The sequence below is a fragment of the Copadichromis virginalis genome, linkage group LG18 (genome assembly GCF_057382275.1).
Source record: "Copadichromis virginalis isolate Kocher_CV1m ecotype Utaka linkage group LG18, C_Virginalis_male_GT1.1, whole genome shotgun sequence".
Taxonomy (NCBI): Eukaryota; Metazoa; Chordata; class Actinopteri; order Cichliformes; family Cichlidae; genus Copadichromis; species Copadichromis virginalis.
The window spans coordinates 260,642-404,820 of NC_140635.1; the positions used below are offsets into that span (position 1 = coordinate 260,642).

Here is a 144,179-nt window from a genome sequence, read left to right on the forward strand (position 1 = left end):
ACCCCCTGATCTAATCTGGCCCTAAACAACCTGAAATTTGGATACTTTAATTCTACTTCTTTCCTGGAAATGAAATCTTAAACCTTACCCCAGTACTGGATCTGAAGCCCGAGTAATCCTAACCCCAGCTGAAACCTAAAGCCTAACCCAACGTCACATCTCCTTTCTAAATTTACTCCCCAAGTCGGGTTGAGTCCTCCCCAAGCAGGGTTGAGAGAGTAGTATTAAAGCCAAGTCGGCATTGTAGTAGCCCAAAATTCGGAAGAGAAAGAGGACAGATGTAGACCAAAAGGAAGGGTAATGGGCAGAGGACAGGAGAGGGAAAGAAAAGGATGATGAAAAGGGAAAAGTCAAAGGGGAAAGAGGAAAAGACTGGAAAAGAAGAAAGGAAGAAAAAAGGAAAAATGAGAGCCAAAAAGTCTGGCAGAATTGGAAAAAAGCAATAAGCTAAAAAAGATATTATAAGAAAGCCACAGAAAGCCAAGGAGGCGGGATCAGAGGGAGAGTATAAATAGGAGCCTCAAATACAGAGCTCTTCAGTATGCCCTCGCCTGAGGAAGAAGCAACACCTTCGAAACGTCGCGACAAGGGCATACTCATTTAATTTTTTCAATTTTACGTTAGTTTGTTGTTTTAGTTTGTTATTTTGGGGGATTTTATTTCATGTTTTGATTCATGTTTTATTGATTTTCCTTAAAAACTCAAGTCAGAGATACATCAAAACTAAATGAAAAAACCACACAGAAAACAAATTGGGATGGAAAATACTTTATTGGAAACGAGCCAAAGTAACGGACACGGACACTGAGAACCTGTAAAAAACAAATACTTACCTTTTGAAATTTAAAACAAAAACCGTACTTACCTGAAAAGAAAAAACCTGTAAAAGAAATACTTACCTTGAAAATAAAAAATACTTATGGAGGTAGAGGGATGTGAGGCTGTGGACCGTCGGGGTTGATGGCCCGTGCACGCCCTGTTCCTCCTTCGGGAGGGACAGGTTCTTTTTCTTCAATCCTAACCAGCCAGTGCCTCGCTCCGGTTGGTCTTGCAGTCTCACTCCTAGTTAAAGCTCAATCTAGCATCTATGCCCTACCCCAGTCATTTAACCTAACCCTAACCAATTTGTTTATCTCAAATTACCCAACCTAAATTTGGATTTTGGCCCTATTGTATATACCCCCTGATCTAATCTGGCCCTAAACAACCTGAAATTTGGATACTTTAATTCTACTTCTTTCCTGGAAATGAAATCTTAAACCTTACCCCAGTACTGGATCTGAAGCCCGAGTAATCCTAACCCCAGCTGAAACCTAAAGCCTAACCCAACGTCACATCTCCTTTCTAAATTTACTCCCCAAGTCGGGTTGAGTCCTCCCCAAGCAGGGTTGAGAGAGTAGTATTAAAGCCAAGTCGGCATTGTAGTAGCCCAAAATTCGGAAGAGAAAGAGGACAGATGTAGACCAAAAGGAAGGGTAATGGGCAGAGGACAGGAGAGGGAAAGAAAAGGATGATGAAAAGGGAAAAGTCAAAGGGGAAAGAGGAAAAGACTGGAAAAGAAGAAAGGAAGAAAAAAGGAAAAATGAGAGCCAAAAAGTCTGGCAGAATTGGAAAAAAGCAATAAGCTAAAAAAGATATTATAAGAAAGCCACAGAAAGCCAAGGAGGCGGGATCAGAGGGAGAGTATAAATAGGAGCCTCAAATACAGAGCTCTTCAGTATGCCCTCGCCTGAGGAAGAAGCAACACCTTCGAAACGTCGCGACAAGGGCATACTCATTTAATTTTTTCAATTTTACGTTAGTTTGTTGTTTTAGTTTGTTATTTTGGGGGATTTTATTTCATGTTTTGATTCATGTTTTATTGATTTTCCTTAAAAACTCAAGTCAGAGATACATCAAAACTAAATGAAAAAACCACACAGAAAACAAATTGGGATGGAAAATACTTTATTGGAAACGAGCCAAAGTAACGGACACGGACACTGAGAACCTGTAAAAAACAAATACTTACCTTTTGAAATTTAAAACAAAAACCGTACTTACCTGAAAAGAAAAAACCTGTAAAAGAAATACTTACCTTGAAAATAAAAAATACTTATGGAGGTAGAGGGATGTGAGGCTGTGGACCGTCGGGGTTGATGGCCCGTGCACGCCCTGTTCCTCCTTCGGGAGGGACAGGTTCTTTTTCTTCAATCCTAACCAGCCAGTGCCTCGCTCCGGTTGGTCTTGCAGTCTCACTCCTAGTTAAAGCTCAATCTAGCATCTATGCCCTACCCCAGTCATTTAACCTAACCCTAACCAATTTGTTTATCTCAAATTACCCAACCTAAATTTGGATTTTGGCCCTATTGTATATACCCCCTGATCTAATCTGGCCCTAAACAACCTGAAATTTGGATACTTTAATTCTACTTCTTTCCTGGAAATGAAATCTTAAACCTTACCCCAGTACTGGATCTGAAGCCCGAGTAATCCTAACCCCAGCTGAAACCTAAAGCCTAACCCAACGTCACATCTCCTTTCTAAATTTACTCCCCAAGTCGGGTTGAGTCCTCCCCAAGCAGGGTTGAGAGAGTAGTATTAAAGCCAAGTCGGCATTGTAGTAGCCCAAAATTCGGAAGAGAAAGAGGACAGATGTAGACCAAAAGGAAGGGTAATGGGCAGAGGACAGGAGAGGGAAAGAAAAGGATGATGAAAAGGGAAAAGTCAAAGGGGAAAGAGGAAAAGACTGGAAAAGAAGAAAGGAAGAAAAAAGGAAAAATGAGAGCCAAAAAGTCTGGCAGAATTGGAAAAAAGCAATAAGCTAAAAAAGATATTATAAGAAAGCCACAGAAAGCCAAGGAGGCGGGATCAGAGGGAGAGTATAAATAGGAGCCTCAAATACAGAGCTCTTCAGTATGCCCTCGCCTGAGGAAGAAGCAACACCTTCGAAACGTCGCGACAAGGGCATACTCATTTAATTTTTTCAATTTTACGTTAGTTTGTTGTTTTAGTTTGTTATTTTGGGGGATTTTATTTCATGTTTTGATTCATGTTTTATTGATTTTCCTTAAAAACTCAAGTCAGAGATACATCAAAACTAAATGAAAAAACCACACAGAAAACAAATTGGGATGGAAAATACTTTATTGGAAACGAGCCAAAGTAACGGACACGGACACTGAGAACCTGTAAAAAACAAATACTTACCTTTTGAAATTTAAAACAAAAACCGTACTTACCTGAAAAGAAAAAACCTGTAAAAGAAATACTTACCTTGAAAATAAAAAATACTTATGGAGGTAGAGGGATGTGAGGCTGTGGACCGTCGGGGTTGATGGCCCGTGCACGCCCTGTTCCTCCTTCGGGAGGGACAGGTTCTTTTTCTTCAATCCTAACCAGCCAGTGCCTCGCTCCGGTTGGTCTTGCAGTCTCACTCCTAGTTAAAGCTCAATCTAGCATCTATGCCCTACCCCAGTCATTTAACCTAACCCTAACCAATTTGTTTATCTCAAATTACCCAACCTAAATTTGGATTTTGGCCCTATTGTATATACCCCCTGATCTAATCTGGCCCTAAACAACCTGAAATTTGGATACTTTAATTCTACTTCTTTCCTGGAAATGAAATCTTAAACCTTACCCCAGTACTGGATCTGAAGCCCGAGTAATCCTAACCCCAGCTGAAACCTAAAGCCTAACCCAACGTCACATCTCCTTTCTAAATTTACTCCCCAAGTCGGGTTGAGTCCTCCCCAAGCAGGGTTGAGAGAGTAGTATTAAAGCCAAGTCGGCATTGTAGTAGCCCAAAATTCGGAAGAGAAAGAGGACAGATGTAGACCAAAAGGAAGGGTAATGGGCAGAGGACAGGAGAGGGAAAGAAAAGGATGATGAAAAGGGAAAAGTCAAAGGGGAAAGAGGAAAAGACTGGAAAAGAAGAAAGGAAGAAAAAAGGAAAAATGAGAGCCAAAAAGTCTGGCAGAATTGGAAAAAAGCAATAAGCTAAAAAAGATATTATAAGAAAGCCACAGAAAGCCAAGGAGGCGGGATCAGAGGGAGAGTATAAATAGGAGCCTCAAATACAGAGCTCTTCAGTATGCCCTCGCCTGAGGAAGAAGCAACACCTTCGAAACGTCGCGACAAGGGCATACTCATTTAATTTTTTCAATTTTACGTTAGTTTGTTGTTTTAGTTTGTTATTTTGGGGGATTTTATTTCATGTTTTGATTCATGTTTTATTGATTTTCCTTAAAAACTCAAGTCAGAGATACATCAAAACTAAATGAAAAAACCACACAGAAAACAAATTGGGATGGAAAATACTTTATTGGAAACGAGCCAAAGTAACGGACACGGACACTGAGAACCTGTAAAAAACAAATACTTACCTTTTGAAATTTAAAACAAAAACCGTACTTACCTGAAAAGAAAAAACCTGTAAAAGAAATACTTACCTTGAAAATAAAAAATACTTATGGAGGTAGAGGGATGTGAGGCTGTGGACCGTCGGGGTTGATGGCCCGTGCACGCCCTGTTCCTCCTTCGGGAGGGACAGGTTCTTTTTCTTCAATCCTAACCAGCCAGTGCCTCGCTCCGGTTGGTCTTGCAGTCTCACTCCTAGTTAAAGCTCAATCTAGCATCTATGCCCTACCCCAGTCATTTAACCTAACCCTAACCAATTTGTTTATCTCAAATTACCCAACCTAAATTTGGATTTTGGCCCTATTGTATATACCCCCTGATCTAATCTGGCCCTAAACAACCTGAAATTTGGATACTTTAATTCTACTTCTTTCCTGGAAATGAAATCTTAAACCTTACCCCAGTACTGGATCTGAAGCCCGAGTAATCCTAACCCCAGCTGAAACCTAAAGCCTAACCCAACGTCACATCTCCTTTCTAAATTTACTCCCCAAGTCGGGTTGAGTCCTCCCCAAGCAGGGTTGAGAGAGTAGTATTAAAGCCAAGTCGGCATTGTAGTAGCCCAAAATTCGGAAGAGAAAGAGGACAGATGTAGACCAAAAGGAAGGGTAATGGGCAGAGGACAGGAGAGGGAAAGAAAAGGATGATGAAAAGGGAAAAGTCAAAGGGGAAAGAGGAAAAGACTGGAAAAGAAGAAAGGAAGAAAAAAGGAAAAATGAGAGCCAAAAAGTCTGGCAGAATTGGAAAAAAGCAATAAGCTAAAAAAGATATTATAAGAAAGCCACAGAAAGCCAAGGAGGCGGGATCAGAGGGAGAGTATAAATAGGAGCCTCAAATACAGAGCTCTTCAGTATGCCCTCGCCTGAGGAAGAAGCAACACCTTCGAAACGTCGCGACAAGGGCATACTCATTTAATTTTTTCAATTTTACGTTAGTTTGTTGTTTTAGTTTGTTATTTTGGGGGATTTTATTTCATGTTTTGATTCATGTTTTATTGATTTTCCTTAAAAACTCAAGTCAGAGATACATCAAAACTAAATGAAAAAACCACACAGAAAACAAATTGGGATGGAAAATACTTTATTGGAAACGAGCCAAAGTAACGGACACGGACACTGAGAACCTGTAAAAAACAAATACTTACCTTTTGAAATTTAAAACAAAAACCGTACTTACCTGAAAAGAAAAAACCTGTAAAAGAAATACTTACCTTGAAAATAAAAAATACTTATGGAGGTAGAGGGATGTGAGGCTGTGGACCGTCGGGGTTGATGGCCCGTGCACGCCCTGTTCCTCCTTCGGGAGGGACAGGTTCTTTTTCTTCAATCCTAACCAGCCAGTGCCTCGCTCCGGTTGGTCTTGCAGTCTCACTCCTAGTTAAAGCTCAATCTAGCATCTATGCCCTACCCCAGTCATTTAACCTAACCCTAACCAATTTGTTTATCTCAAATTACCCAACCTAAATTTGGATTTTGGCCCTATTGTATATACCCCCTGATCTAATCTGGCCCTAAACAACCTGAAATTTGGATACTTTAATTCTACTTCTTTCCTGGAAATGAAATCTTAAACCTTACCCCAGTACTGGATCTGAAGCCCGAGTAATCCTAACCCCAGCTGAAACCTAAAGCCTAACCCAACGTCACATCTCCTTTCTAAATTTACTCCCCAAGTCGGGTTGAGTCCTCCCCAAGCAGGGTTGAGAGAGTAGTATTAAAGCCAAGTCGGCATTGTAGTAGCCCAAAATTCGGAAGAGAAAGAGGACAGATGTAGACCAAAAGGAAGGGTAATGGGCAGAGGACAGGAGAGGGAAAGAAAAGGATGATGAAAAGGGAAAAGTCAAAGGGGAAAGAGGAAAAGACTGGAAAAGAAGAAAGGAAGAAAAAAGGAAAAATGAGAGCCAAAAAGTCTGGCAGAATTGGAAAAAAGCAATAAGCTAAAAAAGATATTATAAGAAAGCCACAGAAAGCCAAGGAGGCGGGATCAGAGGGAGAGTATAAATAGGAGCCTCAAATACAGAGCTCTTCAGTATGCCCTCGCCTGAGGAAGAAGCAACACCTTCGAAACGTCGCGACAAGGGCATACTCATTTAATTTTTTCAATTTTACGTTAGTTTGTTGTTTTAGTTTGTTATTTTGGGGGATTTTATTTCATGTTTTGATTCATGTTTTATTGATTTTCCTTAAAAACTCAAGTCAGAGATACATCAAAACTAAATGAAAAAACCACACAGAAAACAAATTGGGATGGAAAATACTTTATTGGAAACGAGCCAAAGTAACGGACACGGACACTGAGAACCTGTAAAAAACAAATACTTACCTTTTGAAATTTAAAACAAAAACCGTACTTACCTGAAAAGAAAAAACCTGTAAAAGAAATACTTACCTTGAAAATAAAAAATACTTATGGAGGTAGAGGGATGTGAGGCTGTGGACCGTCGGGGTTGATGGCCCGTGCACGCCCTGTTCCTCCTTCGGGAGGGACAGGTTCTTTTTCTTCAATCCTAACCAGCCAGTGCCTCGCTCCGGTTGGTCTTGCAGTCTCACTCCTAGTTAAAGCTCAATCTAGCATCTATGCCCTACCCCAGTCATTTAACCTAACCCTAACCAATTTGTTTATCTCAAATTACCCAACCTAAATTTGGATTTTGGCCCTATTGTATATACCCCCTGATCTAATCTGGCCCTAAACAACCTGAAATTTGGATACTTTAATTCTACTTCTTTCCTGGAAATGAAATCTTAAACCTTACCCCAGTACTGGATCTGAAGCCCGAGTAATCCTAACCCCAGCTGAAACCTAAAGCCTAACCCAACGTCACATCTCCTTTCTAAATTTACTCCCCAAGTCGGGTTGAGTCCTCCCCAAGCAGGGTTGAGAGAGTAGTATTAAAGCCAAGTCGGCATTGTAGTAGCCCAAAATTCGGAAGAGAAAGAGGACAGATGTAGACCAAAAGGAAGGGTAATGGGCAGAGGACAGGAGAGGGAAAGAAAAGGATGATGAAAAGGGAAAAGTCAAAGGGGAAAGAGGAAAAGACTGGAAAAGAAGAAAGGAAGAAAAAAGGAAAAATGAGAGCCAAAAAGTCTGGCAGAATTGGAAAAAAGCAATAAGCTAAAAAAGATATTATAAGAAAGCCACAGAAAGCCAAGGAGGCGGGATCAGAGGGAGAGTATAAATAGGAGCCTCAAATACAGAGCTCTTCAGTATGCCCTCGCCTGAGGAAGAAGCAACACCTTCGAAACGTCGCGACAAGGGCATACTCATTTAATTTTTTCAATTTTACGTTAGTTTGTTGTTTTAGTTTGTTATTTTGGGGGATTTTATTTCATGTTTTGATTCATGTTTTATTGATTTTCCTTAAAAACTCAAGTCAGAGATACATCAAAACTAAATGAAAAAACCACACAGAAAACAAATTGGGATGGAAAATACTTTATTGGAAACGAGCCAAAGTAACGGACACGGACACTGAGAACCTGTAAAAAACAAATACTTACCTTTTGAAATTTAAAACAAAAACCGTACTTACCTGAAAAGAAAAAACCTGTAAAAGAAATACTTACCTTGAAAATAAAAAATACTTATGGAGGTAGAGGGATGTGAGGCTGTGGACCGTCGGGGTTGATGGCCCGTGCACGCCCTGTTCCTCCTTCGGGAGGGACAGGTTCTTTTTCTTCAATCCTAACCAGCCAGTGCCTCGCTCCGGTTGGTCTTGCAGTCTCACTCCTAGTTAAAGCTCAATCTAGCATCTATGCCCTACCCCAGTCATTTAACCTAACCCTAACCAATTTGTTTATCTCAAATTACCCAACCTAAATTTGGATTTTGGCCCTATTGTATATACCCCCTGATCTAATCTGGCCCTAAACAACCTGAAATTTGGATACTTTAATTCTACTTCTTTCCTGGAAATGAAATCTTAAACCTTACCCCAGTACTGGATCTGAAGCCCGAGTAATCCTAACCCCAGCTGAAACCTAAAGCCTAACCCAACGTCACATCTCCTTTCTAAATTTACTCCCCAAGTCGGGTTGAGTCCTCCCCAAGCAGGGTTGAGAGAGTAGTATTAAAGCCAAGTCGGCATTGTAGTAGCCCAAAATTCGGAAGAGAAAGAGGACAGATGTAGACCAAAAGGAAGGGTAATGGGCAGAGGACAGGAGAGGGAAAGAAAAGGATGATGAAAAGGGAAAAGTCAAAGGGGAAAGAGGAAAAGACTGGAAAAGAAGAAAGGAAGAAAAAAGGAAAAATGAGAGCCAAAAAGTCTGGCAGAATTGGAAAAAAGCAATAAGCTAAAAAAGATATTATAAGAAAGCCACAGAAAGCCAAGGAGGCGGGATCAGAGGGAGAGTATAAATAGGAGCCTCAAATACAGAGCTCTTCAGTATGCCCTCGCCTGAGGAAGAAGCAACACCTTCGAAACGTCGCGACAAGGGCATACTCATTTAATTTTTTCAATTTTACGTTAGTTTGTTGTTTTAGTTTGTTATTTTGGGGGATTTTATTTCATGTTTTGATTCATGTTTTATTGATTTTCCTTAAAAACTCAAGTCAGAGATACATCAAAACTAAATGAAAAAACCACACAGAAAACAAATTGGGATGGAAAATACTTTATTGGAAACGAGCCAAAGTAACGGACACGGACACTGAGAACCTGTAAAAAACAAATACTTACCTTTTGAAATTTAAAACAAAAACCGTACTTACCTGAAAAGAAAAAACCTGTAAAAGAAATACTTACCTTGAAAATAAAAAATACTTATGGAGGTAGAGGGATGTGAGGCTGTGGACCGTCGGGGTTGATGGCCCGTGCACGCCCTGTTCCTCCTTCGGGAGGGACAGGTTCTTTTTCTTCAATCCTAACCAGCCAGTGCCTCGCTCCGGTTGGTCTTGCAGTCTCACTCCTAGTTAAAGCTCAATCTAGCATCTATGCCCTACCCCAGTCATTTAACCTAACCCTAACCAATTTGTTTATCTCAAATTACCCAACCTAAATTTGGATTTTGGCCCTATTGTATATACCCCCTGATCTAATCTGGCCCTAAACAACCTGAAATTTGGATACTTTAATTCTACTTCTTTCCTGGAAATGAAATCTTAAACCTTACCCCAGTACTGGATCTGAAGCCCGAGTAATCCTAACCCCAGCTGAAACCTAAAGCCTAACCCAACGTCACATCTCCTTTCTAAATTTACTCCCCAAGTCGGGTTGAGTCCTCCCCAAGCAGGGTTGAGAGAGTAGTATTAAAGCCAAGTCGGCATTGTAGTAGCCCAAAATTCGGAAGAGAAAGAGGACAGATGTAGACCAAAAGGAAGGGTAATGGGCAGAGGACAGGAGAGGGAAAGAAAAGGATGATGAAAAGGGAAAAGTCAAAGGGGAAAGAGGAAAAGACTGGAAAAGAAGAAAGGAAGAAAAAAGGAAAAATGAGAGCCAAAAAGTCTGGCAGAATTGGAAAAAAGCAATAAGCTAAAAAAGATATTATAAGAAAGCCACAGAAAGCCAAGGAGGCGGGATCAGAGGGAGAGTATAAATAGGAGCCTCAAATACAGAGCTCTTCAGTATGCCCTCGCCTGAGGAAGAAGCAACACCTTCGAAACGTCGCGACAAGGGCATACTCATTTAATTTTTTCAATTTTACGTTAGTTTGTTGTTTTAGTTTGTTATTTTGGGGGATTTTATTTCATGTTTTGATTCATGTTTTATTGATTTTCCTTAAAAACTCAAGTCAGAGATACATCAAAACTAAATGAAAAAACCACACAGAAAACAAATTGGGATGGAAAATACTTTATTGGAAACGAGCCAAAGTAACGGACACGGACACTGAGAACCTGTAAAAAACAAATACTTACCTTTTGAAATTTAAAACAAAAACCGTACTTACCTGAAAAGAAAAAACCTGTAAAAGAAATACTTACCTTGAAAATAAAAAATACTTATGGAGGTAGAGGGATGTGAGGCTGTGGACCGTCGGGGTTGATGGCCCGTGCACGCCCTGTTCCTCCTTCGGGAGGGACAGGTTCTTTTTCTTCAATCCTAACCAGCCAGTGCCTCGCTCCGGTTGGTCTTGCAGTCTCACTCCTAGTTAAAGCTCAATCTAGCATCTATGCCCTACCCCAGTCATTTAACCTAACCCTAACCAATTTGTTTATCTCAAATTACCCAACCTAAATTTGGATTTTGGCCCTATTGTATATACCCCCTGATCTAATCTGGCCCTAAACAACCTGAAATTTGGATACTTTAATTCTACTTCTTTCCTGGAAATGAAATCTTAAACCTTACCCCAGTACTGGATCTGAAGCCCGAGTAATCCTAACCCCAGCTGAAACCTAAAGCCTAACCCAACGTCACATCTCCTTTCTAAATTTACTCCCCAAGTCGGGTTGAGTCCTCCCCAAGCAGGGTTGAGAGAGTAGTATTAAAGCCAAGTCGGCATTGTAGTAGCCCAAAATTCGGAAGAGAAAGAGGACAGATGTAGACCAAAAGGAAGGGTAATGGGCAGAGGACAGGAGAGGGAAAGAAAAGGATGATGAAAAGGGAAAAGTCAAAGGGGAAAGAGGAAAAGACTGGAAAAGAAGAAAGGAAGAAAAAAGGAAAAATGAGAGCCAAAAAGTCTGGCAGAATTGGAAAAAAGCAATAAGCTAAAAAAGATATTATAAGAAAGCCACAGAAAGCCAAGGAGGCGGGATCAGAGGGAGAGTATAAATAGGAGCCTCAAATACAGAGCTCTTCAGTATGCCCTCGCCTGAGGAAGAAGCAACACCTTCGAAACGTCGCGACAAGGGCATACTCATTTAATTTTTTCAATTTTACGTTAGTTTGTTGTTTTAGTTTGTTATTTTGGGGGATTTTATTTCATGTTTTGATTCATGTTTTATTGATTTTCCTTAAAAACTCAAGTCAGAGATACATCAAAACTAAATGAAAAAACCACACAGAAAACAAATTGGGATGGAAAATACTTTATTGGAAACGAGCCAAAGTAACGGACACGGACACTGAGAACCTGTAAAAAACAAATACTTACCTTTTGAAATTTAAAACAAAAACCGTACTTACCTGAAAAGAAAAAACCTGTAAAAGAAATACTTACCTTGAAAATAAAAAATACTTATGGAGGTAGAGGGATGTGAGGCTGTGGACCGTCGGGGTTGATGGCCCGTGCACGCCCTGTTCCTCCTTCGGGAGGGACAGGTTCTTTTTCTTCAATCCTAACCAGCCAGTGCCTCGCTCCGGTTGGTCTTGCAGTCTCACTCCTAGTTAAAGCTCAATCTAGCATCTATGCCCTACCCCAGTCATTTAACCTAACCCTAACCAATTTGTTTATCTCAAATTACCCAACCTAAATTTGGATTTTGGCCCTATTGTATATACCCCCTGATCTAATCTGGCCCTAAACAACCTGAAATTTGGATACTTTAATTCTACTTCTTTCCTGGAAATGAAATCTTAAACCTTACCCCAGTACTGGATCTGAAGCCCGAGTAATCCTAACCCCAGCTGAAACCTAAAGCCTAACCCAACGTCACATCTCCTTTCTAAATTTACTCCCCAAGTCGGGTTGAGTCCTCCCCAAGCAGGGTTGAGAGAGTAGTATTAAAGCCAAGTCGGCATTGTAGTAGCCCAAAATTCGGAAGAGAAAGAGGACAGATGTAGACCAAAAGGAAGGGTAATGGGCAGAGGACAGGAGAGGGAAAGAAAAGGATGATGAAAAGGGAAAAGTCAAAGGGGAAAGAGGAAAAGACTGGAAAAGAAGAAAGGAAGAAAAAAGGAAAAATGAGAGCCAAAAAGTCTGGCAGAATTGGAAAAAAGCAATAAGCTAAAAAAGATATTATAAGAAAGCCACAGAAAGCCAAGGAGGCGGGATCAGAGGGAGAGTATAAATAGGAGCCTCAAATACAGAGCTCTTCAGTATGCCCTCGCCTGAGGAAGAAGCAACACCTTCGAAACGTCGCGACAAGGGCATACTCATTTAATTTTTTCAATTTTACGTTAGTTTGTTGTTTTAGTTTGTTATTTTGGGGGATTTTATTTCATGTTTTGATTCATGTTTTATTGATTTTCCTTAAAAACTCAAGTCAGAGATACATCAAAACTAAATGAAAAAACCACACAGAAAACAAATTGGGATGGAAAATACTTTATTGGAAACGAGCCAAAGTAACGGACACGGACACTGAGAACCTGTAAAAAACAAATACTTACCTTTTGAAATTTAAAACAAAAACCGTACTTACCTGAAAAGAAAAAACCTGTAAAAGAAATACTTACCTTGAAAATAAAAAATACTTATGGAGGTAGAGGGATGTGAGGCTGTGGACCGTCGGGGTTGATGGCCCGTGCACGCCCTGTTCCTCCTTCGGGAGGGACAGGTTCTTTTTCTTCAATCCTAACCAGCCAGTGCCTCGCTCCGGTTGGTCTTGCAGTCTCACTCCTAGTTAAAGCTCAATCTAGCATCTATGCCCTACCCCAGTCATTTAACCTAACCCTAACCAATTTGTTTATCTCAAATTACCCAACCTAAATTTGGATTTTGGCCCTATTGTATATACCCCCTGATCTAATCTGGCCCTAAACAACCTGAAATTTGGATACTTTAATTCTACTTCTTTCCTGGAAATGAAATCTTAAACCTTACCCCAGTACTGGATCTGAAGCCCGAGTAATCCTAACCCCAGCTGAAACCTAAAGCCTAACCCAACGTCACATCTCCTTTCTAAATTTACTCCCCAAGTCGGGTTGAGTCCTCCCCAAGCAGGGTTGAGAGAGTAGTATTAAAGCCAAGTCGGCATTGTAGTAGCCCAAAATTCGGAAGAGAAAGAGGACAGATGTAGACCAAAAGGAAGGGTAATGGGCAGAGGACAGGAGAGGGAAAGAAAAGGATGATGAAAAGGGAAAAGTCAAAGGGGAAAGAGGAAAAGACTGGAAAAGAAGAAAGGAAGAAAAAAGGAAAAATGAGAGCCAAAAAGTCTGGCAGAATTGGAAAAAAGCAATAAGCTAAAAAAGATATTATAAGAAAGCCACAGAAAGCCAAGGAGGCGGGATCAGAGGGAGAGTATAAATAGGAGCCTCAAATACAGAGCTCTTCAGTATGCCCTCGCCTGAGGAAGAAGCAACACCTTCGAAACGTCGCGACAAGGGCATACTCATTTAATTTTTTCAATTTTACGTTAGTTTGTTGTTTTAGTTTGTTATTTTGGGGGATTTTATTTCATGTTTTGATTCATGTTTTATTGATTTTCCTTAAAAACTCAAGTCAGAGATACATCAAAACTAAATGAAAAAACCACACAGAAAACAAATTGGGATGGAAAATACTTTATTGGAAACGAGCCAAAGTAACGGACACGGACACTGAGAACCTGTAAAAAACAAATACTTACCTTTTGAAATTTAAAACAAAAACCGTACTTACCTGAAAAGAAAAAACCTGTAAAAGAAATACTTACCTTGAAAATAAAAAATACTTATGGAGGTAGAGGGATGTGAGGCTGTGGACCGTCGGGGTTGATGGCCCGTGCACGCCCTGTTCCTCCTTCGGGAGGGACAGGTTCTTTTTCTTCAATCCTAACCAGCCAGTGCCTCGCTCCGGTTGGTCTTGCAGTCTCACTCCTAGTTAAAGCTCAATCTAGCATCTATGCCCTACCCCAGTCATTTAACCTAACCCTAACCAATTTGTTTATCTCAAATTACCCAACCTAAATTTGGATTTTGGCCCTATTGTATATACCCCCTGATCTAATCTGGCCCTAAACAACCTGAAATTTGGATACTTTAATTCTACTTCTTTCCTGGAAATGAAATCTTAAACCTTACCCCAGTACTGGATCTGAAGCCCGAGTAATCCTAACCCCAGCTGAAACCTAAAGCCTAACCCAACGTCACATCTCCTTTCTAAATTTACTCCCCAAGTCGGGTTGAGTCCTCCCCAAGCAGGGTTGAGAGAGTAGTATTAAAGCCAAGTCGGCATTGTAGTAGCCCAAAATTCGGAAGAGAAAGAGGACAGATGTAGACCAAAAGGAAGGGTAATGGGCAGAGGACAGGAGAGGGAAAGAAAAGGATGATGAAAAGGGAAAAGTCAAAGGGGAAAGAGGAAAAGACTGGAAAAGAAGAAAGGAAGAAAAAAGGAAAAATGAGAGCCAAAAAGTCTGGCAGAATTGGAAAAAAGCAATAAGCTAAAAAAGATATTATAAGAAAGCCACAGAAAGCCAAGGAGGCGGGATCAGAGGGAGAGTATAAATAGGAGCCTCAAATACAGAGCTCTTCAGTATGCCCTCGCCTGAGGAAGAAGCAACACCTTCGAAACGTCGCGACAAGGGCATACTCATTTAATTTTTTCAATTTTACGTTAGTTTGTTGTTTTAGTTTGTTATTTTGGGGGATTTTATTTCATGTTTTGATTCATGTTTTATTGATTTTCCTTAAAAACTCAAGTCAGAGATACATCAAAACTAAATGAAAAAACCACACAGAAAACAAATTGGGATGGAAAATACTTTATTGGAAACGAGCCAAAGTAACGGACACGGACACTGAGAACCTGTAAAAAACAAATACTTACCTTTTGAAATTTAAAACAAAAACCGTACTTACCTGAAAAGAAAAAACCTGTAAAAGAAATACTTACCTTGAAAATAAAAAATACTTATGGAGGTAGAGGGATGTGAGGCTGTGGACCGTCGGGGTTGATGGCCCGTGCACGCCCTGTTCCTCCTTCGGGAGGGACAGGTTCTTTTTCTTCAATCCTAACCAGCCAGTGCCTCGCTCCGGTTGGTCTTGCAGTCTCACTCCTAGTTAAAGCTCAATCTAGCATCTATGCCCTACCCCAGTCATTTAACCTAACCCTAACCAATTTGTTTATCTCAAATTACCCAACCTAAATTTGGATTTTGGCCCTATTGTATATACCCCCTGATCTAATCTGGCCCTAAACAACCTGAAATTTGGATACTTTAATTCTACTTCTTTCCTGGAAATGAAATCTTAAACCTTACCCCAGTACTGGATCTGAAGCCCGAGTAATCCTAACCCCAGCTGAAACCTAAAGCCTAACCCAACGTCACATCTCCTTTCTAAATTTACTCCCCAAGTCGGGTTGAGTCCTCCCCAAGCAGGGTTGAGAGAGTAGTATTAAAGCCAAGTCGGCATTGTAGTAGCCCAAAATTCGGAAGAGAAAGAGGACAGATGTAGACCAAAAGGAAGGGTAATGGGCAGAGGACAGGAGAGGGAAAGAAAAGGATGATGAAAAGGGAAAAGTCAAAGGGGAAAGAGGAAAAGACTGGAAAAGAAGAAAGGAAGAAAAAAGGAAAAATGAGAGCCAAAAAGTCTGGCAGAATTGGAAAAAAGCAATAAGCTAAAAAAGATATTATAAGAAAGCCACAGAAAGCCAAGGAGGCGGGATCAGAGGGAGAGTATAAATAGGAGCCTCAAATACAGAGCTCTTCAGTATGCCCTCGCCTGAGGAAGAAGCAACACCTTCGAAACGTCGCGACAAGGGCATACTCATTTAATTTTTTCAATTTTACGTTAGTTTGTTGTTTTAGTTTGTTATTTTGGGGGATTTTATTTCATGTTTTGATTCATGTTTTATTGATTTTCCTTAAAAACTCAAGTCAGAGATACATCAAAACTAAATGAAAAAACCACACAGAAAACAAATTGGGATGGAAAATACTTTATTGGAAACGAGCCAAAGTAACGGACACGGACACTGAGAACCTGTAAAAAACAAATACTTACCTTTTGAAATTTAAAACAAAAACCGTACTTACCTGAAAAGAAAAAACCTGTAAAAGAAATACTTACCTTGAAAATAAAAAATACTTATGGAGGTAGAGGGATGTGAGGCTGTGGACCGTCGGGGTTGATGGCCCGTGCACGCCCTGTTCCTCCTTCGGGAGGGACAGGTTCTTTTTCTTCAATCCTAACCAGCCAGTGCCTCGCTCCGGTTGGTCTTGCAGTCTCACTCCTAGTTAAAGCTCAATCTAGCATCTATGCCCTACCCCAGTCATTTAACCTAACCCTAACCAATTTGTTTATCTCAAATTACCCAACCTAAATTTGGATTTTGGCCCTATTGTATATACCCCCTGATCTAATCTGGCCCTAAACAACCTGAAATTTGGATACTTTAATTCTACTTCTTTCCTGGAAATGAAATCTTAAACCTTACCCCAGTACTGGATCTGAAGCCCGAGTAATCCTAACCCCAGCTGAAACCTAAAGCCTAACCCAACGTCACATCTCCTTTCTAAATTTACTCCCCAAGTCGGGTTGAGTCCTCCCCAAGCAGGGTTGAGAGAGTAGTATTAAAGCCAAGTCGGCATTGTAGTAGCCCAAAATTCGGAAGAGAAAGAGGACAGATGTAGACCAAAAGGAAGGGTAATGGGCAGAGGACAGGAGAGGGAAAGAAAAGGATGATGAAAAGGGAAAAGTCAAAGGGGAAAGAGGAAAAGACTGGAAAAGAAGAAAGGAAGAAAAAAGGAAAAATGAGAGCCAAAAAGTCTGGCAGAATTGGAAAAAAGCAATAAGCTAAAAAAGATATTATAAGAAAGCCACAGAAAGCCAAGGAGGCGGGATCAGAGGGAGAGTATAAATAGGAGCCTCAAATACAGAGCTCTTCAGTATGCCCTCGCCTGAGGAAGAAGCAACACCTTCGAAACGTCGCGACAAGGGCATACTCATTTAATTTTTTCAATTTTACGTTAGTTTGTTGTTTTAGTTTGTTATTTTGGGGGATTTTATTTCATGTTTTGATTCATGTTTTATTGATTTTCCTTAAAAACTCAAGTCAGAGATACATCAAAACTAAATGAAAAAACCACACAGAAAACAAATTGGGATGGAAAATACTTTATTGGAAACGAGCCAAAGTAACGGACACGGACACTGAGAACCTGTAAAAAACAAATACTTACCTTTTGAAATTTAAAACAAAAACCGTACTTACCTGAAAAGAAAAAACCTGTAAAAGAAATACTTACCTTGAAAATAAAAAATACTTATGGAGGTAGAGGGATGTGAGGCTGTGGACCGTCGGGGTTGATGGCCCGTGCACGCCCTGTTCCTCCTTCGGGAGGGACAGGTTCTTTTTCTTCAATCCTAACCAGCCAGTGCCTCGCTCCGGTTGGTCTTGCAGTCTCACTCCTAGTTAAAGCTCAATCTAGCATCTATGCCCTACCCCAGTCATTTAACCTAACCCTAACCAATTTGTTTATCTCAAATTACCCAACCTAAATTTGGATTTTGGCCCTATTGTATATACCCCCTGATCTAATCTGGCCCTAAACAACCTGAAATTTGGATACTTTAATTCTACTTCTTTCCTGGAAATGAAATCTTAAACCTTACCCCAGTACTGGATCTGAAGCCCGAGTAATCCTAACCCCAGCTGAAACCTAAAGCCTAACCCAACGTCACATCTCCTTTCTAAATTTACTCCCCAAGTCGGGTTGAGTCCTCCCCAAGCAGGGTTGAGAGAGTAGTATTAAAGCCAAGTCGGCATTGTAGTAGCCCAAAATTCGGAAGAGAAAGAGGACAGATGTAGACCAAAAGGAAGGGTAATGGGCAGAGGACAGGAGAGGGAAAGAAAAGGATGATGAAAAGGGAAAAGTCAAAGGGGAAAGAGGAAAAGACTGGAAAAGAAGAAAGGAAGAAAAAAGGAAAAATGAGAGCCAAAAAGTCTGGCAGAATTGGAAAAAAGCAATAAGCTAAAAAAGATATTATAAGAAAGCCACAGAAAGCCAAGGAGGCGGGATCAGAGGGAGAGTATAAATAGGAGCCTCAAATACAGAGCTCTTCAGTATGCCCTCGCCTGAGGAAGAAGCAACACCTTCGAAACGTCGCGACAAGGGCATACTCATTTAATTTTTTCAATTTTACGTTAGTTTGTTGTTTTAGTTTGTTATTTTGGGGGATTTTATTTCATGTTTTGATTCATGTTTTATTGATTTTCCTTAAAAACTCAAGTCAGAGATACATCAAAACTAAATGAAAAAACCACACAGAAAACAAATTGGGATGGAAAATACTTTATTGGAAACGAGCCAAAGTAACGGACACGGACACTGAGAACCTGTAAAAAACAAATACTTACCTTTTGAAATTTAAAACAAAAACCGTACTTACCTGAAAAGAAAAAACCTGTAAAAGAAATACTTACCTTGAAAATAAAAAATACTTATGGAGGTAGAGGGATGTGAGGCTGTGGACCGTCGGGGTTGATGGCCCGTGCACGCCCTGTTCCTCCTTCGGGAGGGACAGGTTCTTTTTCTTCAATCCTAACCAGCCAGTGCCTCGCTCCGGTTGGTCTTGCAGTCTCACTCCTAGTTAAAGCTCAATCTAGCATCTATGCCCTACCCCAGTCATTTAACCTAACCCTAACCAATTTGTTTATCTCAAATTACCCAACCTAAATTTGGATTTTGGCCCTATTGTATATACCCCCTGATCTAATCTGGCCCTAAACAACCTGAAATTTGGATACTTTAATTCTACTTCTTTCCTGGAAATGAAATCTTAAACCTTACCCCAGTACTGGATCTGAAGCCCGAGTAATCCTAACCCCAGCTGAAACCTAAAGCCTAACCCAACGTCACATCTCCTTTCTAAATTTACTCCCCAAGTCGGGTTGAGTCCTCCCCAAGCAGGGTTGAGAGAGTAGTATTAAAGCCAAGTCGGCATTGTAGTAGCCCAAAATTCGGAAGAGAAAGAGGACAGATGTAGACCAAAAGGAAGGGTAATGGGCAGAGGACAGGAGAGGGAAAGAAAAGGATGATGAAAAGGGAAAAGTCAAAGGGGAAAGAGGAAAAGACTGGAAAAGAAGAAAGGAAGAAAAAAGGAAAAATGAGAGCCAAAAAGTCTGGCAGAATTGGAAAAAAGCAATAAGCTAAAAAAGATATTATAAGAAAGCCACAGAAAGCCAAGGAGGCGGGATCAGAGGGAGAGTATAAATAGGAGCCTCAAATACAGAGCTCTTCAGTATGCCCTCGCCTGAGGAAGAAGCAACACCTTCGAAACGTCGCGACAAGGGCATACTCATTTAATTTTTTCAATTTTACGTTAGTTTGTTGTTTTAGTTTGTTATTTTGGGGGATTTTATTTCATGTTTTGATTCATGTTTTATTGATTTTCCTTAAAAACTCAAGTCAGAGATACATCAAAACTAAATGAAAAAACCACACAGAAAACAAATTGGGATGGAAAATACTTTATTGGAAACGAGCCAAAGTAACGGACACGGACACTGAGAACCTGTAAAAAACAAATACTTACCTTTTGAAATTTAAAACAAAAACCGTACTTACCTGAAAAGAAAAAACCTGTAAAAGAAATACTTACCTTGAAAATAAAAAATACTTATGGAGGTAGAGGGATGTGAGGCTGTGGACCGTCGGGGTTGATGGCCCGTGCACGCCCTGTTCCTCCTTCGGGAGGGACAGGTTCTTTTTCTTCAATCCTAACCAGCCAGTGCCTCGCTCCGGTTGGTCTTGCAGTCTCACTCCTAGTTAAAGCTCAATCTAGCATCTATGCCCTACCCCAGTCATTTAACCTAACCCTAACCAATTTGTTTATCTCAAATTACCCAACCTAAATTTGGATTTTGGCCCTATTGTATATACCCCCTGATCTAATCTGGCCCTAAACAACCTGAAATTTGGATACTTTAATTCTACTTCTTTCCTGGAAATGAAATCTTAAACCTTACCCCAGTACTGGATCTGAAGCCCGAGTAATCCTAACCCCAGCTGAAACCTAAAGCCTAACCCAACGTCACATCTCCTTTCTAAATTTACTCCCCAAGTCGGGTTGAGTCCTCCCCAAGCAGGGTTGAGAGAGTAGTATTAAAGCCAAGTCGGCATTGTAGTAGCCCAAAATTCGGAAGAGAAAGAGGACAGATGTAGACCAAAAGGAAGGGTAATGGGCAGAGGACAGGAGAGGGAAAGAAAAGGATGATGAAAAGGGAAAAGTCAAAGGGGAAAGAGGAAAAGACTGGAAAAGAAGAAAGGAAGAAAAAAGGAAAAATGAGAGCCAAAAAGTCTGGCAGAATTGGAAAAAAGCAATAAGCTAAAAAAGATATTATAAGAAAGCCACAGAAAGCCAAGGAGGCGGGATCAGAGGGAGAGTATAAATAGGAGCCTCAAATACAGAGCTCTTCAGTATGCCCTCGCCTGAGGAAGAAGCAACACCTTCGAAACGTCGCGACAAGGGCATACTCATTTAATTTTTTCAATTTTACGTTAGTTTGTTGTTTTAGTTTGTTATTTTGGGGGATTTTATTTCATGTTTTGATTCATGTTTTATTGATTTTCCTTAAAAACTCAAGTCAGAGATACATCAAAACTAAATGAAAAAACCACACAGAAAACAAATTGGGATGGAAAATACTTTATTGGAAACGAGCCAAAGTAACGGACACGGACACTGAGAACCTGTAAAAAACAAATACTTACCTTTTGAAATTTAAAACAAAAACCGTACTTACCTGAAAAGAAAAAACCTGTAAAAGAAATACTTACCTTGAAAATAAAAAATACTTATGGAGGTAGAGGGATGTGAGGCTGTGGACCGTCGGGGTTGATGGCCCGTGCACGCCCTGTTCCTCCTTCGGGAGGGACAGGTTCTTTTTCTTCAATCCTAACCAGCCAGTGCCTCGCTCCGGTTGGTCTTGCAGTCTCACTCCTAGTTAAAGCTCAATCTAGCATCTATGCCCTACCCCAGTCATTTAACCTAACCCTAACCAATTTGTTTATCTCAAATTACCCAACCTAAATTTGGATTTTGGCCCTATTGTATATACCCCCTGATCTAATCTGGCCCTAAACAACCTGAAATTTGGATACTTTAATTCTACTTCTTTCCTGGAAATGAAATCTTAAACCTTACCCCAGTACTGGATCTGAAGCCCGAGTAATCCTAACCCCAGCTGAAACCTAAAGCCTAACCCAACGTCACATCTCCTTTCTAAATTTACTCCCCAAGTCGGGTTGAGTCCTCCCCAAGCAGGGTTGAGAGAGTAGTATTAAAGCCAAGTCGGCATTGTAGTAGCCCAAAATTCGGAAGAGAAAGAGGACAGATGTAGACCAAAAGGAAGGGTAATGGGCAGAGGACAGGAGAGGGAAAGAAAAGGATGATGAAAAGGGAAAAGTCAAAGGGGAAAGAGGAAAAGACTGGAAAAGAAGAAAGGAAGAAAAAAGGAAAAATGAGAGCCAAAAAGTCTGGCAGAATTGGAAAAAAGCAATAAGCTAAAAAAGATATTATAAGAAAGCCACAGAAAGCCAAGGAGGCGGGATCAGAGGGAGAGTATAAATAGGAGCCTCAAATACAGAGCTCTTCAGTATGCCCTCGCCTGAGGAAGAAGCAACACCTTCGAAACGTCGCGACAAGGGCATACTCATTTAATTTTTTCAATTTTACGTTAGTTTGTTGTTTTAGTTTGTTATTTTGGGGGATTTTATTTCATGTTTTGATTCATGTTTTATTGATTTTCCTTAAAAACTCAAGTCAGAGATACATCAAAACTAAATGAAAAAACCACACAGAAAACAAATTGGGATGGAAAATACTTTATTGGAAACGAGCCAAAGTAACGGACACGGACACTGAGAACCTGTAAAAAACAAATACTTACCTTTTGAAATTTAAAACAAAAACCGTACTTACCTGAAAAGAAAAAACCTGTAAAAGAAATACTTACCTTGAAAATAAAAAATACTTATGGAGGTAGAGGGATGTGAGGCTGTGGACCGTCGGGGTTGATGGCCCGTGCACGCCCTGTTCCTCCTTCGGGAGGGACAGGTTCTTTTTCTTCAACCCTAACCCTAACCCCCTAACCCTAACCCCTAACCCTAACCCCTAACCCTAACCCTAACCCTAACCCCCTAACCCTACCCTACCCCATCCCCAATCTGAGCCCTACCCATATCTTTCTATGACAGCCCAACCCTGACAACTGGCCCTAACCTTAACCCCACCCTTATATCTGGCCCTAACCCTAACCACACCCCCCACACCCAGCCCGAACCCTAACCATATCCCCCCTACCCCATTTCACTCCCCGCCCCCCATACTAACCCTTATTGGGAAGTTGGGAAGAGGAAGGGGATCAATGTTTACAATGGGTCATTGTACTCATACAAATTAATGGGGGAATTGCAACCCTTCATAATTTAATTTTGATAATTTGAATAATTTAGGGTATTATTGGATTTAAAATTTCATATTTGTAGTTCACGGGCAAGGGGCATGCAGAATTTGGGGGTCTAAAAATTTACAAGTAAAAAATTCATATGTAATAACATTTGACATAAATTTTGGGATTAAAAATTATTATTAGACATTTCATGTTTAATTGGACTTTTAATATTGGGTTTAAAAATGATTTGGGCCTACATTAATTAAGTACATGCTGGGTATTATCATGATTCATGGAGTAAGCATTTTTAAAAACTAATGGGAAAGGGCTATTTAAATAAAACGGCAATTGGGATAAAAAAAGACGAATGAAAAATCTAACTGGAACAGAGGGTATAAAAGGAGCTGCTACACACAGAAAGGGCATTTCGCCTTGAGACACAGAAGGAGCAACATCACAGAGACTAGACAAACACACAGAAGTTTGTTTTGCTTGTTTTTTGTGCCATAGCCTGAAGAAGGCCCTTTTCAGGGCCGAAACGTCGCGGCGGCACATATTGAAATTTGCTTTTGTTTAATTTAATTTGATTCACTTTATTTTTAATTCATAAATACAAAACTAATACGTAACAAAAGAACTAAAAAATTTTTAATTTCATGTTGTTTGATTTCCTTCATTACCATTCTTACTTTTTGATTACTTAGATAACAAAGGCGACATTATTACTATATAACAAAGGCGATACCACGATAATAAAAATCAACACATTTCATAAGTTGCCAAAAACAACAGGACATTAAAAAAGTCCATCGGGCTCGATGGCTTTTTTTGATGATGAGGATGGGTGGACGGTGGTCCGTCGCAGGAGGCGCCAGGGGCGTCCTGGGCGGTCCAACTTCCAGCAGCAACGGGTCACCTGGGGGATGGACCGTGCACGTCCTCCTGCCTTCGAAAGAGGGGGGAGGAGTCAGTCTTCATTCCCTAACCCCCTAACCCTAACCCCCCTAACCCTAACCCCTAACCCTATTTGGCCCTAATCCCACCCACTTGAATACTAATTTGTCCCAAAACCCTTAAAAAATGAGCCCCAACCCATATTCTGGCCCTAACCCTAACCACTCCATTAATCTGGCCCTAACCCTAACCTAATTAACCAAAACCCTTAAAAAATGAGCCCCAACCCATATTCTGGCCCTAACCCTAACCACTCCATTAATCTGGCCCTAACCCTAACCTAATTAACCTTAATCTGGCCCCAACCCTATTCCTTACTTTAGCCCCAACCCACGTGACAAACCCTAACCACTTGATGTTCTGGCCTTAACCCTAATTAATTGGGTTCATAATTCATAATTAAATATTTTTTGATTTGGCCCTAACCCTAATTACTGGATAAAAATTATTTACAATTAATTAAAAACACTCAATTCATGACTTACAACAAAATACTACATACACAATAATAAAAAAATACAGTAGACATGGTTAAATGTGGTTAAAAAATTGTTTCTACGATTATAAATTATTTACATGGTTACAAAGTTAAAATCTTTCTAAAAATATGTTTTTGCCAGGGAGGAGTGATTAAAAAATACATTTGTAAAAATTCTATTCGAAAAATTAAAAGCGAAAGGGTAAAAACACTAATTTGGCTTTCTAAAACTAAATTCAAACTGAAAAAAAGTGGGAGGGTATAAATAGAAGGGGAAGGCACTCGCTGCTCATTTCATTCCAAGCCATCGGACAGAGCAGACCTCTGAGAGCAAGCCTGTTTTTCATTTGTTTTTCTGTGTGCCTGGCCTGAAGAAGACCTTCACAGGTCGAAACGTTGCCACATAGGCACACAAATTCATTTATTTGGCCTATTAAAATTTGATTTCTTTTTTCTTTAATAACTAAAAGGTTTTTTTCAAAACCAATTCATTTTTTTGTTTTATTTCTTTAAAAATTTAAGTTAAAAATTACATATTTAAGTTAAAGCTTTAAAAATTTACTTTAAAATTTTAATTTAAACTTTGGTAGAAAAACCAATTTAAAAAAAACACTCGCCTCCATCCAACTCACCATGGTTGGATGGACTTCTGACTGGACCCTGGTGCGCCATGGCGGACGCCGTGGACAATCCAAGGTCCAGGCCCCTTACCGAGGGATGGCCCGTGCACCGCCCGCCTCCAATTGGAGGAGGGGCCCAAACACTCATCCTAACCGGCCTGCGCCTCCCTTCGGTACCTCAGCTAGATATCTGGGACCTCAATCACGGTCCTACGCTTCAGTGACCCGACACGGAATTTTTGGTTCAGTTGCCGGACCTCAGCGCTTGAACCAAGGCCGTCAACGGCAACCCACGGACCCAAAATTTGCCAAGTTGGTCAGACAACTTCATTCGGTCATCAAAGTGGTCCACCATTTACAGAACGTTTCCCAGGAACCAGGGAAACCTGAACCTGTCATGATCTCTCGCATGGTCGAGACCCTGTCCACCATGATTAAGCCTGCATGCCCCAATCGAACAACAAGGGACTTGATTGACGGCAATGCCAGGAATTGGGGACATACCACACTCATCATTCTTGAGGATCATTACACAACCATATTGGAAGACGTTTTGTCAGAACTCAGTGGGACTCTGCCATCTGACTGGCAAACGGCCTTTGAGGTGGCCACCAGATGGGCAAAGAAAAACTTGCCCCGAATCACCCAGGAGGTGATCGACCATGCGGAGGCATTGGTTGCAACATGTACCGAGGTGGAAATGGACCTCGAAACGCAACCAACACCAGTTCCCCTGGACACGGAACAACGGTCAGAAGACGTACATGACCCACCACAACGGGCACGCCCACAGAAACGACCACAAGTGCGTCCTCCACGGGCTAACTTTGTCACCATCGATGCCCCACATGTCCAGAAAAACCGGACAGTGGCAACTATGACTGGTGATGTGTCTGAGGGGACACCAGAGCCCCCCCAAGATGGACAGGCTGAACCAAGTGTTCAGGCTGCCCCACTCATGGAACATAGCGACCCCAGGCCCGAAAGACAGGGGAGGAGGGCCCGTCGGGGGGTAGTGGTACAGGACGACAGTTTTGACTTTGACATAGTGAACATGGAGGGGGAGATAGACGGACTGGGTGCCACTTGTGCACAACGTCCATTGCCACAGTTTGAGCCCCTGGATGGGGAGGAGGGCAATAGGCTAGGCGGCACTCCTCCATTGGTCCCCGCTGTCGCTGGCACACGTCCCCAACCGGGAAACCGAGATAGCATTCAAGTGTCGGCGATGGTGCACCTGGACCCCACTGCGCACCAGGATTCACCTGACCTGGAGTGGAGTCCATTGTTTGATAGAATAGAAGATGGCTCAGGGGAGGTGACGAGTACCCCACTGCAGTTCAAAAACAAAGTCACGCGACACATTAACACTGATAGGAAAATGGTCGACTGGACCTTGAGTGTAAACAAAAAATGGTTGATTGTAGGGGATTCGAACCTCGCCCGGATTCCCCCATTCACAATCCGTGACCTTCAGGTAGATAGTTATCCTGGGGGTAATTTCAGACACGCACAAGCCTTTATCTCGGCCGCAACATCCCAAGTGACAGTGGAAAAGGTGGTCCTCGCATTTGGGATCAACTGTAGGTTGCAGAAACCGAAACAGACTGCCATCAAACAGATGCAGGCGGCAGTAAGGGCAGCCAAACGGAAGTTCCCTTACTCTGAGATATGGGTTCCGGTCATCAACTTCTCCACTCTCTTGTCCAGTGAGGAGCGGACCAATCTCCGGATCTTGAATGGACACATTGAACGGAATATGCCATTCATTCCAGCCTTGGACTACAACCACTTCCGCACCGAGAGTGATTGTGTGCACTGGACTAGGGATACGGGCCGGGCAATGTTGGACCATTGGGCGACTTATTTAAACTTGAACCCCCGTTAAGCCCCTTACAGGACGGGAATGAGGGAGTAATGCCCCTTCTCTCCCAAAATGTAATGGTCTTAGCCAAAAACTTTACCTTGTCGGACACGCAAAAGTCTCTCCTAAACAGGGGGTTGACCTTTGTTCCGACGATGGACTTTAATTGGAATCAGAGAACTAAATTTGAATTTGACATGCAAAATTACCACCGGAGACTCAAATTGGCTGCATACTTCAGGAATTCGACAAAACAGCATAAGGTCTCATTTCCCATGGCTAAATCTCATTGGACACCACCTGCAGAGAAGCTGCCGCCAGAAATCAATTTCTTGGTTAAAAAAGATCAAAAGGATTTTAATAAACACTTTAAAAACTATACAGAGAAACCGAATTTGTTACCAGAAGAACAAGACGCATTACAACAATTGATGAAAAATACGCACATAGTGATCAAACCCGCGGATAAGGGCAGTGTGGTGGTGATCCTCGATCGGGATCAGTACATAAGGGAAGTCGATCGCCAATTAAGTGATAAAATATATTACACCAAATTAAAAGAACCAATTTATTTAAAAACTGTTCCTGAAGTTCATAGGATAATTGATGATTTGTACGATAAAAAATACATTAATGACAGACAACGACAATATTTGAAGGGTGATTGTGAACCCCGGCCACGTCGATTTTACATCCTGCCCAAGATTCATAAGGATCCAATAAAGTGGACAGTGCCCTTCGAAATTCCTCCGGGTAGACCCATCGTCTCTGATTGCGGAAGCGAGACATATCAGACCGCCAAATTTATTGATTACTTTTTGACTCCACTGTCGATGAAGCATCCGGCATACCTCAAAGACACATATCATTTCATCAGCATAATTCATGGATTAAAAATTCCAGTGGGGTCCTTCTTTTTCACCATAGACATAGACAGTCTATACACGAATATAGACATCAGGTCAGGACTGTCTACTGTCGAAAATGTGTTCTTGGAGTATCCAGATCCGGACAGACCGGACACGGAATTGTTACAGCTTCTAGAAATTAATTTGACCAAAAACGATTTTGAGTTTAATGGGGAGTATTTCTTACAAATTAAAGGCACGGCCATGGGCAAAACTTTTGCCCCGGCCTACGCAAACATCTTTATGGCGGACTGGGAGGGGAAAGCCCTAGACAAGTGCCATAAGAAACCTCTCCATTATCTCAGATATCTCGATGATATCTTTGGAATTTGGACTTATTCAAAAGAGGATTTTGCAGATTTTATCCAAATTTTAGATGCCCATGATCCGTCAATTCGGGTAAAGTACGAAATAGGTGAAAGATCTATCCATTTTCTGGATACGACGGTGTATAAAGGGGAATCCTTCAATTCGGACCAGAAATTGGACATCAAAGTTTATTTTAAAGACACTGATACACATGCATTATTATTTAAAAACAGTTTCCATCCGAAACACATCTATAGAGGATTAGTGAAGTCACAATTAATGAGATTTAAAAGGATTTGCACGAAGGACAAGGACTTTCGGGAAGCTGTAACCATTCTCTTCAGGGCTCTAAGGAGCAGGGGTTACTCAAGGCCCTTTTTGAGAGAATGTCTTAAAACCTTCCAGGTCTCTAAACAAAGAGAACAGAAGAACATTATTCCATTAGTCACTGATTTTGCAACTATGACTGGAAGGTTTCATCACAAATTTAAGAACAATTACCAATTGATCATCAAAAATTCGGGTCTCTTACAGGATTATTCGGTTATTTCGGCATATAGGAGACATCAAAATTTGAAAGACATTCTGGTAAGAGCAAGATTACCATCTGTACAAGCATTTCAGAAAAGGAATACCCTTTCGGGAATGTTTGTGAGACTCAAATTTGTGCGAAATAGGGTGAAAAAGACTATTTTTGAAATCAAACAAGTTTTTTCACCGCACACAACCAATTGCATTTATCTCATATTTTGTGCGAGATGCGGTAAGCAATACATTGGACAAACCAAAAATTCAATCCTTCTTAGAATGACCCAACATAGATTTAATGTGAGAAACCAAAAGAATGTTCACATTCCGTTAGTTCACCATTTTGTTTTGCATGGCTTACAATCAGTCAGAGTGTCGGGAATCCAAAGCAACTCTTCCTGGACGGAAGTAGAGAGAAAGAAATTAGAAAGGCGTTGGATCTATTGGCTAGATACCAAACAACCTCATGGATTAAATATTAAAAGCAATTGAAATCTGAAGGTAAATTAAGCCCCACCCAAACACTGAATCCTAACCCTAACCAATTTGGCCCTAATCCCACCCACTTGAATACTAATTTGTCCCAAAACCCTTAAAAAATGAGCCCCAACCCATATTCTGGCCCTAACCCTAACCACTCCATTAATCTGGCCCTAACCCTAACCTAATTAACCAAAACCCTTAAAAAATGAGCCCCAACCCATATTCTGGCCCTAACCCTAACCACTCCATTAATCTGGCCCTAACCCTAACCTAATTAACCTTAATCTGGCCCCAACCCTATTCCTTACTTTAGCCCCAACCCACGTGACAAACCCTAACCACTTGATGTTCTGGCCTTAACCCTAATTAATTGGGTTCATAATTCATAATTAAATATTTTTTGATTTGGCCCTAACCCTAATTACTGGATAAAAATTATTTACAATTAATTAAAAACACTCAATTCATGACTTACAACAAAATACTACATACACAATAATAAAAAAATACAGTAGACATGGTTAAATGTGGTTAAAAAATTGTTTCTACGATTATAAATTATTTACATGGTTACAAAGTTAAAATCTTTCTAAAAATATGTTTTTGCCAGGGAGGAGTGATTAAAAAATACATTTGTAAAAATTCTATTCGAAAAATTAAAAGCGAAAGGGTAAAAACACTAATTTGGCTTTCTAAAACTAAATTCAAACTGAAAAAAAGTGGGAGGGTATAAATAGAAGGGGAAGGCACTCGCTGCTCATTTCATTCCAAGCCATCGGACAGAGCAGACCTCTGAGAGCAAGCCTGTTTTTCATTTGTTTTTCTGTGTGCCTGGCCTGAAGAAGACCTTCACAGGTCGAAACGTTGCCACATAGGCACACAAATTCATTTATTTGGCCTATTAAAATTTGATTTCTTTTTTCTTTAATAACTAAAAGGTTTTTTTCAAAACCAATTCATTTTTTTGTTTTATTTCTTTAAAAATTTAAGTTAAAAATTACATATTTAAGTTAAAGCTTTAAAAATTTACTTTAAAATTTTAATTTAAACTTTGGTAGAAAAACCAATTTAAAAAAAACACTCGCCTCCATCCAACTCACCATGGTTGGATGGACTTCTGACTGGACCCTGGTGCGCCATGGCGGACGCCGTGGACAATCCAAGGTCCAGGCCCCTTACCGAGGGATGGCCCGTGCACCGCCCGCCTCCAATTGGAGGAGGGGCCCAAACACTCATCCTAACCCTAACCCCTAACCCTAACCCCTAACCCTAACCCCCTAACCCTAACCCTAACGTGTTTTTGTTTGTTATTTTAGTTTGTTATTTTAGTTTGTTATTTTCGGGGGGGATTTCTTTTGATGTTTTTTCATTTATGTATTGATTTACTGGCCTAAAAAATTAAAAACCTAGTATATGGACTATCATAAATCTATAACCTAAAAATTGGATAATTTATGGATAAAAACAGTTTAAAAGCCTAAGAATTGGAAATAAAAACGACACAGAGACTAAATTCATTGAGCAAAGACAAATTTTATTAAAAAACAGTTAAAAACCTAAAAAACAGGACAAATAAAACACAAATTCGGCAAAATTAAACACAATTTGGTACTTACCTGAACCTGAAAAAGAAAAGGACGGTACTTACCTCGATTCGGATCTGGGGATTGCCGGATACGGTAGATGGGGTGGCGATAACGTAACGGGTCTCGGGAAGGGTCATGGTGCGGAGCGTGCACATACTCCTGCCCTCTTAAACGAGGGAGGAGTTTCAATTTCCCCTAACCTTACCCGCCAGGTCCTGCCATGGACCCGCTGGGTTTCCCAGATTGACTGGGGCCCGTTGCCGAAGCCATTTCCATTCCTTATCCGGTTACCCCTTACCTCTATTCTGCATCTCGCTCAGGATGCCTAATTGAATTCCTCTGACCCCTAATTTGGACCCCAAATTTGATCCCCAATGCCGAGTTGGCCTAGTCTATCCCCATCCCACATCCTTACCCTAACCTTAACCAAGCCCCATGACTAATGCCCTATCTTTAGTCCCATCCCCAGCCTAAGCCCTGACCTTAACCCCAACCCCAATGCTGACCCCTTTGTGCAGGTACCCCAATTCCATCCCCAGTTGCGGATGATGATACCCCAAGAGAGGGAAAATAGAAACCCAAGAGAGGGAAAATTAGAAAACATCCCCAGTTGCGGATGATAATACCCCAAGAGAGGGAAAATTATAGATGGGCCACAGAGTCACAGAAATAAAGCCAAAGCAAAGACAAATATAGGCCAGAAAACAGGGACTGTCAAGGGAAAGTCAATGGAGGGGAGAAGAGTAAGGAGGGACTTTAAGGCAAAAGGAAGGGATTCAGGGATTAGGAGACAAAGGGAAGAAGGCAAAGAAAAGGTAGGAAAGGAGAGAAGGAAAGAAGGGAAGCAAAGGATTAAGTAAAAGCAAGCAGCAAGAAAAAAGAAAAAGGAAAAATCAGAAAAAGAAAAAGAGAAAAACACAAAAACCGAAAAAAAGCAAAGTGACGTACATCCGGTACTTTCAGCGGCTGCTGGAGGGAGGAGCCACAGCACATATAAAAGGAGGGGCAGAGAAGAGTCTCTTCATTTTGATTTGGCCAGCGACGCATGTGCACAGCCTGAAGAAGGCACAATCCAGCCGAAACGTAGCTACAGCCATGCGTCAGCACTAAAACGTGTTTTTGTTTGTTATTTTAGTTTGTTATTTTAGTTTGTTATTTTCGGGGGGGATTTCTTTTGATGTTTTTTCATTTATGTATTGATTTACTGGCCTAAAAAATTAAAAACCTAGTATATGGACTATCATAAATCTATAACCTAAAAATTGGATAATTTATGGATAAAAACAGTTTAAAAGCCTAAGAATTGGAAATAAAAACGACACAGAGACTAAATTCATTGAGCAAAGACAAATTTTATTAAAAAACAGTTAAAAACCTAAAAAACAGGACAAATAAAACACAAATTCGGCAAAATTAAACACAATTTGGTACTTACCTGAACCTGAAAAAGAAAAGGACGGTACTTACCTCGATTCGGATCTGGGGATTGCCGGATACGGTAGATGGGGTGGCGATAACGTAACGGGTCTCGGGAAGGGTCATGGTGCGGAGCGTGCACATACTCCTGCCCTCTTAAACGAGGGAGGAGTTTCAATTTCCCCTAACCTTACCCGCCAGGTCCTGCCATGGACCCGCTGGGTTTCCCAGATTGACTGGGGCCCGTTGCCGAAGCCATTTCCATTCCTTATCCGGTTACCCCTTACCTCTATTCTGCATCTCGCTCAGGATGCCTAATTGAATTCCTCTGACCCCTAATTTGGACCCCAAATTTGATCCCCAATGCCGAGTTGGCCTAGTCTATCCCCATCCCACATCCTTACCCTAACCTTAACCAAGCCCCATGACTAATGCCCTATCTTTAGTCCCATCCCCAGCCTAAGCCCTGACCTTAACCCCAACCCCAATGCTGACCCCTTTGTGCAGGTACCCCAATTCCATCCCCAGTTGCGGATGATGATACCCCAAGAGAGGGAAAATTATAGATGGGCCACAGAGTCACAGAAATAAAGCCAAAGCAAAGACAAATATAGGCCAGAAAACAGGGACTGTCAAGGGAAAGTCAATGGAGGGGAGAAGAGTAAGGAGGGACTTTAAGGCAAAAGGAAGGGATTCAGGGAGTAGGAGACAAAGGGAAGAAGGCAAAGAAAAGGTAGGAAAGGAGAGAAGGAAAGAATTAAGTAAAAGCAAGCAGCAAGAAAAAAGAAAAAGGAAAAATCAGAAAAAGAAAAAGAGAAAAACACAAAAACAGAAAAAAGCAAAGTGACGTACATCCGGTACTTTCAGCGGCTGCTGGAGGGAGGAGCCACAGCACATATAAAAGGAGGGGCAGAGAAGAGTCTCTTCATTTTAATTTGGCCAGCGACGCATGTGCACAGCCTGAAGAAGGCACAATCCAGCCGAAACGTAGCTACAGCCATGCGTCAGCACTAAAAAGTGTTTTTGTTTGTTGTTTTAGTTTGTTATTTTAGTTTGTTATTTTCGGGGGGGATTTCTTTTGATGTTTTTTCATTTAAATATTGATTTACTGGCCTACAAATTGAATCCTAAAAATTGGAACATCCTAAATTTATAACCTAAACATTGGATAATTTATGGATAAAAGAAGTTTAAAAACCTAAAAATTGGAAATAAAAACGACACAGAGACTAAATTCATTGAGCAAAGACAAATTTTTATTAAAAAACAGTTAAAAACCTAAAGAACAGGACAAATAAAACACAAATTTGGCAAAATTAAATATAATTTGGTACTTACCTGAACCTAAAAAAGAAAAGGACGGTACTTACCTCAATTCGGACCTGGGGACTGCCGGATACGGTAGATGGGGTGGCGACAACGTAACGGGTCTCGGGAAGGGTCATGGTGCGGAGCGTGCACATACTCCTGCCCTCTTAAACGAGGGAGGAGTTTCAATTTCCCCTAACCTTACCCGCCAGGTCCTGCCATGGACCCGCTGGGTTTCCCAGATTGACTGGGGCCCGTTGCCGAAGCCATTTCCATTCCTTATCCGGTTACCCCTTACCTCTATTCTGCATCTCGCTCAGGATGCCTAATTGAATTCCTCTGACCCCTAATTTGGACCCCAAATTTGATCCCCAATGCCGAGTTGGCCTAGTCTATCCCCATCCCACATCCTTACCCTAACCTTAACCAAGCCCCATGACTAATGCCCTATCTTTAGTCCCATCCCCAGCCTAAGCCCTGACCTTAACCCCAACCCCAATACTGACCCCTTTGTGCAGGTACCCCAATTCCATCCCCAGTTGCGGATGATGATACCCCAAGAGAGGGAAAATAGAAACCCAAGAGAGGGAAAATTAGAAAACATCCCCAGTTGCGGATGATGATACCCCAAGAGAGGGAAAATTATAGATGGGCCACAGAGTCACAGAAATAAAGCCAAAGCAAAGACAAATATAGGCCAGAAAACAGGGACTGTCAAGGGAAAGTCAATGGAGGGGAGAAGAGTAAGGAGGGACTTTAAGGCAAAAGGAAGGGATTCAGGGAGTAGGAGACAAAGGGAAGAAGGCAAAGAAAAGGTAGGAAAGGAGAGAAGGAAAGAATTAAGTAAAAGCAAGCAGCAAGAAAAAAGAAAAAGGAAAAATCAGAAAAAGAAAAAGAGAAAAACACAAAAACAGAAAAAAGCAAAGTGACGTACATCCGGTACTTTCAGCGGCTGCTGGAGGGAGGAGCCACAGCACATATAAAAGGAGGGGCAGAGAAGAGTCTCTTCATTTTAATTTGGCCAGCGACGCATGTGCACAGCCTGAAGAAGGCACAATCCAGCCGAAACGTAGCTACAGCCATGCGTCAGCACTAAAAAGTGTTTTTGTTTGTTGTTTTAGTTTGTTATTTTAGTTTGTTATTTTCGGGGGGGATTTCTTTTGATGTTTTTTCATTTAAATATTGATTTACTGGCCTACAAATTGAATCCTAAAAATTGGAACATCCTAAATTTATAACCTAAACATTGGATAATTTATGGATAAAAGAAGTTTAAAAACCTAAAAATTGGAAATAAAAACGACACAGAGACTAAATTCATTGAGCAAAGACAAATTTTTATTAAAAAACAGTTAAAAACCTAAAGAACAGGACAAATAAAACACAAATTTGGCAAAATTAAATATAATTTGGTACTTACCTGAACCTAAAAAAGAAAAGGACGGTACTTACCTCAATTCGGACCTGGGGACTGCCGGATACGGTAGATGGGGTGGCGACAACGTAACGGGTCTCGGGAAGGGTCATGGTGCGGAGCGTGCACATACTCCTGCCCTCTTAAACGAGGGAGGAGTTTCAATTTCCCCTAACCTTACCCGCCAGGTCCTGCCATGGACCCGCTGGGTTTCCCAGATTGACTGGGGCCCGTTGCCGAAGCCATTTCCATTCCTTATCCGGTTACCCCTTACCTCTATTCTGCATCTCGCTCAGGATGCCTAATTGAATTCCTCTGACCCCTAATTTGGACCCCAAATTTGATCCCCAATGCCGAGTTGGCCTAGTCTATCCCCATCCCACATCCTTACCCTAACCTTAACCAAGCCCCATGACTAATGCCCTATCTTTAGTCCCATCCCCAGCCTAAGCCCTGACCTTAACCCCAACCCCAATACTGACCCCTTTGTGCAGGTACCCCAATTCCATCCCCAGTTGCGGATGATGATACCCCAAGAGAGGGAAAATAGAAACCCAAGAGAGGGAAAATTAGAAAACATCCCCAGTTGCGGATGATGATACCCCAAGAGAGGGAAAATTATAGATGGGCCACAGAGTCACAGAAATAAAGCCAAAGCAAAGACAAATATAGGCCAGAAAACAGGGACTGTCAAGGGAAAGTCAATGGAGGGGAGAAGAGTAAGGAGGGACTTTAAGGCAAAAGGAAGGGATTCAGGGAGTAGGAGACAAAGGGAAGAAGGCAAAGAAAAGGTAGGAAAGGAGAGAAGGAAAGAATTAAGTAAAAGCAAGCAGCAAGAAAAAAGAAAAAGGAAAAATCAGAAAAAGAAAAAGAGAAAAACACAAAAACAGAAAAAAGCAAAGTGACGTACATCCGGTACTTTCAGCGGCTGCTGGAGGGAGGAGCCACAGCACATATAAAAGGAGGGGCAGAGAAGAGTCTCTTCATTTTAATTTGGCCAGCGACGCATGTGCACAGCCTGAAGAAGGCACAATCCAGCCGAAACGTAGCTACAGCCATGCGTCAGCACTAAAAAGTGTTTTTGTTTGTTGTTTTAGTTTGTTATTTTAGTTTGTTATTTTCGGGGGGGATTTCTTTTGATGTTTTTTCATTTAAATATTGATTTACTGGCCTACAAATTGAATCCTAAAAATTGGAACATCCTAAATTTATAACCTAAACATTGGATAATTTATGGATAAAAGAAGTTTAAAAACCTAAAAATTGGAAATAAAAACGACACAGAGACTAAATTCATTGAGCAAAGACAAATTTTTATTAAAAAACAGTTAAAAACCTAAAGAACAGGACAAATAAAACACAAATTTGGCAAAATTAAATATAATTTGGTACTTACCTGAACCTAAAAAAGAAAAGGACGGTACTTACCTCAATTCGGACCTGGGGACTGCCGGATACGGTAGATGGGGTGGCGACAACGTAACGGGTCTCGGGAAGGGTCATGGTGCGGAGCGTGCACATACTCCTGCCCTCTTAAACGAGGGAGGAGTTTCAATTTCCCCTAACCTAACCCCCCACCCACTACCCTGTCCTTACCCTAACCCCATTGCCCCCCTCCCCCCTCCCCTTCTAGCCCTAACTAAGGGAGCCCTAAAAACCTAAGCTAAGCGAAAAAAGACAAGAAAGGTCAGAAAAAAGACAAAGTACAAAAGGAAAGGATTTACAGGAAGGGGGTGCCATAACAGAAAAATACAGAACAGGACGGGATGTCTAAAGAGAAGGGGGTGCCATTTAAAGAAGTAAGAATAAATAAAGAGCAAGAAAGAGAATAAAGAACAAGAGAAAAACTAAGGAAAAACAGAAATACAAAGAGAAAGATAAAGAAAAACAGAAAGAATAAAGAACAAAAAGAATAAAGAACAAACAGAAATACAAAGAGAAAGATAAAGAAAAACAGAAAGAATAAAGAACAAAAAGAATAAAGAACAAACAGAAGTACAAAGAGAAAGAGAAAGAAAAACAGAAAGAACAAAGAACAGAAAAAGTTTGAAAAAGGGAGAGCTAAAGCAGAAAAAACTGAGAGTAAAGAAAAAACTAAGAAACAGAAAAAGTTAAGAAAAACAGAAAGGAAAAAGAAAAGTATAAAAGGCCAAGAGTGGCGAAACAGAACACAAAAGCGGGTGGGCCAGCCTGAGGAAGGCTCAAGAGAAGCCGAAACGTCGCGAATGGCCCACCACAGTGCACTACACCCGCTTAGGGTAATTTTTTGATCAGGGGGCACCAATACCAGTCCCATGGATGGACCGTGCACCTAGGTTCCGGCATAGCCGGGCCTATTCTTTCCCCACACCCAAACCCTAACCCCTAACCCAATGACGGACCACGTCGCGGGGGACTGGTCGCCCTTCGGTGAGAAGGAGCAGCAGCCGGAGAGGGAACCGACACCTTCCCCTCCTCTGGAGCCTTTACAACTAACGGAGCCAAATCTGGAGACTCCGAAAGACCAGAGAGTGTGCAGACTCTTTGCCTCGCTCCAAGAGACAACATGCCAGACACGACCACTTTCCCCCTCTACCCAAACGCCACAACCTGATCAGGTGTCACACGCTGAGGTGCTGGACCTCACACAGGGGGAATCCACCCCCGTTAAGGCAAGGCGCATTGGCCCTGTGAAGGTGTTGAAACCACAAACAGCTTCTCACCTGGGCCCACCTCGCAGCGATTTAGACAGACTCAACTCCTGTGTGCAAACTCGACTCCAGGTTCAGACAACAGAAGGATCACCACCTCCTCCACCATCTCTTCCTTCTTCACCAACCTCACCGGGACAGCAGGTGCGGACCCCGACTAGACATCCCAACACGTACAGGAAACTAACAGACTGGCATCTACATGTCAGGGACCCCTGTCTCATCGTTGGCGATTCTAATGTCAGCAAATTGCCTCCTTTTGCGGCCGATTGCCTGCAGATTGACAGTTTCCCAGGTGCCAAATGGTGGCATGCAGAAAACATCCTGCAGAAGGCCACTTCTGACACTACGGTGACAAGTCTGATCCTGTCATTTGGCATTAATAACAGGTCCCAGAGAGACAAAAATGTGCCTGTTCTAGAACTGAAGAGAGTCCTAAAGGCAGCCCGGGAGAAATTCCCTGAGGCAGACATTTATGTACCTGAGATTAACTTTTCTTCTGCTCTTCCTCAGATTGAACAGGACACTTTACTGTACATGAACACGTTCATTGCAGGTTTAAAAGAGCACATTCCAGCCCTCACCCCAGACAGCTTCTCCACAGAAGATGATGACGTTCACTGGTCACATGAAACTGCAGAGGCAATGCTTCAGCACTGGGAGCAGTATGTAAATGGGGAATCCCCATAAGCCATAAACAGGAGGGGTCAAGTGATTTACATGTTGTAAATGGTGTTATGAACTTGTCCAAAAAATTCCGTCCTTCCATTGCTCAGCGGACCCTACTGAATAGAGGCCTGACTTTTATCCCCACAAAAGGCTATAACAAAAATCTAAAATTACAGTGTAAATATGACATCCAGCAGTACCATAGGAGGATCAAATTGGCTGCCTTTTATGGAGATAAAAATGAGACTCGATCTCAGCCCTTCACTCCAAAATCATACTGGTCACCACCCAATGCTCAGCTTCCATCCCAAATTCTTAATTTGATCAAAACAGATAATGAATATTTTCAAAACCACTTTAATGTAGGACGACTTAAGTCCAATTTGACAGTAGAAGAGATAAAGGCCCTAACAGAATTGAAAGGAAACAAACAAATTATCATTAAACCAGCAGACAAAGGAAGCGCAGTCATAATTTTGGATAGAGAACAGTATTTGGAGGAAGGCTACAGACAATTGAACGACAAAACATACTATTTGAAACTAAAAAAACCCATTTACCACGAAACAGTACCACTAGTGGAAAAGATTATTAATAATTTGAACCAAAAGTAATTTATAAACCTAAAACAAAAGACCTATTTACTGGGCTCCGCTGAGCCAAGAGGAAGGCTTTTTTACATGCTGCCTAAGATCCACAAGGATCCGGCGAAATGGAGTGTCCCCTTTCAGGTGCCCCCAGGGCGACCAATCGTTTCAGACTGTGATAGTGAGACGTATTATACAGCTGAATACCTGGACTATTTCCTGACTCCTTTATCCACAAAACATGCAAGCTATATCAAAGATACATATGATTTTGTGGATAAAGTGAAGCAAATAGAAGTCCCCATTGATGCTTTTCTGTTTTCCATAGACATTGACAGCCTTTACACAAACATTGACATTGGTGAAGGCATTGACTCCATTAAGAGAGTCTTTCAAAGATACCCGGATAAGAAAAGGCCAGAAAAAGAATTACTACAACTTTTAGAAATAAACCTCACAAGGAACGATTTTGAATTCAATGGTGACTTCTATTTACAAATCAAGGGGACGGCTATGGGGAAAAAGTTTGCCCCAGCATATGCAAACATCTTCATGGCAGAGTGGGAAACTGCTGCACTAGATAAATGCATAAAGAAGCCGCTGCATTATTATCGCTTTTTGGACGACATATGGGGTGTCTGGCAACATTCTGAGCAGGACTTTGAGATGTTTCTTAAAATTTTAAATGACCACAATGCTTCTATTAAGCTTAAATCAACCATCAGTAAGACCTCTATTGATTTCCTTGACACAACCACCTTTAAGGGCACAAATTTCATAAATGACCACAAATTGGACATAAAGGTATTCTTTAAACCCACAGACACTCACGCCCTACTATTTAAAACAAGCTTTCATCCCAAACACACATTTGCAGGAATTGTCAAATCCCAACTGCTTAGATTCCACAGAATCTGCACACAAAAATCTGATTTTGGAACTGCTGTCAAAACCCTATTCTCTGCTCTCTCCACTAGAGGGTACCAGTGGTCTTTCCTAAGGAGGTGCTTCAAATCATTTCTGCTGACAAAGCCAATTGATGTTTCCCCTTTACTTCCAGTGGTCATCACTTATGCCCCTTGCACCTGCAAATTGGTCAGGGCTATTAAGAACAATTTTCAAAACCTGTCTCGAGATGTCCAGACACTCCATACTCACAGAGTGATTGCTGCCTTCAGGAGGCATAAAAATCTGGGTGATCTCCTCATTCGAGCGCAAATCACACCTCTCTCTGTGCCTAGACAGAGACATCAAGGGCAATTTTTCCAACATCATAGGTTGGTGCGAAGCCACTCCAATGGTCAGGTTTTTCTGTCATTGTGTAAAGGGACCCCGAGGTCCAAAAACTGTATATATTTGATTGCATGCAAGAGATGTGGGATCCAGTATGTGGGAGAAACTGGTAACACACTGCTCACCAGATTCACTCAACACAGGTACAACATCACACGGAAAAAGAACACTCACACTCACCTTGTCAAACACTTTTTATTGCATGGCTGGGATTCTGTCACAGCTACAGCCATTCAAATCAACTCAAGGTGGACAACACAACAGAGATGGAGAGCTGAGAGGATTTGGATAGCTAAACTAAATACAGTTTATCCAAATGGCCTCAACGAAAAGGGTTATAGGAGGTATTAATACAACAACGTGTATATAGTTAACATTCCATTACTTTCATGTGTGTACTTATGGACATTTTGTCACTGCACTGGGGACCTCGCCTTTTTCAGGTCTCACAAGGGAGCATCCTGGCCTTGAAATTGGCCCTAACCCTAACCTCAGTGACCCCCAGAATAATTGGCCTCCTGCCCTAAGCCTAACCATTTGCCAATCTGATTGGACACGAGTTTGAAACCCCACTGGTGGGGTCCTGGACGCCTGAGAAGGGAGCAGGTATGGTCTGTGCATTGGAGCACGGCCCCCTTCGGGGACCCTTCGGGGACCGTGCTCCCAACTTTGATTTCCCCTAACCCTGCCTTCGGCAATCGAGTCCTCATCTTACCTTCTCCTAACCAGGGGGGGTTAATTAAAAATTAAAAAACCTTAAAAAAAGAGAAAAGAGCGGAGGAAAAACCCTAAAAAAACTTACCTGTTTAAAAAAAAGCCTGTATAAAGGAAAGAAACAAGAGGGGAAAATACTTACCAGAGAAAAAACCTAAAGAAAGGAAAATACTTACCTGTAAAGAAAAAGCCTGTATAAAGGAAATAAAGAAAAAAATACTTACCTGTAAAAGAAAGCCTGTATAAAGGAAGACCTCATATTTAACTGGGCTCGCCTGAGGAAGGCACTTCTATGCCGAAACGTCGCGACAGCCCACTAGCTCTTACACCCTAGACATGGGTAATTTTTGGAACCGCCGGGCAGAGGCTCCTCGGCCCCCATTGATGGACAGTGCAGTCAGGCCCCTGGTGGCCTGTTATCACCTGAACCCTAGACATGACAATACTTAACCCCTAAAAACTCACATTTTGGCCCAAACTTGGCAGGCAGGTGCATGCTGCTACCAGGATGCCACAGAATTTGTGGATTCTAGGCGTTAGGGTTATTCAGTCATTTCCAGTGAACCCCGTTTTAGAGCTGGCTATAGCCTAATGTAAACCATTTAAATCTTTAAAGAATAATTAAAACATAATTCTAATAGCATACCCTTTTTTATCTTTTGACTGATTTCTAAACATTAAAGATACCATTTGGTCCAATTACTTGATTGAAACATTAATATTTTATTATTTATTTTATTAGCATAGAACCATATACAATATCAAACATGGAATTTACTATTTAATTCATTACACCAATATTATCTCAAGGCTGTGTGCATCACATAAAGGTCTACTGGGAGGCTTCACCTGGCTATCAAAACCAGTTTGATGAAGGTTTACATTTTCTAGAGTATAAGAGTAATTTTTCTGAAGCCTAAAAAAATAATTGCAGACTGGTTTGTTAATACCTTCTATTTGATGAAACACTTAAACCGCTGACAAAAAATTTCCTTATTTGCTTTTTTTTTTTCTTGTAACCAAATTTTCAGATGATATGCCATACACAAATCTATGCGTAACACACAAGAAATTCTTTATTTGTCATCTTTAGTATATGTACTTTGAATATTTAGGATTTTCATGCAGCATTTGCACTACTTTGTGTGCCAAAACCCAGACAATAAACATCAGTATCCCCTTAGCAGAACCAAAGCAACACGGGTCAGTGAGTTAGTTCATCATCACATATTACAAATGAAAGATCAATCACCACACACCCAATAATGATAACACAGAAAACATCAACAGTGATTCAAGAGTTACAGTTACAACGTGTCAGAAAAAAGAAACCCAAGTTTCATGTTGCACTCACAAACAAATCACAGCATTAAAGTTTCTGTAGTCTTTCATAGCAAAACAAAATGATTACCACACAGTGCAAAGACAGTTTTATCTTTTTCCTTTGTTTTCACCTGGTCACTTCAAGCTTTTTGTTGTTGAGTTATTATTGTTTTATATATAATTTCTATTTAAACAAAAGGCATATCTTACTTCCACAGGAGGGTGGAACATACTACCACACCATGCTTAAATCATCAGGGGAACTCGGAAGAGTACTACTCTCTCTCTTCTTTTTTTCCTTTTTTTTTTAACAATAACATTTCATTTTAGTACAGTTTCACCTGCCAGAGAAACTTTATTGTTTGTCCAGCAGACAGCTGCAGCAGGTACAACGTACAAGAAAAGGAATGGCTACATGCTGATTCAATGGCTGGGACACAGATTACTCATGTTTCTACTTATCATTTTGCCATGTCAGGGAACATCTTACTCCAAATGTTGAGTAAAGTTTTCTGGGAAAAGTCCTTTTTGAGCACCAGCTCCAAATGTTAACCAGTCGCTTTCCTTGATCCCTGTGAGCCAGCCAGCATCCTGCAGCAAACACACAAAAACATCAGAACAATCCTGTTAAGATGTTGTTTGTCATGTTGGTGAAGAACTTTTATTTATTACATTTCTGTGTGACCAGCTATTATCACCTGATCTTCCACTGAGGCAGTGGGAACCACCAAAACCACATCGCCTCTCTTCAGGTCAAGTTCATCTGAATTTGCAGCCTCAAAGTCGTGTATGGTCTCCACCTGCAGGTATCCATCATAGTTTACAGACATTAGACTCCACATTTTAACAGTTCATTAGAAAAGTCTTTTTCCTCCTCAATTGATAGCATAAAATATTTGCTTTTACTAAGAAGCCTCACCTTGTAAAGGAAATCATCAGGAAGTCCAGACGCTCCCCCAGAAGGACTGATATGCTTGATGTTCTGGTTTTCAGTTGTCACCCCATTGTCACTGATTGCAGTGGGAGAGATGATGTCAGCATCTCGGTCATCATCACCTTCGTTACTTGAGGCAGGCTCAATCACAACAGAAGGGATTGGCATATTTTCCTGCAGAGGACATTGAGCATTTAGTGATCACATCTAAAAACTTTCATTTCATATTTACAGCATCACAGCAGGTTACTGCTGCAGAGCATCTTGCAAAATGAAATGTCTCACTTAATTTCGCAATATTTTTCTATGGCTGAAAGACTTAGCTGATCTCAGCCCAGCAGGGCACTTTTACAGTTAATAAATTCAAAACAGAAGGCAGAGAGCCACAAACAAGCAGCAGCTGATTGTGCTGCAGTAAAGACCCGCAGAGCATCTCAAAAAGCAAACAACATTCTAGTGTAATGGTTCTACAGGCCGTTACCAACTGCAAATGATTTGCTTTCAAGTATTAAAAACAATTCTTATATCTGAAATTATGTCAGTTTTTCAGTTTTGAGCCTTGGTTTAGACCAGGGGTCTGCAACCTTTAACACCCAAAGAGCCACTTGGACCCGGTTTCCACGCAAAAGAAAACACTGGGAGCTGGGAATACTTTTTGAAATCTAAAGTGAAGATAACACTGTATATGTTGTTATTTTTACCTTTATGCTTTGTGTGAACAACTAAAGTAAGTAAGTAAAGTTTATTCATTAAGCGCTTTTCACAGACAGGCAGTCACAAAGCGCTGCACACAAATATTAAAATAAACAATACAATCAATAGACATTATACACAATGTAAAAGATCAAATGTAAATAATGTAAAGAATATAAAATACGTACAACAAAAGGCTTGTTTGAAAAGAAAAGTTTTTAACTGCTTTTTAAAAGAATCCACGGAGCAACTAAGGTGTGTTGCTTATGAAATCCACGAAGTGCTACAGAGAAAATTACCTTTTATTTATGTAATTAACACATTTTGAACTCTTAAAGAAATATAACCAAAGGAAAGACGCTGAACTAAAATGATCCAGCAGACAAAAGCTGCTGTGAGCCACCCTCATATCGCCTTTGTGCTTTTGGAGCCTTGACCTGACTTTTAAAAAATAACTGGAAAAAAGTACTATGCTGCTAAAAATGAAAAATGGATATTTGCAAAATTCTACCTAAATATGTATTTTAGCTGGTTAATGTGTGTGGCGGGGCGTGGTCTGCAGTGCCGCTGCATGGAAGTCGGACGCACCTGAGCGGCACCCGCAATCACGCCTCGCCGCCTTAAAGTCTGTGCTCTCTCTGCTGTTGTGTTGGTGTGTGTCGGGCTGTGAGCTGCAAAGCTACAGCCGGCTGTATGTGTACAGCAACCGTGTGTGAAAAGCGGTCAATAAAGAGATGCTGAAAAGCTTGTTCATGCAAGCATCGTCGGGTCTGCTGTGATATGTTTACAATGAGACTTGTGGTCCTGAACCTCTGCGCACAGCGTCTGCAAAACGAGGCTTTCATCTTCACGCAGGACTGTAAGCTGTCATCTGTGAGGCGTGAGCGGTGTTTGTTTTTAACGTAGTTCACGGTGGAGAACAGCTGCTGACATAATGTGGATCCGAAGATCCATAACTGGCCCACCTGGGGTTGAAAGTCTCGATAAATGCACAGCGTTTCGGCGGGTACACCGGCTTCCGCGAGTGTGACGCTTATTTTGAGCGATGAAAAAATAATACGATATAATTTTATTTTTATATTTCAAAATCACAGTAATCTTCCAATTTAGAACTACAAGTTAAAAAGAACTAAACACAAATAAAATACACTTCAGCTAAATACTTCTAATTTATTTTCCCAAACCACCCGGAGCCGCAAAATAAGGACTAAAGAGCCGCGGGTTGCCGACCCCTGGTTTAGACAAATTCCTCCAGTGAAAATGGGAAGTTGTGTAACAGTTAATGCATTACTTTTGTTAAACCCCTTGAATGAAAGCTGAAAGTCTGCACTTCAATCAGATCTTATTGTCCAATCTAAATTAAGGAACAATTTGTATGTTTGTAGAGCACGCTGATACGACAATTTCAGCCACTCTCTCTCACACACACACACGGGCATTGAGTTAAGTTTCATGATTTCTTCTGAATCTAAAGTGATGATGCTAGACTCACCGATGAAGCTGCTTCACTGGGAGAAGTTTTGGCCTGTTCAGCAGGAGGAATCTGTTTACAGACAGAAATCATTTCCATTTGAGAACATTTGTGTGGCCATTGAATGTTTGAACAAACATTTAATAATAACTTTTGCTCTTGTAAAATTAGAACTTTGACCTCCCTGTTCACATGTGAGAAAAGAGATATGAAACAGTGACCACCACCCTGAATTCAGCATGTGTAAAATCACAGAAAAAAATGAATTTTGTTTCAAAAAACGACCAACGTAGGGGTCAAACCATTATTCTTCAAGGTCTCTTTCAGAGAGCTGCATTCATTCTCATCATTTCATTTCAACACTTCATCCATCCTCTTCAGGGTCATGGGGGGGCTGGAGCCTATTCCAGCTGTCTTCAAGTGAGAGGCAGGGTACACCCTGCACAGGTCGCCAGTCTGTCCCAGGGCTAACACACAGATGCAGACAAGCATTCGCACTCACATTCACACCTATGTTGTTCAATAATTGTTGCCGATAAACAGTAAAAATGACAGTGAAAGCAAACAAACAGAAGAAGTGGAGTATCCTACCTCACTGACCTCTGCCTGTTCTGAGCCTGGAGATACCACTGTTGACTTTGGGAAAATAAAATAGATTTTGCGTTGACACCTGCTCAATCATCCAGGTAAGAAAATCCAAAAAGTTGATTCTGTTCATCTGGACGTTTTCAGTGGGAGAAACATTTTATTGTCATCCCACTGGAAACGCTATGGACATAGTCAACTTTTTGGGAAAACAGTAGAATATAACGATTTAAACTCAGTGATGCTAATTGAAAAGGCTTTTGTTTTTGTTTTGTTTCAAAAAGCAGCAGTGTTTTATGAGATTGAGTTCATTTTGTGTCATAAAGTGGATGGGGTAGGGTAAAGATTGGGGTATGGGTTTGTTGGCATGAAATGAGAAGGGCAAAGGGTTAAAATCCTTACACAAAAAGACATTTCATGCGCACTGGATACAGGCTGAAAACAGAAGAATGATTTCCACACTGACACATCTCCAGTGTGGAGTTCAATGATTTTCTCATTCAGTGATGATGATGATACGATGAGATGGAGGTCACAGTGATGATATTGATGAGATGATGATTAGGTTATCACAAAAGGCAGCATTTTTACAAGGTTATCCACTCACAGCAGGCTTTTCCTCCTTCAGGCTGTCTGAATGTGTGTCTGTATCGTCCTGACCAGCTGGAGCAGCTCCAGATTCTTCCACCTCACCAGCAGGGGGAGCTGGAGGTTCCTCCATCTCTGCTCCTGCAGTTGAAGATACAGGTTCCTCTCCAGCAAAAAGAGGTGGGCACTCATCTTGCTCTCCTCCAGTAGTGAGAGATGGAGGTTTGTCTTCTGCTGCAGGCTCTCTTGAGCCTGCAGCTTGGGCCTCTGCAGCTTCCAGAGCGTCATTTGATTCACTGTTTCCTTCATTCTTTTTCAGAGAAAGATGGCATTTAACTTTAAATGTCCCACTTCATTTCACAATATTTAGTATGATGTTCATTAAACGCCACAGAATTCATAATATGAGCTCCCAGCATTTAAACAGTTATATGATTACAAGTTAGGCTTTAGGTCAGTCTAACACTTTTCACTGGCAGAAATAAATACATCTCAGGACTGATATCATATATTTACATGATGTAAAAAAAAAAGTACGTAGTTACCTATGTAGGTGATAAGTACATACATATGCAGCTCTGTGAAAAACTAAGTACACCCTTAATTAAGGAATTAGGAGGTTCCATAGCAGCCAGATGCTGAAGAAAATGCACCAGTTATGGTTGCTTATCAAGTGTGAGCACCTCTGTAAGAGCAGATCTTCTGGAAATTTGCTGGTTTGCACCATTCTGGTGTATGTTAACACAATGACACAATCTTCCCTGGCGTGGACATCACAGCAAATTTACCCCACCCCAACGTTAGATCATAGGATGGCTGTGGTTCAGTGGGTTGTCTAGCAGTCTGGAGGTCAATGGACGATTCCACAGCTATTTCAGCCTTAATGTCAAAGTATCCCTGGCCAAGATACTGAATTTTCCTCCAATGCATGCATTACAGTGTTTAACAAGGGATTTTGGCTTTTAAAACAAACAAACAAACAAACAAAAAACCCACTTTAATGAATGTGTGTGTGAGTGGGTGGATAACAGGGCTGGACTGGGACAAAAAAATCAGCCCGAGCATTTTGACTAGAGACCGGCCCACCGGGTATTAAAGCCATAAAGCCTTTGAATGAAAACAAACACTGTTGTGACAGTGATGTACAGTCTTGTTGGTATATGTATGATTTCTATACATTTTAGATCAGATAAAAACTTTGGTCTTTAAGATTCTGATCATTATATATTAAAGTGAGACATTTTAAATGAGAATAAGAAAGTGCTTCTTTGTGTCCTCCTCTCCCTGTTAATGCCCTACCTGGCCCCCTGGCAAAGCTTTGCTAGATCCGCCCCTGCACAGTTACCAGCTGTCAGCTACTTAGAAAAGGATCCTGGTGTTATTTGTCTCTCAGAAACAGCTCATAACTTCCCTTCAACTCATTCATGTCACCTAAAAGGTAAACCTGTTTCTCCATCACCTGTTCATCTCCTGGTTTCATCTTCATGTTTCCCTCTCACCACATATCGAAACCGACATCATGACCAGCAGCTTTACAGCTGTGGCTCCAGCAAACATCAGCTGATACTAGAAACTAATATTAAATAAATTCTAACAACAGCTGATCAAGCTTAAACGTGCTGCTGTTGTTTAGCACGACATCCGCTGGTTTCCTCTTTCTGGCGCAAAGTGGGCGATAAACAAAAAAAGAGACGATCAGCTGATCATTGATCAGTTTCATGATTGAAGTAGCAACAGGAGAGGGAGGGCGAGAGAATGAGAGAAGAAACAGCTGACAGCGTGAAGACACAGAATAACTCCAGCTTTGTGTCATTTTTCCATTCTAGCTGAAGTCCGGGACAAACTGTTCCTTTTCAGCTCAACACGAAACACGTAATATTTTCTCTGAATACGAGATGATTCCGTTTTTACGGGATGGTTGGCAACTCTACTAACTAACCTTATGAGTAAAATACAATTCCTTATCAGTAACATCATAGCACCCACCCAGCTGTATATAAACTCCATCATGCTAGCTAGTACGCAGTACGAGTTATTGTAACTGACTGTAAAAAGTCAGCACAGCGCAAAAAAACTCCACCTAAACTTGGTTTATATCTGACCCAAATACACTGCAGTGATAACTTCTTACCTGAAGTTCAGTTCACCTGACACTCGGACCGGCAGCCGCCTCGGGTCTCTCCTCCTCCTGCCTCCCCTTTCTCTCATCCACCTGCTGACTCTGTGGAAGCTCCGCCATAGCCACCACCAAACAACCGACTTATTTTTACACATCGGCCAGCATAAAAAAAAACTTTAAAAAAAAACATCGGCCCACCAGGCAAATGCCCGGTATGCCCGATGGCCAGTCCAGCTATGGTGAATACGGCTTGTAAGCAAAAAGCCTGCAGTGGTCAGCTAAAGCACAAAAGCAGTATGCAACTACAAGTCCATTTATCATTTACTGTGGGAAACTCCAAAAAAATACAAGAGCTCCATCTCAGACTCTTCAGTTTGCAGGTTTAAACTTAAACTTCATGACAGTATGACTAAAAAAAAGCCTGAGCATGCAGGACTGCCGGGGAAGGCTTCTTCTGTCTAAAAAGAAAGCCTCCTGGAGCAGTATCCTTCAGACAGACAAGACCAAAGTGGAGATGTTTGTCCATAACGCACAAAATCAAACCCAGCATATCAGCAAAAACACCTGAGAGCAGCTGTCAGCACGGTGGAGGAGGGACAATGATCTTAGTGCACCGTGAACTCTTGTCTAAGTGTTCTAGAGTCAGTGTGAGGCCGTCTGTCCCACAGCTGAAGCTCGGACCATCAGCAGCAGCACAAACATCCAACAGAACGGCTGAAACAGGAACGAATGGAGCAACTACGATGGTTTGGTCAGAGTCCAGAGCTCAACCTGAGTGAGATGCTGTGGTTGGACCTTCAGAAGGCTGTGCATAAGTGAGTGGACATAAACTCCTTCACAGTGACAGAGAAAGTCCCACAGAAAGCATCACAGCAGGTTACTGCTGCTGAAAAATGAGGTGGATTCAGTTTTTCACAGAACTGTAAATAGGTGTGTAGATACTTAGTTAGATGGAAGATGGGGGGGGTTTACACAAATGTTTATAAAACTCACCATCTTATCAAAATCTGCGAAAAATGATGGATCCTTAAGAGTGCATGTGTTTAATAAAAAGAGAAAAACAAGTCACAACTGACTGACTGAGAATTGCATCATTTTTTAGCATTCACAAATAAAAGGGAAATATTTAAGAGATGGGGATGTAGGATAAGATGCAATCAAAGTTCTGCAACTGCACCTTCAAAAATTATGGTCCTATGAGGCCACTTAAAGTGTGAGATCCATGATTTCAACAGAGTTATCATACATAGAGAATTTCCCCCCGTGAAAGTTTTCTCAGATTTCTTCTCTAACATGCTATGGTTAGAATCTTTGGAGAAAGCAACCATCTCCAGATTTAACTCAAATGCAGGTTTAAGGAGCTACGTTTGAAAAATTCAAATGTAGCAGGAGTGCTGTTGCTTTACTTTCAGTACATCTGCAGAACACTCTCATCAAACATTGTTGTGACATAGAACAGAGACACTTGGAGAGGAGACTAACATTACTTGGACAATAAAGGCTTCTTGGCTTTGTGGAAGTAAGCTGTTGGGTTCGCCATCTACTTTCAAAGTCACTAGTCTCTGGCAGTGATCTCTGAACTCTGCATTGACCCCTTCCTGCTTCTAATCTTTTTACGTTGTTCTACTCTAAGTCTGAAAATTGTTTGTAGAAACTAGAGAAAATAGTAAAAATGACAATGAATTAGAGCGAATCATTGGTGAAACCCAAACTTTCAGTTGACTTAGTAAGAACGATCTTCTACCAAAACCCAGACACTAATCACAACAACTCGATTCATTTCAGTGTTTTGGATCCAATTACTTTAAGCTTAGAATAAAATTACCTGTGAAAATCCATTAAATGTATTGGTCACCTAAATTGAATTCCAGAGATATATGTTAGTATTAATAATATTAGAAGCCTTCAAGTAAGACCAATCTAATAACAAGATGGACTCGTTTTGAAATGGGTGTAAACATGGAATGAACAAGCAGAGGATAGTAAGAGATGGAGGCAAGCAAAAGGAGAGGCAGGAGGAGCTCAGGCTGAGGTCCAGGTTTTAGGACTTTCACTGTTTCTCAGTCTCTGGGAGGGTGGTAGACAGGAAAGGTCTGTTTGAAATTTGTTTCTATTCTTTTCTAATCTACCATTCAACTACAAAAGGAAGGGAGTCAAGTACCTCTTCCTTTTCTGTATCTAGCTCTTGGTACAACTTTCCAAATCTCCGGTTTGCCGCCTCATCTTCGGACATGTCTGAATTTTCTGGTTCTTTGTGAATTCGGGGATTGTTTACTTCTTTATTTCCTGCTGCTGCTGTTCCACAGATGGATGCAGAATTTTTGCTGCCACTACCTTCCTGCCAGGAGGTATTGCTGGAAGCAGGAGCCCCGGTCCCTGAAGAGATGGCTGAGAAACTGTTGGAAAAATCCCACCCACTCTTTCTATCCCCAGTTAACACAGCCTCAGCTTTCTTTGAAGTCTCAGCAAATGGATCAAATTCAAAACCACCCATTTTGTCTCCACAATGTGATTGTGCAAAAGGATCTGAATCAAACACACCTCCTCCCTGTTTTTCTTCAGAAGGATCAGAATCAAACGCACCTCCTCCCTGTGTTTCTGCAAAAGGATCGGAATCAAACGCACCTCCTCCCTGTGTTTCTGCAAAAGGATCAGAATCAAACGCACCTCCTCCCAGTTTTTCTTCAAAAGGATCAGAATCAAACGCACCTCCTCCCTGAGTTATTGCAAAAGGATCGGAATCAAACGCACCTCCTCCCTTTGTTTCCGCAATAAGATCTGAATCACACGCACCCCCTCCCTTTGTTTCTGCAAAAGGATCGGAATCAAACGCACCTCCTCCCTTTGTTTCCGCAATAAGATCTGAATCAAACGCACCTCCTCCCTGTGTTTCTGCAAAAGGATCAGAATCAAACGCACCTCCTCCCAGTTTTTCTTCAAAAGGATCAGAATCAAACGCACCTCCTCCCTGAGTTATTGCAAAAGGATCGGAATCAAACGCACCTCCTCCCTTTGTTTCCGCAATAAGATCTGAATCAAACGCACCTCCTCCGTGTGTTTCCGCAAAAGGATCGGAATCAAATGCACCTCCTCCCTGTGTTTCTGCAAAAGGATCGGAATCAAACGCACCTCCTCCACAAGTTTCTGCAAGTAGATCGGAATCAAACGCACCTCCTCCCTGTTTTTCTGAGATAAGATCAAAATCAAACGCACCTCCCTGTGTTTCAGAGAAATAAACTCTTTCATCTGTTTCTCCTTCAGTTTCACAGTGATCTTGATAAACATCTGGTCTCTCTGGCACTGCTTCGGATGAATTATTTCTGTTTCTTTTGGCTGCAATACTAGAACAATCGGAAACAACTTCTCTTGTTTGAGGACAATCTCCTGGGACAGCTCCACCTGCCTGAACCTTCTGGCTCTTCTCTTGGGTTCGATCATCATATGAAAGCTCATCATCAGCACTTGCCCAGCCTCCTCCCTGACCACCATCACCCCACTCCTCAGCAGTTTCATATTCAGATCCTGACCCTTCAGGAGACCTGGACCATTTGTCTCCTCTGTCCTCTGCAATTTCCTCAATTTGTTCACCGTACTCATTGGTGAATATAAGTCCCGGGGTAGACTTTCTGCGATCTTCCTTCCTTAATTCATCTGCCCCTGAATCTGCCTGCCCTGTACTATCATCCTCTCCACAGCACAGGGAGGAATGAAGGTTGGAGTTAGGTTGAGATTCCCAGCAGCTAACCTCATCTTCAGCTGGTGTGATTTCACTGTCCCGGGTGATTGCTGTTGATTCTCCACCTGGCTGAATCCCTTCTCCCTGGGGCCAGCCCCGAGTCTCACCCTGCACCCCTTCTTGTGCCCCTTCCTGCCCCACAGTCGGACCTCCAGGGATAGCAGGTTCCTCAGCTCCTGAAGCATCTTCTCCGTTGGCTGACACTGAACCAAAATCAGCAGACCAGTCAGCGACAAAGCCGGTATCTGCAGCCTGCTTGGACAGGTAGCGAATGATGAATTAAAGTTTGCCCCTCCCCACTCTAACCTCAGTACAAGGTTGTGCAACACAGCATGTTATCAGGCAGACATGTGGTTTCATGGAAGGAAATGAGAATACAGTGTCGTCTGCACAAAGATGACCAGTCACAGCTGATCAAACTGTTTCAGTTTTCTGATTGAAGCACCTGCACTGCTTCAATGTAACTTCAAGGGGAAGTTTTAAAATAAACAATCAAAGAAAAAAAAACCACTAGATTAGAAACCTTCTAGTCAAACTGTTGGACTTTTGGGGGGCATTTTGCCTTCATTTGACTGTAGTCTATAGAATCGGTCAGGTCCCTGAAGAAGCAACGTGTACAACTCAGCAGTCATCTTAGATGTAAAGTAGATGATTATTTTTTTAATGAATGCAGATATAGCCATAACTTTAATTTCAATGGGACTCTGACCCATAGTCCCATTAGACATTAGCTGCTGCATTTTTATTCTAGTGCCTTGTACCTGACCATTTTCACAGGGTTTGCACATTGAAATATATATCACACTGAGTAACTTAGATTTTGTGTTAGTCCTTATTTAGTTTTTGCCATCAGTCTGACTGTAGTAGGAAAGAAGCAGTTGTGAGAGCGTCTCGTGATCAGCACGTCCACTCTCCTGCATCTCGAGCTGCATGCGATCCATGATTGTTTTGGTCTGAGGACGTGTGACCCCTGATGATAACTGTCTCTGATGATGTTTTGGGCTCTTTTCTTGCAGAGTTGTGTGTATGTTGAGTCAATTGATGGAGGATTAGCTCTTATAATTCTCTCTGTAGCCTTTATGACTCTCTTGAGAGCCTTCTATGCTTGAGTGGTGTTTTTCATAACATACAATGGCGCTAGTAATGACAACGCTCTCCACCAGTCCTCTGTAGGCTTTAGTGATGAAGCAGCCGGTTCCTTCCTAAACACCCTGAAGAAATAATGCCACTGCTTGGCCCATTGTCACTGTGGCATTTACATCCACCTCAGGGGTCCATGACATGTGAATGTCAAGGAATGTGTGGCCATAAGCTCTTTTCACCCCAGTGACATTGATATGGAGAGGCAGGCTGTGTTTCCTGAAGTCTAGGAGATAGATAGATGTGTGTTATTCAAGTTTTCTTTCAGAAAATATAAGTGTTACAATTGAGTTGAATGCACTTTTGGTCCATAATTATCATTAGCGTAACAAAACAGAGAAGGAAAGACGAAAACAAAACTAATAAACCAGTGGAGAATAGTGACTAGCATTTTACTCGAGATAAGAAAATTATCTGTTCATTTTAATAAATTTATTTATTTATTAAAATTCAAATCTTAGAGGATCTGGTGTAGTGAGTTCAGGGTTTCCAGATGAGTGTGATTTTTTTTCCAACTCCTGTCTCAAAATAAGAGTCAGCTTCTCACATCACATAAATATTGTAAATCACATCAACCCAGACTTCAGTTGAAGGGGAGATTTAATTAGTTACTTCCTGTTGAGTGCTTTCTTACCGGCTACTAACAAATACTTCTTATCACCCTCCAGAGTTGGAAATTTGGAAACTAAGTACAGGGTATCAAATGATAACAGAATTGTTACTTTAAATGTTTTTTTCTAATGTCTTGTGTATGTGCTGATTTGTGGGCAAGACCAGAAAATATGGAAGTGGTTTCTATGCTTTTCACCTCAGGATCTCCAGCAAGTTAGTTCCCCGTGGAGAAACCTACATTGCACTGAAGCTCTGAAAAGTTCTCCCATCCAAACTCTCTGAAGGAAAAAGAGGAGGTACTTTTCCACTGGTATTGATATTTTTTCCCAAGTTTCTGGTTAACTTTAGAATATCCTCCCTTTTCCCATCTTTCCTTTTATATACCTTTTAGAAATGTATCTGATTCCAGGAATTGATTTACATGCCATTAGGAAAAGCTTCAAAACACCCAACATGGCTCTTTCAAGAGCTTTCTTTTTAAATATACTTTCTGATATTATGCCTAATTTGTTTCCCCTCCATGAATCGCTACCTTATCATGGTGGAAGGGTTTGTGTGTCCCAGGGATCCTAGGGGTTATTTTGTCAGGTGGGCTTATGTCCCCTTGCAGGGCCCCAATGGTAGTATACCATTAAGGGAACAGTTTACCCTGCCCTGGATAGGGTTACTGGGGTCTCACCCTGAAGGCAGGCCTTTGGATGGTGCCTGAGGGCAAGGGTCTGGTGGCTGGGCCTTAGTTCATGGGGCCTGGCGGGGCACAACCCGACAAAAGGGACATGGGCCCGTCCTCTTGTAGACCCACCAACTGCAGGAAGTGCCGTAGGAGCTGGGTGTCAGGCTGCAGCCAGTAGCGGAGGCCCTGTCTGACCAATCCTCAGCTACCAAGACTAGCAGTTGGGACATGTCACATCTGTCTTGAAAGAAGCCTGAGTTAGTGCAACTCTGGATAAAGAAATGACTCTAGATCGGGAGGAACGGCCTCCTGGATCTGAACCTGAGTGGTATTTTTGATGTTGAACTTCTGTGCAAATCACAGCTTGTCCATAACAAACAAAGTGAAGGTATCCATAAGTGCACCAGGCACCAGGGCACTCTTGGCTGCAGGTCGATGATCAATTTTGTAATCGTATTATTAGACCTAAGGCCATATGTTCTGGACACTTTGGTAAAGAGAGCTGCTGAGCCATCAACTGATCACCACCTGGTAGTGAGTTCAATCAGGCGGCAGGGGAGGACGCTAGACAAACTCATATAGTGAGTGAACGCCTTGCAGAGGCCCAGGCCCGTGAGATCTTCGACATATACCTCCGGCAGTATTCTGAAGGAGACTGGGGACATTGAGTCTGAATGGACCATGTTCAGCACCTCCATTGCCAAAGCCACTGCACTGAGCTGTGGCCACAACGTGGTTGGTGCCTGTCATGGTGGTAACCCCCAAACCAAATTGTAGACACCAGAGATGAAGGGAGCCACCAGGCTGCAAAAGGAATCCTATCGGGCTCAGTTAGCCTGTGGAATTTGTGGCAGCTGATACGTACCAGGCCAAGCGTAATGCAGCTCAGGCAGTGGAAGAAGCAAAAACTTGTGTAGCAGGAGTTTGGAGAGGCCATGGAAAAAGACTTTCAGAGAGATTCTGGCAAATCGTCAGGTGACTCAGGAGGGGGAAACTGTGTTCTACCTGCACTGTGTATAGTCACTATCAACACATTAATGATCTAACCACAATAACGCGTTGACGCCGTGCAGCCCCACGCACGGGCCGATCCGCGATAACTCGCTAACAGGGATTTGCCACGTTAATGTGGTTATGGCGTTAACAACATACAAATTGTCATGACCTTTGGTCAATGGCCATGACATGCCATTCACTTCCTCGATTCAGAGATGGTCTTTCCCTTTTCACGTAAATAGCCTCCTTGACTCCACCCTCAAGCCAGCATTCCTCCCTGTCCAGGATGTTACATCCTCATCATTGAAAGAGTGTCCACTGGCCTGTAGGTGTAAATAGACTGCAGAGTCCTGGCCTGACAAGGTAGCTCTTCTGTGTTGTGCCATCCGCTTCGCCAGAGGTTCTTTGGTTTCCCCGATGTATAAATCCTGGCAATCCTCCTGGTACTTAACAGCGTACACTATGTTATTCTGTTTGTGTCAGGGGACCCAATCCCTGGGGTGGACCAATTTTTGGAGTGGCATATTTTGGGGTCTGAAAGAGACACCATGTCTCAGCTGTTCTGATACAGCAGTCTTCATGTCAAACAGTCTTCATGTGCAAATAAAGAGTGTTGCTTGGCAACCAGGCATGCTGCAACTGTTGTGCATTAATTTCTTTGGGGTCAAAATGAATTAGTCGGTGGTTCTAGGTATGTGTTTGTTTGTGTTGTTTCTTTTTTAATCCACACACCTAAAATTCACAACATGAATGAATCCATTTTAGAGAAAGTTAAATATGAGATGATGGGGTTTTAATTTAAACCAGTTATATGATTTTTTCCCCCAAACTAATTTTAAAAAGGTTATACTACTAGTACCACTACACATGTAAACACTATAAGATTACAGCTTCCGAGAACCTATGCTGTGTTTTGGTGTATAAGTGGTTAATATATTTTTGTCTTAAACTAAACAGGGGTAAGACAACCAGCCTTGGGGAAATCTCCCATAAGTCTTGGTCTTGATAAATGCTCAATTATCTATGTCAGGAAAGCCCAGAAAATGTATTCTGTTCTTCTGGACACGGTATTTTGGAACGATGCATCCAGATGTACAGAATAAATTTTGTGGGGCTTCCTGAATTTAACTAACTGCTCCAGCTCCTCTTTTTGATAATGTTTTTTTAAACTGTGGAAATTGTAAATATGTGGCAACAGCTCTTCAGCGATAACACGACTGAGTAAAATAATGATTTACATTTCCAAAGAAAGAAAAACTGACCCAGAAAGATCCATTTGTTGACCAGCGTTGACTTTGTGCAGACTATACTGGATTAACAAGACCATCTGATGGAGTGAATAACTTTATTAATAAATGTTGTATTACAGAGTGAACTATGCGAGTTTACTTACAGGCTGAGCAGCTTGAGTATTTGCCTTAAAAAGGGGATAAAACTGAATTTACCACTGCAATCTGGATTTATAGATTTACTTGATCGTTTTCTCATTAAATCAAGCTGTAGAATAAGAAGTAGTTGGGTTAGGGTTAGTTACTCACCGACCACATGTCCCATGGTACAGCAGTCTGAAAGGAGCAAAAATACTGAATAACTAACACAGTTTGTGAGGTACTGGCAAGAAGAAAGGAACAATGTTTGGACTGTTTGATTTGTCAAATATATTACAGTTTAAGAAAATCCATATAAAACTGCTTATCTTCAGAAGTAATTTTTACTACAACAAGAAGAAATATAAAAATCTAATCTGAGAATTAAGGACCAGAGAGCTACTAACAGGTGTGTCAGCAGCTGAAACGCCACCTGTCTTCTAGTCTGTTAGCTGATAGCAGGTGAATTATTTATCAGTTTGCTTCCCATTGTCATCATTACAGTAAGTGAAGACTCAGCTCTCAATCGCTCCTGCCGAGATGTCAGAAATAAGACCTGTGCACTGCTATGGTTTTCAGGTGTATGTGTGGATGCTTTCGGGTAATAAAGGGAACCTGTGGTACTGGTGAAACGCTTTCATCTGGTTGAAAAGCATCAAAGTCCAGATCAAGAAGAGATTCGCCGGGCCGTTCATTGGGCTGCAGATGACAGTGCAAAAACAAGTAAGCAAGTCTGTCACCCACACGACATCTGCCGTCATTATTCACATGGACTCATACCTGTGATGGCGAAGGAGCAGGTAAAAATTCTCCACCAAAGAGGTCGATGATCTGTTCCTCTGCCACCTCCTTGGTTGGTGTGACCTTTGGTGGAGGAGGCACCGGTGGCCCCTTTTTAAGCTACAACGAACACAGCGAGCTGTTAACGATCATTGTGAAAAAAATAAATAAATAAAAACATGCTGCCAAAGACAGACACCTTCTGACAAACTGTTTCAATGTCTGCACCAGCATTATGTGTCTAATCACTGCCACTGGACATAAAACACAAGAATCCCACAGAAAATGGATAGAGGCTGAAGCACTAAACCAACCTTTAAAACAGGGCTGGGGAACTTTCCTCCACCATAACATGTTTACTTTTCAGCTAAATTGTAAAAGTATGAAGCCAAATTTACTTCAATAGATGATTAATACTTATTTTAATTTTGATACCGTTTTTGAATTTGTTCATAGGTTAGACAGTGATAGCTGCTACGTGCGTACAGATCACACAGAGTTTATGTCTGAGATCTGAGACCTTTATCACACAAGTACAAAATAAACCAGTCTGAAGAAAACCTTCAACTGTTCTGATGGCAGACGGCAGATTCTACAACACTGGTTCCTGTGACATCTTCAGAACTGTTGTGCTTTCCAGGAATTGGAGACGCACTCTACCATTTGCCTCGGCCCTGATGGAAAGCACGATGAGGTGAAGTGAAAGAGACCTGAGAAGGGCTCGGTCTGGTGTTTAGAAAGTTTGACTGGTGCATCACTGATTAAACATTTGGTGGCAGACGTAGCTGATGTGGCTCTGCTATGGAGAAACAACATCATCCTTTAGATTAACTCGCATACTTCACTCAGTTCTTAGTGAGGGCGGCCTCCTGGAATGTGAATGGGTGCAGGGATGCAAATCAAAGAGCCTTATTAGCTGAGGTGATCAAACAGAAGAGACTAGATATAGTCTTTCTCCAAGAAACACATACTGACAGTTTAAATGAAATAGACTGGGATCTGTGGTGGGGAGGGCAGAAGTTTCTTAGCCATGGGACAAATTTTAGCGCAGGAGTTGCTGTTTTATTTTCTCCTTCTCTAAATGGAAATATTTTCAGCATAGAGATGGTAAAGGGCAGAGTCCTTTTGGTGAAGGCTGAAATTGAAGGTTTTAGTTTTACTTTTGTTATTGTCTATGCACCAACCTTAGGGTCTAAACGTGAGATTTTGTTTAAAACATTAAAAGGAAAATTAAGTGGTGCTGCTTAAGGGGACTGTATTGTGTTGGGTGGGGACTGGAATTGTTGTCTTGACTTTACTTTGGACAGGACTGGGGCGGAGCCGCATCTTCAGTCATCTTCTGCTTTATCAGATGTCCTACGGAAAATTAATTTGGTTGATGCGTGGCGGATGAAGCATCCCTCATCCAGGCAGTATACCTGGGTGAAAGTGACTGATGGCAGGATTAGTGCAGCGAGATTAGACAGGTTTTATGTGTCTGTTTCATTTACTGCTCGAATTTTTAACCATCAGTGTTTTCCTGTTGTTTTTACAGATCATCGCTTAGCTTTAATGGACCCGTTTCTATCTACCACCAGCAATTCCAAATCTTTTTGGCGGTTTAATATAAAAATTTTGCATGATCGATATTCTGTGACAATTTTAGTTTTTTGGGATTACTGGAGATCAAGAAAGGCTGATTTTGATTCCCTTACTCAATGGTGGGAGGTAGAAAAGTCCCAAATTCATGTATTTTGTCAGCGATCTAGTTTTCTTTTTAACAGCCAATATCATGAGAACTGTGCAGGACCTTGAAAAAGAGATAACACATATGGAGAATGTGTCTGGTTGACAGTTAGGTCAGCAGAATAATGATTGTCTACATTCTAAAAGGCAAGAGCTTAACCATTTTTTACATGAGGGAGCTAAAGGAGCTTTGGTTCGAGCACGTTTCGCCAGGCTCCAGGACATGGATGCTCCAACCACATTTTTCTTTAATTTGGGGAAGTCTGTGGTTCACAGAAAGCAAATGGTGTGTCTTCAGCTTTCGGATGGAAAGGTGACCACGGATCTGGCTGAGATGAGAAGGCATGCAGTGGCCTTTTACACGGACTTGCAGATGACACACAAATATATATCACAATGTCACCAGGAGACCGAGGCCCTGTACAGGCTCTTGGTAAATGCATTGAGGAAATCAATGACTGGTTGTGCCACAATTTTCTCCAGCTAAACAAAAACAAAACTGAGGTAATAGTCTTTGGCGCCAAAGAAAAACGATTACAGGTCACCAGAGAACTTCAATCTATACATCTAAAAACCACAAACCAGGTGAGAAATTTGGGTGTAGTGATGGATGCAGACCTAAACTTAGAAAAACACATTAAGACAATAACAAAGTCAGCTTACTATCACCTCAAGAATATATCAAGGATAAAAGATCTGATGTCTCAACAGGACCTGGAAAAACTAGTCCATGCATTCATCTTTAGTAGGCTTGATTACTGTAACAGCATCTTTACAGGTCTACCTAAAAAATCAGTCAGACAACTACAGCTCATTCAGAACTCTGCTGCTCGAGTCCTCACTAAGACCAAAAAAGTGGACCACATCAGTCCAGCTCTGAGGTCCTTACACTGGCTGCCTGTCCGTCAGAGGATAGACTTTAAAGTTCTGATGCTGGTCTATAAAGCTCTGAATGGTTTAGGACCAAAATACATCAATGACCTCCTGACCCAGTATGAACCATCCAGATCCCTCAGGTCATCTGGATCCGGTCTTTTATCAGTTCCCAGAGTCAGAACCAGACACGGAGAAGCTGCATTCAGCTTTTATGCTCCTTATATCTGGAACAAACTCCCAGAAAGCCTCAGATCAGCTGAAACACTCAGTTTATTTAAATCCAGGTTGAAGACTCACCTGTTCTCAGCTGCATTTGAATAAAGCACCAAATCCACACTTTAAGCTTAAATTTCAAAACTTACATTTAACTACTGATTTTATCTACTGTTCTGATTTTATCTGTTTTGATTTTATATACTGTTTTGTTTGTTTGTTAATTAGTTAGTTAGTTTATTTGCTTGTTTTAATCAATTTTAAATCATGCTTTTTATTTGTTCTTGTTTCTAATGTCTCTGTAAAGCACTTTGAATCACCTTGTTGTTGAATTGTGCTATACAAATAAACTTGCCTTGCCTTGCCTTGCCTTGTTTAGTGCGGATAGCTGCGATGTGGACTCTGCTTTGGATCTTCTGCAGAGGCTTCCTCAGCTGTGCCCAGGGGATCGGGACGTTTTGAACAGGGATATGACCTTGGATGAGCTGTCTGCGGCAGTGTCTCAGATGGCTTTAGGCAAAGCTCCAGGAATAGATGGTTTACCATCAGACTTTTTTAAGCACTTCTGGAGTCTTCTGGGTCGGGACCTACTGGACGTGTTTAAGGAATGTTTTATAGAAGGGATACTTCCAGCTTCCTGCAGGCATGCAGTTATCTCTCTCATACCAAAGAAGGGAGATTTAACCCTTCTTAAAAACTGGAGACCAGTGGCCCTTTTATGTGCGGACTACAAGATTCTTTCCAGGGTTTTATCGAACAGACTGAAAATGGTCATTGAACTACTGATTGGTTTGGATCAATCTTACTGTATTCTGGATCAGTCTGTGATTGATAACTTATTTTTAATGAGAGATGTGTTTGATATTTGCAAAGTGTACAATGCTAAAGTTGGCATCGTTTCTATTGATCAGGAGAAGGCATTTGACCGTGTGGACCATGATTTTCTTTTTTCCACCTTGAAGACCTTTTGTCACGGTCTGCAGAGACAGGCCGTGCGGTGGTGTGTGTGATGGACCCAGGTGCATACACAAGTTAGTAGACGGGAGTGGACTTAACAGAAAGCGAGCCTTTATTATGGCTGAAGACAAAGTGCACAAACAAAGCAGGGATGGCGTGACTAGACTATAACTAAACTGGGAAAACTAATACTGCGACAAACTAAGAAAACTCAGACTATGATGATCACTGCAAGGACTGACCGTGAAAACATGGAGGTGAGAACACAGACGACGCGACACAGACTGTACGAAACACAGAGACTAAATACACATGAGGGATGATCAGGGGAAGTGGATGCACACGGGGAACACAGGTGACACTGATAATCATAACAAGACACGGCAGGAGTGAACGTAACACTGATGGGAGATGGGCAAAGTAAAGCAGGAAGTACACAGAGGTTCAAACAGGAGGAGAGAGAGCACGGGGAGAACGCAGACATAACGGGCTGGGGAAAACATAGAATAAAGCACAAAGAGAGACGAGGGCTCATAAATACACAGAGGGGCACACAGGGGGTAAGAGTCACGAAGGGAAAACACATAAGGAACAATGTAACAGATCAACCCAGGAAGCATGGCCTAAATAAAGAACAAAATACAAAAATACACGAAAACTAAGAATACTGGGCCCACATGGCCCAGGACCATGACACCTTTGGTGTTGGGTGGGGGTTTCTGACTTGGGTGAAGCTGTTGTATAGCGATGCTTGCTGTGTTGTGAAGGTGGGAGGAGGGTTGAGTTGTCCTGTGCCGGTTCGGAGAGGGATTAGACAAGGTTGCCCTATCTCTGGACAGCTTTATAGCATTGCTATTGAGCCTTTTCTCTGTAGACTGAGAAGCAAGTTGAAGGGTTTCTCTTTGCCAGATCTGGTTCAGAGCCCTCCTGTCGTTATGTCAGCATATGCTGATGATGTTAATGTTTTTATTACAGATCAAAGGGATGTGCAGGAATTGCAGGAATGTCTGGTTTTGTATGGAAACGCTTCCTCAGCTAGGGTTAATTGGGATAAGAGTGAGGCCTGCTTGGTGGGGCAGTGGAACTTCTCGAGTATTCCCAAGCTTCCTGGGAACCTTCGCTGGGGTCAAAGGGGCATTAAAACTCTTGGGGTTTACTTGGGGAGTGATGACTTTGTGCAGCAGAACTGGGAGGGAGTGCGGGAAAAGGTGGAGGCTAAGCTGTCTAAATGGAACCGGTTGCTCCCCTACCTGTCCTACAGGGGTAGAGTTCTAGTAGCTAACAATCTAGTTGCCTCATTTTTATGGCACAGATTGCTTGTTTTAGTGCCACCACGCGGTCTTCTGGAAGAGGTGCAGCGGCTTCTGGTGAAGTTTGTCTGGTCGGGTCAGCATTGGCTTCGTGCGGCGGGCCTGTATCTTCCTGTGGCGGAGGGGGGACAAGGCCTGATAAATGTTTTGTGCAGAACAGCAACCTTTAGACTGCAGACGGCACAGAGGCTGCTGTATGGCTGTGGTCACAGCTGGATGACTTCTGCTCAGTTGCTGCTTAGGAGAGCGGGCCGGCTTGGATTGGATAAACACCTCTTTCTTCTGAAGTTGGATCAGGTGGATCTGTCTGGACTTGTGCCATTTTACAGCTCGGTGATGAACGCCTGGCGGACGCTGAAGGTTGCACGTACTCCTGACCCCAGACCTGGGATGTAGCTTTTCGAGGAGCCACTGTTTATTAATGACTTTTTTCCCAGCACTGTATTTTCTTCTGCTACAATACGGACCAAGTTTGTGGAGGCTGGCGTTGTCAAACTGGGTCATCTTACAAGGATGTCTCTGGGTGCACTTGGTGGTGTCACAGGCATTAAGTCCTACAGAGTGCCGGAGAGAATTATGGAGGAAGTTTGGCAATCTCTGTCGCCATCACTGAGAGACTTTGCTGGTGATCGTGTCCTAGCTGATCAAAGGGCTGATGACAGCGAATATGTTTTCCCTTCATTGATGGTCAGTCCTGCCTTTGAGGAGCAGCCTGAGGGGAGTGGCATGCTTCTCTCCCTGGGGACACCAGTGCTGGATAGTTTCAGCTCTTGTGGCAAGAAGCAGCTTTATTTCTGCTGTGTTAAGGTGCTGAATTTCCACTCTCTGGTTGGAATCTGGGAGTCAAAATGGACTGAGTTTTTTGCTTCGGTTTCTACCCCTAAAGGCAGGTGGAGTGTCCTGTATAAGCCTCCTGTTGAGAAACGGATGGCTGACCTCCAGTGGAGGATTATACATGGAGCAATAGCCACGAACAGACACAGAGCCCACCTGGACCCAAGCACTGGGGAGGGTTGTCCTTTTTGTTCAGAAAGGGAGACGCTGGAGCACTTAGTGGTCTGTTGTCCGCGGCTAGTGGGTTTATTTTCTTTGTTGCAGGAGTGGGTGGAATCTTTAGGGGAGACTTTCTCCGTACCTTTGTTTGTCTTTGGCCCTAAGTATTCAGTGCAGAAAAGACGGACCTTGGTTCTGATTAATTTTTTGTCTGGCACAGCTAAGCTGGCAATATGGAAGACTAGGAAGAACCAGATGCTAGGTCAGGGTTGGACTGATGTTGTGCAAAGTCTAAAGGGCCTGTTGGCATCCCGTCTGAGAGTAGAGCATGCTTTTTATTCTCTGACTGATAGACTGGGCTCCTTTGAAACTATGTGGGGGATTGGACGGGACACTTGTTCTTAACTTTTAAGTGTGTGTGCTGGGTACCTTAGTTAATGGTTAGTGTACAATGAATGTTGCTGATTATGTGGTAGCATTTTTGGGTTAGTTTTTTTAGTTTCACCTTTCAGCCTGTTTAGATTTAACTGTTTGGTATTTTCAGTTAGTTCTGCACCCACCCACAGGGTGAGTGGTAGGGCAGGTCACCTACTTACCGGAAGGTTGGTGGTTTGATCCCAGTCTGCATACCAAATCTTTGGGCAAGACACCACCCCATGTTGCTCTCTGAAGCAGTGTGTGAATGTCAGAACGCACTTAAAACAAAAAACAGTGCTTTACTGAATGGTTGTATATAAGAAACAGTCCATTTACCATGTCTATGACATGATTATAATGTGAACCCCCACCATGTCAGACTGACAAGGAGGATTCAGACCCGACCCTGACTCATGTGTGGATCTTAACCCTCCTTCAAAGTTCTGTAAGTAAGAAAAAACAGCAGAGTGCTCCTTTTCTTTCAGTCATCACTGAGATGTGATGACTTGTTTTCATTCGTTAGTATGGTCAGAGTGTGCTCTAGTCTGCCGTGGCTCTATTTTAAAATTAGACAACAAATGTTTTTTAGAAATGATAAATCTCCTTTCTTTAATTTTGGTTGTATTTCGTTTTTGTAAAAATGTTTTTGATCATTTGTACACCAACAAACTTAATTATTATTGTACATCATACATAAGAATCTGCACATTACACAGCCAGCGTCTTTATTTGAGTCAATGAACCAATGCTCAGATATTCCTGTATTTTGTCTTAAGGTGTCTGATGACATTTCAGTATCAGCAGCAGCTCATATGGGCTGGCTGACAATTGAGATCCTCCGTGTTTTGGTGTTTTTACACTATTTCCTGGTTAAGATATCAGCTCTTGCACTGCACCTTAGCAAACTCAACCAGTGTTGTAGAAACTTGCCATGACATTACAGACACACCAACATACACTGACATGTACAGAACGTTAAATGTTAGGAAAGGTCAGATCTCATGAACATCAGTAGAAACTAGGTGATGTTCTACTCTCGGGCTCTACTGTGTTATATATGATCTGCAGACTGTATATAACACTGCTGTAGTGATCTACAGACAGAGGCACAGACACAGGACAGACAGCTCTTGTTCACTCACCAAATCAACAGACAAAAGTGTGCAGCAAAGAAAAAACAGTCCCAGAAAGTTACCGTGAAGTTCAAACAAACACACCACTATCAGTCATGCATACCCATTGATCGCTTGTTATTATTGTTCAGTCTGATCAGGTCGAGTTTTGCAGTTAAAGACAATGGTGAGCTGTGACTTTGACATTATTGATCACTGACAGAAATTCCTATTCGCAGCCTTTGAGGTTGGAACAGCAAAGAGATTTCCGCCGTCAACAGCGGAGGACAAAAGTTGGTTAGCAGCACTGCCACAGAGTTCTGTTTTTAAAGGAAACACCTGAATGCTTTGGTAATGAGGCCATGTGATCGATCACTGCTGTGAGTGAGGTCGGGTGTTTAAAATTATTAAAATTTTCATGTTTTTAAAAACACAATCCAAATCCAGGGCTGTCAAACTCCAGTCACTGAGGGCCGCTGTCCTGAAGCTTGTCCATGGTGCAACACACCTGAATAACGTTAGTGGCTAATTAGCAAGACTCTATAAAGTTTGACTGCAACCCCTAACCCTACTCAAGTAACTTAGAGTGAAGTAAAGGGTTTTGAAAAATGTACTTCTAAAAGTACTTTTATTGCACCATGTTCATTCACTCATGAGCTGCTGTTACACGAATCAAAGGGCTGAACTGCCTCCTCAGCTTGCAGTCAAGTCCTATAAAGTCTTGCTAATGTTATTCAGGTGTGCTGCAGCAGGGACACATGGAAAAGTTTAGGACCACAGCCCTCGAGGACTGGAGTTAGACACTTGCACCTATGAAATTAACTTCGGTCAAATATTCAAGTGCAAAACTAATTACTACATTTACATTTTTACAAACAATGAAAATTATTATTTTGTCCAGATACACAACTAGATCCAGTGACTAACATCTACATGGGACCTGACACTTACCTGCATTGGAGATTTGGGTCGAGGCGGTCCAGGTGAGATGGGACGGAGCATATGATTGGTGCTGAGATCTGGACTATCAGGTGGACTCTCGTCTTCTGGTGGTGATGGGGTTCTCGCGAGTCGTAGAGGTCCTGAATCACTGATGAACAGGACAGAAACTAAGCAAAGACTTCTGTCACACTCACATTCAAACTTAGTGTTGAAAATTTGTTAAATTGTTTATAAAATAATTAAATGAAGCCATTTTATTATGTTAATATATAAACAATGCAAATGTTCTCATAAGTGTGTTGGCGCGTGTTTGAGGGTTGAGAGCTTCATTCAGCGCTGTTGTCTGGATTTGAAAATTTGCACACGTAGAGTGCAGAGGGTTTTTGCAGCATGCTTACATACATAATAATGGTTAGAATAGTCTCTGGGTCAGGAAGTCCGAAAAAGATGTCCTGAACTGAAATCAGCATAACAATAAGAGCAGATAGCCAAGGATACGTAGGGTGTATTTATGTGTCTGTGTCTTCCAGGAATCAGAGCAGATGGGAGGTCGGAAGTGAATGGATGGGAGGAGCACACTGCCGCATTTGTGTTGGGAGAAGATGGCCATAATAATCTTTTGTTATTGTCACAGTATATAAGCTGGACAGCCCGTTTCACCATTATTGTCAGGGCCCTTTGGATCAGCAGGTAGCTGATCAGTAGCACTGTTGTCTCTCTCTCGCCGGGGCGGAACTCAATGTGGGTTCATGCCCTCGGCTACGCACCCGTGAAGAGGAAACAGCTGAACCCTTACGCTGTTAGCATTTAAGCCGAGGGATGGCGGCTATTCATCGCTGGATCATTGTGTGACTCGCGTCAGTGTAGCCGGGCTCTCAAAGTATAAAGCCTTTGTTACTTCTGTGCCTTTGTGCTAACGTGTATGTTCTGTATATAAATTCCCGGACCCGTCCCTGTGTTCCCTGAGAGGATTCCTTGTAGCGAGTGATTGTAGAGTGGCCGGTGGCGAGCAGTGAGTGATCGAAGAGGAGCGAGTGTTTTCCCCCATCCTCCCCACCTTGGATTCCCTGGAGCCCACACCCCTGTCACCTTTGTATATGGCACTATTCCCTACGCTGTCTGTACATACACTTGGTGGAACGTGTAAAAAATTCCACTGTGTCCTTCTCAAGTTGGAGCGTCCTGCGTGTGAGTCCTCAGTGATTTGTGACAGTCATCCTTTCTGAGTAGCAGACCAGTGGTTCACACAGAGGTTCAATGCTTCAACTTGTAATTTCAACTGCTGAAGCAAATTAAATCTTTTTAACCGACAGAAATTTCTCCTGAATCCCTTCTGAAAAATTTGAACACGACAACAGCTGCAGTCAGAAGTTTTCATCCACTAATCATGGCCATGAATGTTAGGGTAATTTTGTGCTATTCATCATTTCTCTGAACTGTTCTTTTTCCAGGATGTAACCTAAAAAAAAAAAAAGAACCAGAAATTTTATTCTCTACAATCCACATAGGAAAAAAGTATACATACACCCGCTTACATTTTTAATAAGTGGTGCTGAATGTCTTTTAACATTAAAAGGTAAGGTATTTTAACTTTACATTACTAAGTAGAAGTTATTTGGATCAGTCAACACTTTGTTATGTCTGGAAGACCCAAACTGTCCCCCTCAGGTTCAGAGGAAATTGGTTGGTTCAAGAATACCCAGGAACCACCAAGGCTCAAGCTTGCCATGAACTGGAAACATCTCAGGAACTAAGAGGGTGCCATCCAAGAAAGAAGCCCCTGCTCCATAATCAACACCTTTAAACTCAACTTGCAACTGCCCACACTGGACTTCTGTGCAAACTACAGTTTGTCCAAAGTGAACACCACATTCGAACATAAGGATGCCCGTAAGTGCAGGTGGCACTAGGACACCCTAGGTCACAGTTCGATGATCAGTTTTGTAATCATATCATCAGCTATGCAGCCATATGTTCTGGGAACTCGGGTGAAGAGAGGAGCGGATCACCACCTGGTGGCGAGTTGGATCAGGTGGTGGGGGAGTACGCTGGACAGACCGGCTTCACCTAAACATTCAGTGATGGTGCAGTAGCAGTGGGAGATGCCCTGGTACGTCAGAGCTTCAACTCCCACCTGTTGTAGAGCTTGGACAAGCATTCTAAGGGTGGCTGGGGACATTGAGTCTGAATGCACCATGTTTAGTACATTGATAATTTCATTATTAAGTGTGCCTATGCCGAGTGGCACACTTATTACTATTCGTCAGATTTATACTTATTACTATTTGTCAGATTTATTCTTCTTATTAGGGTTAGGGTTAGTGTGCATAAGTGTGCCTATGCCAAGACCCAGTACAAGAGTTATTCTTCTATCCCAACTACTTTTTGAGTTACACGACGTTTTGTAACACCAAAAAAAACGGCGTTTTTCGCCTCTCAGTGCGATCTAATTCTGACTGCTCATCACTCTGGTTTCCAGGCACCCCTTGCTCTTGTCAGTGGCGCAATTGGTAATGACACGGGTCTGCAGACCAAACATTGTGGGTTTGATTCCACCTGGTTCAACCTTATTGTTTTCCATTACGAATTAATACACTACCACAGACCAGCAATTTATATTGCTAATTTATTACAATTCTGTAAAGTTTTATGATTTTAGCAGCTTTTCTAATATGGACCTCAGCTTCTTTTTTAAGCTACCAATTAATAGACTATGACACCGTGTGTGTGTGTGTGTGTGTGTGTGTGTGTGAGTAAGAGATAGAGACTATTTTTAGCTTTTGGGGCACAGCATCTTATTGTTGGATTCAAACTGAGCAGATACAGACTAATTGACTAATTTCAGTCATCACCTTTACATCTGGCCCACTTTGCGCCAGAATGGGGAAATCGGCGGGTGTCGCGCTAAACAACAGCAGCACATTTAAGTTTGATCGGCTGTTGTTAGAATTTTTTTTATATTAATTTCTAGTATCAGCTGATGTTTGCTGGAGCCACAGCTATAAAACCTGCTGGTCATGATATTGGTTTGTATATCTGGTGAGAGGGAAACATGAAGATGAAACCAGGAGATGTCCTTACTGAATCATCAGAGCTGAACAGGTGATGGAGAAACAGGTTTACCTTTTAGGTGACATGAATGAGTTGAAGGGAAGTTATGAGCTGTTTCTGAGAGACAAATAACACCAGGATCCTTTTCTAAGCAGCTGACAGCTGGTAACTGTGCAGGGGCGAATCTAGCAAAGTTTTGCCAGGGGGCCAGGCAGGGCATTAACAGGGAAAGGGGGACACAAAGAAATACTTTTCTTTCTTATTCTCATTTAAAATATCTGGCTTTTATTTAATAATTATCTGAATCTTACGAACAACGTTTTTATCTGACGTAAAATGTATAGAAATCATACATATACCAACAGGAATATGTATGACAGTGATGTAAGCTGACTTAAAGCCTTTTGTTTTCATTCAAAGGCTTTAAGAAAGCGTGTTCATGCAAACATAATCATGTCTGCCGTGGTACAATGGGACTTTTGCTCCTGAACTTCTGCGCACAGCGTCTGCAAATCGGGGCTGTACGAAGTCACTTCATCTTTACGCAAGACTGTAAGCTGTCATCTGTAAGGCGCGAGCAGTGTTTGTTTTTACCGTAGTTCATGGTGGAGAAGGGCTGCTCTGCTGAGTTTTGCTCCCTGTAGCCGGCAATGGCAAACAACACTCATTGGCAGCAGCATAGGCACACTTAAAATTTCTTCTGAAACTTTCTAGTTTTATATTGCTAGTTTATATTCAGAAGACACGTCTTCTCCTGAGGACAGAGCAAAATTCCTGGGGAAAAAATATATATATATATTTTTGCTGTCTGAGCCACAAAGAAAGGACTTATGCAAGTAAGAAGTGTCAGAAGCCATTCCATCCTTCCCAAAGTGTGGGGCCCGCCCCCTAGGGGGTGGCGCAGCGCCATTACAGCGGGTCGCGGTATGAAAAGGGAAAAAAAAAACCTGAACGCTTGGACACTGCTAGCACGGGGCGCCCACAAACGCAAAGCAGGAAATGAAGCATCGCTGAATATGTTTCCAAACCAACTTCATTCTAAGCCAAAGACTAGAAAATATGGTGAAGCAAATCTTCCCTTTGGCTTCACCTGCACCAGTGTCCTGCAGGATTAATTTTCCGTTCATCGGGAGCAGCGCTGAGCTCTCCAAATCACGGACAAACAGGATCCCACATTCTTGATTTTTAGTTCACAAACACTTGTTGTAATGACTAACTACTCCTGACATGTTGGAGATGTTTGCTCTTTATACAGTAAAGTTACAGCGGGATACAAATAACATCAGGCTGATCCTGACACGATTTGTTCCCCCAGTTCAAATCACAGGCAAACAGGATTCCACAGCTGTTTATGTTTTTGAACCCATTTTTCACAGAGAGCCTTTTTTTGAAAAATGTATTGACAGCAATGTTGAACATTATTACACAGGAAAAAACAACTACACGTAAAATAATGACACCGTGACGCCTCTGCCTTTGTAAATGGAGGGAAAGTAACTGCGTGTAAAACCTGCAGACAGTCAGATTAACAGTATTTTGTCTCTATCTGCTATTCTGCAATTCATCTCATGTAAACAATAACGTGGCCACAGCGTGACGTGGAAAAAGGCACATACCTTTGACGTTGCGTGACGAACTCTGTATTCCTCGTCCACACGTAAACGCAAAAAAGGAGTTTAAAAAAATTTCAGTTTTCTGTGATTCGAAACGCCGTTTATGTGGACGAAACAGCTGCGTGTTCAAAAATACCCGTGTAGGTGCGGACACAGCGTAAAAGAGTTAGTAGTTTATTTCCTTAATACCTGTAATTTATTGCAGGTTACTTGTATTTGTTTAATTGTTTACTAAATGTTTGAAGTGTGAAATAAACCACGATGGAGCAAAATAAGGGTGTGTGAGGTTGGAGGATGTGTTTGTGCGTGCGTGTGCGAACATTTTTCTTGTAAAACAAAGGGGGGCGTAGCAAAAAAGGTTTGGGAAACACTGTCTTAATCCTAAATAAATTCTGAAGAACTTTCTGGAAAAAGAACAGTTCAAAGAAATCATTAAAAGCCCCAAATTACCATGACATCCATGTCCATGGTGAGTGGATTAAAACTCTATGGGTACTTTACAATGACCAGTTAATAAATCTGTGAAGGTTCTCAGTCATCCAGGTTATCGTAGTCCAGATGCTTTTCTTTCCAAGCTCCTTAGATGACCAGTTAAAATGCATGTGTTTGAACTGTGGAAGGAAACTGGACTATTATCTTTAAATCCCAGCCACCCAAACTCTAGTTTGATTGGTTTATGTTGAAAGAATAACTAAAAACAGAATAATAAAATTGATTTTTTCTAAACCCATTGCTGCCATCACATTGTACAATCAGTTTAAGACACTGAAACCAAACGCTGATCTACCTTCGTTTTCCTCAGTTATGGAAAAAGCTTGTACTGACCTCGGAGCCCCTTGGATGGTGAATATCTTGTCAGAGTGCTGCTCTCCCAGTTTGGTCATCACTTCGTACAGTTCTCTGCACACCTGGATGGTTTAAAAGAGACATTTTTCAGTTCAAATGATTTCGAAGAAAAAAAGAAAAGCAACCCTGTTGGTTTAGGAAATGAAAAACTCACCAGTGAGATCTCACGATGAAACTTTGCTTCAAGATTCGTTACACTCTTGAAGGTGCTGATGTAGAAGCCAACTCGGCTGCAGAACACAAAAGTAAAACTTGGTTGTTGTTGTTTTTATAAATACTACAATTTGGGGCTGTGAAGGTTCTCTTCTCTTCTCTTTTTTTTTTTTTTTGCCTGTCCCGTTTGGCTCTTTTGCCATCAGAATTATTGTCTAAAGGCGAGGAAAGATGCCCAACGGATTTACTTTACCAAATGGACCATCCCAGCCTTGCCGTAATGGTCTATTTGATTCACCTTTTATTGTTTATTTTATTTTTTATTTTCACTTGCTAAATACGGGACAGACTTGAATGAGGAAAAGAAAAGGGAGAAAGGAAGAGGGGGAAAAAACAGCGGAGAAGAGGGACGGGGATAAAGGGCAAAAAACAAAAACCAACTAAATAAGCAGACAAAAAATACATCTATCAATCACCTGGATTACCTGTTGAGAAAGAAAAAAGAAAACAAGAAAACGAGAGCAATACTGGTGCGACCAACTGTTCGAGTAACAAAAAAATTAAATAAAAAATACTCCGCAACTCTGAAAGTCTCCGTGTGGTCAACAGCAGACACACATTGTGCCCCTATCATGGTCTAAACCAATCAAAGATAGTCAGGGGCGGGACCTCTCTGATTGGTCGTGGTCCAGATATTCATGTAATCCGTGTATATGTTTGAAAGTCCAGGGCGGGCAGACAGACAGAGGTGAGTAGCTTGAATAAAGCGATATCGATTCATATTCACATCCTGAATCAACTTTTAAATATAAATGGATTTTGCCAGAAATGACAGAATCTCAGGTTAAAGCTCACAAAACTATTTCAACAAACAGCAAATGAGAGCACGTAAACAGATGCCACACAAAGACGTAAACGCGGACCCGACACATCCGAATCAGCTTTCTCTTCCTCGGCTTTCTCACCCAACGGCCCTCACACGGCATCGGGGCTGAAAAGCCGACAGCTCACTGATCCTGATGCGTCGGGTCGGCGCTGTGTTTACGTCTTTTTTTGCGCTCGATTCTGAGTCGCGAACCGGTCGCAGCAGATGGCCCCGCCCCTCCCTGAGCCGGTTCTTCCGGAGGTTTCTTCCTGTTAAAAGGGAGTTTTTCCTTCCTACTGTTGCCAAAGTGCTGCTCATAGGGGGTCATATGATTGTTGGGTTTTTCTCTGTATCCATTATTGTAGGGTCTACCTTACAATATAAAGCACCTTGAGGCGACTGTTGTTGTGGTTTGGTGCTGTGTAAATAAAATTGAATTGAATAGAGGAACTGCAGGAATGAGTCACTGATCCATAGTCTGATCAATTACCAATTCAATTAAACATATTTGTTCAATATGTGCGGTGAAGGACATGTCCTGGTCAAAAATGACTCCAAGGTTCCTCACAGCGTTACTGGAGGCCAAGGTAATGCCATCCAGAGTAAGAATCTGGTTAGATACCATATTTCTAAGATATTCAGGGCCGAGTACAATAACCTCAGTTTGATCTGAATTAAGAAGCAGAAAGTTAGCGGCCATCCAGGTCTTTATGTCTTTAAGACATTCCTGCAGTTTAACTCATTGGTGTGTGTTATCTGGCATCATGGACAGATAGAGCTGGGTGCCATCTGCATAGCAGTGTAAATGTATGCTATGTCTTCTAATGATGCTGCCTAAGGGAAGCATGTATAATGTAAACAGAACTGGTCCTAGCACTGAACCCTGTGGAACTCCATAATTAACCTCAGTGTGTGAAGAGGACTCTCCATTTACATGCACAAACTGGAGTCTATTAGATAGATATGATACAAACCACTGCAGCACAGTAGAATAGAATAGAATAGAATAGAATAGAATAAAATTCAACTTTGTTGTCATTGCACATGCACAGGTACAGGGCAACGAAATGCAGTGTGCATCCATCCAGAAGTGCTTTAGTGATATAGATATATTACAATATATATTAGCAATAATATAGATATGTGAGTATATTACAGAAATGGGTCTATTATGGTATGTTATAATGTACACGGTATGAAGTATGTTGTGAATATTCTATAACTATATGTACAGGCTGTAGTGAGTACAAGCTATGTACAGGCTATGAACAGGATATAAATATGAAAAACTATACAGAAATCTGAGATATACAGCTATACAGAAATGGGAACTATGCAAGTTGTAAACAGTTGTAGAATTAAAATTATCATATTGTACAGAATGATTATTTACACAGAGCTATACAGTAGTGCAGTTAAAATAAGTGAGATATGTGGATAATTTCTACAGAGGTATGTAAAGTGCTAGTGGTTGTGAGTGGTGGTTCAGTCCATGTTATTATTGTGTGTTTGACGGTACAGTTGTCCATTGTGTGTGTAGGTGGTTGTGGGTGTGTGTATATGTCCAGTCCATGAGTTTAACGTGGGTCAGATGTCAGGAGGCAGAGTTCAGGAGTCTGACAGCTGTGGGGAAGAAGCTGTTCTGGTACCTGGTGGTCTTAGTCCGGAGGCTCCTGTAGCGCCTCCCAGAGGGCAGGAGGGTGAAGAGTCCATGTGATGGGTGACTGGGGTCTTTGATGATTTTCCCAGCCCTTTTCAGACACCGCTTCCTGTAGATGTCCTTTAAGGCAGGAAGTGGTGCTCTGGCGATGCGCTGGGCAGTTTTCACGACCTTCTGCAACGCCTTCCGGTCCGAGGCAGAGCAGTTCCCGTACCAGACTGTTATACAGTTGGTCAGGATGCTCTCGATGGTGCAACGATAGAAGTTCACCAGGATGTCTGAGGACAGGTGGTTCTTCCTCAGAGTCCTCAAGAAGAAGAGGCGCTGGTGAGCCAACCAGCTTGGAGCAGTTGGTCGTCCAGGTGAGATCCTCGGAGATGTGGACTCCCAGGAACTTGAAGCTGCTCACACGCTCCACAGCCGTCCCCTTAATGTGGATGGGTGGATGTGGGTCAGCATTCCTCCTGTAGTCCACGATGAGCTCCTTGGTCTTCTCGGTGTTAAGCAGCAGGTTGTTTGTGTTGCACCACTCAGCCAGACGATCCACCTCCTCCCTGTAGGCGCCCTCATCGTTGTCACTGATGAGGCCAATCACCGCGGTGTCATCTGCAAACTTAATGATGGTGTTGGAACCATCAGCAGGTCTGCACAGTCGTGGGTGAAGAGGGAGTAGAGGAAAGGGCTCATCACACAGCCTTGTGGTACACCGGTGTTCATTGTGATGGTAGATGAGCAGTGGTTATCCAGCCGGACATGTTGGGGGCGGTTGGTCAGGAAGTCCAGTAACCATTTGCACATGAGGGAACTGATGCCCAGGTCTGTCAGTTTCCTGATGAGTTGTGAGGGGTGGATTGTATTGAATGCTGAACTGAAGTCTATAGGACTTTGGAGCGTGATGTCACGGGGGTGGGCGTGGAAAGGATTTTGGCCCGATCCGCCATTTTGGGGGTCTAAGTAAGGAGCGAAATCATAGCCATGGTTCGTACTTGCTGTGTGGTCGGCTGCAATGTTCGATCTTACGACCGGCACGGGAATAAGTTTGGATTGTCTTTTTATGCTTTCCCAACCTGGAAGCAACATGAAGGAGCTCATGTATCGGATATTACCAAACGAAGGCGTCTAGCCTGGATAGCAGCCGTGAGACGAGCTGATATCATGTTCTGTTACGTCTCCAGATATCAGCTGGTGTGCTCAAGACATTTTCATTCCGGTAAGTTCTAAATATGTTCACATCACACTTTATAGCTGAATAATATCATCGTCTCGGAACTTATAGAAATTGCGATCAAACATAGAATGGAGTGACTTGATTGGTTGATGTAAAGACAATAAATGAAATGAGACAGGAAGGACACAAATTGGCGTTAATAATTTACCCGATTATCAATGTGTTAATTTGCATGTACTTTACAATTATGGGCATATAATATGATAACGATATTTTAGCAGTTAAATGATAAATGTGTAACATTAATTATGGTGGGGGGTGGAAAATGGCTATTTCACTCGATGCACTCCAGCTGACTTACTTTGATGACGTACTCAGAGTTTGGCGGCTTGAAAATAGCCAAATCTTGCACCCAGCCATTTGTAAATTGGATGTGCGCCTCCAGTGACTTGTAATTACGAAACTGGTTCGCTGTGTAAGCGCTTACTCCACAAACAAGATACGTGAAGATATCGGGGTAGGACAGTGGCGGTAAGTCGTCTGGGTCTTTACTCCACTGCCGTATTTCAAATGGGTCCAGATTTGCGATGCACTCTATTTTTTTTCAAGTACCGCTGCTTCGCCTCTGGACGCAATCGGTCTCTATACCGTCCGTTTTCTTTTGAGCTGCTTTTAAGCATGTTTCTTGTCGTCGTCGTTCCAACACAGTGTGTTTGTTTTGATTCGTAGACCCCAAAAATGGAGCTGCGCTCCCACAATGCATTGCGGCGTGACGTCAACTCCAAAGCCCTATAAACAGCATTCTGGCGTAGGTGTTGTTGTTGTCCAGGTGTGAGAGGACAGAGTGCAGTGCGATGGAGACTGCATCCTCTGTGCTCCTGTTCTGGCGGTATGCGAATTGGTGGGGGTCCAGGGTGGGGGGAGACAGGATTTGTAGTGTGCTAGGGCCAGCTGCTCTAAGCACTTAGTGATGATGGGGGTGAGTGCTACTGGGAGGTAGTCATTGAGGCTAGATGGGTTGGAGTTTTTGGGTATCGGGACAATGGAGGTGGATTTGAAGCAGGCCGGTACCACAGCGTGGGCCAAGGACAGGTTGAATATGTCTGTCAGCACTCCTGCAAGCTCCCCAGAACACGCTCTGAGAACACGCCCGAGGATGCCATCAGGACCTGCAGCCTTGTGGACATTACCTGTAATACCTACAGCATGTTCTAATCGCTCTAATAGGATATTATGGTCGACAGTATCGAACGCTGCACTGAGGTCTAGCAGGACAAGCACAGAGACGAGTCCACTGTCAGAGGCCATAAGAAGATCATTTGTAATCTTCACTAAAGCTGTTTCTGTGCTGTGATGAGCTCTGAAACCTGACTGAAACTCTTCAAATAAACCATTCCTCTGCAGATGATCTGTTAGCTGTTTGACAACTACTCTTTCAAGGATGTTTGATATGAAAGGAAGGTTGGAGATTGGCCTATAATTAGCTAAGACTGCTGGGTCTAGAGATGCTTTTTGAGTAAAGGTTTAACTACCCCTTGTGATGTCCACGGGTCATTTTTGTCCTCTAAAGAAATCTTTTGCTATCAAAAATGTGTTTTTTATTCATCAAATGGTCTGAAAATAACAGAAGTTATTCATTACTATACTATGAATGATTGGAATAAGTTTTAAGTAATTTGATTTATTTATGTGGTTTTTATTGAATTTTATAACATTGGTGGTCCTCGTAGGACAAAAATGACCCCAAAGTACAAAGTGTTGCAAAGAGCCGTATTTTCACACCATACTGCTTTCAAACATCTTTGATCTTGGATCACTGATGTGTGGGGTCAAGCACTGGTCATAACAACCACAACAGGCAGCACAATGAGGAGGCAGGTGCTCTATATTCAATGAAATTTTATTTATACAGCGCCAAATCACAACAACAGCCGCATCAAAGTGTTTCGTATTGTAAGGTAGACTCTACAATAATACATACACAGAAAGTATCCTCAAAAGCCTCCATTGCACTGGAGATTTGCATACTTTGATGAGCATACTTTTTTTTACCATGTTGTGCAAAGCAATGACCAGTAGGACAAAGCAGATATTGTCCTCTAGTATAATGAGGAGGGAGAATCAATGTTCAGGAAGATCCAGGGTTAGAAGATATAGAAAATATTTGTCAATATTTAGAGCACATGCTACCCTTTCTCTGAAAAAGCACATCAGCCACCTGCAGAAGTGGAAGAAGGCTATGAAGTGAAGAAAAGTGATGAAGAATCTGAACTATGTTCAAGTAGGTTCTCAGGCATCCAGGACATGGTAGTCTGAGGAGCTTGGAGAGAAAGTGACTGGGCTTCTTGAAGTTTCTTGAATTTTCAGAATGTGAAACTGAAATAGAAGATGTGTCAGAGGACTACACATCATCCATTTCAATTATCAATCAATCAATCAATCAATCAATCAATCAATCAATCTTTATTTATAAAGCACTTTTCATACAAAAAAAATGTAGCACAAAGTGCTTTACATAGTTAAAAGCAGCCCACCCCACCCTCCAACTCACTCCCCACACTCTCATTAACATAAATGATGTGAATACACACATACCCCCCCCCCCCCCCACACACACACACACACACACACACACACACACACACGCGCGCACACTTAAAGAGTAAAAATTGGGCTGGGCTCGCATGAGCCAAGTGAGGAAACACTATAACAGGGAGCCGTCTGCACCGGGAGCCGGTCACAGACCGCAGCCTCCAGGCTGGGCACACAGCAGGAGGGAGGCCAAGGAGCCCCCCAGCCAGGCTAAGAGGACCCTCAGAGACCCAGCAGCCAGTCGATCACAGCCCCGGTGCAGAGAGCACCCTCTGAGGAAACACTGGAGATATGACACAATAGGATATATACAGGGTAAAACGATAAAGTAAATAAGAACAGGATACAATATAAATATAAATAGAGTAAGAAGATTAAAAAATGAATAAGAATAAAATCAATAAATATTAGGTAAAGTCTAAATTAATAATAGAATAACAGGATAGAATAAATAAGCATAAAATAAATAAACGCTAAGTAAAAGCTAAATTAAAAAGGTGGGTCTTGAGCCTGTTCTTAAAAACATGTACGTTCTCTGCGGCCCTGAGCTCCTCCGGCAGGCTGTTCCACAGACGAGGACCATACCACTGAAAAGCTGCCTCTCCGTGAGTATGTGTCCTGACTTTAGGGACAATTAAAAGGCCAGCACCAGAGGACCTCAGGGTCCGCGAGGGTTCGTATGGTAAAAGCAGATCTGAGAGATAAGAAGGCCTAAGACCATTAAGACATTTAAAAACCAATAAAAGAACTTTAAAATCGACCCTGAAACACACGGTGAGCCAATGCAGCGATTCTAAAACCGGTGTAATGTGGGCCCGCCCTCTGGTCTTCGTCAGCACACGAGCTGCCGAGTTTTGCAAAAGTTGTAAAGTTGAAATATTCTTCTTAGGAAGACCAGAGAGCAGGGCATTACAGTAATCAATGCGACTGGTAATAAAAGCATGCATCAGCATCTCTGTGTTGGCCCAAGAGAGAATAGGGCGGACTCTGGCTATATTTTTTAGATGATAAAATCCAATTTTGGTCACATGTTTAATATGTGGGATAAAACCAAGCTCAGAGTGAAAAATAACACCCAGGTTTTTCACTTGTAGCGAAGGACATAGTGAAAATGCCTCTAATTTAGACAAGAGTTTCTCTCTCTGAGCCTTGGGACCGACGATTAAAACTTCAGTTTTGTCCTGGTTAAGCTGTAAAAAGTTTTCTGCCATCCAAGATCGTATATCTAAGATACAGTTAAAAAGGGCATCCATTGGTCTGGTGTCATCAGGAGACACGGAGATGTACAGCTGAGTGTCATCAGCGTAACTGTGGAAGTTCACTCCATGCCTCCTGATGACACCGCCGAGAGGGAGCATATACAAATTAAAAAGTACAGGGCCTAAAACCGACCCTTGAGGCACACCACATGTCATTTTATGGATCTTAGAGGAGCATGTATCCATACTCACCATAAAAGATCTGTCAGAGAGATAGGAAGTGAACCAGTTGTGTACAGCACCAGAGAGGCCCACCATGTGTTTCAGTCTGTTTAAAAGAATAGCGTGGTCTACTGTATCAAAGACTGCGCTTAGATCCAGCAGCACCAGGACTGAGAGCTTTTGGGCGTCCCAGTTACATCTAAGATCATTTAAAACCTTTAGGAGAGCCGTCTCTGTGCTGTGGTTCACCCTAAATCCAGACTGGAATATCTCCAGGATCTGTCTATCATTGAGAAAATCAGTAATCTGAGTAAAAACAAGTTTTTCTAAGATTTTACTTAAAAATGGTGAGTTGGATACAGGTCTGTAGTTATTAAAATCATTACAATCCAAATTGCTCTTCTTCAGAAGGGGCCTCACCACCGCCGTTTTAAAGGCAGCAGGGAAGACACCCAACTGAAGAGAGCAATTCATCATGTATAAAAGCTCAGCCTCAAAAAATCCATAAAGTGTTTTAAAGAGTGAAGAAGGGATTGGATCTAAAAGACATGTGGTGGGTCTCACTGTGGAGAAAACCTTCTGAAGGTTCTCAGCATTAACCAGGACAAAGCTGTCCAGTGTCTCCTCAGGTACAATCGAGCCCTCAGATGTGTTTACAATCATATCGCGATTAGATAAAATATCAGATCTGATGGCGCTGATTTTTCCCCTGAAGTGGTCTGCAAACTGCTCACAGAGTGAGTCTGTGGGGGTTCTTTGGGAGCTGTTAAAATCAGGGTTAAATAAATGATCTATGGTGGAAAAGAGGACCTTGGGATTATTTTTGTTATTACTGATTATTTTGGCGAAGTATGAATTTCTTGAATTCCTTAATGTATTATTGTACATTTTAAGTTGCTCGCAAAATATTTGATGGTTGATAGTATTTTTATTTTTCCTCCACCTCCTTTCTGCTGCCCTGCAATTTCTTTTGAGTTTTTTGACTTCTTCGTGATGAAGACAAAGAATCAAGCAGGAAAGAGGAATCAGCTGAGACAGAGGAATATTTGCAGTAACGTGAGGAAACACTGATCTGGTCTTCTAACCTTCCCAGTGACAGACGATGCCTGACTCTCTCATGTGCCTCAGAGAAAGATGATCTACCACAGTCCAAGCACATGTGCCAGGTCCCATACTCCTTCAGTGGCTTTTCTACTCGAGTACTGAAAGCATTATACACAGTGTATTCTGCTTGTATTCTGCTTTTTAACGTTCACGTGCCAATGGATGCATCAGAGACCAAGTTGGGGTTCAGTAACTTGCCCAATGACACCTTGGTAAGAACTCCAGACTAGAGCACACAGAGATTGAACCAACAACCATCCAATTAGCAGATGACCTGCTCTACAGCCAACTCGATGACGAACAAGGAGGGACAACGAGAGAGGAAGAAAAATGGACCGAATGCAGCTGTAGGCATATGTGGGTGTGTTGATTCTTACTGCCGTGCATCCAGTAGAGTCGCTACGGCCAGTTTATGACATCCTGAGTCTGGTAGAGAAGTTTTAAAGGTGACACAAGATTAATCATAGAAGCACAAAAAGGACATAATTTCTTGATAAAGACACAATAGATGATCGTCGTTCATGACACAAACGTGCTCCCATTTGAGGTGTATGGTGTGTGTTGGTGTTGACTTGACTTGAAACACAAGTGGGTGTTCCTCCTGCTGTGATGTAAGATCCTGGTACTGATGTGACTGTATGAGCACCAAGTCCCCTTCAAAGGACTCTGTCCCCTCCAACAGAACATCCAAGTAAACCAGGGAACTTTGAGACAAAAACATGGGCAGCATGTGATGCAGGTCCAGCTGTACATGGAACATGCTCTTGTGCGATGGCAAACCGTCTGTCCTGCAGTCAGGACACGCGAGTTGTCCCTAACATTGCAGGTTTCCAAAAGAAAACAATCACCTGTAACAGCTTGTTTACTGTATATGACCCTTGGCCTGCAACTGCAGAAAGAATGCTGTCCATGATGGGACCAGTGCAGAGGAATAAACCTGAGCTTCCTCCTGCACTTGGGTCAAATATGGACACGCCTTTGTCCTCATGAAAGTTTGCCTTCACTCAGACTCATGCCCTCCTACCATGCCAAAATATAGAAAACTGTCAGGCAATGAGTTGGAATAAAGTTGAATAAAACCTTGAAACACAGAGATGGATGATATTTTATACTTGTTGCTTTATAAACAGTCAAAGCAAACGGGGTCATTTTTGAGCCCTGAGGACCACAGGTGTGATTATGTGCTGCCATTTAAAATTTATAAATGGTTCAAAAAAAGAATTCTCACTAAAGTTCAACATACAGCACTCTGTATGTTGAACTTTAGTGAGAATTCTTTTTTTAATTTTTATTTTTTTTTAAATATTTAATTTAATTAAATATTTAATTTTCTTGTTTTATTTTCGCTAAAAAACAGGGTGTATTTTTTGTAAACAAGGTCTGGTGGCCCTAAAATGTAAAATGTTGGGTAAATTATGTGTTAATGTGTTGGTCTTAAGTAAAACTAAGGTGTACCACTGAATTGATTGTCAATTTATACTTTTTACTTTAAAAAAACAGTCAAATGAAGTGGGGACATTTTTGACCCCTGAGGACCACCAGTGTGATTATTTGCTGCCATTAAAAATTTTTATAAACGCTTGAAAAAAAACTTTCTCACTAAAGTTCAACATACAGCACTCTCTAGTTATTCAGATAGTCAAAATTATCTAAACAATTAAATATTTTATTTTCTCAATTTGTTTTCGCTAAAAAACAGGGTTTATTTTTTGTAAACAAGGTCTGGTGGCCCTAAAATGTAAAATGTTGGGTAAATTATGTGTTAATGTTAGAGATGGACCGATCCGATATTACGTATCGGTATCGGTCCGATACTGACCTAAATTACTGGATCGGATATCGGAGAAAAATAAAAAATGTAATCCGATCCATTAAATATCACGAAAGCACCTCACAAAACTTGCAACACGCCGTAACTCACCTCAGAACGTTAGCACGTCAGAGCAGTATGCATCACGTGATAGAGCGGCTGTGGCATGCGGGACCTGTCGGTGGTCTGGATAGCATTTGGAGCTTCGCTAGCAACCCGGCATTTCATCTCCGACAAAGTTATCCCGAGAGAAGTAAAGCAAGTGTGTAAGTCCATCTCTGAATGTAAAGCATTCCTGCGTTAAGCTTAACAAGCGATATATGGAGCGACTGCCTCTCCTGCTGCTACTTCAATCATGAAACTGCTTAACGATCAGCTGATCGGCTTTTCTGTCGCGAGTCCGTCTCTCTAGTTTGTTTTTGGCCCACTTTGCACCAGAAAGAGTAAACCAGCGGCTGAACAACAGCAGCACGTTTAAGCTTGATCAGCTATTGTTAGAATGTATTTAATATTACTTTCTACACCAGGATCTTTTTCTACGTAGCTGACGCTGGTAACTGTGCAGGGGCGGATCTAGCAAAGTTTAGCCAGGGGGGCCGATAGGGCATGAACAGGGAAAAGGGGGCACAAAGACATACTTTTCTTTCTTATTCTCATTTAAAATGTCGAGCTTTTAATAAATAATTATCTGACACCCAAAGTTTTAATTTGATGTAAAATGAATAGAAGTCAATTACTGTATATAGTAACTATTAAGTCTAATATATATACCCTAGTAAGCTATAGTACTTTTTCCCTTTGGGAAGGTACCATCTGTGCAGTCTGCAATTTTGTTGAAGAAAGATGTTGAATCTATTTAATATTTCTTGAAAAATAATTGATTTCTGTGCATTTTTTTTCACACTGCATCAAATTAAGGTTGATTACGTCGATTAAGCATCATGAGGTGGAGCGTGAGGGGTGGTTCCCTATTTTTTATTTTTTTATTTTTGTTGTTGCTGGGAGTTGGAACCCTATTAGTTAGGTTGCTTAATATTTATGCTAAGTACTCTTTAAAATACCAGAATAGGGAGGATGGTGTAGGTTTAAGTTTATTAGATTGATCAGTATTGCTGAACTATGAAATATTTTTTTTTGCATACAGGTATAACAGAATAGCTTTAGTGTAGTTGTTGTTTTAAACTTGAGTATGAACTTATACAAAATGCAGCAAGATATTTAAAAAACAGTTTTGTTGATTAAAAAACACTATATCGGATTCATATCGGTATCGGCAGATATCCAAATTTATGATATCGGTATCGGACATAAAAAAGTGGTATCGTGCCATCTCTAGTTAATGTGTTGGTCTTAAGTAAAACTAAGGTGTAACACTGAATTGATTGACAATTTATACTTTTTACTTTAAAAAAACAGTCAAATGAAGTGGGGACATTTTTGACCCCTGAGGACCACCAGTGTGATTATGTGCTGCCATTAAAAATTTATAAACGCTTGAAAAAAAACTTTCTCACTAAAGTTCAACATACAGCACTCTCTAGTTATTCAGATAGTCAAAATTATCTAAACAATTAAATATTTTATTTTCTCAATTTGTTTTCGCTAAAAAACAGGGTGTATTTTTTGTAAACAAGGTCTGGTGGCCCTAAAATGTAAAATGTTGAGTAAATTTTGTGTTAATGTGTTGGTCTTAAGTAAAACTAAAGTGTAACACTGAATTGATTGACAATTTATACTTTTTACTTTAAAAAAACAGTCAAATGAAGTGGGGTCATTTTTGACCCCTGAGGACCACCAGTGTGATTATGTGCTGCCATTAAAAATTTTTATAAACGCTTGAAAAAAAACTTTCTCACTAAAGTTCAACATACAGCACTCTCTAGTTATTCAGATAGTCAAAATTATCTAAACAATTAAATATTTTATTTTCTCAATTTGTTTTCGCTAAAAAACAGGGTGTATTTTTTGTAAACAAGGTCTGGTGGCCCTAAAATGTAAAATGTTGAGTAAATTTTGTGTTAATGTGTTGGTCTTAAGTAAAACTAAGGTGTAACACTGAATTGATTGACAATTTATACTTTATACTTTAAAAAACAGTCAAATGAAGTGGGGACATTTTTGACCCCTGATGAACTGCATTGTATGCAAATCGGGAGGACATCACAAGGGCTACAGCCAGCTTGAAGGCCTGTGGTACATAGCTGATTATTAGAGATAGGTTGATCATATTTAAGATCGAAGCATTAATTAATGGCAGGACTTCTTTGAGCAGTTTTTCTAGGAATGGGGTCTAAAAGACACGTTGATGGTTTGGAGGAAGTAATTATTGAAGTTAACTCAGAAAGATCAATTGGAGAAAAAGAGTCTAACTTAACATCAATGGTACTAAGAGTAGCTGTAGAAACCATCGCAGGTTGCTACATATGGCCTGGAACTAATCAGTGTTTTAATAATAACTTGTTCAATCTATCAGGGATCATGTACAAAAGCAGTCTTCTCTAAGATGTCAGTATTAAAATCCAGACTCAAACCAGGAGCTCGTTGTTCAGGAGCTTTAACCTTTTTTCTTATAAGTTACTCACCCTGAAATTTTAGTTGCCCACTCAAACCTAGCATGCTATGTCAAAACTCACCGATCCCAAAGAGTTGGCAGTTCTTCCTGTAGACCAGTATTCAACTCATCAAACACCTTCTGTGCCTTTTTGAGCTCCTCCTCTGCCTACAGACAAAGTTCATGATTAAATCAACTACAAAACACCTGCACAGATACAACAGCTGCACAGGTAACAGGAAACAGCTGATCCTTTATCTTGTGAATGTCCGTCTACACATGAAATGACTCACTTTGATCATCTTGCGGTCATTCTTCATCCCAGACGTCTGCATGGTTTCCATGTGGTGTCGGGCACTGTCATAGTCAATGAGTTTGCGGCTTCTTTTGGCGACACGGGTCTGAAACGAAAAGAAGTTGAGCTTTCATGACATGCATCCATTTCAGAAAATCATTCCCTAACCAAACTGTTGATTGCCTTGAGATCTGGAAACTGCTGCAGGTATGCATCCAGATTTAGCAGTGTCGAGTCCACCAGCTTGTTGTGGAAGTCTTCCCACAATGCATCACAGTCCTGCAGAAAATAGAAACCTAGGTTTATGGTACATATTTCAGGTGGATTTTGGTGTTCTTCTGTACTCTGGGATGTTTTTATGACTCTGACCTTCCCGATGGTCAGGACGTCATCCTTTCCATGCCAGTCGGGTTCATAGACTTCGTGCAGAGACTGAGTCAGGTTGATGGATGCTTGCTGCATCCCTGCCAATGACAGTACAATTTCAGCTGGTGGTCACAATGGCAACATTTAACTTTGCTACTCACTGCGTAAAGAAGATAAGCCTTTCTCTATCGTCCTGTCCGGAAATTTTAAATAGTGAGGTCAGAGCTCTGCCCACCTGCGCCATCTAACTGAAACCTTTTCTGTGAGGCTATGTTAGTTTACTCAGGAGTTGTAGTTCAATTTAATTCAGTTCCATTTTAATTATACAGCACCAAATCATAACAGTCACCAATTATTACTTCCAGGCTGGACGACTGTAATTCATTATTATCAGGAAGTCCTAAAAACTCCCTGAAAAGCCTTCAGTTAATCCAAAATGCTGCAGCAAGAGTCCTGACAGGGACTAGAAAGAGAGAGCAGATTTCTCCTGTTTTGGCTTCCCTTCATTGGCTTCCTGTTAAATCCTGAATTGAATTCAAAATCCTGCTCCTCACATACAAGGTCTCAAATAATCAGGCCCCATCTTAGCTTAATGACCTTGTAGTACCATATCACCCTATTAGAGCACTTCGCTCTCGCTCTGCAGGCCTACTTGTTGTTCCTAGAGTATTTAAAAGTAGAATGGGAGGCAGAGCCTTCAGTTTTCAGGCCCCTCTTCTGTGGAACCAGCTTCCAGTTTGGATTCAGGAGACAGACACTATCTCTACTTTCAAGATTAGGCTTCAAACTTTCCTTTTTGCTAAAGCATATAGTTAGGGCTGGACCAGGTGACCCTGGATCCTCCCTTAGTTATGCTGCAATAGACGTAGGCTGCTGGGGATTCCCATGATGCACTGAGTTTTTCCTTTCCAGTCACCTTTCTCACTCACTATGTATTAACAGACCTCTCTGCATTGAATCATATCTGTTATTAACCTCTGTCTCTCTTCCACAGCATGTCTTTATCCTGTCTTCCTTCTCTCACCCCAACCTGTCACAGCAGATGGCCCCGCCCCTCCCTGAGCCTGGTTCTGCTGGAGGTTTCTTCCTGTTAAAAGGGAGTTTTTCCTTCCCACTGTCACCAAAGTGCTTGCTCATAGGCGTTATAAATAGGGGTGGGTTTTAATAATCGATTCATCGATTAAAATGGATGCTGGCTTGGATAATGTAATATCGATTCATTAAAATCCTGAATCGATTTTTTTATATAAATGTATTTTGCCCAAAATTCCAGAATCTCAGGTAGAACGTCACAAAATTTCAACAACCACCAAACATTTAAAACAGTAAATGAGAGCAGGAACACGGATTCTGCACAAAGACGTAAACACAAAGCGCGGACCTGCGGATCAGAATCAGTGAGATGTCGCCTTTCTTACCTGACGGCACGGACACGGTCGGGGCTGAAAGCCAACAGCTCGCTGATTCTGATGTGTCGGCGGGTCCGCGCTTTGTGTTTACGCCCTTTTTGCGCTGATTCTAAAGCTGTTGGTTTGATCTCTCTCCAGACAATATTGACTGAACCAGCAGCAAAAGAAGATCCAAACTACGCTTCACATAAACATCGTCATGGACTCCCTCTGACTTTTGCTGTTTTGCTTCCACCACAATAAAATCACACTTCATGCACAGCTCTCTCTCTCTCTCTCTCTCTCTCTCTCTGTATACTTCAAGAACAGTTTCCCGTCTATCCCTGAAATCTGTTTTCTGCATTATTCGCTTGCTTGTTACGCACCGTCTACCGTTGTTTACAGCGTTGTCGGCCGCTGTTTTTTTTTTCCTTTTACTTACTTCCAAAAAGAAAACCTAATTTCTGCCGTTCAACAGGCTTCTGAACAAATTTAAACTTTTTAAAATTATGCAAAATGCAAAACGCTCAGCTGTGTCTCTAATAAAACCGCTGTAACTTCAGAGGTGATGTTCATAAGTTGATTAATGATTTTCTTTCGTTTTTGATCTACTGCAGAATATTTTTATAAAATCTCAGGCCAGGAAAATCACCTCCATGTTTTCTGTGTTTTATCTTCAGCTGCTTTGACACAAAGGCCTCTGCTGTGATGCTCACACCTGTGATAAAGTCTCGCAAGTGTCAGCTTCCTTTTTATAGATACAAAAATATGTAAATGTACTGATCTGAATTATAATATTTCTGGCTGTCTGAGGCAAAATTTCCCAGATTCAAATCGAATTGAATCGAATCGTGGATCGAATCGATTCAGGACCTTGTGAATCGGAATCAAATCAATTCTAGAAATCAGTGACGATACCCAGCCCTAGTTATAAAGCACCCTAAAGCGACTGTTGTTGTGATTTGGTGCTGTATAAATAAAACTGAACTGGGCGCCTCCTGGGTGAGGTGTTCCAGGCATGTCCCACCGGGAGGAGGCCCCGGGGCAGACCCAGGACACGCTGGAGAGATTATATCTCTCGGCTGGCCTGGGAACGCCTTGGTGTTCCCCTGGATAAGCTGGAGGAGGTGGCTGGGGAGAGAGAGGTCTGGGCCTCTTTGCTTAGGCTGCTGCCCCCGCGACCCGGTCTCGGATAAAGCGGATGAAGATGGATGGATGGATGGATGGATGGATGGATGGATGAGTTGAATTGAATATTGAATAGAATCCTAGTGAGGGGCAGCCAATCATAACAAAGTAGTCTTGAAGGGGAAGAAACTAAAAAAGCTTTTTTAAGACAGAGGATGAACTGATGCCACATTCCAGGTACCTCGTAATTCAGCAGTGGCATCACTCCTGAGTTCATATGTTTCAGTAAGAAAGTTTGCAATGTGAGAAAACAAAACAGGATTTGTTTTGGTTCTTAGCAAGATAGAGTCCTTCAGTTATTACTGACAATACAGCATAATAATATTTTTTGTACTTAAAAACTCCCCTGCAGCACATTCATGGATAGAGCCTGGTCAGTACTCTCTATGTCTTATTTAGTGAGTCACAAATACACCACAGTGGCAGTACAGATTCAAAGTTGACTGCCGCCATCTTGGACTGTTTACTTCTGTGGCTGCTCTGACTTTCCAAGTAGGTTGCAGCATTAGATAATGAAAGATCATTATAAACTGTGAATCATGCAAAGTGTCACTGAAGACGTTTCTTTCATTTGAGGTTTGTATCACGTAGATAATGAACCATACAGACCTTTAATGGCAGACATGTAGGCCTTCATCTCCCTCTGCAGCCGAGAACCTTCAGTCTGGCAAAGCACACACAAACGTGATATCAGTTATTTTACACTGGAGGAATTTGGTTTCCACATTTTGCAGAGGTTTCCTCCTGTTCAAAGGGAGTTTTTCGTTCCCACTGTCACCAGTTTCTTGTCTGAGTTTTCTCTTTATATTATAGGGTCTTTATCTTACAATATAAAGTGCCTTGAGGCAACCGTTGTTGTGATTATGCACAATATCAATCAAATCAAACATAAACTGAGGTTTTTCACACTAAAGGCATGAACTGAGCTCTCTACGACACAGGATTTGGAATCCAGGTAACTTAAAGTTTAACTCTGTGTTTTCAAGGTTACACAGAGTGTTTACGTCTTACCAGGTTACATTGCCATGGTAAGTGGTGCTGTACTCGCCTCACATATTCTGTTAACTGCCAACTAACGAATCAGATCTCTGGAAAATAAGGCCACTGCAGATCTGTTAGAATGGCTGAGATCTCATCTACAGCACGCCTGGGCATTAAAAACACCTGGTCACGTGGCTGCCTGGCCCCTTTCAGGTCAAAGGGAAATTTGTTAAAGCATATATCATGCAGTTTCTCCCCATCAGAGAATGGCTTACCGTTTACCAGAAAATCACAATGTAATTTTGTTGCTTTTATTTTGAAAGCAACTCTTATGTTACACATTTACATCTGTATAAAATTGAAAGTCTTTGAATTTTTGAAATTAATGTGAATGCTGATTAAACAGTGATCAAACATTGGAGTTTTTACATATACACTGTCTGACTGTGACACCTGCTCCCACCAGCAGTGGTTTATAATGAGGTCAAATATGGAGACAGTCAAGTTCAGCTTATTAACCAATTTGTCAGTAATTATCCAGCCTTTGTCTTCAAGTGTCAGTGAGAGCTGTACATCCAGAGCAGAGCATTGAAGTCTTCGACCTTCCAGCTCTGTATAAAATCTGTAAGTAAACTAAGCCAAGTTGACCTGGTAAATGGCCTGTATTTGTAAAGCACTTCACTTAGTTATCCCAGGTATCGTCTTACCTCCTGCCTCCGGAAGTTGATGACCACCTGTTCAAACTGCTCATCTTTGGTCTCGTCTGCTTTTCCCAACTTCTGCAGTACCTGAAAGAGAAATCACATCAAAGCGCCTGATAAATAAAACTAAGGTAGCACAATGACGTCATCACGTCGTGGACAACATTGTCGACCTTGGACCTGGGAAATACGTCACTAACGTCTTTAATTTTCAAGAGGAAAACGTGCGTGACGCGTTTTACCGCACACGTGACATCACGATCTGCTTCAGCCAATCAGAACGTGCTCTATTTGTTTTTGATGATTTCTCCGTTTCTGATGATTTTTCTCCTCAGCCCGTAGCTAATCACGTGACCTCCGAGCGGCTCAATAGCGGATGATCAGTAATACATCGATCCTCATGTGTGAGCGATCGGATTAGAGAGCGGCGGTGACCGGGCCTCCTGCAGCCTCCAGCACCGCTTCTCCATCCGCCCTCCGCATCACCTCCATCACCTGCTCCTCCTCTCCTCCCCCTCTCACCTTCTCCTGGGCTCGGTTCAGGCGCTTCTGCACGTTCTTAGCGAAGATTCCCGTTTTAATTTCCGCCATGACGACCGCACCGAGAGAGAGCGGAGGATTACCGGAGACACGGGAGGGGGAGGGGTGTGTAAGTGTAGTGGGGCGGGGCCGAGGACTCTTTGCTCCTCTGATTGGACGGTGTGTGTGTGTGTGTGTGTGTGTGTGTGTGTGTGTGTGTGTGTGTGTGTGTGTGTGTCCGCGAAGCTTTCAGACTGTCACGGGTTAATCTGCAGGTGGAGCAGCTTACTCACGAGCTATTTCAGGTTTTAACTCAAATCTACAGTAAACAGGAAGTGATCTAAAGCCTGTCCTGACGTCATTAAGCAACAAAACGTTCTTTTTCTAGGTGAACAAACGTTAAGGCCTGACAGCGCATATGGGCTAAACTCCTGACCCTCGCATAGAAGCTCCTTCAGCTGTGACAGGTGTGACAGCTAACCCTAACAACCAGGTCTGGACTAATGGGTCATGATCTCTGATCAATAATCAATAAGGAGTGATTGGTTGTGTAGCAGCAGAGTGATCCAGGGGCGTAATTTCCAGGTGGGTTATGACCCCCCCAATAATCCGACCCAGCCAATATAACCCCCACAATAAAATTATGAATGATCTTGCATAAATAGGCTGTTGATTTTCTTTACTCATTTCAGTTATTACCAGGAAAATAGTTGCATGTTTCGTCATCTGGGTATTTACCCACATTAATTATTTATTTAGACAGAGATCTTGACCCCCCCCCACACGCACACACACACACACACACACAATGTTCACCACAAAGTTAATAGAATAATCAAAGCTAAAAAACACCTTTAATGAATATTTTATTTTATTTTATTCAATCCCCTGTGTGTGTGTTTGTGTGTATAATTACATCTGAGTGGCACTCAAACCCTAACCTGTGTGGGGCCACTTTGTGGTTTTTGTTTTTTGGGGGGGTTTTTTGTGTCCCGTTTGGAACTTTAGCCATCAGAATTGTTGTCTTAAGGCCAAGAAAGATGCCAAGCGGATTTATTTTACCAAGTGGATCATCATGGCCTTGCCATATTGGTCCATTTGATTGACCTTTATTATAATTATGAATTTATTTTATTTTCAGTTGCTACAAACGAGACAGACATGACTGGGGGATAGGACAGGGAGAAAGAATGAAAGAAAGAGAGGGAGAGAAAGAAAAACAGAGGGGAGAAGAGACGGTGAGAAGGGGGGGAAGAAAGAAAAAAACAAACAAACAAACAAAACACCTGGGTCACCTGTATGGAGAAAAAAAACAGAAGAGAAAGCAAACAACAAAGAGCAACATAATAAAAAAAACAGCACCATCACAATAAACTAGCTAGCAGTAGATATCAGTAGATACTAAATAATAAACGATATTGTGCAGCACGCAAGATAGACAGCGCACAATGTGCTTTGAGGCAGCAGCCAAGAAAGCTGTAGTCCGCGTCTGTGAATACCCGTGTGTACACCTGTGTGCACACCTGTGTGGATCAGCATGCTTGTATTCCAAAGGTTTCTCCATGTAACGATCTGCTAGGGAGTGTGGGGAGCCACAGCCCCGTCCTCCAGGGTATGAAGCAGGTATGGGCCACTTTGTGTTTAAAGGGAGTTCTTCCTTCTGGCTTCGATCCTCAGCCCGTTGGTAGGCAGCTCTGAACACCTGAACATCCAGAGCACATTGGATTTTGTTGAAAAGGTGAGAGATGCTATTGTGGAGGCAGATGAAACAATGGTCTACCACAATTTAGATAGATTTTTTGATTTAATAAGTCAAAAAAAGACAGCATGCTGGGAAATGTATACCTGTATTTGCTGACTTTGATCTCTTTGAGGTAAATGTCTGTGATCCCGCTGACATCATTTCTGCCTCACTTTGTTTTCTGGCTTGTGTTTAAGAGCAGCGGTCCCCAACCCTTTTTTTGCGCCACAGACTGGTTTAATATTCAGACAATATTTTCATGGACCGGCCTTTAAGGTGTGGGAGATAAATACAACAAAATAAAATGATACGACCAAAACAAAAACTGTGGTATTTTGTAAATATAATAATAAATGTGAATTCACTGTGTAAATGTTTTACTTTATTAGCAGCGTGCTCCTGAAAAAACATTGAGAGTAACATCCTCCTCTCTGCCCCTTAATGCTCTCTGGTTGCTATGGTAACGCGTAAATATTTCTTTCAAGTAAAGACACACAACTACAAAAGAAATATAAAATTCACTAAATTGTTTAGAAAATTTATTCATAACACACGGGAAAAGACCCAGGGAAGCCGAGTTAACGATAAAACCCCGAAAACCATACATTTCACACCCGAGCCTCAACTCTTGAGGCCCGGTACCAAACGACTCACAGACCAGTACCAGTCCGTGGCCTGGGAGTTGGGGGCCGCTGCTTTATAGACCAGTTTGTCAATGTGTCGCCAACAATGTCTGCCCCTGTCCAGGCCTGTAACACCTGTCAGGGCAGCATGAAGCACCTTGAGGCCCCTATCGATTGATTATCGCTTGGTGCTGTATTACTAAAGCTGAACTGATTGAATTTAATGTCCAGAAAAAACCAGCAGAGGGCAGCAGAGCCTCAAACTACATGTTGGAGAAGACTATCTTGTCTTTAAGTGATGACGAGATGAATCCTGCTTCCGGGCCCAAACTACTCTACGCTTAATAAGGCTTTTGTGTTTTTAACATGTTTTAATGTTTTGTATCTTGTTCTATTTAATCTCAACAAGCCCCTAAAAACAGTCAGTGATCACTGTCAGCTTTTCTCAGTTTTTATTACCACTGTTCATTTTAAAGCTCAGTTTTTAAAACCTTCCGATGTAACTACAGCCCATGCAGCAGTATATTAATGACTAACCTCGTATTGTGGATGGATTATCTCGGTTGTTCTCCTGACTGAAGTTTGGTCCGTTTACAGCATCCTGCCATGCGATTGCATTTGTCCCTAACTATTCTGAACCCTCACGTTAACTTTTATCGAGTGGAAAAAAGTTAGCGTTCATCCTCCAGCTTCACTGTGCTAATGTTATGCTAACATAGCTGTGTCGCTAGCGATCACGTAGCACATCATTATATACCAGCTAGCCCAACTTCAGTAACCCTACAAACGTCACTGCCGTTTAGTTTTCTGTCTTCATTTATGTTGGAAGTGATAGCAGAGCTGTACGTTTGAATTGTTTCATAAATCTCTCAGTCAGAACATGCTATATCATGTTTAGATGGAAGCTAGCGAGCTAACTTCCTGCTAACTTCTAACTCTGATAAATTTAATAATTTTTATTTTCATGGAAGCCTGGATGTTAAACTTAATTGTTACACCTGGTAAAGCAGCAACGCTGATCGTTTTATTAAAGATGAAAAATTTAGACAGCTTTTAACTCTCAGTGATGCTGCAGTGTTCATTTGACCTGCAGCGGAGTTTGGGCTCAGGCACGGCTGATGACATCAGACTTAATGACCGGATTGTTTCCATGAGTCTTGCTTTTGTCGCGGTTCTGTTTGTGTGTTGTTGAAGTAAAAGATCGTTTCCAGCTTAGAACATTATTTAAATTTACTCTTGATCATCAGGCTCTGTTTCAGAGCCCCTTCTCTTCAGTTCTGTCTTATAAAGGTTACATTTGTTGTGACACTGTAAGAATACTGAGTACAGTTATGTAGTTCATAGGGTTAGTTAGCTGCTAATTATTCATTCCACGCCAACCGTGTTCAGACATCAGTGGGTTTCATGTTGCGCTTCTCCACAGTGAACACTCACAACATGTTAAACCCTGCAGTCTGTATTCGCACATTTACCCTCATTCAGTTTTCATGCAGACGTGTAAATTCGATGGGTGCACCTGGGGCACTTTGACCACTTTCAACATGCAGATTGGATTCTAACCACCAACCTTCCAAACACCACAAAACCCCACTACCTCCTGAGTGCTGTTTTCCACAGGTCAGTGTGTCTGGTGGGGGAAACCTGAAGTTCAGATGTAGAGTGTCAGTGGGGAAATGAGTCACTTACAAAGAAGTCACATGATCATTTCTGTCCAGTAAGATTTATTTTCTGTGCCGTGCGGGTCCTAATGTTTCTGCAGGTGTGCAGCTGATGACTCTGCCAGTCACTCAACAGCCATGTTGAACTGGAGATAAAGTATCTGAATTTCTGGAGCGGGACCACATCTCCAAACACGCTCCTTCCAGTTGTTATCTATATACAGTGGGGCAAAAAAGTATTTAGTCAGCCACTGATTGTGCAAGTTCCCCCACTTAAAATGATGACAGAGGTCAGTAATTTGCACCAGAGGTACACTTCAACTGTGAAAGACAGAATGTGAAAAAAAAATCCATGAATCCACATGGTAGGATTTGTAAAGAATTTATTCGTAAATCAGGGTGGAAAATAAGTATTTGGTCACCTCAAACAAGGAAAATCTCTGGCTCTCACAGACCTGTAACGTCTTCTGTAAGAAGCTTTTCTGTCCCCCACTCGTTACCTGTATGAATGGCACCTGTTTGAACTCATCATCTGTATAAAAGACACCTGTCCACAGCCTCAAACAGTCAGACTCCAAACTCCGCCATGGCCAAGACCAAAGAGCTTTCGAAGGACACCAGGAAAAGTATTGTAGACCTGCACCAGACTGGGAAGAGTGAATCTACAATAGGCAAGCAGCTTGGTGTGAAAAAATCAACTGTGGGAGCAATCATCAGAAAATGGAAGACATACAAGACCACTGATAATCTCCCTCGATCTGGGGCTCCACGCAAGATCTCATCCCGTGGGGTCAAAATGATCATGAGAACGGTGAGCAAAGATCCCAGAACCACACGGGGGGACCTGGTGAATGACCTGCAGAGAGCTGGAACCAAAGTAACAAAGGTCACCATCAGTAACACACTACAACGGCAGGGAATCAAATCCCGCAGTGCCAGACGTGTTCCGCTGCTGAAGCCAGTGCATGTCCAGGCCCGTCTGAAGTTTGCCAGAGAGCACATGGATGATACAGCAGAGGATTGGGAGAATGTCATGTGGTCAGATGAAGCCAAAGTAGAACTTTTTGGTATAAACTCAACTCGTCGTGTTTGGAGGAAGAAGAGTACTGAGTTGCATCCCAAGAACACCATACCTACTGTGAAGCATGGGGGTGGAAACATCATGCTATGGGGCTGTTTTTCTGCCAAGGGGACAGGACGACTGATCCGTGTTAAGGACAGAATGAATGGGGCCATGTATCGTGAGATTTTGAGCCAAAACCTCCTTCCATCAGTGAGAACTTTGAAGATGAAACGAGGCTGGGTCTTCCAACATGACAATGATCCAAAACACACCGCCCGGGCAACAAAGGAGTGGCTCCGTAAGAAGCATTTGAAAGTCCTGGAGTGGCCTAGCCAGTCTCCAGACCTCAACCCCATAGAAAATCTGTGGCGGGAGTTGAAAGTCCGTGTTGCTCGGCGACAGCCCCAAAACATCACTGCTCTCGAGAAGATCTGCATGGAGGAATGGGCCAAAATACCAGCTACTGTGTGTGCAAACCTGGTAAAGACCTATAGTAAACGTTTGACCTCTGTTATTGCCAACAAAGGTTATGTTACAAAGTATTGAGTTGTATTTTTGTTATTGACCAAATACTTATTTTCCACCCTGATTTACGAATAAATTCTTTACAAATCCTACCATGTGGATTCATGGATTTTTTTTTCACATTCTGTCTCTCACAGTTGAAGTGTACCTCTGGTGCAAATTACTGACCTCTGTCATCATTTTAGGTGGGGGAACTTGCACAATCGGTGGCTGACTAAATACTTTTTTGCCCCACTGTATGTTACCTCAGTTCTACATGCTTTTCGTTCTCGTCTATGTGCCCCACCCTCCCTTCCCTTTTCTTTAACTTCTTCTCTTCTATTTAGTGCATGGGGAACTGCCAGGCCCGGGAGCCGGCGCCAGTCCCCATCAAGGCCTTCCCCAAACCGCAGCTCAATTCATGTTCAAGCCATTCACCTTTATCGACTAAAACACTGTCAAACCTAAAATGAGGACGTGGGCCAGCAAGTGAAATGAAGCTTATGTGTAAGTTTAATAATCTGTAATCGCTCAACTGCTGCTTCTGTTCTTTTTCATCGCTTTTCCGCACTGTCAGTCTCAGCACTGACATCATTGCTCTAGTCCAGGGGGTGGGGAACTCCAGGCCTCAAGGGCCGGTGTCCTGCAGGTTTTACATGTGTCCATGATCCAACACAGCTGATTTAAACAGTTAAATGACCTCCTCTTGAAGTTCTCCAGAGGCCTAGTGTTGAACTACTCATGTGATTCAGGTGTGTTGACCCAGGGTCAGATCTAGAACCTGCAGGACACCGGCCCTCGAGGCCTGGAGTTCCCCAACCCTGCTTTAGTCCAATCATCTGCTGATCTCATCTTTATACAGGATGCTTCAAACAGCTTCTGCTTTAAATGACGTAACAGCATTACGTCATTTAAAAGTGAGATCAATCAAAAATTCACATCCACTTGAATTTTGTCAAAAAAAAGCACTTCTTGCCAGTTGACATCTTGAATTGATCAAACAAACGAGTGACTGTGTGACATTTTCAGCTGACGCTTGACCTGTGTTATGACGGCGTCACATTTGTAGGCTTTACAGCCGTTCAGGTCAGACATCTGCGGTCAGTTCACTGACATCCACACATGGATATTCCCGATGTTTCTCCTTCCTGCCGCAGAGCTGACAGACCTGTGTGAACTTATAGGAGCCACTGACTCAGAGGGTCCCTCTCAGGTGAAGAGGACGCTGTAGGTCCTGACTCCCACCAGCAGAGGGCGTGCTGATGTCACTGTGTGTGCGTGTGTGGTAGTCTGTTTTGAGCACGCTCCATCTGCTCTGTGCAGGACTGGTCTTTAGAACAAACTCTCTCCATTCTAAAAATTTATTTCACACCGACAGTCTCTCCTCCACGTGAGGTGATGATGACGCTGCGCTGACTCATCTGTGTGTGTGTGTGTGTGTGTGTGTGTGTGTGTGTGTGTGTGTGTGTGTGTGGTGAATGAATCAGGGACACTACCTCCTCTTTCCTCCTTCCTCCTCCTCTTATGTCGTGACGTTCATTCAGGAGGAAACTCCACAAACAGTCCTGAGGTATTCTGAGAGACTTTGCTCACTGTGTGTGTGTGTGTGTGTGTGCGTGTGCGTGTGTGTGTGTTTGTGTGTGTGTGTGTGTGACTCACAGGGAAATACCTCTGTGGATGGAGGGAGGGATTAAACAGGCTGAGAGGTATAATTACTGTAACAGAGCAGAGAGGAAGAGTAGAGTGACCCTGCACACTGTTCGTTCAGTTCAGGACCACCGGGCCAGCACCAGGAGGACTAACAACACCAGAACATCCCTCACAGCGCATCAGACCTGCAGCAACTTCACGTCAGAGTTTCTAGTTTCCGCCCTGAAGTCTTTTGAATTTCAGAGGATTTCATCTGAAGAATCTCAAACCTGTTTCAAATAAAAACTCTGTCTTTTACTCTGCATCAGACCGCCAACCATTATGTGTTCTCTTTCTGCCGTGGTCTTTTCCATCTCAGCATGGCTTCTCATCGATGCCTCTCCGACCATCTCTCCGGCACCACGGCTGCAGGACTCGGCGGTGTCCTCTGACTGTCCTTCGTGCTCTTTGCCTCAGCTGAGGAGGAACTCGTCTTCGTCCGGAGCTCAGAGTGACATGGTGGAGGCAGTGAAGCGTCACATTCTCAACATGCTGCACCTGAGCGCCCGGCCCAACCTGACACAGCCAGTTCCTCGTGCCGCTCTGCTCAACGCCATCAAGAAACTTCACGTGGCCCATGTGGCTGAAGACGGCAGTGTGGAGATCCAGGAGGAGGGCCAGGGCACAGACAATTCAGCACCACCCGAACCGCCATCTGAAATAATCACCTTTGGAGAGCCAGGTGAGTCCCACGGCACGTCAGGCGTGGTTTATCTTCTTGTCCTGACAGAGAACACATCCAGTTTCTGAGTTCAGGGTCAGTGTTATTAGTGTTATTAGCTCTGGTTAAATACAGCCGTAGAAAGTTTTCAGGCTCACCACTGAGCCCTCTGACTGGTTAAAGCTAATTCTGCGAGGAGGCGTCTGGCAGAAAAAAACCCTTTAATGTAAGAACTGAAGACACGATGAGCCTTTGACATTCAGGATGGATTAAAGAGTGTCTGTAGGGAACATTTTCTCTTGGCTGGGTTAGGGTTCGGTTATTAACGTCAGCAGATCCAGACTCAGTGGAGTCTGTAGAGTCAGACTCTTCAGAGGTTCACTGACCGTCAGTGATGTCAGACTGTCTGTTTGCTCTTTTAGCTCATTCACAATAATCCAAAGAGGTCAAAGTGTGTTTACAGATTTCAGCCACAGGTTTTCATGTTCAGGTCAGAACATTCAGCTCACATTCATGTGTTTGACTGCAGTGCTGAAACTTCCAGTTTGTCTCCGAGTGAAATAAACGTGTTTGTTCTGTTGACAGAAACAAGGAAGGGTTCTCTGATGGAACGACAGCCTTGTTTCTTTCATTTCTGAACCCCAAAATGTAAACTAACAAATCAACTTCTCATCAAAGTTCAAACAGTCACTGACGATGTCCATCAGACAGACTGGTGACCAATTAGCGGACAAACTTTACTTCAAACAGGAATGTTCGAATGATCTGCTGGTTTGGCTCACAAAGACTCAGAGTAACAATCAATATGAGAACATCTTAAATCCACAGAGTATTTTCACTGAGAACAACAGCTGGAGAAAGTCTCAACAGATGAAAGATGAGGGAAACATTGGTCTGAACAGCAGTAGATCTTTGCTGGCAGAACCTTTGCTGCTTGTCATTAACCTGCTCTCAATCCACTGTAACTTACTGAAGATGATGATGGTTGCAAAGCCTTTAAAATCTCCTGTGAATACGGACCCGTTACATTGCTGCTTTGCTTTGTTCTATAAATAGTTGTCTCTATCAAAAGGCCCCTCAAAGGATGCTCGCCCAAATTAGTGCACAGTAATTTGGGCGAGCATACCAAGTGATCTTAGCGCGTAAATAATCTGTTCATTCAGATAAATCTGGGCCTCACTAATTATTCTCTAACAGGAGACAAAGAAGGAAGCGCTGAGACAGGACGGGCCTTTTTTTTGTTGGGGTGGTGTCGGGTGGGTGGGGGCGGGGTTAGTGTCCTATATGACCAGGCTTGTTAACATCATTAACATCATTCCCTGAAATCAGGCCTGGTCTTTTTTTAGTGCCTTTCCTCATATTGAATATATTTAGAGGCTGAAGCTCCATTCAAGCTTTCACTGTTAAGAACATCGACTTTGTTCACTCATTAAAATTTCTATCTGGGGGCGTCAGCGGGGTCATGGTTTCAAGTTCCTCGTTTGTTCCCTTCCCTTCAGGGAAAAACAAACTGCCAGATGAAGTTGGTCTTTCCTAAGGCGTCTTCAGCACGTTTCATTTGATATCTTCCCAAACTCAGACACACCAACCCTAATCCACATTAACCCATCCAGTTTCCACTTAAAATACAATCTGTGAGGTCAAAGGTCAAAGACTATCAGACTGAATTCTGAACGCCCCTCTGTCATTGTCAAGGGTCAGAGATCGCACTGTTTTAGACTGAAATTTTCTGACTCTGTGTAGTAAATGGGACACAGCGCTAATGTCCTAACTATTCTCTTTCACAGGCGACGGGCCAAACGCGGTGACCTTTGACATTTCGAGGGAGGGCAGTGGCTCGTCTGTGGTGGAGCAGGCAAACGTTTGGATCTTCCTGAAAATGTCAAAGATGAACCGCCTGAGAAGCAAAGTGATGCTGCGGCTTTATCGTGACGATGATGACGAGGACTGTGTTTCAGAGAAGATGGCGGACACCCGTCGTAGTGGCTGGCACACCCTCGCCATTCCTCGCACTGTTCAGAATCTACTGGACGGCGGCAACAGTCCTCTTAGGTTACGGGTTTCCTGTCCTCTGTGTCTCGAAGCAGGTGCCGCTCCCGTCCTGACGCCTGCAAACGGTGAACCGGCCACGGGACGAGATCAGTCACACCGGCCGTTCCTCATGGTGGCGCTTCGAGCTCAAGAGGAGGTGGCTAAGCGCCGAGCTAAACGAGCTCTGCAGTGCGATGGGAAAATACGCATCTGCTGCAAGCGAGAGTTTTACGTGAACTTTAAAGACATCGGCTGGAGTGACTGGATCATCGCTCCGGCTGGTTACCACGCCAACTACTGCGAAGGCGACTGTCCAAACCACATGGCAAGCATTGGAAGCTCACCGCTGTCTTTCCATTCAACGGTCATCAACCATTATCGCATGAGAGGCTACAGCCCATTTCAAAACATCAAGTCGTGCTGCGTGCCAACGAGGCTGCGAGCAATGTCAATGCTCTACTACAACGAAGAGCAGAAGATTATCAAGAAGGACATCCAGAATATGATCGTGGAGGAGTGCGGCTGCTCGTGAACAGCTGGCTTTTGCTCTGCTGCTTCTACCAGACGTGGAAAAGACTCTGGAAACTGTCAGAGAACCTCTGAGAAATATTCTATGAAACCTGCAACCTGCAGGAAGAAACATCTGATATGCTCTTTCCCAGGAAAGACAGTCTCCTGTGTTCAGTGAATTTTTGTGTTTCATACTGGGAGAGACTTTTCCACATTGGAATGTGCTGAGGATACTATGCAACGTGGATGTCTCTGTGTGCTTCATCAGTGTTGGTTTTCTGCTGCTCAGAGAACATTTCCACATTATTAGCATGTTCCAGCTGAAAGTAGTTAATCTGGTTGCTGAAGCCAAACGTTATTTTCGTTATTGTTATGAAACACACTGAATGTAGATATTTGCACAGTAATAGGTATTTCTAGATGCATTGCCGCAGTTTGGATTCAGATGAAAGCCAAAGACAAACGTTTGGTTTATTTTCCTGAGAGACAAACGGCTGAAATCCACCTGTGTCAGATTAAACCTTTAATCTGCTGAAACAAAAACAAACTGAAGACATTTCTCTTCACATCAATCTTTAATTGTAATATATGTTGTTTCTGTAATTTATTTCCATTGATTGTTTTCTCATTAAACGGACTACCAATCCACATTTTGTCTCTGTCTTTGGAAAACTCTAAATAACACAAGTCTTTGCATTTCAATGACTCTCTGAGAGTTCGTGCCACCCTCAGGACAAACCTTGCACTGCAAATATGAGAACAGCTCAGCCATTATGAACTCTTTCAAACAGGGGTGGGGAACTCCAGGCCTCGAGGGCCGCTGTCCTGCAGATTTTAGATGTGTCAGCTGATTCCTCAACATGTCCTGAAGTGCTCCAGAGGCCTGGTAATGAACTAATCATGTAATTCAGCTCTGTTGACCCAGGGTGAGATCTAGAACCTGCAGGACATCGGCCCTCGAGGCCTGGAGTTCCCCACCCGTTTTAAAAGGTTTATTAAGGTCAATCATGAGTTAATATCACAGATTTGGGCTGGCTCAAACATCACTAAAGTGTATCCTAACTAAAGCAAAATGAAGATCTGAAAAGCAGGAAGTGATTTCATTTACTGCAGATCAGTCATTTTATTTCAGATTTGGTGTGATTGCTGGCACCCAGCCGCTCGGTTTTCAGGTTTCAAAGTGGGGTTTTTTTTGCAACCAGCCTTTATTTGATTCTCGAACCCTAACTCTTTTCAGAGGAAGACGTGCTTATGGGAAACTTTCAGGCAGCTACTCTCTGATGGTATTCATGCTGTAAATGGTAAACAGACTTGTTCTTAAATAGCTCTTTTCTCCTCTAAGCACATTTCCTCTAAGCTTCATTCATACAGATACTTTTCTTCTATACTCAAGCACCTTTCAAACATCCACAAACACACTGACACCCTGATGGGTTCAGTATCTTGGCCTGGACATGCAGGCTGGACTCCTGACGCATGTGTTCAAAGACACCCAGCCCCTCAGCTCTGAGCTGAACTCTGTTTTCACACATTCACAAAGCCATTCAGAGCGATGGAGAAATCTGAGAGCCAGCTCTTTGTCTTCAGGTAAAAATGGGAGCGATGGCTGGCAGACTGAGAGGCTCCTTCACGTTCACCTCTGTCTGTTCTGCCCCCTGATTGGCTGTTGACAGTGGTAAAGTTAAACCTTTCGCAGGCTGAAAGCAGCGGAGCAGCCAGCTGGCATGGTGGCGCTCTGTTTGTTCACTGACCTACAAACTCATCGCTGAGTTAACAAGTTGGTTTAAGAACCACAAAGACTGTTGAGGCAAACCCAAAGAATTCTGGGTACTGGAGCACAGAAACACTTGATGAAAAGAGCCTGAAACACAACATCAGGAGTCAGTTTCAAACGTGCCCACAGAGCTGCAGGCTGAGAAAAAGGGTTGTAGACAAAAGTACAGAAAAAAACCAAACAGAATGCAGAAACATTTAAGCTAAGATGCCTGTGATTGGCTGGAAACAGGGCCAGTACCCTCACCCATTGAATCCTGGGAGAGACTCCAGCAGTTACTGAGGTTATCAGGCTTATCAGCACTCTGGGCACTGATGAAACTCTTTGGACAATGACCAGCTTCAGCTCAGAGAGGTACTATTTGGAAGGTTTGAACTTGTGGAATTTGTGAGAGTTTAACTTTTAGCTTAAATTGTTTAAATTCACACAAACAGAGATATGGTTTAGATGGCAATTACATGAGAAAACCACCAATAACATCAGTCCATTGTCTTTGTTCTAAACAAAGTGAGATCCTTACAACTGACGGGTTAGATCCCCAATAACACAAACCATCATGAACAGGCAGAACATATACTGTAAAAAAAAACAGGAGTCAACGCTGCTCTGAGCCTTTATATTTCTATTAACACTTGGTTAAAATGTGTGTTCTTGTGAAATGTGTAGCATGTTTCCTCTGTATAAAACAATACATTATTACCATTAGAAATTAGTGGGATACCCTTTGGTTACTAAAGCTGTGCTGTATGAAAGAGTTGACGGGACAGATAACAGATAGATGTATTGCCTGTAAAACAGAAATCATTCCTGAAGGTTTTGTTTATAATTAATGACATTATATATAACGTTAGTGAGAATTCATGTTTGGTTTCCACAGGTCTACATCGGGCATCAGTTCAATTCATTTTTATTGAGCTGAAAAAAGGAATTGAATTTATATCATGACGACAGTTGCCTCACTGTGTTTGATGAGCCTTATTGTAAGGTAAAGACCCTACGATAATACACACTGTAAATGTATTTTACAAGTATTAAAGGCTAAAGGCCACATGTACTCTGGAATATCTGAATGGCAGATCTGATTAATTACACTGTAAACTACTGAAACTCTGTCTGTGACTCAGGGTGTTTCGATTCCGATTCTTTCCCTGATTTCGATGCAATAGTTGTGATCCCTGTTTAATATTTGTATTCTTAGTTTGTTATCATTCCTCCTCTGTTTCCTTGTCATCTTGGGTCTAGTTTCCTGTGTTATTGATGTCTATCTGTGCTCGTGCCCTCTGTATGTGGTCAGTCTGAGCCTCAGTGTGTCTCTCGTACTTCCTGTGTTATCTTTTCAGTTTCCCGTTGTCAGGCGCTGGCTCTGTGCACCAGCAGTTTGAGTTTATTTTGTATTTTTGATTTCTTATGTTATATTAGAAATAGGTTAAGTTGAGGGAGTACTTGAGTCTAGCACATGTCCTGATGTATGAGTCTTTTCTTGTCTTCAGTGTTTTTTCTTTCAGTAATGCATGTCCGTTAGTCTCTCCTCGGTTCCATGTTCTAATTGTCCGGCTTGTGCTGTCATGTTTACGTCGCTCCATGTTTCCTGTTTCATTTTGAAGAGTCTGGTGTTTCCATGTCCAGTGTGTATAGTTTTGGTCCCCCTATGGCGTCATGTTCATTAGTGTCAGCTGTGTCTCCCCAGGTGTTTCCACTTCCATCATTATCCTCCTGTGTATTTGAGTCGTCTGTCTCCTTTGTTCTTTGTCTTCACGTCAGGTCACAGAGTTTTTTTCCCTACTGTTCAGGTTCTTGTTCATGCTGTTTTGATTATTGCACAGTTACATTTTTGCATGTTCCCGTTCAGTTTCATATTCATGTCTTTTCCCAGTTTAAGTTGTAGTTTAGGTCCGCCTTTGTTTTCGCCTTCCTTATCTGTTTTTTTTTGCATCAGTCACAATAAAGGCTCGCTTTTGTTTAAACTTCAGTTCATTTCTTCCATTTCTGCTTTTGGGTCCACTCTAAAAACACACCGGTGATCCCTGCCATGGCACTCTTCCTGTGTGCATTGTGTTCTGTTCCGCTTCCCATCTCATCAGTCACACTGTGTTCAGCTGTGTTCCTCACATGTTTCTTCTCTGCCCTGATTCTTTCTTGTGTATATATTGTCTGTGACTCCTGTGGTCCGTTGTCACAATGTCCCTGAGCCCTTAATGCTGAGTGTTCTGTCCTGTTAATGTTCCTTTTAGTTGTGGTGTGTGTGTATGTATATATGTGTGTATATATATATATGGGTTAGGGTATATGTATATGTATAGGGTATATATATATATATATATATATCTCCTCTGGTAGAGGACCCGAGCTTGAAGGATAAACCGCCCGCAGGGGCGTGCTGGGTGTTTTTTGTATGTATAAATGTGTGTGTGTGTGTGTGAGTGTATATGTATATGTGTGTGTATGTATATATATGTATCCTGCTTGACTCACACAGCATTATGATACGTACCACTTTCCTGGTTTGGTCATTTTTCAATACCTACATGGTTAACATTCATTTTAAAAACAATGACTATCAGAATTTCCTTTCCCCAGTTAACATGTGTTTGCTGGCCTATTCACCATCACAGTGATACCCTTCATCTCTGACTGGGCTGTTTTATCGAACCAGCTAACACTGAAAAGGCCCGGCTGTGATGAACGTTCTTCATAGTCACCTGCCTCAGGTTCAGTGACTTTAAGCTGATGACAGCACAGTGAAGTGGATGGATTATGTGTTGGTGGCACAATATAAACAAAAAGTTAGTCAATGATGTTTCTTTATTCCCACATTCATCTTCAGCCCTTGGCACAGTAAACCACACAGTGAAGTACACACTGAGCAGCATCTCCCAGTATCACAGCAAAGCACACAATCTCCACCATCAGCTGTTACATCAGGATGAGCATTAGCGAGGGGAGGCCCTGGGTGACCGGACGTGAACCAAGTACAGATCAGCTGGAGTTCACTGCAGGGCTGACCTCAAACTAGCTCAGTTTGTTCGGAGAGATAAAATCAGTTGGAGAGGAAGAGACTGAGCAAATAGTCAGAGTTCATTCACTGCATCTCTGCAGCCGGAAATGTTAACTGAGCAATGTTTGGACCCACACACTGGTTTCACTGGGTTTACTGGTTTAAGTGGGTGACAGGCAGTCACTGCAGTCAGAAACTGAAGCATCACTACACTGGGTTGACTGGAGGACAGATGGTCACAGAGCCTGTTTCACATGTTTCAGTCATCCCCACCTGGTCTTTCAGTATTGGCTTAGGACACTAAAAAATGAGCTCTGTCATTATTTGTCAGGTAAAAGAAGGCAGATTTATTCACAAAGCAGGGGTTATGATGACATAATACATGGTAAATGTCCCATTACATGAAACTTCATACCACGCAGAGTCTGTTCTACCAAGCAGCCCCACCGATCTCAGCAGGTCCAGGTCCCACACCCAGGAGCCTTAAAGAAAAGGATCACATTGAGAACGAGGGACCCACTGGTAAAGGGAAGTACACGACTGGCAGATATGGTTTTTGCTATGGCACATCTGGTGCATGTTACAAGATGTTTCCAACTGTATAACTGATGCAGAAGAGTGCAAGGAGTGTCTTGCCCCATCTGGCAGATCTATCCTTGCAGCTAGTTTCAGTAAGAAGTTGTTAAGCCCTGCGACCAAATCAAAACGTTGGTCGCAGAGTGACTGCCAGAGGTCATCACAAATGTCTAACATCACATGGTCTGCAGCAACAAAAATAAAAAATCACCACAATGTTTTATCAAAAGCCCAGCAACCAATAACAAATCTAGAATTAATGTATAAGCGCCAACCAAAGTGGCATACCTAAAGGTTCCTCCAGATTCTCTAGTCCAGCAAAACATCCCCAAGATGCCAAGAAAGAAGGAACCAAGCTTCAACAAAGCTCTCATAAAAACTCAGAACACAGCTAAGGTGCCTACAGAGAAGCTGCCAGAATAAAACTTCCTGTCACGGTCTATGGACCTTCTTGTGCCTCCTTGTAATCTCTCCTGTCATGTTAGCCATGTTAACCAAACAAGCATTTCATTATTCCAACCAGGTACTTTGTTAGGCCACAAATCCATAGACATCTGTACCAGAACAAGTGCAGCAGTAACGATAATGCCACAGAGTCTGTGCCAGTATATCCAGAATAAATCTCAATCCTAGTCTAGACAGATACTTGTGGTAGGTACTTGATTAGACTTGCACCAGACGATAAGCAGAAACCGGTTACACCCTATAAATCAGGAAAATGTTCCTGAGGCATCACCCACATTCTCCACTGCACTTAGGAGGAAACCTGGCAGATCAGCCATACCTAAGGGATGCAGAGGTCATGCAAACTTGACCCAAAGGACTTTTTATGTCTTCAATACATGGATTTGGACATCCACTAAAGCTAACCAAACAAAAGTAATGAAACCCACTAATCCAAAGAAAACGCTGTCTTTTGTGGAACTCCTCAAAGTATTCTGCACAATGCTGAAATAATTAAACTCAAACGAAAAGCTCCCCAGTCTCACCCCCAATGAGGTTGACTATTCTGTGTTTGATAAGTCCACAGGAGGTGGACTCCAAAGGTCAAGCCAGTGGAGTATCCGTTGTCCACAACAGGAAATGCTGCACAGGTTTGAAACCTAGATGCAGTGAGCAGGAGGACAATATGAAACCTTAGATCCTCTATGATGCCCTCCAACACAAAACTCTCCTGACCAGGTGTAACGAGCAACTCATCAAGGGTCACTTTTTGGTGAAAGAGCAGCTCCTCAGAGTTTCTGTGCTGCATAAGTTTGCAGTGCCAGTAGTGCGGATGAAGTTAGACCAAAATGACGCAGATGGTGCCCTCATGGGTTTATTCATGATGTAATCTAATGAAGCTTGTTCTGTCCGCGCTGGCTAAATTTATCCCTGCTAAACTCTTGGTGAGGACCTTCTCCTTCCATCAGGACTGTTAGTTTATTTTTACAGGTGAGGTGTTTTTGATCAAACGTGCATACAGTCTGACGGAGGCAGTGACGACATGAACGTGCAGACGGGCTGCGAGGAGGGAAGACGTCCAGAGAAACGTGATGAGAGGTGGAGGATCATCGTGTGAGTCAAACTGAAAGATCTATTTTTTCTGTGTGGGCAGGCTGCAGGACACGTCAGTGTTGTTAGAAGCCCCAATAACCTCGACACCACCTCCACTACAAACTGCTACTCTATCACTGAACGCAGACTCACTGCTGCTATTCAAAGGCATTCACCCCCACAGATTCACTCACTCACACTCCGCTGCAGCTAAATTAAACCTGACTTCATTTGTCATCTGTAACTCATAGCTCAGGGACTCTTCTTTTATTTAGATGTGAGAAAGATGAGTCCTCTGGCGGAAGAGTCGCTTTGTGTCAGCAGGTGAAAAGAATCAGAAAATTTCACTTTTTATTTATTCATGATGATGACAGGATGACCTACATGATCGTATGTGAGACCCAGAGTTCAGGTTTTCCTGTTATCCCCAAGAAGCAGACAGTGTTTTCTGTCTGTGAGGGCTTATTTCAAACATGTTAAAACATAAACTATACAAACAACAATCACAATAAATAACATAATCAAAAAGGAGCTGGAAGAAACCTAAGCCTGTTTAATCCCCATGTATACATGCTCACTGTATACTACAGAAACAGACAGAGAGGAAAAATCTTTTATTAGAATAGAATAGAATAGAATGCCTTTTTTGTCACTACACACACATGTACAATGAGATTCAGAGCATCTCCTGCTCAGTGCAGACATGAGGCAAAAGTTCTGCAGCACTACATACATATGAACAGTATTCAAACATATAACAAGTACAAATATACAAATATTGGGGGAAAAAATACATAATGTTATGTATTTACAGTGTGGGTTTTTGCACGTAACTCAGTATTGCACAGTGCTGATGGTAGCTGTGTTGTCTGTGTATAGTAGTCCTTGGATTGGGGGCTGGAGCTGTGTTGTCAGTGCATGTGTGAGTTCAGGGTGGTTATGGCTCTTGCAAAGAAACAGTTTTTGAGTCTGTGGGGTTTTGTGTTGATGCACCTGTAGTGCTGCCCTGAGGAAAGCAGGCTGAACATGTTGAAACCAGGGTGGGAGCTGTTCTTGATAATGTTTGCTGCTCTGCTGAGGCAGCGGGAGGAATAAATGTACATCAAGGAGGGGAGAGGGCAGCTGAAGCCTCACTCTGTCCGCCTTAGTGCAGTTGCTGTACCATACTGTGATGCAGTGTGTAAGCAGGCTCTCCACGAATGAGCGGTAAAAGATAGGTCTGAGTCCAGCTTCTACTTCCTGAGGACCCTCAGGAAGTGCAGCCACTGTTGTGCCTTTTTAACGACCACTGAGATGTTGTCTGTCCAGGAGATGTCAGTGGAGATGAGGACACCAAGGAACCGGAAGCTGTGGAGCCTCTCCACACACTCCCTGTTGATGTAAAGGGGGTTAAGTCAGTGCTGTACCTCCTGAAGTTGACAATGACCTCTTTGGTTTTCTTGGTGTTCAGTGCCAGGTTGTTCTCTGAACACCAGGCTGCCAACTTCAGGACTTCTTCTCTGTAGGCTGCCTCATCTCAAAGGGAGATGAGTCTGTGGTGTCATCAGCAAACTTGATGATGAGATTGTACAAATAACAGTGGATTCAGACAATCGCTGTACCTGGTGTCTTTCATTATCCTAGTCATCATGTTGATAATGATGATATTAATATGCATTACTAATTATTTGTAAGTACTTGGCCCCCACCTCCCCCCACTGTCAGCACCGGATCCCCACAGGGCTGCGTTCTCAGCCCCTGATGTACACCCTGTACACCTACCCACCCAACCAACTTCATCGTCAAGTATGCCGATGACACCGCCATGTTTGGGCTCATCTCTGATGGGGATGAGACAGCGTACAGGGTGGAGGTATAGAACTGTGACATCATGAAACCATGTTTTTGAGGACTTGTGTGTGCAGATCAAGACTGTTTCCACATTCAGGAATAACAACCCAACCAGGAAGCTGGAAGCCAACCCCGAGGAGAAACTGGGCACAGTGGTTGGCCGAGTATGCAGTTAGTTTGGGACTCCAACACACACAACTGCATCGCCCCAACCAACCTGGGATACTGTTCCTGGACTTCAGCTCGGCCTTCAACACCGTAATCCCAGATATCCTCCATCGAAAGCTCACCCATCTCACTGTGCCCACCTCCACCTTTCCATGGAACACCAGCTTCCTGCTGGACAGGCAACAGCAGGTGAGACTGAGGAGTATCACATCCCACACCAGACCATCAGCTCTTCTCCCTCTACACCAGGGGTGGGCAACTCCAGGCCTCAAGGGCCGGTGTCCCTGCAGGTTTTAGAAGTGTCCTTGAACCAACACAGCTGATTTAAATGGCTAAATTAGCTCCTCAACATGTCCTGAAGTTCTCCAGAGGCCTGGTATGGAACTAATCATGTGATTCAGGTGTGTTGATCCAAGGTGAGATCTAAAACCTGCAGGACACCGGCCCTCGAGGCCTGGAATTGCCCACCCCTGCTCTACACTGACGACTGCACCTCAGAAGAACCATCTGAGAATACCTGAAGTTCGTGAAGGGTTAGGGAGACCACTGTTACTGGTCTGGTCCAGAACGATGCAATCTGCATACAGACAGGAGGTGGAGCAGCTGGTCCACTGGTGCAGTCAGAACCACCTGGAGCTGAACCCACTCAAGACTGTGGAGATGGCGGCTGACTTTAGGAGAACCCCGGCTCACCATCCTCAACAGTACAGTACCAGTACCCACTGTGGATCACTTCTTTTATAATATAACGCACCTTGAGGCGAGTGCTACATAATTATTATTTATATTATAATTATTATTAGTTATTTATGTAACATAAATAACACTGAATTTGACTGAATATCTATTAAAAATACATCAACAATAAAAGGATGTCTGTCTACATTACATTACTTGTTCATGTGTTTCTTTTGAGCAGTTTAGACCTGATACAAAAACCTGCAACTGGGATTTTACCAAATCAACGAGCATGTTCCTGTACAGAGTAAACTTCCTGAACACCTGAGCTCACCTGAGACTCTCATTTAAATGGAGCGTCAGAACTTTATTAATGGAAGAGGTTTATCCATAAATCATGTTTGTGACCTCTTAACTTTTTAATGTTGCGTGTTCTCACATGGTCTGAAGATGAGTCCTTACAGGGTGGAGTCAAACAGCTGTCACAGGGGACTATTTCCCCACTGCTCTGACGCTGGGTTTGAGGTGACGATCGCATCTGCAGAATTTAAACGAACATGTGTGACGGTCTCGAGCCTGGCCCTCTAAGTCGTGCTACACGAGTCCACTAACGTGACCTGACTTGGCTGTAGAGGTCGGAGGTGTGGTGTGCGGGCTCTCCCGCTCATAGACTCACTGATTGGTCTACCGACTCCGCTCAGATCCGTGTTTTCATTCAGATGGCGAGAATCTTTCTTCTCGCCTCAAATTGGCCTCAGCAGCGAGTCAGTTTGTTCAGACGCCCACAGAACAGAGTGACAGATGACTCACGAGCGTCAGGAGGAGGAGAGAAGCCGTCTGACTTTAGCATTTCAGAGATGTTTGAAATTCTGCAGAAGGAGCCTTTAATTGGCCTGAGCGCATATAAACAGCAGAGCCATGAAAATACTGTGTGTGTGTTTGTATCTGTTAACTGGTTTTCCCTGTCATGGTGGGAACCAAAATCTGAAATGTACTCTACTCACGGGGACCATAACCCAGGTCCCCATGAGAGCTGAAGGCTTTTTCACAATGAAATGTGATTTCAGGGCTACAGCTGGGTTATGACTGTGGTTAGGCTCAGGCTTAAGCATTCATTTTTATGGTTAGGGTAAGCAGCAAAGCAACACCAGACGTACGTACGTACATACATGTGTGGGGGGCTCCAGCTGAGACAAAGAGTACCTTTCTAATTAACTTGAAGCAGAAATACTACTGTTGAAAAATACTCCAGTAAAGGCTGAAGTACTGATTCAACTTCTTTACTCCAGTAAAAATAAAAAGGAACTGGCTCTGAAATGTACTCAGAGTAACAAAGTAAAAAGTAGTTCTCTGGAGGATCTTACTGTGCAAAGCTAACTGAACCTTGTGCTACATTAACATAATTATTAAATGATAGATAGATGGGAATACAAACTTTAGTCTATCTTTGTTTATTCTAATTGTTCTCAGCTTGAATCAGAATAAAAAGCATAGAAATAAAAACAAGTCTCTATTTCCTGTTGCCTACATTGTAGAGGGGGACTTTGTCTCCAAACAGGAATATGTGTACAGTCAGAGGTTAACGTGGATTCAGCAGGTGGAGGAACCTTTAAATCAGCTGTCATGTCTCAGTGTGGGGGAAAGACTGAAAGTCATTTCCACTGAGAGCTCCAGTAGTTTCTTAGTGTGCAGGCTGTGATCAGCTGACCTGCTGCTCTCTGTGGATGTACACACCTGGATTCATCCAGATTTGAGCAAATGTAAAATTCATATGAATGAATTCCTATAAAAAGTTTTTTTTAAGTACTTCTAAAAGTACTTTTATTGCACCATACTTTTTACGTTTACTTGAGTACATTTGTGAAGAAGAAACATTACTTTTACTCCACTATATTTGGCAATATTCAACTTGTTAAAATAATTCATTTCACACATTAGATAATGCTACTAATAATAGATCATGCCACCAGTGCAGTTTCACGAATCAGATGTAGCCATGCAGTTACACGACCAGTTATACACTATGGCGGGCAGAGCGACCCAAGAAAGAAGAAACACATAAAAACATGGCAGAGGCAACCGTCTCCACTAGAACTGAAGAGGATGAACACCCTTGGCCTCAAATACAAAGCATGTTTCACTTAAATGTAGAACAAAAGAACAGCTATATAACGCGTCTTCAGTGTGAGCCAAAACAAACCGACATTTCAGCATGAAAAAACTCGTCTAACCGCGTCACGGTAAGTTTACTCTAAATTTCTTTTTAACTGTGGTTAGGTGGATGTCAGTCTAATGTTGTGTTTTCATGTTGCCGTAGTCCAACACACATGAATTAAATGGCTGAATTGCCACCTCAGCATGCAGTCAAGTACTATAGAGTCCCACTAATGACCTAATAATTTTATTCTGGTGTGTTGTGGTGAGGACATTTAATAGTTTCAGGACACTGGGCCTCAAGGATTGGACCCTGTCCACCTCTCTCATGTGGAGAGGTCTGTCACATGACTGTGAGGATATGGAGGCGGTTTTCCTCCTGCAATCAGTTTGATTGAGCTAGAATCACATCATATTTTCGGCGCTACGTTGTGGTGAGATACGTTTCTGGGTGTTGTGTCCGCAGCTTTGGCCGTCCTTTTAACCTCTCACTGGTTAGCTAGCATGAGCTACAAGCTAACAGCTAGCCTGGTTAATGAAGCTAAAGTTCCACACACATGTAAGCACAGCTCGTCTCTACTGCTCTAACTGTTAAAACAGAAGGCAATACTGCGGTTGACAGGGTTTATTATGTCAAACAGCAGCTTATTAGGTTTAAACAGCCTGCGTTAGGAGGCTAGACCAGAGGTGGGCAATCTCAGTCCACAACGGCCGGTGTCCTGCAGGTTTTAGATCTCACCTTGGGTCAACACACCTGAATCACATGATTAGTTCCTTACCAGGCCTCTGGAGAACTTCAGGACATGTTGAGGAGCTAATTTAGCCATTTAAATCAGCTGTGTTGGTTCAAGGACACATCTAAAACCTGCAGGGACACCGGCCCTTGAGGCCTGGAGTTGCCCACCTCTGGTGTAGAGGGAGAAGAGCTGATGGTCTGGTGTGGGATGTGATACTCCTCAGTCTCACCTGCTGTTGCCTGTCCATCAGGAAGCTGGTGTTCCATGGAAAGGTGGAGGTGGGCCAATCGAGAATCTGTGGCAAGATCTGAAAACTGCTGTTCACAAACGCTGTCCATCTAATCTGACTGAGCTGGAGCTATTTTGCAAAGAAGAATGTGCAAAGATTTCAGTCTGTAGATGTGCAAAGCTGGTAGAGACAGACCCTAAAAGACTGGCAGCTGGAACTGCAGCAAAAGGTGGTTCTACAAAGTATTGACTCAGGGGGTGAATAATTACGCACACCCCACTTTGCAGTTATTTATTTGTAAAAAAATGTTTGGAATCATGTCTGATTTTCGTTCCACTTCTCACGTGTGCACCACTTTGTGTTGGTCTTTCACGTGGAATTCCAATAACATTGATTCATGTTTGTGGCTGTAATGTGACAACATGTGGAAAAGTTCAAGGGGGCAGAATACTTTTGCAAGCCACTGTATGTCATTTACTGTAGCTATTGGTTATAAAAGCTTTAGGTTGTGAAAAACTTAATCTGGATGTTTTTACGTATGTTCTTTTTTGAAAATACTACAATTTGTATTTTTATTTATTTTTGTTTATTTAAAAAAAATAAATCAGACATTACAACCAGTTACTCAGTGCTTGAGTAGTCTTTTCACCAACTACCTGTCACTTTTACTTGAGTAGTAATATTTTAAAGTGACGCTACTCTTGAGTACAATTTTTGGATACTCGACCCACCTCTGGTAAGGAGTAGAAAGTACAGCTACTAGTTTAAAAAAGTAACAAGTAGTCAGGAAAAATTACTTAAGAACAGATACCTGAGAATTCTACTTAAGTACAGTAAGTATTTGTACTTTGTTACTTCCCAGTTCTGGTGAAGAGTGTGTGAAGTGTGCAGGTGGGCTGCAGCGCGTCTCAGATTACACGGTGCCAGCTTTAATCCCTGAGCCTCGGCGAGACCTCTGCACTCCTTTCTAAGCAGACTCAGGCCTGAGAGCTCGGCCGTGCATCAAAGAGTGAATCTCATGTTTGAGGTCAGTGCTGCTGCGCACATGCTCAGTCTGTTAGAACAGATTCAGGTGTCAGCTCTGCCGTCACGGATTCACTGCACATTTGGTTTAAGGCTGCATTGAAAGAGAGGATGACAGATGACACCTGTGAACAGGTGACTGTGGGGACCACATATGGAGCACCAACGTTTGGGAGAAATATCAGGCTCTGTGATATCATCGGGTCTTCATCACCAGACACCTGCTGCAGTCGCTCCTCATCGTCACAGGACTGGAGGATGTTATCAGCAGGCAGGTCTTGGATAGGAACGGGCTTTATGAGCCTGTGCTGTTTCTGAACTCCACACCTGCACCCAAACAACGAGAGCACCACCCAGAGGACAAACCTGCTCATTACAACAGCCTAACATTTTAAAGGTCGCTGAAGCACGTTAGTAAACAGCGAGGACGTGGGTCCCGTGCTTCACTTCATAAAGATCTCACCAACAGAGTGAGCTGTCTGCTTGTATGCTTCTACCCCACTGAAGAGTTCCGGTTAGAAACCAGCGTTTCAGCTTTTTAATCCTTTTTTTTTTATTGTTTTAAATGTTTCTGCATTTAAAACCTCCACAGTAAGTAGATCAGATCGAATGATTGATGGGTTGGTGTTATACTGAGTCAGGGCCATTCGTTTTTGGATAACAGAGTCCGAATCAGAGAGACTATCAATCCCAGAGGGAAATTGAGTTGTCATAGCAACAAATATATAACCAACAACAAGCGCTCGTATAAAACGAGCGTAGAAGCAGAGATATTGATAGATAACTATGAGGTGTGACTAATCCCGTTCCACATGTGTGGATCTGACACCAGTGGATGAATGACAGCAGCAGAAGGAACGAGCTCCTGTTCCCTCACACAGCCAGGCTGAAGGAACCTGTTGCTGAAACTGGGAGTCACTGATCACCTCCTCCAGGCTGGGAGCTTCAGAGCTGCACACACTGAAGGATCTGAGCCGGCTCAGACTCTTTCTGTAGGCAGCGTCCGGCCGGCAGACCTCTCCAGCTTCTCATCCAGTTGAACGACACATTATTTGTAGTTTTGCCTCTGTGATCCACCACAGGGGATTTTAAACTGATCAATCAAGCTGAGACTGATGTGCACACTTTCAGTTTTTATCAATAAAACAGTAAATGTCTTAATACTCGTTCAATCAGGTGAGTAAATCCCAACGTTGATTCTGTTCATCTGGATGTTTTCAGTGGGAGAAACGTTTCATCATCATCAGGTGACGTCTTCAGTCTCAGCTGCCTGCAGGTTTCCCCAACCTTAGAAACAGGACATTTGCACAATGACTGCTCCACTGAATGAACAGTGGGCTGGTTGTCCTGTTTATAAGGTTAGAAACCTGCAGTCAGCTGAGACTGAAGGATCCACGACTGTGACAGACAAAGGTTTCTCCCACTGAAAACATCCAGATGAACAGAATCAACCTCCCGGGATCAGTTAATGTTAAATGAACTCTTCAGGAATTACGGCCATTTTATACACACTTCTATAACTGGAGCATCATTTTAAATAATTACTCTTCTTAAATACTCGTGTACATACTGACTTTGTTCATATTTTAAAGTCATCTTTGGTAGTCACTGTTTGTTTGTGCCACAGTCAGATGAATTCCCGAGTCTAATATGAGTTTAATATGTGTAAAGGATTTTATAACCCACCCTGCCTGCACTCTCTTCTTCTCCTCTCTGCTTGACCCGACGTATTTGCCTCTCTTTGCTACCTGTAGCTTCACCTGTCCACCCGTATTCTGTCTTCTTTCTACTGACTTTCAGTCTTCTTCTCTTCAGAGCACACCTCCACCTCTGCAGGCTCTCCTCCACCCGCTCTCACCACAGAGACGCCTTCAGTCTGTCCGTCAGCACTGCAAATGAGAAGGACAGATCCCTGATGTAATCCCACCTTGAAGCCATGTGTCACTCCTCACAGACTTGTTTGCCACTCCTGACTTCCTCATGCATTACTACGGTTCCTCTCTCAGCAGCCAATCATCTGCTTTCTCTGATCGACAAAGACACAGTAACATTCCTCCTGACCTTCTCCATCAGCTGTCAGAGCAAACATCACACCTGTAGAGCTCTGTCTCTACAGAGAGTCGCTCTGAGGTGATGCAGGCGGTCCCGGGTCTTTGATGCACTGTTTTTCTGAATCATCGTCTTTGACTTCAATATTTGTCTTTTGGTTTTTGTTCCTGTGTTCCTGTGCTCCATGTAACTCACTCCCTCTGTCTCCCCGGTCAACTTCCTGTTTTACTTTGACAGTCTGTGTCCTACGTCGAAGTTTTCTGTTTTGCTTCCTCCCTGTCTCGTCATGTCTGGTAAGTCGCAGCTGTGTCTCCCTCCCGTTTGCTATTTCCTCGTTCCCTGCGTCCCTCGTCGGATCGTCTGTTTGTCGTTCCCGGTGTTTTGTGTCTCTGTCTCTTCATTCCCGCTTGTGAGGTTTTTGGAAACATTTTCCATTGTTCCTCGTGTTCTTTATTTTAAGTTTTGTTAGTTCCTTTCTAGTTATTCCTCACCTTTTGTTTGTGTTTTTTTCAGCCAAACAATAAAGGCTTGCCTTTTGTTTATCCCACCCCCACCTCCATGTGTCTGCACACGGTTTGCCTCACGAACCACGACCACAGTGTCTGTAACAATGACTGTAGAAAACATGGATGACGCGACAGCACCTCCTACCATTGTGCAAAAATGAAGCCAAAATATCCCTCTTGTGGAGGCTGCCATCTTGCAAATTTGGAGCCAGAGTCTGCGCAGTAATGACTTGAGGTGGGGCGACTGTGTAACGCTCCCGCCCACGCACCTGCTGGACGTGACCGCAAACACGCCCCCCTACACTTTTTACGTAGCCTGGCGGCTTGAGTTTTTTGCTGGTTTACCACGACTCGTTTAATTAAGGTAAATACAACCATGTCACTGTTATAAAAAAAGACACACAGCTTATCATCTTATAGCTCTAAAACATCTAAAATCGCTCTGTTGTTAATTCGTTTGCTAGATTAGCCGTGTTAAGGATTCAAATATTGAGGAGGGATACAGGAGGCAATCCAAATAACAACACTGATCCGGCCGGGTGGAGTCAAACGATGATTTTAATGAACACACGTGTGGGAGATGTACACTGCAAAACATCAGCTGTAGATCTCTCTTAACAATACACAAAACAGTTATTTTATATCATCAGGGAAATTTATAACGCCCCTTCATGCGTTAAGCAGATACAATATATGCATACGTCAAATCAAAACCACAATGACTTTTAGCACAGTTTGAAAAAGCAACATCGCCTCATCCCAGGTGTCTTCCTGTCGCTGCCGGACACTCGCTTATCGTCTGGAACATCAGGCACACATTCTGCAACAAACTGTTCTTTTGCAGTGTTACGACTGTGATCGTAATCATGTGTGAATTTGAGTGTCCAGGTGCTCCTCCGGGATTGGTGCATCCAGGGTGGATGGCTCACACCGATTGGCTGAGGACTGGGAGGCAGCGGATAAAAAGAGACCGCCAGGGACTGCCAATTCATTCATCCTTGGCCCAACCCAACCGGCAGACCATTCACTGTGTCACTATATTATGTTAATGTAAGAGCATGGCCTCATCAGTGACAACGATGAGGCCTACAGGGAGGAGGTGGATCGTCTGGCTGAGTGGTGCGACACAAACAACCTGCTGCTTAACACCGAGAAGACCAAGGAGCTCATCGTGGACTACAGGAGGAATGCTGACCCACATCCACCCATCCACATTAAGGGGACGGCTGTGGAGCGTGTGAGCAGCTTCAAGTTCCTGGGAGTCCACATCTCCGAGGATCTCACCTGGACGACCAACTGCTCCAAGCTGGTCAAGAAGGCTCACCAGCGCCTCTTCTTCTTGAGGACTCTGAGGAAGAACCACCTGTCCTCAGACATCCTGGTGAACTTCTATCGCTGCACCATCGAGAGCATCCTGACCAACTGTATAACAGTCTGGTACGGGAACTGCTCTGCCTCGGACCGGAAGGCGTTGCAGAGGGTCGTGAAAACTGCCCAGCGCATCGCCGGAGCACCACTTCCTGCCATAAAAGACATCTACAGGAAGCGGTGTCTGAAAAGGGCTGGGAAAATCATCAGAGACCCCAGTCACCCATCACATGGACTCTTCACCCTCCTGCCCTCTGGGAGGCGCTACAGGAGCCTCCGGACTAAGACCACCAGGTACCGGAACAGCTTCTTCCCCACAGCTGTCAGACTCCTGAACTCTGCCTCCTGACATCTGACCCACGTTAACACATGGACTGAACATACACACACACCCACAATGGACAACTGTACCCTCAAACACACAATAATAACATGGACTGAACCACCACTCACAACCACTAGCACTTTATACAGCCTCTGTAGAAACTATCTACACCCTCACTTATCTTAACTGCACTACTGTATAGCTCTGTGTAAATAATCATTCTGTACATTCGATAATCTTTAATCCTACAACTGTTTACAACTTGCATAGTTCCCATTTCTGTATAACTGTATATCTCATATTCTGTAAAGTTATTTATTTCATATTCTGTATAGTTTTTCATATTTATATCCTGTTCATAGCCTGTACATAGCTTGTACTCACTACAGCCTGTACATAAGATAAGATAAGATAAGATAAGATAAGATAAGATACCCTTTATTAGTCCCACACGTGGGAAATTTGTTTTGTCACAGCAGGAAGTGGACAGTGCAAAAGTTATGAGGCAAAAATTAGAATACAATAAGAATAAATACAGTACACAGCTGTACAGAATAGAATAAAAAAATATACTATATACAGTACAATAAAATAGAATAAAAATATACAATAAGATAAAAATAGAATACGAATGCTATATACAACTGAGTAAAAATACAACGATGCCAGAAAAGATTATTGCACTTAGTGTTATTGCACATGTGTGGATGTGTGTGTTTGTTCAGTTAAAGTCTTTGTTGTGGAGTCTGACAGCAGTGGGGAGGAAAGACCTGCGAAATCTCTCCGTCCCACACCGTGGGTGCCGCAGTCTCCCACTGAAGGAGCTGCTCAGTGCTGTCACAGTCTGCTGCATGGGGTGGGAGACGTTGTCCAACAGGGATGACAGCTTAGCCGCCATTCTCCTGTCACTCACCACCTCCACTGGGTCCAGAGGGCATCCTAGAACAGAGCTGGCCCTTCGGATCACCCTGTTCAGTCTCTTCCTGTCCCCAGCAGAGATGCTGCCGCCCCAGCAGACCACGCCATAAAAGATAGCAGAAGCCACAACAGAGTCATAGAAGGTCTTCAGGAGTGGGCCCTCCACCCCAAACGACCTGAGTCTCCGCAGCAGGTACAGCCTGCTCTGCCCTTTCCTGTAGAGGGCGTCTGAGTTATGAGTCCAGTCCAGTCTGTTGTTCATACTTATAGTTATAGAATATTCACAACATACTTCATACCGTGTACATTATAACATACCATAATAGACCCATTTCTGTAATATACTCACATATCTATATTATTGCTAATATATATTGTAATATATCTATATCACTAAAGCACTTCTGGATGGATGCACACTGCATTTCGTTGCCCTGTACCTGTGCATGTGCAATGACAATAAAGTTGAATTCTATTCTATTCTATGTAGGGGTGGACCACCTTTTTGTTTGATCGGTTTTCTCCTGTTTTTGTTAGGCAGGGAGGAAAGTGATTGTGGTTTGGTTTAGTTCTTTTGAGTAGGTAAGTTGTGTTTATTCCTGAGATAGGTTACCTTTTGTTTGTTGTTTTGGCCTTGGGTTCACCCTGAAGTTATGATGCTCCCTTCCTTTGTTTAACTGCACTTGTGGTAAATAAATCACTGTCACAAAATGTTAAGTGTGTGACGTGCTGCTTGGGGTTGGACGGGGATGGATCACCCTTTATGTTGTGGTCTGGCCGCACCTAGACGGGCCATAACATGCAGGGACAATTTTTCAGTCACAAGCAAAATATGATTACACTTTCACCTATAAGTGAGTCTATCTACAGTGTGTGTATGTGTCAACCTGAGAGAGATACTCCCATACAGCTTATGACAAAATTTGATCCGATTTGATTGATGACCCAAATCATGACCTTTTGACCTCCCCCCTCCCCCCCGGAAGTGTATAATTTAATCCCCTAAGCGTGACGAATTGCATCCGGAGAAGGGAGGGGGAACCCCGGAAGCGCGCCACCTGTCCCTAAGCATTCAAAAATATAATTTTTAAATCAGTAACTTTGCAATTAAAAAATTATATTTTTGAATTTTTAATTGCATGACAAACATACAATAGACTCTTGAGCATATTTATATAGCTAAATACACAATGGTATAACCGTGCTAAATAAAAGAGGCCCAAGTACCAAAGCACTCTAATGCAAGCCTCTAAACTGCATGTTGATAAGTACATGAAGCGTACCTCTACAGCTGAAAACAGATTGTATCCATACTTTGAGGATCTGCTGAATTGTTTTTAATGGCGCTTTTTTTTTTGATGAACTGCAGATGATGATGAATTCCTCTTTATTGTAGAAACAGTCCCTAAGCTGTTGTTGCTCATACTTACTGAGTTCCCTAGCTACTTCCTTACTATGTCAGTAAACTTTTTGAAAAGGAAGCTGCTGTAGATTTAAAGAAACACCTTAATTGAAGCAAAGGCAAAAAAATTGGAATGAATTTTATGTGACTGTAAAGCCAACAATAAGTGAAAATCCAAAAACGCCTCCAACCCTAATGATCTTCCCCCTCTCTCTCTCTCTCTGTGTGTGTGTGTGTCCTCACAGAAGGAAGGTCACGACAGGAGCTTTTTTCAATCAGTTTTTTACAAGAAGTGTAGCTCATACAATGGTATAAATGTATTATTTGCGATACTTTATAAATATGAACCTCTAAAGATTTTGAGTTCGTGCACATTGTGAATCAAGAATCTAAATATTTGTATCACAATGATTTCTATAAAAGCATTTTGTTTATGGGGATAATGTGACAAATCTTTTGTGACCCTATTAATGATCAATGGTGATTAAAGAGGAACCCTGGCTCTGGACATTTTCATGACAAGTGACAGCGCTGACATCTACTAACGAGAGAACATGTTTTATCATCATAAACACGGTGATAAGACGCATCGTTAAAGCGTCACTTCAGTAATGTTGACTCATGTTTTTTAATAGATGACTTAAAACACTAAACTCTAATTTCTGTGGTTATTTTAAGTTTACAGAATATAACATGTGGTAAGACGACGAGTTTTACTTCTCATGTTATGTGTATCTATTTATCATGTATGCTACTTTGCTCTGTGGACTGTAAAATGTTTCATTGTGTTCATGAAATAAACCAGACTTTCACCGTCTGCATCTTTTACTGTTTTTCTGCTTTTGTTCACTCCAAGTTTGACAAAACCTACAGATATCCAGAGTTAACTCACTAACAATGTGGAGCAATCTCAGTGTATTTAGCTGCTTTTTCCCTGAACACAACCAACCGAGAGAAACGCCTGTAGGCCTCACTTTGGTCATTTTGAACGCTGAAGGAGATTTGTTCAATAGACACCTTATACTAGTGTTTCCTGCACTTAATCCATCACTACTATGTTCTATATAAATCCAGATTCCTTTTATAGTTTGCAGTGAAATTTGTTAAACCGTTGCTTAATGGGACAGAAGTACAAGTCGCTCTTTACTAACACATTTGTAGATGAGTTTAATGCTGAACAACACAGCTAGCAGTCTACACACTCTTTAGGTTTTTCAAGTTTTGTGTGTGTAATGGTTTAGTCTATCAAACCTTACCCTTTTCTCCCCAGTATCACAATAGTATGACTCCCAAAGTACGGCTCAGTAAACAACCAATGATTCTAAAGCCAGAACAGAAAGATACAGTTGGAAGATGAATGATTGCGTTTTTATGATGTGTAGTAAAACGACCCCCTCTTCTTCTTCTCTGTGTTGTTCTTGTGTGTGTGTGTGTGTGTGTGTGTGTGTGTGTGTGTGTGTGTGTATGTGTGTGTGTGTGTGTGTGTGTGTGTGTGTGTGTGTGTGTGTGTGTGTGTGTGTGTGCCTTAGAAGTCAAATAATACATTAGCCATACTTAAAAAAACATCTGAATTACATTTAGAACTGAGATTCTAAGTTGTAAGCAGAAATCTTATGCACAGCCAGAAACATGTTTCCCCACTTTCACAATGCTGAGGTGCCAAATCCACAACCCCCAACAAATGGTTTATTACACGCAGGTGTGAAGGGCAAGCTTTACTTACACAGCCTCACACACAGTAGATTTTTAAAGTTTTTTGGGTACAGGGGTTTAGCCACAGATGCAACATCCACTTTTGATAAAGATCACTCCACCTGTTTATTTCTTAAGAAATTAAGCATCTTTATTAAGCTCTTATTTATACATGTCTACACATTAATAGACACCATGTGCTCTGAGACATTATAGTCTTCTACTTCTGCTTCCATCGGTTTGCATTTTAAACTCCCAACCTTTCAGGTTGTTATGAACGGCTTATATTTCTAACATTTTGTGATATAAAAGTGAACCATGTTTTTTTTTTTTTTTTTTTTTTTAATTTTCTGTTTGATGGAAGGACTTAAGACACGAGTTATTTAAACAATTCTAAATGACCGTGTGATGGCCATAGTACTTTATGTGGGCCAAATGTGTTAAGGATAATGTTTATCAATGTAAAATTGCAAAGAACTTGTGGATAGATTATAACATTTTGTAAACAGTTACCTCAGAAGCTGCACTGGTAGATCTATGTATGTAAGGTAAAACTATCCACAGTACTTCCACTTAAGTAGCTAAACACATAAAGTCACCCTTAACCAATAATCCACTGCTCCTTGAAAAAAAGTAGCACAAACAAACGACTGACTGAGCAATGATAAGTAGAGCTACCCGAGGCCGATACTCAAGCAGAAGAAAATTAAAAGTTGTTGTTTTTGTGGCTCGAAAAATTAAAGAAAGTATGTTTAATAATTCAACAAGACCCGCACCTTCAACACATGTACATTCAAATTTTGGAACAGGCTCAACATTGCTGCTGTTCAATAGTTTTTATCCGTTTGAAAAAGTCATTTTACGGCTTTAATGTTTCCAGCTGATAAGGAGAATGAGTGCATTTCAAATGAGCGTCCAAAGGCTTTAAACATCTGCTTTGTCTGTAACGACAGTATCAAACTACAGAGCATTGTTTTTACTAAAATTCAACATTTTCCGATGAAAATTTGGCTACTTTTTTTTTTTTCTTTACTGTAACACGCACCTCAATGCCATTTTTAGGATATTCTTGGTGATCACATTTTTTCATATTTATGCTTTTGGCACTGAGGGTATCTAATACGCATGTTGTCACTGTGTTTGTACTACCAGCTGTGAGGGCTCTGCTTTTGCTTTGAGCAGTCTGTTTTTATTTTGTCTCGTGAGTGTGTGTGTTTTTCAAACGAGATCCTCGTCAGTTTGATTTTGTTACCACAAACTTTGTGTGAAGTTCACAACAGAGGTAAAGAGATTTAAACACCCCAGTTTAAGGAGGCAGGCAGGGGTTGAACCAGCTGCACAGGGCTGGTGAAGCAGAGAGTGTCGGGGGGAGATGTGCAACAGAAGCAGAGGGAACATTTTACAAGATGATAAATGGCAGATTTAGGTGATTAAGGATTTGTTGACAAGATTAAAAGACACGTCCGTCAGAGTTCAACAACATTACAGTTTGATTAAATAAAAAAGTTTTTAGACTACACAAGGTTCATTTTCTCCTCTGATAGTAATCATATTAAACATGTCAAGAAAGAAAGAGTATAAAGAAAAATAGTAAATGTGTGCCTAATTAAACTCTTCCTGTGAGCCTTACATCATCCTTTAATATGTTTGGTGTTACAAACTTGAAGAAGCACGGAAAAGATCATCAGACATTAATCTAATCAGTTTTCAGCCTTCATTCATATTGAAAAGTTGAAATCTTCCCTGCTAGACCCAAGTGCAGCGTTTAACACCGTCGGCCATAACATTTTATTACAGCTATTATTAAATGGAGAGTCCTCTTCACACACTGAGGTTAATTATGAAGCTCCACAGGCTTCTGTGCAAAGACCAGTTCTGTTTACATTATACGTGCTTTAGAAGACATAGCATACCACAGGTCAGCTCAGCAACATTTCGACTTTGGCTTGTTTTTTCTGGTTAACGTTAATTACGTAATTTAGAATTAAAGTTTAGTGTTTTTAGCATTTAGGATGGCCGTGGCGAGTAACTCAAGTGCTGTAAACATTTCATGAAACCTCATCAAAAGTTATCTGAGTTGGAAGGGTGGCTGTTAATAAGCCATTCTTAAGGAAGGAGAACAGAGAAAAATAAGGCTGAGGTGTGCCAAATTACACAAGAAATTGACTGGAAAAAGAAATCAGCTGTAATATGTCTTATGGAGTAATGAATCCAAATTTGAAATATGCATGGAAGAGGTCCGAAGAGAGATACAACAGTGAATGTCTATAGCCGTCTTTAACACAGCGTGGATACTCTACCGTGCTTTGAGGCTGGATTTCAGCCAGTGTTGTTGGAGCTCTTATCCAAATTAATCAAATTATGAATGTAGAAAAGTTCCACCAGATTTTGATCGACCATGTAATACCACGTAGTGTCTGATTGGCTTCAACTTCATTTTTCAGTACGACAATGATCGCAAACATACTGCCAATGTAGTCAAAGTATGCCTGGATGAAACAACGCATCAGTCATGGATTGATCTCTCCAGGGTTCGAACCTCAAGATAATCGAAGCAGTGTGGGATCATCTTGACAGAAAACAAAACAAAAGGCAGCCAGCATCCAAAGAAGAGTCTCGGATGTCTTTCAAGAAGCCTGCAGAACTAAGAAATTACAAGAAAGCTTACCTATTAGAGTTTAAGCTGTGTTGAAGAATGAAAGGCAGCTTTAACTGGACAAAAGGGGAAAAAAAAATCCCACATTGACAGCTAACTCAAGAGACAAAAAGCATTAGAACTCAAGTCATTACCTTACTTAAGGATAAATAAGTTAATTAATTACATTAATGCATAAGCAGAAAATAACCTACAGTAACTGCTTTGCGATATGGAAGTGCAAAAGACAACTGAAAGGGAGGATAGTTTCTATATATGTGGTTTCTATTAAGGGACAGAGGAACGATAAGAAACGATAAGAAATCAAGGACAAGGAGTGTGGTGTAGATAAGTGAGGAAATCCGATCATTACTACAAATTTAGTTGAAATTTAAATATTTTAACTATGGTGCCTCCTGTGAGGGCTGTCTGTTTTCCACATTCTGCAACGGTAAAATACGACTTAGAGGCGGATATTTGTTTTACTTTATGGGCAACAGTTGTTCTTGCTGTTGACAAAACTCGCCTCATGGTTGACTCTGAGAAAAAAAACTCTTTCCCACAGAGGGGAATAAACTTATTCGAATATGAGCTTTTTTCCACTAAGGCTTATTTTATGGGGAGATGTACGAAATTATTTACCGGGTTACAAGCAACGATAATATCGACTGTTGACTCCTCAGCGTCATCATTTTCTGTCTATTGAGAAAACCCATTGTAAAAGTATTGAAGAAAAAAACTCTACCGCTGTCTCATTCCTCCTTGACCCGCTGTGTGTGTGTGTGTGTGTGTGTGTGTGTGTGTGTGTGTGTGTGTGTGTGTGTGTGTGTGTGTGTGTGAAACAAGATCGCCTGTCACGGTAATTATGGTTTGTTTTTCAGTCCCTTGTAAAAGGGACTCTCAAAAGGAAAAGTAGTATTCAAAGAAAAGTATTCACTAAGGGATATTTATTCATTTTTACACATACGGGGTAGGCAGCCTGTAGGTTACAAGCGGATAGAAAGTTCTTCTTTTCATCACAAGCTATGGTGTAGCCTAAAAATGCAATTTGTTGCTAGGCTGATCATCTTAAAGGTTTTTTACTGCGTCTGTATTATAGGAAAATAAAATACTATTGAAAGAAACGGTTCTCTACAGGAAGTCACTCTTTATTCCCATTACAAGCGCCGGTGCAGCTTAAGAAAGTAAAATTACATCCGCTATTGTAAAAATAAAAAAAAAATACAGAGAAAATTGTCATAATATTGAAACAGAATTCAAACTATGAGTTTGCGGAAAACTAACTGCCGCTCTGTCTCTCTATACAGCACAGAGTCAACTGCTGCTGGGCTGCAGAATGAAAGAATCCATCTTGCGTCTCTGCCTTAGAAAATGTGACGGCCTCCTCTCTGCTTTTATTCTCCTCCCTCTAAAAACGTTTTTCTTTTTTTCCAACAACAGGTGGCGCGCTTCTGGGGATTTCCCCCTCCCTTCTCCGGATGCAATTCGCCACGCTTAGGGGATTAAATTATACACTTCTGGGGGGAGGGGGGAGGTCAAAAGGTCATGATTTGGGTCATCAATCAAATCGGATCAAATTTTGTCATAAGCTGTATGGGAGTATCTCTCTAACCTGAAATGCACTCAGTTTCACCTCTCACCTCACCAGCTAAACCTTGTAACCTTTCCACCAGACCAGAGGCTCATCCTTATGTGTAACAACCTAACTGAAACTATATGTGTAATATACTGAATAAATGTTTTAATCAAGAATCTCTACTAAAAGCTTAATCAAAAGATATAAATGAATAAAAGACAATAATGAATAACCTGGTTATTCAAATAGCATCCTCCCAACAGCTCCTCAAAGTAACTTACACTTAGACTCTGCGTTAGTTTCACTTTCACAAGCACGCTCTGCAAAAGCCTGCGCTTCCTGTCTACTGTGGCACAGAGTGTACTCAGAGTTAGGCCTTTCTTTTATAATGCAATATAATCTGCATATAAACATTTAAGATTATAGATTTAACTCAACAGTTTAAAGTGGTTATAACTGCACCTGTAATAAAGGCTAATTGGGTACCAATATGTTTAAACATCTGAATGCAATATCAATATTAATTATTAATGCAATGGTAATGATGATGATTATAAACAATAGCAGCAAAATATTTCTCTAATCCCCACGCTCCCTCTCTTGGTGACCCTCTTTCCTTGAAAAGAGGACTGTGTCATTGTGAAACTTTATGAGCAGCGTCCTCCTGAAATGCGCTAAAAACATTGTGAGTAACGTCCTCCTCTCTGCTTCTTGATGCTCTCTGGTCGCTATGGTAACGCGTAAATAGTTCTTTCAAAATTAGACACTCGACCACAACACGGGAAAAGACCCAGGGAAACCGACTCAACGGTGTACAGGAGACACTGTACTAGGTTGGTCTCCAGCAATCAGAACGTACAACACAATGTACTGTAAAAAAATAAAATAAAATAAAATAAATCAGTGAAACAGTCCGCAAAAGGTGAACCGGGTTATAGTGAGGGACCACTGTACAATAATTTCTAGTAGCACTGCTGATATATGAAATGGTGAGTTTTGAGGTTGTCTTCAAACACGTGCATTGTACTAGAAAAAAAGTGTTTGAAGGATTAAAAATGTAAAAAGTAATGACTAGTTTATATTTATGAAAAAACCTTTATGCAGAAAAAGTAGCAAACAAACAAAAACATAACACATGGACACTTTTGCCACAAACAAGCTGAAGGGATGGTGATTTTTTTTTTAAATAAACCCAGAGTGTTAAAAAAAACACTTAGAAACAAATTTATTTATCAGCAGCATGAATAGTAAAAAATACACAATTTCATTTTAGCTGTCAAAGTCGATTTAACTGAATTACGTGTTTCCGGTTAGTGTGGAGGTCGCAATATGGCGCTCCCCAGTGGCTGCAGCCAGATGCTCTTGAAACGAACCCTGACAGCCGAGTGCTCATCTTAGCTAGCTAGGTCTGAGGACCGAGCTAAGGACGGTAGTTACGGATTAGCTTACAAACATGTTTAACTTACCGAAAAAGTGCAGCGAGGTCTCGGGTCCTTCTGTCAGGTAGTCCAGTTTACTGAAGAACACCTCAGGCTGTCAGGTAAAAACACTCGGTCGTGTTTTCGTAAAGTAAACGCTGACCCCAATTTAACATCACAGCGGTAGGAATTAGAATCAAACTTATGGGAAAGGAGACCTCTTGGACATAAATCAGCATGATGAGAACTATTGAAAACAAAAGAAAGAAACTTTTGAAAAAAATTATCTGAGGAGAATAAATTAATTTTAGTCTGACCCCAGTCCCATCCGCTAACATGGAGAAGGCGGGGTTTATGACCTATACTGCAGCCAGACACCAGGGGGCGATAGAGACGTTTTGGCTTCATTTTTGGGGCGCTGTCGCGTCGTCCATGTTTTCTACAGTCATTGGTCTGTAAGCCTGGAGGCCATTTGTTGAGTTTGCCATGGTCAGGCTGGAGTCATTTTCGAATTCTCTAAACATGAAGAAACAGTTTCATGCAGTGTGTTTGCAGCAGCTTCCTCGTGGTGTGACTGCAGTTAAATTTATTTTTCACCTTTATAGAGGTGACACATTTTAAAACTCGAGTCATCAGTCAGGAATTGATTGTTGTTTATAATTAACCTGCCGAGTGTGGCCTCATTAAATCAGTTTTCAGCAGGGCCGTGCAGAGATGTTTGAGGGGTGGGTGCTCGACCCAGGCTGAAGAACAACAACACACATTCATCAAGACTCTAACATGAATCAGATCACACTGTATCACTGTCATCAGGTGTGTTTTACCTGGTTGGTACACTGTTGGAGGGCAGGCTGTGTTGATCTGAGGCCGAGTCCACAGGAGAGACGCGAGCTGTCAGACAATAACATGCAAAGGTTGGTGACAGCGCTCGGAAACATAAAGATTAGAAAACTGTGGGAAATAAACTGAAACTGGAATATTAGTAGGGATGGTCATGGTATACACACACACACACACAATCCAGTATACTGTATATACTGTAGCCACAAGTTTGCATCATGGTGCTGATCCAGAATCCTTCCCTTTATTCCTACTGCTGTAATAATAAAGTCATAAGAATAAAACAACTAAAGTGTTAAATATAAAATAGTTGAACATAGGCAGAAAGCTGATTAAATGTTTAAACTGTAGCGATCATGTGGCTGCTGTAAAATCAGCATTTTGTCATATTTGAAATATAAATCTAATATAAATCGTAATGTATTTTCTTTAAAAATAGTGTTTTTTTAATAGTTCATAATTATATTGATGAGGATATTAGATAGTTTTTAGTGTAATATAAGCCCCCCCCCCCAGAAAGTCAGGGAAAGTCCTGTAACTTACTTTAAAACTAAATATGTTCCTGAGACATGACAGGCTTACCCAGTTAGCTAGCAGCTAATGACCCAGACACCTGTGCAGCTAATAAAAGGTAACAGGTAATGTTTGTCGCGCTGTTGCACACACAGCACGCTCATTTGAGTCAATTCGTCAGTCTACACAACACAACGTGGCCATAATAAGCTGATACTGCTGTGTGCTATAGGCTACAGTGTTGACTGGTTTGTGTCGCACCAGTCTCCCAGTTTTGTTTTTTTTTGGGGGTTTTTTGGGTTTTTTTTTAAATATTAAACTTTATTAAGAAACAGTATACAGAACATGTATACAATCAGAACAAAATTAACATATGCCAGGGGGTGTAATACAAAGAATTACATACATTCAATAATTTGTAATTACTACAAACAGTAATAGTTTTCACAGCCTTTTCGTTAATTGATCCACGAATCAATTTTATGTAACATAAAACATCATTATAGTAATGTTTAAAATTAGGTTTTTTGTTACTGTATTTGCATTTGTGAAAATAAAATTTAGCTAAGATAACTAACAAGTGTATTATAAAGTAAACATCTTCTTTTTTTTGCCTTCAAAAGAAACAAAATACAACATTTTCCCATTTCACAGTAAAGTCTTTGTAGAGATGTCCAGCAATGAATCTACTGAAGTCTTTCCAAAATGTTCCAGCGTATGAACAGATCCAGAAGAGGTGCTGCACAGTCTCAGGATGGCTTCCACAAAATCCACAGCTCACATTTATGTCCCTTTTGAACTTCGTCATGTAATGATTAGCAGGATAAAATTTATGCAGTATTTTAAATGAGACTTCCTTCACTTTATTCGTTACCAGATACTTGTTAGGAATTGTCCATACTCTTTTCCAGTTAATGTCACTGACAAAGGAATCCCAGTAAGAGACCACATGTGGGACAGTTAGAGATTCTGTCTGGAACAAAGCACGAATATTCTTATTACTTTTACTGTGGTTTGTTAGACAGATTCTTCCTATGTGTGAATCTAAAGGGTTGGGGAGAGAAACAATGATATGCAAGGTTGAATACCTTTAAAAAGCATTATAATACCCGTAGGTATTGCATCAAATAATACAACATATTCTTTGGGTGTGGCTGGAAATTTATAAGTGTTTAAAAATTCTGAATAAGACATAAGCTGCTCATTAGGATTAAACAGCTGATTCACTAAAACAATCTGTTTCTCAACCCACCTAGAAAAAAATAATGATTTATTTTTATGCACTATGTTCCTGTTATTCCAAATTGGACACGTATGGGGTGTAAAGTTGTGTTTATATATAAGGGACCAAGCTAATAGAACTTGTTTGTGAAACATCGAGAGCTTTTCTGGAAGCTTATCTATATTACAATCACAACCTAAGACAAAACTTAGACCCCCAAACTTAGAGAAAATGTAGTGAGGAATACAATTCCAAATGGATACCGGATTTTTAAGAAAATGTTTAGCCCAATTAATCTTAAATGTATTGTTTAGAGTAGTAAAATCCAAAACATTGAGACCACCGTGTTCATAGTCATTCATCAATACACTTTTTCTGATGTAATGTGTCCCGTTTTTCCAAAGGAAGTTGAAGAGCATTCGGTCGATATCCTTACAAGTTTTGCCGTCCACATGCAGAGAAATTGCTGCATAAGTCAGTCGAGACAGACCTTCTGCTTTTGAGAGCAATACCCTTCCTCTTAAACTTAAATGTCTCTGCAACCATTGATTTAATTTGGTTTGAGATTTTTTAATAATTGGGGGAAAATTTAGTAAAATTCTGTCTTTTGGATCTTTGCAGATAATCAGACCTAAATATGTTGCTTCATTTTTAACTGTTATATTACAAATACTCTGAACATTACACTCTTTGACAGGTAGTAACTGACATTTATTTAAGTTTAGGACCAATCCAGACCCTTTTGAGAAATCCTCTATTACACGTAAAGCAATTGGCACTTGGCTGGCATTTTTAAGAAAAATTGTGGTATCATCTGCCAATTGACTGATGACAATCTCTCTGTCTGCTATGTTTATACCTTTCACAGGGCTATTCGAAATATGAGAGGCAAGAATTTGGGTGCAAAGTAAAAAAAGATAAGGGCTAATCGGACCAGTCTCCCAGTTCACAGCTCTACACCAATCAGGCAGTATGGAAATGCGCATGCTCTTTGTGAGCGCGTTCCCAGTTAACCAGTGTGCGCTGACGTCAAGGGTGATCATTGGTTAATGTTAGTCATGTGACTGATGCAAGCCAGATCCTTTTATTTAGTAACACTGTGATTAATAGTGAAATACTAATAGTATAATAATATAATAATAGAGGACACACTGTTGACCTACTGATCTCCAAGGGCCTGAGCATTTCAAAGGTTACTGTGTCTGATGTGGGCCTGTCTGACCATTAGGCTACTGTGTTTTTGTTGAAAGTAAAATTTCAGCCCACACAAATATGTCAGCAGCAGTGATCACAAAACGGTGTATAACTGAATACAGTAGTGAGATCTTTAACCAGGTCTTCCCATTAGCATCTGGCCTGCCCAAAGGTTCAGTCAATGAGCTTGTCAATAGCTCCCCCTAACAAACTCCCAGAAAGCCTCAGATCAGCTGAAACACTCAGTTTATTTAAATCCAGGTTGAAGACTCACCTGTTCTCAGCTACATTTGAATAAAGCACCAAATCCGCACTGTTCTACTTTTAAGCTTAAATTTCAAAACTTACATTTTAACTACTGATTCTATCTACTGCTCCTTTCTTCTTCTTTTATCCCATTTTAAATGCTTTTTATTTGTTTTTGTTTTTTAATGTCTCTGTAAAGTACTTTGAATCACCTTGCTGTGTTGTGCTATATAAATAAACTTGCTTTGCTTTACACCAGGGGTCGGAAACCCGCGGCTCTTTAGTCCTTATTTTGCGGCTCCGGGTGGTTTGGGAAAATAAATTAGAAGTATTTAGCTGAAGTGTATTTTATTTGTGTTTAGTTCTTTTTAACTTGTAGTTCTAAATTGGGAGATTACTGTGATTTTGAAATATAAAAATAAAATTATATCGTATTATTTTTTTCATCGCTCAAAATAAGCGTCACACTCGCGGAAGCCGGTGTACCCGCCGAAACGCTATGCATTTATCGAGACTTTCAACCCCAGGTGGGCCAGTTATGGACCTTCGGATCCACATTATGTCAGCAGCTGTTCTCCACCGTGAACTACGTTAAAAACAAACACCGCTCACGCCTCACAGATGACAGCTTACAGTCCTGCGTAAAGATGAAAGCCTCGTTTTGCAGATGCTGTGCGCAGAGGTTCAGGACCACAAGTCTCATTGTAAACATATCACAGCAGACCCGACGATGCTTGCATGAACAAGCTTTTCAGCATCTCTTTATTGACCGCTTTTCACACACGGTTGCTGTACACATACAGCCGGCTGTAGCTTTGCAGCTCACAGCCCGACACACACCAACACAACAGCAGAGAGAGCACAGACTTTAAGGCGGCGAGGCGTGATTGCGGGTGCCGCTCAGGTGCGTCCGACTTCCATGCAGCGGCACTGCAGACCACGCCCCGCCACACACATTAACCAGGTAAAATACATATTTAGGTAGAATTTTGCAAATATCCATTTTTCATTTTTAGCAGCATAGTACTTTTTTCCAGTTATTTTTTAAAAGTCAGGTCAAGGCTCCAAAAGCACAAAGGCGATATGAGGGTGGCTCACAGCAGCTTTTGTCTGCTGGATCATTTTAGTTCAGCGTCTTTCCTTTGGTTATATTTCTTTAAGAGTTCAAAATGTGTTAATTACATAAATAAAAGGTAATTTTCTCTGTAGCACTTCGTGGATTTCATAAGCAACACACCTTAGTTGCTCCGTGGATTCTTTTAAAAAGCAGTTAAAAACTTTTCTTTTCAAACAAGCCTTTTGTTGTACGTATTTTATATTCTTTACATTATTTACATTTGATCTTTTACATTGTGTATAATGTCTATTGATTGTATTGTTTATTTTAATATTTGTGTGCAGCGCTTTGTGACTGCCTGTCTGTGAAAAGCGCTTAATGAATAAACTTTACTTACTTACTTTAGTTGTTCACACAAAGCATAAAGGTAAAAATAACAACATATACAGTGTTATTTTCACTTAATCAGCTCTGTAGTTAAGGGATCTTTTTATCATTTACGGATTTTAGCCAAAGTCAAGTCTTACCTTTGCAGGAACGATCTAGAAAGAGTGGTCCATGCTTTTATTACTTCACGGCTGGACTACTGTAATTCCCTCTATGCTGGCCTAGATCGTTCCTGTCTACATCGCCTTCAACTGGTGCAGAACGCTGCCGCTCGCCTGTTGACCGGTTCAAAAAAAAGAGACCACATCACTCCGGTTCTCTGCTCTCTCCACTGGCTCCCAGTTGCTTTTAGGATTGATTTTAAAATCTTACTGCTGGCTTTTAAGGTTTTAAATGGCACTGCACCTTCTTACCTGTCAGAACTCCTTAGTACTTATCGCCCCAGGAGATCTTTGAGGTCAGCCGATCTGATGCTTTTAGATGTTCCCAGGTATAAGTTAAAGACAAAGGGAGAGAGGGCGTTTGCTGTGGCTGCACCCAGACTGTGGAACAGTTTACCTCCTCACGTCAGATTCTCCAAAAGCCTAGAAACTTTTAAAACTGCTCTTAAAACTCACCTCTTTTCATTGGCTTTTAGAAAGGTTTAATTTATTTGTTTATTTATTTTTTATTTGATCAGCGAGGTGTTTTACGAAATTGTGTTCTATTGTATTTTTATCTGTATTTACTGTACAGCACTTTGGTCAGCCTTGGTTGTTTTTAAATGTGCTCTATAAATAAACTTGACTTGACTTTAGATTTCAAAAAGTATTTGCGGCTCCCAGTTTTCTTTTCCGTGGAAACCGGGTCCAAGTGGCTCTTTGGGTGTTAAAGGTTGCTGAGCCCTGCTTTACACGGATATGAACAGAACTGTTCACCCTGCGGTCCGCTGAGCGGCGCTGCAGTCTGTGGGCGGAGCTGAAAGCTGTGTTTCCGGTTCCGGCCTCCTAGTGTTTTGTTGTGTTGTTCGTCGTTCTGTGGCAGCAGTTTAATTCTCCTCTTCCGCTCTTTACCCGTTCACATGTTCCGCGCTCCAGACAGACATCAGCGGAGTCCCGGAGCTCCACGACCGGCGTCCGGCTGGGGCTTCCCCCGCTCCCCATACGGAGGCTCCTCGCGGAGCTACTCCCCCTACTCTCCGGGATCTCCAGGCTACTCTCCGGGTTCTAATCGAGGATACAGAGACGGATCTCCAGCCGGGTTCGGAAACGGTTCCGGGGGGTTCGGAGATTCTCCGGCCGCGTTCGGCAGCGGCTCGCGCGGTTTCGGGGGTCCGATGCGGCGCAGAGGGGACGGTTTCCGGCGGCCACAGTCCCTCAGTCCAACTTCAGCTCCGAACTTCAAGGTAAGGATCCGAGGCTGGATCAGAACTGGCAGCACTCCCAATCAGACAGCCTGATCGGTACAGATGATCCGTGAGTCATTCATAAGTCCGCCTGATCATTAATAAGATCGATTTCAGGTGACTCTTCTTTGTCTTGGGTGGGGGTCATGATCAGCAAGAGGTCGTCCACCCGAGGACAGGCGGAGGTTGCGGGGAGGGGGGGGCGTCACTCTCACTGTAATCTCAGAGCAGAGAGAAGCAGATGTAGTGAGTGTTTAATAAATAGATGTTAAACCAAAACTTCCTGCAAAGCTGACTCCGTTAGCGAGATTTGTCACGTGACCGAAGTTCTTCAAACAAACTGGGACATGTGAGAGACGTGTGTCTGTGACGTGTTTTAAACGTGTCATTGCTGTGTGTTTCAGTCTTCAGACGCGCCCGTGCAGAAATACTTCAGCCCGTCTATGATGCAGGATCCGTGGAAAAATCTGCAGCCCGTAACCACCGTGGATGCCGCTGCTGCCAGGCAGATCACATGACTGGAAATACTACAAGTGGTGACCACATGACATCACCAGCAAGGATCAATAACTGATGAGACGAACTGAAGTTTTTAGTCAGATGTTTTAACCTTTTTAAAAACTGTTTTTAAACTGTTTGTGAAAAGAAGTTTTAAGTTTTTAAAATATAAAAAGTTAAAATTTTTCTTCAAATCTTCGTTTGTTCTTTAAGCTCTGAAAAGAAAAGGAAAAGGTGATCCGCATCGACTCTGTGCTCTGCATAATTTAAAATGACAAAAGTATGTATGCACATACAAGGAACTGGGCTCGGGTTATTTAAAGAACAACGAGCACACACGATAGCGACAGCAGCAACACTGGGTGTGTAGTGGCAAGAATATGCAGTATGTATGACAGTACAGGGGAGACAATACTAAAAGCCAGGCAATATTACGTTAAGACTGAATTTAATTGTAGGAAAACTCACAGTTAACAGTCCAAACTATGCTTAAAATGAAACTGAGGGGTACGTGGACAAGTTCACATCTGCCTTATCAGAAGTCAATCAAAAACTACATTCATGAAAAATCAACTCTTCTGTTTAACATGAAAAATATGTAAACAATTTAACATTGAGCTCTTACTTATTGAGTACTTTGATTTTAAAATAATAATAATAAAAATTCTCTCTGCAACTTAGAAATAAATCCAAATGAAACAGCTTGAAGGATTCATCCACATAAACACAGCAACAACATAAAGTGCTAAAAACTACACATGCAGCCCTGCAGTGGAACACTTTGTGCAACCTGAAAAAGGGAATTTACTTATTAAATGTTACATGTTGGAGTGTTTTCTCAGTGCTTACCTTTCAGTTTCCACATTAGTGTGCAGAAATACAAGCTTGTCCATGTGGTCGGCTCTCAGGAATAGGGCAGGGCAATATGGCCAAAAATATTTATCACTAGATATATTTGAAAATTTGTGATAACAATATGACTGACGATATAATTGATGTGAGACAAAATAGATAAACAGACGCAGGAAGTTAACGTGTTGGCACCGTCATACGTGTTCCTGCAGAGCAGGGCTGTTTACCTGTTAGGTCACCACGGTAACCAAATCAAATCACTTTTATTCAAATCAAATCACTTTTATTGTCACATCACATGTGCAGGTACATTGGTACAGCACATGTGAGTGAAATTCTTGTGTGCGAGCTTCACAAGCAACAGAGTTGTGCAAAATACAATAATGTAAACAAGCAAAATACAAGAATGGCTACATCTGAAACTAATAAATATATGTACAATATATAATAGTATATGCATTTCTGGATGTGTATACTAAATATTTTTCTACGTGTGTGTGTGTGTGTGTGTGTGTGTGTGTATATACACATATTTTACAAATTAAATAGAGTAAACAATGAATAGAATATATAAAATAAAATATACAGAGTTGAATATGTGCAAAACAGTGGCGTTACTGTACAGTGTGGAGTGCATAATGTTAAAGTTCCAGTAGTGAAGCTGAGGTGTCTATGACGTGTTCAGCAGTCTGATGGCCTGATGGAAGAAGCTGTCTCTCAGTCTGCTGGTACGGGACCGGATGCTGCAGAACCTCCTTCCTGATGGAAGCAGTCTGAACAGTTTATGGCTGGGGTGACTGGAGTCCTTGATGATCCTCCCCGCTTTCCTCAGGCAGCGCTTCCTGTAGATGTCTTGGAGGGAGGGAAGCTCACCTCCAATTATCCGTTCAGAGCACCGCACTACTCGCTGGAGAGCTTTGCAGTTGTAGGCGGTGCTGTTGCCATACCAGGTGGTGATGCATCCAGTGAGGATGCTCTCAATGGCACAGTGATAGAAGGTCCTGAGGATGCGGGGGCTCATGCCGAATCTTTTCAGTCTCCTGAGAAAGAAGAGGCGCTGCTGCGCCTTCTTCACTGTTTTGTTTGTTTGTGGTCTGCGGTGTGCTGGTTTTCCCTCTAAAGTCTGTGATCGTGTTTAGTCCCTGCCACATACTCCGAGGGTTGTCAAACTGTTGCTCCACCCTGTCCCTGTACTCACGTTTGGCTGCTTTGATCGTCTTCCGGAGTTGGTAATGTGCGTGTTTGTAGTCCGATGTGTTCGCGGAGGCAAAGGCGGTGCTCCGTGCCACGCGAACATCTCCGTTAATCCAGGGTTTTTGATTTGGGAAGGATTTAACTGTTCTGGATGGGACGACATCTTCCACGCATTTCCTGATAAATCCGCAGACTGAGTCTGTATACTCATCAATGTCCCTAGCAGCCACGTAACCAGTGCCCATCAGCATTTTAAATGAGCTGATTCAGTGTGCCGAACACCAAGCCAAACAGGAAGTCATCTGCTTCAAAGTAAAGGTTCATCCTAACATTCACGCTGGTCACATCATCGATCTACCCGCTGAGGGACGGCTCGAGCTGAACATTGATCATCCTTCACATCAATCACATCTTAAGTGTGATTTCAAAGCAGAATGAACACCGTCACTCTCCGTCAATGGTTTAATTGGAATGTTTCCGGGGGGTTTTCTTCTCCCCCGCCCCCCCTCTTTTTTATGCTGCTCACCATTGTCCTTGGTTTCTTTCTTTTTATTTTCTTTCACTACTTCGATCACCTGCTTCCAGACTCATCCACAAACAACATCCTTTATTTCGACACATACGCACAGCACGATCATGCATAGTCATGCGCTCAACAGCAGCACATTTGCATCAGTCAGACAGCGCACACAGTCGTTTAGGATACACACACTTAAGCCAAGCGTACTCATATTAGTAAATATGCATACACATAGTCAAACTCAGGGAGCATCTCGCCACACATTTTTTCTCTCTCTCCTTCTCTTTATTTACGAATAAGTGACGTATTCTCTCCACCTGTCTAAGCAACGCACACAGCATACATCCCTAGTTATACACAGTCATCTATGGGGGCACTGAGGTTTGTTACATGGAATATAAACGGAGCTGGCTCCAGAGAAAAGAGGTTAAAAATATTTAACCAACTCAAAAAACTACAGGCAGATGTTGTCCTTTTACAAGAGATCCACAGACCTCTTAGAGGTTCGAATGAACTTAAAACACCTCAGTTTCCTAATGTGTTCTCAGCTTGTTATAATTCTAGACAAAGGGGAGTAGCAATTTTAATACATAAAAATATTAATTTCACAGTACTCGATACAGTTATAGATCCAGAGGGCAGATTCTTAATCATTAAACTATCTATACGTGATAAAAAGCTATGTATTGCAAGTGTATATGGTCCAAATGTTGATGATCCCTCATTCTTTCACGGTTTTTTCAGTGCACTCTCTGAACACTTAGATGGCACACTTGTTCTTGGAGGCGACCTCAACCTTGGACTAAATGAAGACATGGATAGGCTCAATACAGCGGGAACTCAGCGTAATTGGCAGTCCACAAATATAATCAAACAGTATATGAGCGACTTTGGTCTTTGCGATGCATGGCGCTCCCTTCACCCCACCAGTAAGGAATATACTTTTTTCTCACATGTCCATCACTCCTACTCTCGTCTGGATTATTTTTTGGTCAGCAGCTCACTGCTGAACGACATTTCAGACACTGAGATTCACCCTATAGCTGTCAGCGATCATGGTCCTGTATCTTTAACACTAATGCACAAGAATAATACTACACCAAGAAAGAACTGGAGATTTAATATATCACTACTTAAAGATGAAGACTTTATTAAATATTTTAAAAAAGAGTGGACTTCATATTTGGACTATAATGACACTCCCGAAACATCAGCTTCTGTTCTATGGGAAGCAGGGAAAGCTGTGATGAGAGGTAAAATAATCTCTTTCTCATCACATAAAAAGAAAAAAGAAAACAAAAATATTCAGGAATTAGAAAAAAACATCAAATCACTAGAAGAAGCCTACGCGTCCCACCAAGATCAGGAAACATTGAACAAAATACGCAAAACAAAACTAGATTTAAATGAGATAATTGATAAAAAAATAAAAAATAAAAATTTTTTGTACAAAGACTACACTTACAAAATAATGAACATGGTAATAAATCCAGTCAATTTCTAGCAAACCAGCTAAAAATAAATAAAGAAAAAAACAACTATATGTGCTGTTCAAGATTCATCTGGGAACACAGTATACAGGGAGTGCAGAATTATTAGGCAAGTTGTATTTCTGAGGAATAATGTTAATATTGAACAACAACCATGTTCTCAATGAACCCAAAAAACTCATTAATATCAAAGCTGAATGTTTTTGGAAGTAGTTCTTAGTTTGTTTTTAGTTTTAGCTATTTTAGGGGGATATCTGTGTGTGCAGGTGACTATTACTGTGCATAATTATTAGGCAACTTAACAAAAAACAAATATATACCCATTTCAATTATTTATTTTTACCAGTGACACCAATATAACATCTCCACATTCACAAATATACATTTCTGACATTCAAAAACAAAAACAAATCAGCGACCAATATAGCCACCTTTCTTTGCAAGGACACTCAAAAGCCTGCCATCCATGGATTCTGTCAGTGTTTTGATCTGTTCACCATCAACATTGCGTGCAGCAGCAACCACAGCCTCCCAGACACTGTTCAGAGAGGTGTACTGTTTTCCCTCCTTGTAAATCTCACATTTGATGATGGACCACAGGTTCTCAATGGGGTTCAGATCAGGTGAACAAGGAGGCCATGTCATTAGTTTTCTTCTTTTATACCCTTTCTTGCAGCCACGCTGTGGAGTACTTGGACGCGTGTGATGGAGCATTGTCCTGCATGGAAATCATGTTTTTCTTGAAGGATGCAGACTTCTTCCTGTACCACTGCTTGAAGAAGGTGTCTTCCAGAAACTGGCAGTAGGACTGGGAGTTGAGCTTGACTCCATCCTCAACCCGAAAAGGCCCCACAAGCTCATCTTTGATGATACCAGCCCAAACCAGTACTCCACCTCCACCTTGCTGGCGTCTGAGTGGGACTGGAGCTCTCTGCCCTTTACCAATCCAGCCACGGGCCCATCCATCTGGCCCATCAAGACTCACTCTCATTTCATCAGTCCATAAAACCTTAGAAAAACCAGTCTTGAGATATTTCTTGGCCCAGTCTTGACGTTTCAGCTTGTGTGTCTTGTTCAGTGGTGGTCGTCTTTCAGCCTTTCTTACCTTGGCCATGTCTCTGAGTATTGCACACCTTGTGCTTTTGGGCACTCCAGTGATGTTGCAGCTCTGAAATATGGCCAAACTGGTGGCAAGTGGCATCTTGGCAGCTGCACGCTTGACTTTTCTCAGGTCATGGGCAGTTATTTTGCGCCTTGGTTTTTCCACACACTTCTTGCGACCCTGTTGACTATTTTGAATGAAACGCTTGATTGGTCGATGATCACGCTTCAGAAGCTTTGCAATTTTGAGACTGCTGCATCCCTCTGCAAGATATCTCACTATTTTTGACTTTTCTGAGCCTGTCAAGTCCTTCTTTTGACCCATTTTGCCAAAGGAAAGGACGTTGCCTAATAATTATGCACACCTGATATAGGGTGTTGATGTCATTAGACCACACCCCTTCTCATTACAGAGATGCACATCACCTAATATGCTTAATTGGTAGTAGGCTTTCGAGCCTATACAGCTTGGAGTAAGACAACATGCATGAAGAGGATGATGTGGATTTAGCTGACAGGTCAGGCTAGGTAGCGAGAGGAGTGACCCAGGCTCCCTGAGCAGCGATGGACTTATCTTTTATTATATGTATTTTTGGTAGTGCTGTCCTCCTTCCCCCTGTTTGCAGATATGAGTGTGTGTGTGTGTGTATGGATGCAGGTGTGTCTGCGAATACTTGTTTACAGGCGCCTTCAAATATTAGGTTTCTCTCCTCCAAGTCTCTGTTAGTACATGACTGAATAATTGATCAACAAATTGATTTACTCTGCCTTACAGAAACCTGGTTGCAGCAGGATGATTATGTTAGTTTAAATGAATCAACACCCCCGAGTCATTCTAACTACCAGAAACCTCGAAGCACAGGCCGAGGGGGAGGTGTGGCAGAAATTTTTCACACCAGCCTATTAATTAATGAAAGACCAAGACAGACTTTTAATTCATTTGAAAGCCTGATGCTTAGCCTCGTCCACCCCAGCTGTGAAACTCAGAAACCAGTCTTACTTGTTATCATCTATCGTCCACCTGGGCCTTACACAGAGTTTCTGTCTGATTTCTCAGACTTTTTATCTGATTTAGTTCTGAGCTCAGATAAAATAATTATTGTGGGTGATTTTAACATCCATGTAGATGCTAAAAATGACAGCCTCAACATGGCATTTAATCTGTTATTAGACTCAATTGGCTTCTCTCAAAATGTAAAAGAACCCACCCACCACTTTAATCACACTCTAGATCTTGTTTTAACATATGGCATCGAACCTGAACATTTAACAGTGTTTCCTGAAAACCCTCTCCTGTCTGATCATTTCCTGATAACATTTACATTTACAATAATTGATTACACAGCAGAGGAGAGTAGACTTTATCACAGTAGATGTCTTTCTGAAAGCGCTGTAACTAAGTTAAAGAATATAATCCACCCACTGTTATCATCTCCAATGACCTGTACCAACACAGCAGAGCAGCTATCTGAACACTACTCTAACAGAGGTCGATCATCTTGGTAATAATTTCACCTCCTCACTACGTACGACTCTGGATACTGTAGCTCCTGTGAAAACTAAGGTCTCTAGTCAGAAGTACCTGACTCCGTGGTATAATTCTCAAACACGTAGCCTAAAGCAGATGACTCGTAAGCTGGAGAGGAAATGGCGTGTCACAAATTTAGAGGATCATCATTTAGCCTGGAGAAATAGTTTGCTGCTTTATAAGAAAGCCCTCCACAAAGCCAGAACATCTTACTATTCATCACTGATTGAAGAAAATAAGAACAACCCCAGGTTTCTCTTCAGCTCTGTAGCCAGGCTGACAAACAGTCAGAGCTCTGTTGAGCCAACCATCCCTTTAACGTTAACTAGTAATGACTTCATGAACTTCTTCACAGCTAAAATATTTATCATTAGAGAAAAAATTACCAGTAATCATCCCACAGATGTAATATTATCTACAGCTACTCTTAGTACCATTGATGTTAAGTTAGACTCTTTTTCTCTAATTGATCTTTCTGAGTTAACTTCAATAATTACTTCCTCCAAGCCATCAACGTGTCTTTTAGACCCCATTCCTACAAAACTGCTCAAAGAAGTCCTGCCATCAATTAATGCTTTGATCTTAAATATGATCAACCTATCTCTAATAATCAGCTATGTACCACAGGCCTTCAAGCTGGCTGTAGTTAAACCTTTACTCAAAAAGCATCTCTAGACCCAGCAGTCTTAGCTAATTATAGGCCAATCTCCAACCTTCCTTTCATATCAAACATCCTTGAAAGAGTAGTTGTCAAACAGCTAACAGATCATCTGCAGAGGCTTATTTGAAGAGTTTCAGTCAGGTTTCAGAGCTCATCACAGCACAGAAACAGCTTTAGTGAAGGTTACAAATGATCTTCTTATGGCCTCTGACAGTGGACTCATCTCTGTGCTTGTCCTGCTAGACCTCAGTGCAGCGTTCGATACTGTCGACCATAATATCCTATTAGAGCAATTAGAACATGCTGTAGGTATTACTGTTGTGGGATTCATCGGGAAACTAGCGGATGATACCGTGGAGACAAAGACTATCACAACGTTTCCCAACCAGAAGCCGTGGGTGGATAAAACCATCCACGACGCTCTGAGATCCCGCACTGCTGCCTACAACACGGGACTCACGACGGGGGACATGGACCTGTACAAAGCCGCGTCATATAACGTGCGGAGGGCGGTGAAAGAGGCGAAGCAGCGCTACGGGAGGAAACTAGAGTCACAACTCCAACAGAGTGACTCTAGGAGCTTGTGGCGGGGACTAAGGACAATAACGGACTATAAAGCACCAACAACCGGTATGACGAACGCGGCCGTGACTCTGGCAGACAAGCTGAACACTTTCTATGCTCGCTTCGAGGCTGCAGCTAAGGACTCCAACAATGCTAGTGCTAGCGGCGCTAACGGCTGCAGACAGGAAGATACTGCCAGCACCGGAAACGTGCTCGTCATCTCCGAGCATGAAGTAAGGAGAGCCTTCAAAAGAGTGAACACCAGGAAAGCAGCAGGACCAGACGGCATCCCAGGTCGTATCCTAAGAGACTGCGCATACCAGCTAGCTCCTGTGTTCACTGAGATATTCAACATCTCTTTATCTCAGTCGGTGATCCCCACATGCTTCAAAGAGTCCATCATTGTTCCTGTCCCGAAGAAACCCCACCCTGCTTCTCTCAATGACTATCGCCCTGTAGCCCTCACCTCAGTAGTGATGAAGTGCTTTGAACGCCTGGTCAGAGACTTCATCATTTCTTCACTACCAGACACACTGGACCCACTACAGTTCGCTTACCGTCCAAATCGTTCCACAGACGATGCCATCTCTCATCTCCTCCACACATCACTCACTTGGACACTAGAAGGGGGAATTATGTTAAAATGCTCTTCATAGACTACAG

The 144,179-nt window shown here is 42.0% G+C and overlaps 3 protein-coding genes across 11 annotated transcripts; 2 read left to right on the forward strand and 1 right to left on the reverse strand.

Annotated features, from left to right (window-relative positions):
* Window positions 1-41,061: 41,061 nt before the first annotated feature.
* Window positions 41,062-90,343, reverse strand: amph (amphiphysin). Of its 7 annotated transcripts, none has more exons than XM_085438758.1 (22): window positions 90,200-90,343; window positions 89,684-89,764; window positions 88,605-88,659; window positions 85,423-85,517; window positions 85,237-85,332; window positions 85,052-85,159; window positions 84,841-84,926; window positions 71,589-71,664; window positions 71,414-71,496; window positions 65,934-66,072; window positions 57,380-57,499; window positions 57,215-57,298; window positions 56,771-56,797; window positions 56,626-56,649; window positions 50,237-52,063; window positions 49,069-49,101; window positions 45,976-46,266; window positions 45,375-45,419; window positions 44,805-44,855; window positions 42,605-42,793; window positions 42,384-42,485; window positions 41,062-42,276 (listed from the first exon to the last, which is right to left on the reverse strand). In XM_085438758.1, the coding sequence occupies exons 1-22, from the start codon at window positions 90,266-90,268 to the stop codon at window positions 42,172-42,174; spliced, it is 3,786 nt and encodes a 1,261-aa protein (XP_085294884.1). In that variant the 5' UTR covers window positions 90,269-90,343; the 3' UTR covers window positions 41,062-42,171. The 7 variants fall into 7 exon arrangements, with proteins under 7 accessions (XP_085294884.1, XP_085294886.1, XP_085294885.1 ...); XM_085438760.1 differs by having other exon boundaries at window positions 51,821-52,063; window positions 57,380-57,490; window positions 90,200-90,339; XM_085438759.1 differs by having other exon boundaries at window positions 51,821-52,063; window positions 90,200-90,339.
* A 201-nt stretch (window positions 90,344-90,544) lies between these two features.
* On the forward strand, window positions 90,545-101,326 carry inhbab (inhibin subunit beta Ab). 3 transcript variants are annotated; one of them, XM_085438768.1, is made up of 4 exons: window positions 90,545-91,934; window positions 96,133-96,292; window positions 97,794-98,156; window positions 99,923-101,326. In XM_085438768.1, the coding sequence occupies exons 2-4, from the start codon at window positions 96,280-96,282 to the stop codon at window positions 100,696-100,698; spliced, it is 1,152 nt and encodes a 383-aa protein (XP_085294894.1). In that variant the 5' UTR covers window positions 90,545-91,934; window positions 96,133-96,279; the 3' UTR covers window positions 100,699-101,326. The 3 variants fall into 3 exon arrangements, with proteins under 3 accessions (XP_085294894.1, XP_085294892.1, XP_085294891.1); XM_085438766.1 differs by lacking the exon at window positions 90,545-91,934 and having other exon boundaries at window positions 96,041-96,292; XM_085438765.1 differs by lacking the exons at window positions 90,545-91,934; window positions 96,133-96,292 and having other exon boundaries at window positions 97,438-98,156.
* A 33,342-nt stretch (window positions 101,327-134,668) lies between these two features.
* On the forward strand, window positions 134,669-135,800 carry mplkip (M-phase specific PLK1 interacting protein). Its single transcript, XM_085439269.1, has 2 exons — window positions 134,669-135,108; window positions 135,513-135,800. Exons 1-2 carry the CDS (start codon window positions 134,785-134,787, stop codon window positions 135,624-135,626), a joined length of 438 nt encoding a protein of 145 aa, XP_085295395.1. The 5' UTR covers window positions 134,669-134,784; the 3' UTR covers window positions 135,627-135,800.
* The last annotated feature ends 8,379 nt before the right edge of the window (window positions 135,801-144,179 follow it).

Coding starts and splice junctions, on each gene's coding strand:
- amph (XM_085438758.1), bottom strand. CDS start 90,268: ATGGCGGAAATTAAAACGGGAATCTTCGCTAAGAACGTGCAGAAGCGC. Junction 56,650..56,770: donor TACCATGGGACATGTGGTCG/GTGAGTAACTAA, acceptor CCCCTTTTTAAG/GCAAATACTCAAGCTGCTCA. Junction 44,856..45,374: donor AACAGGCAGAGGTCAGTGAG/GTAGGATACTCC, acceptor GTCTGTAAACAG/ATTCCTCCTGCTGAACAGGC.
- inhbab (XM_085438765.1), top strand. CDS start 97,757: ATGTGTTCTCTTTCTGCCGTGGTCTTTTCCATCTCAGCATGGCTTCTC. Junction 98,157..99,922: donor AATCACCTTTGGAGAGCCAG/GTGAGTCCCACG, acceptor TCTCTTTCACAG/GCGACGGGCCAAACGCGGTG.
- mplkip (XM_085439269.1), top strand. CDS start 134,785: ATGTTCCGCGCTCCAGACAGACATCAGCGGAGTCCCGGAGCTCCACGA. Junction 135,109..135,512: donor CTTCAGCTCCGAACTTCAAG/GTAAGGATCCGA, acceptor TGTGTGTTTCAG/TCTTCAGACGCGCCCGTGCA.